The sequence below is a fragment of the Saimiri boliviensis genome, chromosome 12, assembly GCF_048565385.1.
Source record: "Saimiri boliviensis isolate mSaiBol1 chromosome 12, mSaiBol1.pri, whole genome shotgun sequence".
NCBI classification, from domain to species: domain Eukaryota; kingdom Metazoa; phylum Chordata; class Mammalia; order Primates; family Cebidae; genus Saimiri; species Saimiri boliviensis.
This window is the reverse complement of record NC_133460.1, coordinates 11,127,273-11,249,592: the sequence shown is the minus strand read 5'-3', so window position 1 is coordinate 11,249,592 and position 122,320 is coordinate 11,127,273. Positions and strand designations below refer to the sequence as shown.

General features: G+C 61.2%; 11 protein-coding genes and 1 non-coding gene across 34 annotated transcripts; 7 read left to right on the top strand and 5 right to left on the bottom strand.

Moving 5' to 3' along the window:
- Nucleotides 1-718: 718 nt before the first annotated feature.
- On the top strand, nt 719-37,746 carry RAB40C (RAB40C, member RAS oncogene family). Its single transcript, XM_039477994.2, has 7 exons — nt 719-783; nt 938-1,108; nt 25,304-25,364; nt 26,326-26,386; nt 33,921-33,998; nt 34,356-34,578; nt 35,819-37,746. The coding sequence occupies exons 2-7, from the start codon at nt 967-969 to the stop codon at nt 36,097-36,099; spliced, it is 846 nt and encodes a 281-aa protein (XP_039333928.1). The 5' UTR covers nt 719-783; nt 938-966; the 3' UTR covers nt 36,100-37,746.
- A 78-nt stretch (nt 37,747-37,824) lies between these two features.
- WFIKKN1 (WAP, follistatin/kazal, immunoglobulin, kunitz and netrin domain containing 1) lies at nt 37,825-42,312 on the top strand. Its single transcript, XM_003928351.4, has 2 exons — nt 37,825-39,898; nt 40,449-42,312. The coding sequence occupies exons 1-2, from the start codon at nt 39,728-39,730 to the stop codon at nt 41,940-41,942; spliced, it is 1,665 nt and encodes a 554-aa protein (XP_003928400.2). The 5' UTR covers nt 37,825-39,727; the 3' UTR covers nt 41,943-42,312.
- Nucleotides 42,313-42,317: 5 nt separating this feature from the next.
- METTL26 (methyltransferase like 26) lies at nt 42,318-44,118 on the bottom strand. Of its 7 annotated transcripts, none has more exons than XR_012512722.1 (6): nt 43,837-44,117; nt 43,385-43,547; nt 43,018-43,223; nt 42,775-42,842; nt 42,606-42,684; nt 42,318-42,531 (listed from the first exon to the last, which is right to left on the bottom strand). XR_012512722.1 is itself a non-coding variant. In XM_003928536.3 (6 exons), exons 1-6 carry the CDS (start codon nt 44,031-44,033, stop codon nt 42,418-42,420), a joined length of 681 nt encoding a protein of 226 aa, XP_003928585.3. In that variant the 5' UTR covers nt 44,034-44,114; the 3' UTR covers nt 42,318-42,417. The 7 variants fall into 7 exon arrangements, 4 of the variants coding, with proteins under 4 accessions (XP_003928585.3, XP_039334356.2, XP_039334355.2 ...); XM_003928536.3 differs by having other exon boundaries at nt 43,164-43,223; nt 43,837-44,114; XR_005581799.2 differs by having other exon boundaries at nt 42,775-43,223; nt 43,837-44,118.
- Nucleotides 44,119-44,490: 372 nt separating this feature from the next.
- On the bottom strand, nt 44,491-44,561 carry TRNAG-CCC (transfer RNA glycine (anticodon CCC)). Its single transcript has one exon. It is a non-coding gene; the product is annotated as a tRNA-Gly (tRNA).
- An 8,306-nt stretch (nt 44,562-52,867) lies between these two features.
- On the top strand, nt 52,868-58,967 carry MCRIP2 (MAPK regulated corepressor interacting protein 2). Of its 2 annotated transcripts, XM_039477863.2 has the most exons (5): nt 52,998-53,302; nt 53,407-53,536; nt 57,937-58,064; nt 58,303-58,404; nt 58,615-58,967. In XM_039477863.2, exons 1-5 carry the CDS (start codon nt 53,251-53,253, stop codon nt 58,683-58,685), a joined length of 483 nt encoding a protein of 160 aa, XP_039333797.2. In that variant the 5' UTR covers nt 52,998-53,250; the 3' UTR covers nt 58,686-58,967. The 2 variants fall into 2 exon arrangements, 1 of the variants encoding a protein (XP_039333797.2); XR_012512720.1 differs by lacking the exon at nt 57,937-58,064 and having other exon boundaries at nt 52,868-53,302.
- Nucleotides 58,968-59,062: 95 nt separating this feature from the next.
- On the top strand, nt 59,063-77,626 carry WDR90 (WD repeat domain 90). Of its 8 annotated transcripts, XM_039477856.2 has the most exons (42): nt 59,063-59,747; nt 59,894-59,985; nt 60,161-60,337; nt 60,423-60,531; nt 60,694-60,864; nt 61,084-61,192; nt 61,283-61,350; nt 61,763-61,866; nt 61,945-62,247; nt 62,665-62,733; nt 63,507-63,617; nt 63,686-63,831; nt 63,907-63,964; nt 65,037-65,155; nt 65,329-65,505; nt 65,604-65,734; nt 65,809-65,925; nt 66,368-66,603; nt 66,764-66,903; nt 67,186-67,316; nt 67,853-67,983; nt 68,255-68,416; nt 68,596-68,724; nt 68,975-69,090; nt 69,165-69,205; nt 69,324-69,455; nt 69,628-69,813; nt 70,047-70,150; nt 70,641-70,749; nt 71,066-71,187; nt 71,329-71,488; nt 71,583-71,773; nt 71,878-72,046; nt 72,206-72,317; nt 72,634-72,805; nt 75,343-75,465; nt 75,595-75,769; nt 75,864-75,994; nt 76,305-76,448; nt 76,523-76,642; nt 76,755-76,839; nt 77,282-77,626. In XM_039477856.2, the coding sequence occupies exons 1-42, from the start codon at nt 59,738-59,740 to the stop codon at nt 77,437-77,439; spliced, it is 5,550 nt and encodes a 1,849-aa protein (XP_039333790.2). In that variant the 5' UTR covers nt 59,063-59,737; the 3' UTR covers nt 77,440-77,626. The 8 variants fall into 8 exon arrangements, with proteins under 8 accessions (XP_039333790.2, XP_039333787.2, XP_039333789.2 ...); XM_039477853.2 differs by having other exon boundaries at nt 60,423-60,864; nt 69,324-69,446; XM_039477855.2 differs by having other exon boundaries at nt 60,423-60,864; nt 70,047-70,123.
- Nucleotides 77,627-77,865: 239 nt separating this feature from the next.
- On the top strand, nt 77,866-83,554 carry RHOT2 (ras homolog family member T2). Of its 4 annotated transcripts, none has more exons than XM_074381821.1 (19): nt 77,869-78,036; nt 78,158-78,216; nt 78,299-78,380; nt 78,457-78,500; nt 79,325-79,378; nt 79,835-79,887; nt 79,979-80,070; nt 80,180-80,281; nt 80,400-80,498; nt 80,600-80,708; nt 80,790-80,910; nt 81,294-81,378; nt 81,446-81,588; nt 81,666-81,766; nt 81,839-81,969; nt 82,059-82,136; nt 82,257-82,379; nt 82,482-82,684; nt 82,938-83,554. In XM_074381821.1, exons 6-19 carry the CDS (start codon nt 79,863-79,865, stop codon nt 83,062-83,064), a joined length of 1,539 nt encoding a protein of 512 aa, XP_074237922.1. In that variant the 5' UTR covers nt 77,869-78,036; nt 78,158-78,216; nt 78,299-78,380; nt 78,457-78,500; nt 79,325-79,378; nt 79,835-79,862; the 3' UTR covers nt 83,065-83,554. The 4 variants fall into 4 exon arrangements, with proteins under 4 accessions (XP_074237921.1, XP_039333795.2, XP_074237922.1 ...); XM_003928352.4 differs by having other exon boundaries at nt 79,962-80,070; XM_074381820.1 differs by having other exon boundaries at nt 77,866-78,036; nt 80,600-80,910.
- Nucleotides 83,555-83,686: 132 nt separating this feature from the next.
- RHBDL1 (rhomboid like 1) lies at nt 83,687-87,936 on the top strand. 4 transcript variants are annotated; one of them, XM_003928353.4, is made up of 8 exons: nt 83,687-85,138; nt 85,649-85,810; nt 85,975-86,199; nt 86,273-86,421; nt 86,579-86,691; nt 86,762-86,862; nt 86,943-87,003; nt 87,086-87,577. In XM_003928353.4, the coding sequence occupies exons 1-8, from the start codon at nt 85,100-85,102 to the stop codon at nt 87,355-87,357; spliced, it is 1,122 nt and encodes a 373-aa protein (XP_003928402.1). In that variant the 5' UTR covers nt 83,687-85,099; the 3' UTR covers nt 87,358-87,577. The 4 variants fall into 4 exon arrangements, with proteins under 4 accessions (XP_003928402.1, XP_074237924.1, XP_039333796.1 ...); XM_074381823.1 differs by having other exon boundaries at nt 86,579-86,862; nt 87,086-87,936; XM_039477862.2 differs by lacking the exon at nt 83,687-85,138 and having other exon boundaries at nt 85,148-85,810; nt 87,086-87,451.
- Nucleotides 87,937-89,904: 1,968 nt separating this feature from the next.
- Nucleotides 89,905-92,320, top strand: STUB1 (STIP1 homology and U-box containing protein 1). Of its 2 annotated transcripts, XM_039477932.2 has the most exons (7): nt 89,905-90,215; nt 90,680-90,878; nt 90,964-91,129; nt 91,326-91,413; nt 91,576-91,632; nt 91,708-91,824; nt 91,907-92,320. In XM_039477932.2, exons 1-7 carry the CDS (start codon nt 90,057-90,059, stop codon nt 92,030-92,032), a joined length of 912 nt encoding a protein of 303 aa, XP_039333866.2. In that variant the 5' UTR covers nt 89,905-90,056; the 3' UTR covers nt 92,033-92,320. The 2 variants fall into 2 exon arrangements, with proteins under 2 accessions (XP_039333866.2, XP_039333865.2); XM_039477931.2 differs by having other exon boundaries at nt 91,326-91,632; nt 91,907-92,292.
- Nucleotides 91,193-93,966, bottom strand: JMJD8 (jumonji domain containing 8). Of its 2 annotated transcripts, none has more exons than XM_074381825.1 (9): nt 93,786-93,966; nt 93,614-93,703; nt 93,418-93,466; nt 93,238-93,334; nt 93,085-93,153; nt 92,865-92,984; nt 92,710-92,777; nt 92,503-92,632; nt 91,193-92,420 (listed from the first exon to the last, which is right to left on the bottom strand). In XM_074381825.1, exons 1-9 carry the CDS (start codon nt 93,869-93,871, stop codon nt 92,374-92,376), a joined length of 756 nt encoding a protein of 251 aa, XP_074237926.1. In that variant the 5' UTR covers nt 93,872-93,966; the 3' UTR covers nt 91,193-92,373. The 2 variants fall into 2 exon arrangements, with proteins under 2 accessions (XP_074237926.1, XP_039333867.1); XM_039477933.2 differs by having other exon boundaries at nt 92,498-92,632; nt 93,786-93,947.
- Nucleotides 93,967-94,106: 140 nt separating this feature from the next.
- On the bottom strand, nt 94,107-99,536 carry WDR24 (WD repeat domain 24). Its single transcript, XM_003928355.4, has 9 exons — nt 98,288-99,536; nt 97,042-97,219; nt 96,223-96,895; nt 95,573-95,691; nt 95,374-95,495; nt 95,184-95,288; nt 94,761-95,101; nt 94,495-94,679; nt 94,107-94,406 (listed from the first exon to the last, which is right to left on the bottom strand). Exons 1-9 carry the CDS (start codon nt 98,766-98,768, stop codon nt 94,238-94,240), a joined length of 2,373 nt encoding a protein of 790 aa, XP_003928404.2. The 5' UTR covers nt 98,769-99,536; the 3' UTR covers nt 94,107-94,237.
- A 1,742-nt stretch (nt 99,537-101,278) lies between these two features.
- FBXL16 (F-box and leucine rich repeat protein 16) lies at nt 101,279-115,066 on the bottom strand. The gene is made up of 6 exons (XM_039477929.2): nt 114,683-115,066; nt 106,189-106,835; nt 104,165-104,673; nt 103,794-103,878; nt 103,431-103,494; nt 101,279-103,238 (listed from the first exon to the last, which is right to left on the bottom strand). Exons 2-6 carry the CDS (start codon nt 106,819-106,821, stop codon nt 103,090-103,092), a joined length of 1,440 nt encoding a protein of 479 aa, XP_039333863.1. The 5' UTR covers nt 106,822-106,835; nt 114,683-115,066; the 3' UTR covers nt 101,279-103,089.
- Nucleotides 115,067-122,320: the final 7,254 nt, after the last annotated feature.

The window sequence follows — 122,320 nt, the reverse complement described above, 5'->3', positions numbered from 1 at the left end:
TCGGGGAGGATGCGCCCGGGACTGCCCCGCCGCCCCCTCTGAGGTCTCTGCGGAAGCAGGTGGCGCAGCCTGCGAGGGGCTTTCGTTTCCCGTACTCAACCGCGTCGCCGCTGCCCGGGCGTGCCTACATCCTGCAGCCAGTCCGCGCGGGGAAGGGGCGGATGCAAACAACCTGGACTTCCGAGCCCCTGATTGGCGAGCGTGTAGGAAAGGGGCGGGGTCAGCAGAATCGTGATCGACGTGCAGTCGGTCCAATGGCGCCGGCGAGGGGGCGGGCGAGGACAACGACGCTGCGGGCCGAGGGCGGGGCGGCTGGTGGCCCCGGTGGCTCTGGGCGTTCTGTGGGAGGCAGCCGCAAGGAAGGGAGTGATCCTGGTGAACTTGCAATCGGACCAGTGGTTCTGGGAGAGCAGGAGGCGAGTGGCCAATGGCGACAGTGATGAGGCGGGCGTCCGCTGTCTCCGCGGCGCCGTGTGGGAAACGCGGGGGCGGGGCGGTCGTGACGGACGGGCGGACAGAGCAATGGCTGAGAGAAAGGGGGCAGCGGGCGACCTATGGCGACCGCGGGAAGGCAGGGCGGGGCAGCGAGGGGGCGGGGCGACCAGAGGCCCCGCGGCGCCGTGTGGGACGCGGTGGGGGCGGGGAGGTCGTGACGGACGGGCGAGCGGACCAACGGGCTGGAAAGGGCGGGCGAAGGCGGCCAATGGCGGCGGCCGGGCCGGGGGCGGGGCGGCGCGGTGGCCCTGGCGGTGCGGGAAGCGGCGGGGCGGCGGCGAGGCCGAGGTGAGTCCCGGCGGCGGGCGGGGCGGGGCGGGGCCGGCGCGGGGCGCGGGGCTCCGGGCGCGCCCACTTGGCCGCCCCAGGGCGGACGCAGCAGGCGCAGGTGCCGGGCGCGGGCTCCCTCTCGCCGCGGCCTCACCCGGCGGTGCCTCGGCAGGCGGCGCGCGGGGCGCGGGCGGCGCGGCCATGGGCTCGCAGGGCAGCCCGGTGAAGAGCTACGACTACCTGCTCAAGTTCCTGCTGGTGGGCGACAGCGACGTGGGCAAGGGCGAGATCCTGGAGAGCCTGCAGGACGGCGCGGCCGAGTCCCCGTACGCCTACAGCAACGGTAAGGCCCGGCCCGCGGCGCGCGCTGTGCGCGGGGTCCCGGCGCGGGGCGCGGGGCGCGGAACTCGGCCTCGGCCTGGCCCTTCCGAGCGCCGTCGAGCGTGCCCGGGACAGGAACGCCTTCGCTTGCGTCCAGATCCAGTAGCTCGGCGGCTGTGGGTTGCCCCCGTCCCAGCCCTCGGGTGACGCCGGGGAGCAGGACAACGGACCAGAGGGGCGCGTCTGGCGGGGACGGTGCCATGGGTCCGGGATCCGGGGAAGGTGCCATGGGCCTTAGGGCTGAGAGCAGGCGCCATGGGTCTGGTGTCCGGGGGCTGGTGCCATGGGCCCGGGGTCCAGGATCCGCGGAAGGTGTCATGGGCCCGGGATCCGGGGAAGGTGCCATGGGCCTTAGGGCTGAGAGCAGGCGCCATGGGTCTGGTGTCCGGGGGATGGTGCCATGGGCCCGGGGTCCAGGATCCGGGGAAGGTGTCATGGGCCCGGGATCCGGGGAAGGTGCCATGGGCCTTAGGGCTGAGAGCAGGCGCCATGGGTCTGGTGTCCGGGGGATGATGCCATGGGCCCGGGGTCCAGGATCCGGGGAAGGTGTCATGGGTCCGGGATCCGGGGTCCAGGGAAAGTGTCATGGGTCCGGGATCCGGGGTCCAGGGAAGGTGTCATGGGCCCGAGATCCGGGGTCCAGGAAAGGTGTTATGGGCCCGGGATCCGGGGTCCAGGGAAGGTGTCATGGGGCCGGGATCTGGGGTCTGGGGAAAGTGTCATCGGTCCAGGATCTAGGATCCAGGAGAAAGTGTCATGGGTCTGGCGGAAGGTGTCATGGGTCTAGGGAATGTGCTGTGGGTCTAGGGGAGGGTGTCATGAGTCTGGGGGAAGGTGTCATGGGTCCCGGATCTGGGATCTGGGAAAGGTGTTATGGGTGTGGGGGAAGTTGTCAAGGGTCCTGGAGAAGGTGTTGTGGGCCCGGGATCTGGGGTCCAGGTAAGGTGTCATGGTCCAGGAGAAGGTGGTGTGGGCCTGGAGGAAGGTGTCATGGGCCCAGGAGAAGGTGTCGTGGGCATAAGGGAAGGTGTCATGGGTCTGGGATCATCTGGGAGTCTGAGGGAATGTGTCATAGGTCTGGGGGAGGGTGTCATGGGTCTGGGGAAAGTGTCATGGACCCAGGTCTGGTGGCAGGCGCTGCTGGGCTGCTCTTGGGACCCTGTCTCAAGCATGCACAGATGACAGGTCCTTACAGGCAGACTGTTCCCCTGAGGTGTTTATCTACTGCTGAGGAAGTCAGCGCCTTCTGCTGGAAACAAATACCTTGATATGAGTTACTGAACATTTGTTTTTTAACTTCCAGTTGCATGGCTAAAATACACAAGATAGGTTGCATCCCTGGCGCTTGCCTGCTTGAGTGTGCCTCTTAATTTAAGTATATAATATAACGAGGTGCTTAGCAGGGTCAGTGACACGGCATGGGCCTTGTCCCCCCTCATGGGGGCCCGAATGGGATGTTTCCTTAGAAGGCCTGGTTAGCCCCGATGAACTGAGCAGTCAATATCCAGCCTCCCCAGATCCCTCTGTATTTCGGGAATGCTGGCTTCCCTGTTGGACTTTCCTCTCCTGGTCCCTGCTCTCTCCCTTTGCTTTGTTTCTTGGGCTCTTGTGTGTCCTGCCTGCCTGCCTGCCCTGAGCGTCTGCTGTTTGCTGAGAGTGTGGCACAGAGTCTCTGACCCCTCGCTCACTCAGGCTGGCAGAGCGTTGTCACTTGGACTGACGCTGAGCGTGCCTCCCCTGCTTCAGCAGCACCAGGCTCTCCAGAACTTGTGCTCTTGGCCTCAGCCTAGAGGAGGGGTCGAAAGGGCCAGAGAGGAAGAGCTGTGGGTTCCTTTTCAGGGGCGTGGGGAGTGTAAGGCCCACCGGGGGCATTAGGCCCCTGCCTCAGCCGCAGCTTCCTGGACCTGGCCTTGACAGCACACTGTCCCAGAGTTGGTAACTCCTGACACAGGTGGTGGGCGGCTGAGCTGACTGTGCAGTGGTGGTGTTGCTTTCTAAAACCTCGCTGCAGGGTCACTGCACACTCCCAGGAGGCTGGCAGCGCGTGTGTTTGCGCATGTTCAGAAGAGCACGCGGAGGGTTGGGTTTCATCAGGGTCACGGTGTTTTCCCGGGACATGAATGCTTGCTTCTGAGGGTCGGCTCAGCCGTGGTGGGCCAGCTCTCCTACTCCAACCAGCAGGCCTCGTGTGGCCCCACACAGCTAGGAGCTAGAGAGATGGGACCCTCCCGCCTCCCTGTTCCCTTTGTCGGGCTGTGGGGCATTGCCACACTTCCTCTGACATGCTTGGTGAAGTGGGGCAATATTGTGTAAAATGTGGAGACCTGCCTGCTTGCAGAGTCTCCGGAGGCTCACAGTGGCCTGGACCAGAAGCAGAGAGGAGTGTCCACTCCTAGAAAGACTCCATGTGCTTTCAGGGGCAGGGCACACTTCCAGGTCCCCGCAGGCATCCTCTGGCCTCGAGCAGAGAAGGGAACGCCTCTGGTTGTGGAACATGCTTTCCGTGTCTAGGGCTTCGAAGTTCAGATGGGTGCAGCAGAAGGAGCAGGTCTTTGTGGTCAGGGTGGCAGCTTGCCGACCCCAGGGGCCAGCCCTCTTCATCAGGTTGAAGTTGCTGGATCTGAGGGTGCGTGGGCTTCCTGAGTGTGGCTGCTGGGGGTCTCAGAAGCTCTGGAGCAGCTGGTTCTCAGGACTCAGCATCATGAGAGTGTCTTCTCCTTTGAGGGAGTTGTAGCAGGAGCCTTAGGTCTCTGGCCCTCGTGGGAAGGATGTACACGTTAGTGCGTGTTGCTTGCTCTCCTTCATTGTGAGGCGCCGTCTGTGTGCAGCTTCCTTGTTTCTGCAGGGCTCCCCGGCTGGGCAGCGGATGCCTGTAGCAGGGAGACCCCTTCTGTGCAGGGCTTGCTGCTCCAGCGTGGCCTCCAGCTCCATCGGCTCACTCCAGATCACTTAGCTGCACTTACCTGCCTGTAAGTCTTGTCTAGCATGTTCCTCAGACAGGCGTGTGAGTGTACGTTGCCCTCTCCTGCTTCACAAACAAGTGAGTCATCAAAGTGACCTTTTTATTAGCGCTGCACCTGAGGCAGTGGCATGTGACTGCATGCCCAGCACCTGCAGGAGCCCCTGTGAGCTCTTCCACGTCCCCTCACGTGGATGCGCGCCGGGTTTGTGGATCTCTAGATCTGGAAAGGTCTTCCTTCCTTTGGAACCCAACAGTGATCTTAGGGAGTGCTCCCTGATCTGTTCAGGATAGAACAGAACGCTCTGCATAGAGTGCCCCTGGTGATGGTGGTGAGTTACCTGGAGGAATTACACTGCATCCAGGCTTGTGGGCGGTGCTTGCAGTGGGGAGGAGAAAGCTTCAGCTTGGGAGTGAACCTGCGGTCAGGCTTCAGGGTGTGGTCCAGGGTGTTAGGTCTGTCTTGGCCACGAGGAAGCACCCGAAGCACCCTTGTGGGGCTGCACACCCCTCCTGCGAGCCCAGGAAGCGTCCTGCCTCAGCCAGGCCCACTCCTGCTCTGCAGGGGGCGTTGAAGGCCCTGGGTCAAGGCAGGTCCACCCTCTGCGCCTTGTGCCCTACAAACCTTCCTGGGAGTGAGTGTGCTTTCCTCCGGTCAGGTGCGTCATCGTTTGTATGCCCGGATCCTGGAAGACTTCAGAAGGGGTTCATGAGTGAATTCTGGCCTGACTTTATTTCTCTTTCTGCTCCTTCGGGGGTCAGTGTTGGTGGAAGCTGCTGAGCAATGCTGTTTGCTGACTGCCCTGGGCGTCTGCTGTTTGCTTGCTGAATTGCCTGCCCTTGGCTGCTGAGAGGGCGGCAGAGCATCTCTCACCCTCACTCAGGGCCTGGCAGAGCATCCTTTGAGCCTGGCAAGTTGTGGGAGAAACAGAGTGGGCAGTTGTAGACAAAACAAGACTAACATCGGTTTGCCGTGGATGTTGGGGCTTGGTGGTCACTGAGGTGTGTGTGGGGCCACACGATGTCTGCTGTGCCCATGGGTGCGAGGTCACCCTGTGCAGGTGTCCCAGCTTCTTCTGCTTTGCAACTGTGCTTTCTCCAAATGGTTACAAATGTTTCTTCTCATCTGCCTTGAAGCTCATGGCTCCTAAATGGCCAATTCCAGAGCAAACTCCTTCTTCAGAGGCTCCTCTGAGTTTCATGTCCTGAGTGAAAACCACGTGTGTCTTCTCAGCTGCTTATCCCCAGTGCTAGCTGAGTTCGGGCTCGCTAGTGGTGTGTCTTTAGGTGACTGGACAGACGTACACGGCTTCCCTGTGCCAGCTGTTGGTGTTGGGCACCACTGCAGCCTGGAAGGCCCTTCTCTTTCCTTGCACTTGACTGAGTTTTGCTTGTTTTCCTTTTGAAACAGAGTCTTACTCTGTTGCCCAGGCTGGAGTGCAATGGCACCATCTTGGCTCAGTGCACCCTCCGCCTTCTGGGTTCGAGTGATTCTCCTGCCTCGGCCTTCTGAGTAGCTGAGATTACACGCATATGCCATCACACCTGGCTAATTTTTGTATTTTTAGTAGAGCTGGTTGGCCAAGCTGGTCTCGAACTCCTGACCTCAAGTGATCCACCTGCCTGAGGGATTTTGCTCGTTTTCTGGGGCAGTGTTTCAGGGTTTGCCTTTCCTCTGGGAGGTGCCAGGTTTTCCAGCAGGGTGTTGTTCCGGCAGAAGCAGGGGTGATCACTATGGCAACAGCTATTGCTGCCAGCGTATAATGAGTGCTGCCTGTCAGCACTGCTGGGCGCCTCCCGCCGCCCCCGTTACCTCCGCCACCACCTGTGAGAAGGCAGCACCACCTCAGTTGTGCAGACAAGGGACTGAGTCTCAGGAGGCAACAGCTCTTGGGGGTAGGCTTGGGCTGCAGGTGGAGCTGCCCTGCAGGCCTCCTGTGAAGCAGCGGGCTTCATGGCTCCTCCCTGTCCTCCTCACCAACACTTGGGCCTGGGGCAGCTGCTGCACCATGCACACCAAGTTCTCTCCAGACCCGGGCCTCAGAGGGCTGCCCCAGACCCGGGGTGACCCTGGCCCACGTCTGGGAACCATGTTGTCAGGAGGTAGGACTTGTGGGTCATCATAACCGGGACCCTGCGACTTGCCAGCTTTGCCCGTACCAGGCCTCCTGCTGGGGGCATGCTGTCCTGCACCTCAAACAGGACAGGCCTGAGGGCAGCCTAGTCCTTACCAAGCTCCCTCATGTCCCTGAACTCCCACCAGCCACCCTCTGGGCATCAGTTCACACCTGCCCTGGTCTCGAGTGGGATGCCGCCCCAGGGCTACCACCTTCTGCTGATTTGCTGGGACCAGGTCTTCTCTCCCTCTCCTCCCCCCTCCCCAAGTGGGAGTCTTTTCCCAGCGCTGGCTGTGGGCTTTTCACAAAGGCCCAGTCCTGAGCCCTCAAGCTTTTCTCCCTCGTTTCAAACATTTGTTCTGTCATTTATCGGGCTTCTTACGAGGCACTGGGCTGGGAGCTGAGGGTACAAGGAGAACAAAATAGAGACAGTCTTCTCTTTTATACGCTTTTGAAAAAATAAAACAGGGCCCTAATTTAGGATGCAGTGTGCCGGCTGGGGGAGGTTCAGCATGCAGAAGTCGATGGGAGGGATGTGGGCCTCGGCTGGGGTCTGGGATGGCTTCCTGGAGGAGGGGGCACCTGAGTGAGTCAAGTGATGAGCAGGCCAGGCCAGTGGTCCTCAGATGCAGGAACTGCAGGGCGTCACTGAGCTGTTCAGGCCCTTCCCAAGCTCCCCAAGTGGGAGTGCCACTTGTCATCCAGGTTTTGGGAGCATTCCCAGCAAAGACAGCTGTGCACGGGGCCTTGGGAGAGGCCAGCAAGGTAGCCCCAGACAGGTTCTCATGGCATCCGAAGCCACACTCCTCTTTCCTTCAGAGCTGCCTGATTTTCCCTGTCGCTTTCCTGCTCTCCTGGGCTGGCCCCTCTGCACCAGGCCTCTAGGGCTGCCCCCACCTCTGCTCTGTGGCCTGAGATCATCCCCAGAGCCCATCTGTTTTCCCCTCACTGTGCTGCTCCTGCCCTGCCTCCGTCCCTCCTGGCTGAGCCAGGTAGAGCAGTGCCCGAGAACTCCCAGGGCCAGCTGTGAATGAGGGCAGCAGGCCACCGGGTTCTGGAGGTTTCTGGAGCCCCTCCCGGACCCATCCCTGTGTGGCAAGGTTCCTTCTGTTTAATTCCTTGCCATAGGAACAAACCCACGTCCTCCTGAGAGGGTGCTGGACTATGAGAGGCAGATTCTCTTTCTGGTTTAAATTATGCAAATTGTGCTGTTTTGCAAGTTGGATTGACACGGCCTTTCCTACATTTTCAGAAAACAGTTAAGTGAGTAGGTAGATTTTTAAATGTTAAGATTGTACAGTGGCCAAATGCCAGAACTTCTGGGCAAATGGGTTCGTGTCCATGTCCATCCTTAGCACTTGCTCTAAGTGCTTTCGGGAAACAGGGCAAATGCTTGCCTGGCAGGCCTCTTGCAGGGTGGTGTGGACACAGGTGACTCTTGTCTTGGGCACACGTGTTTGTGGCTTGCACAGTGAGCTAAATTTAGCAGTGTTTCAGGAAGGAAACCACATAACGGAGCTTAGACGTGGGTGGGAAGGACGTGAAGGGAGGGATTTGGGTCCCTGCAGGTACTTCTGCCGCTTGTTCTATTTGAAGACGGCAGCTGGGAAGGTGCGAAGTTGCTGGTCCCTGAAAAGCTGCTGCTTACCCTGGTCTGGAGCCCCTGTGAGCTGGCGTAGAGCAGGGAGGGGTTGCATCACACCCGAGTCCTTCCATGGGGCGTGTGTAGTATGAGTACCACCCCACTGAGGGCTGTCGTGGGGGCCAGGGGACACGTCAGCCAGGGTGTCGCCCACCGGGCGTTTGGAGAAAGCGGGAAAAGGTGTGAGTGTCCAGCATGCTGGTGCAGATAACAAATATGAGAAGTCAGGGGGACTGCTCGTCAGGCTGGGCTGGCTTCCTGGGTGGTCGGGAGAAGCATGTGCAGACTGTGGAACCGGCAGGTGTCAGGGACCAGAAGCTGTGAAGGTGGTGGGGAAGATGCAGAGCTGCAGGAAGAAGGGCTGGCTGCCAAGACCGTGGTCTGTGGGCATCCTTGGGCAGCAGCTGGGTGGAAAAGGGGCCCGTCAGTCCTTTTGGCAGTGAGGGTAAACAGAAGGAAACAGGTGGAGCCATGCTTGGAGCCTGAGGTAGGGAGGAGGCTTCTGAGCTGCCCTGGGGATGATGGTGCACTCTGATATGTACAGTGCATGGCTCTGTCTTGCCAAGACGAGTTGTGGATTTTGAGTATAGCAGAGACTTCTGGATATCTGTCCTTCAGAAATTAGAGGAGGGATGAGGGCATTGGTGCTTTAGAGGGGGTAGGGAGCCACGGGTGTGAGGCAGAAGACCAGGGCACGACCAGACACCATGAGCCCCGCTGCCTGCCCGCGTGCTGCACATGTAGTTGCAGGGGGAGGCGGTCCAGGCAGGATGGGGCGCAGGGGCTCAGGAGCAGCCAGGCCCTTGTGCTGGTGACGAGGGGGGCGGTGGGCACGGGCATCTGGAAGGGTCCTCTGACCATCGTGTACTGAGGGCTTGGTGTTGGGGGGCCTGGAGCTGTGGAAAGGGGCAAGGAAGAGTTGGTCGCATATTCGCAGATGGCAGAGAGGAAGCAGAGGCACTTGGGCCCTGAGTGACCTTCACCATCTTTACAGTGAATGTAATCAAACCAAACTGAGAAGTATTCGTATCCTGGATGGGTGATGTGGTCCTAGCTGGTGTAACTGACCCTGATGAAAGACCTGCCCATCCCATGAGAGGGACAGCCATCCCAGCATCTTAAAAAAAAAAAAAAATTAATTTTTTGAGACAGAGTCTTGCTTTATTGCCCAGGCTGGAGTGCAATGGCACCATCTCGACTCACTGAAACCTCTGCCCCCCAGGTTCAGGTGATTCTCCTGCCTCAGCCTCCCAAGTAGCTGGGATTATAGGTGCCTCCCACACCTGGCTAATTTTTTGTATTTTTAGTGGAGACAGGAGTTTTGCTGTGCAGCTGGTCGTGAACTCCAGACCTCAAGTGATCCGCCTGTCTCAGCCTCCCAAAGTGCTAGGATTACAGGTGTGAGCCACAGTGCCCAGCCCATCGTAGCATCTTTGGAAAAGAGCAGAGTGCTGGGCGTGGTGGCTCGCACCTGCAATCCCAGCACCTTGGGAGGCTGAGCTAGGTGGGGTACTAGAGCCCAGGAGTTCGAGACCAGCCTGGGCAACATAGTGAGACTTTGTCTCTGCAAAAAATTGAAATGAGCCGGGCATGGTGGTGTGCATCTGTAGTCCCAGTTACTTGGGAGACTGAGGTGGGAGGCTCGCTGGAGCCTGGGGAGGCGGTGGCCTCCGTGAGCCTGGCTGTGCCACTGCACTCCAGCCTGGGTGGCAAAGTGAGACACTGTCTCAAAAAATAAAAAGAGGATGGCCGAAAAGAAGAGCCGAGTCCTGGAACTGGGCAGGCGCTTTACAGTTTGTAGAGCAGGCGGATGTAAACACCTCTAGGCAAGTGAGTTCGTGTCAACCCCGAGTAACAACGTAGGCTGGGCGGTCAAGCACGGCACTGCTCCACCAGCTCCAACAGTGTGAGTGGCCCGGCGGGAGCCTGCAGCTGCCTTCCTGGCCCTGGGCCGGCGGCTGCTGTTGGCTTCTCATTTGACTGGACAGCAGTGCTGTCTGCCACCTGCGCACAGCAGGGAGAACGCCTGTGTGTCAGATCTCACTGGTAGGGGCAGTAATAGTGTGGATGACATCAGGATTCAGGACTCTTTGAACAGGCTTGAAGGGCCAAACACACACAGCGGCGTTGATCAGGGCTGCCCAGGTTCTGTGCTTGGGTCCAGAAAGTCACTGCTGCAGGAGAGGGGAGTGGCCAGAGCCCAGGCCACGGCTTGCTGCCACTGACAGGGGGCCCCGCTCTGCCTGTGCCACTGGCTTTGCTTCAAGGGGTGTCTGTGTCCTCATGCTCTGCCAAGGCAGTGGGTGCCTGTGCCCCTGCTGTGTCCCCCAGGCTGATGTCTGCCCATGTCAGCTGGCCACAGCCCTAGCGGTTGCCCCACAGAGGCTTGCATCCCCCTGACTCCTGCCTGGGAGGAGTTGCTGGGTCAGCTGATGCCAGCAGTACCCACTTCACCCGGTCAGCAAGGAGGAGGTGGCTTCCCTCGTGTCTGCGCCGTACCTCCCCCGTGTGTGCTGCTGTGACTGCTTCTGTAAATAGGCATATCTGTGAAAATGCCCCAGCGTGGCTTCAGCAAGGTTTTGTTCGCTTGTGGCGTCATACTGCTTTCCTGTCTGGTTTGGGACTCACTTGGACGCCTTGCTGTTGGAGCCTCTTCAGGCGGCACCTGCGTCCTGGGTTATGCCCTGAGTTCCCGGAGTTCCCTGCTTCCTGGCACAGTCTGGTATTTCCAGGAGATGTGGGTCCTGCCTGCCCTGGAGGTGGCCATCTCTAAATAGAGTCTGGGCCCTCCTTGGGGGAGGAATAGATAATATGTCAGCTTCTTAAATTACTTTGTTAAAAATTGAGCATATGCAAAATAGTCACAAGAATAATAGTCATGGCCGGGCACGGTGGCTCAAGCCTGTGATCCCAGCACTCTGGGAGGCCGAGGCGGGTGGATCACGAGGTCAAGAGATCGAGACCATCCTGGTCAACATGGTGAAACCCCGTCTCTACTAAAAATACAAAAAATTAGCTGGGCATGGTGGCGTGTGCCTGTAGTCCCAGCTACTCAGGAGGCTGAGGCAGGAGAATTGCCTGAGCCCAGGAGGCGGAGGTTGCGGTGAGCCGAGATCGCGCCATTGCATTCCAGCCTGGGTCACAAGAGCGAAACTCTGTCTCAAAAAAAAAAAAAAAGAATAATAGTCATAATAGTACGTGCAAAGCGTAAGGAGTAAGAGTGGGCATCACCTAACCTGCTGAGTTTAAGATGTTGTTACGTTGAACTTCTTTTTTTTTTTTTTTTTTTTTTGAGACGGAGTTTCGCTCTTGTTACCCAGGCTGGAGTGCAATGGCGCGATCTCGGCTCACCGCAACCTCCGCCTCCTGAGTTCAGGCAATTCTCCTGCCTCAGCCTCCTGAGTAGCTGGGATTATAGGCACGCGCCACCTTGCCCAGCTAATTTTTTGTATTTTTAGTAGAGACGGGGTTTCACCGTGTTGACCAGGATGGTCTCGATCTCTTGACCTCGTGATCCACCCGCCTCGGCCTCCCAAAGTGCTGGGATTACAGGCTTGAGCCACCGCGCCCGGCCTATGTTGAACTTCTTGAAAGAGCTTTGTTGTCTAAATGCATCGCATGGGTAGTTTTAACACATAATTCATCATTGGTAAGTGGTGAATGCCCAGGTTTTTGCCTGTGGGGAAGAGAAAGGTTTTGATTCCAGTCTCAGTGTTGTGAAGAGTTGGAAGTCACCGACTGTGGCAGAGCCCTGTGTGTGGCACCTGCCTGGGGCTGTCCGGGGCTGCTGTGGAGAAAGGGGCCCTTGGGCACCCCAAGTGCAGCCTGCCCCTCTGCCTGCCTCTGCATTTAGACACTGAGCCTCCTTGCACAGCCACCTTCTGGTCACTGGCGTTTGAAGTTCATCCCTCCGGTTTTAGTTTTCCTCACCGTTTAGTAAACGTGCCCACTGCTCGTTTGGCTTTTAAAAAATTGAGTACCAAAAACTCTCATTTTTGTGTGTGTGTTATCCATACCATCCAGGCTGTATCACTAAGTATCTGCTCATTCTGAAAAATGTCCGTCCTTTCCGAATTGAAATGAAAGAACAGGAGAAACCGTCTATATCCAACCTGTTGGAGGCGTTGCATTTGCCTAGGTGGACTGGGCAGAAGGCTGTTCTGCTCAGGAGCAGCGGTGTCCACACGTCGGTTTCCAGAGCCTGGGTTACTGGGAGCCGGCTCAGAGTGTCAGTTTGCTTAGGTGTGTGCTGAGTGCCCCTGTGTGCTGTATTCCACCATACCTGCGTTGGGCGGTACGATTCGATCATTATTGGGAGTGTTGTCCTAGTCTTACTCAGTTCACCAGGGCCACATATACGGTGCTCAGAGAGGAGATTCTAATGAAAAATACAAGTGTAATCCTAAAATACATGAGAGGGAATACTTTTAAGTTTATCAAATATTAAAATATCACAATGTTGGACTGGCTGCGGTGGCACACGCCTGTAATCCCAGCTACTTGGGAGGTCAAGGCAGGAGGATGCCTTGAGGCCCAAAGTTCAGACTAGGCAATGTAGCAAGACCCCATCTCTACAAAGGAAAAAAAAAAGGTCAGGCACAGTGACTGATTACAGGCTCACAGTTACTGATTACAGGCTCACACCTGTAATCCCAGCACTTTGGGAGGCTCAGGCGAACAGATTGCTGAAGGCAGAAGTTGGAGACCAGCCCAGCTAACATGATGAAACCCTGGCCCTACTAAAAATACAAAAATTAAACAGGCTTGGTGGTGCTCATCTGTAATACCAGCGACTCTGGAGGCTGAGGCATGAGAATTGCTTGAGTATGGGAGGCGGAGGTTGCAGTGAGCCAAGATCGCACCATTGCACTCCAGCCTGGGCAACAGGAGCAAAAGTCTCACCAAAAAAAAAATAATAATAATAAATAAAGATGCATAAAAAATTAAATAATTCTTCCCTGTTGACTAAGTAAGAATGGACCCTCGAGAATAATAGGAGGTAGGACTGGAGATAAACAGGCTTCAAGGAAAGGGGAAAACATGAAGCGGCCAAAGTGTCCCGGAGTGGAAGCGCGACCTCGTCATAGAACGAGATATGCAGCCTTTAGTTATGGATTTATTTTTATGTATTTGCTTTTTGAGATGGAGTCTCCCTCTGGTGCCCAGGCTGGATTGCAACGGTGCGATCTTGGCTCACTGCAACTCCTGGGCTCAAGTGACACAGTCTCGGCTCACTGCAACCTCCGCCTTCCAGGTTCAAGTGATTTTCCTGCCTCAGCCTCCCGAGTAGCTGGGACTACAGGCATTTGCCACCATGCTCAACTAGTTTTTGTGTTTTTGTTAGATATGAGGTTTCACCATATTGGCCAGGCTAGTCTGAAACTCCTGACTTCAAGGGATCCACCCACCTTGGCCTCCCAAAGTGCTGGGATTATAGGCGTGAACCACTGTGCTGGCACCCTGCAGCCTTTAAAACTGCTGGTTTGGGCCGGGCCTGGTGGCTCACGCCTGTAATCCCACCAGCACTTTGGGAGGCTGAGGTGGATCACTTGAGGTCAGGAGTTCCAGACCAGCCTAGCCAATCAATACGGTGAGATGCCGTCTTTACTAAAAAATAGAAAAATTAGCCAGGTGTGGTGGTGGAAACCTGTAATCCCAGCCACTCAGGAGGCTGAGGCAGGAGAATCACTTGAAACCGAGAAGGGGAAGTTGCAGTGAGCCGAGACTATGCCACTGCACTCTAGCCTGGGTGACAGAGCAGGACTCTGTCTTTAAAAAAAATAAAACTGGCCAGGTGCGGTGGCTCACGCCTGTAATCCCAGCACTTTGGGAGGCACGAGGTCAGGAGTTTGAGACCAGCCTGGCCAAGATGGTGAAACTCTGTCTCTACTAAAAAATTCAAAATTAGCCGGGCACGGTGGTGGATACCTGCAATCTCAGCTACACAGAAGCCTGAGGCAGGAGTTGAACCCAGGAGGCGGAGGTTGCAGTGAGCTGGAATCTCACCGCTGCACTCTAGCTTGGGCGACAGAGCAAGACTCCATCTCCAAAAAGAAAAAAATTCATAAAAAAAAAAAAATCAAGCCTGTAATCCCAGCACTTTGGGAGGCCGAGGCGGGTGGATCACGAGGTCGAGAGATCGAGACCATCCTGGTCAACATGGTGAAACCCCGTCTCTACTAAAAATACAAAAAATTAGCCGGGCATGGTGGCACGTGCCTGTAATCCCAGCTACTCAGGAGGCTGAGACAGGAGAATTGCCTGAACCCAGGAGGCGGAGGTTGCGATGAGCCAAGGTTGCGCCATTGCACTCCAGCCTGGGTAATGAGCGAAACTCGGTCTCAAAAAAAAAAAAAAAATCCTGTTGATTTGGAGGCACATTTAATGGTTATGCAGTGAGGTGCGTATGCCTGATATCTTTAAGTATGTAAGATAATTGTGGAGTGAAATATACAACAACATCAACAGTGGTCATCTCTGTTTTTTTTGTTGTTGTTGAGGGACAGGGCCTTGCTTCCAGACTAGAGTAGTGCAGGGATCAGAGTTCATTCACTGCAGCCCCTAATTCCAGGGTTCTGGTGATCCTCCTGCCTTAGCTCCCAAGCAGCTGAGACCATAGGCACGTACCACACCTGGCTAATTTTTTAATCAATTATTTTTTGTAGAGACAACATCTTGCCATGCTGCCCAGGCTGGTGGTCTTAAACTCCTGGGCTCAAGTGATTCTCCCACGTTGGCCTCCCAAAGTGTTGACATTATAGGTGTGAGCCACCATGCACAGCCAGAAATGAGTCGTAAAGTGGACATGAGATTGGGGTTTAAGCCACACTAAGCTGGGTTTGTAATCACTGAATATAATCTGAGAGCTGGCCGGGCGCAGTGGCTCAAGCCTGTAATCCCAGCACTTTGGGAGGCCGAGGCGGGTGGATCACGAGGTCGAGAGATCGAGACCATCCTGGTCAACATGGTGAAACCCCGTCTCTACTAAAAGTGCAAAAAATCAGCTGGGCACGGTGGCACGTGCCTGTAATCCCAGCTACACAGGAGGCTGAGGCAGGAGAATTGCCTGAGCCCAGGAGGTGGAGGTTGCGGTGAGCCGAGATCGCGCCATTGCACTCCAGCCTGGGTAACAAGGGCGAAACTCCGTCTCAAAAAAATAAAATAAAATAAAATAAAATAAAATAAAATAAAATAATCCGAGAGCTATGGGATCTTCTCCTTAAGAGATGGGAAGAGAGAAATTTTTTTTTTTTTTTTTTGAGATAAGAGTCTTGCTCTGTCACCCAGGCTGCAGTGCAGTGGCATGATCTTGCCTCACTGTAACCTCAGTCTCCCAGGTTCAAGCAATTCTCCTGCCTCAGCCTCCTGAGTAACTGGGACTATAGGTGTATGCCACCACACCAGGCTAATTTTGTATTATGTTTAGTAGAGACAGAGTTTCTTCGTGTTGATCAGGCTGGTCTCAAACTCCTGATCTCAGATGCTCCACCTGCCTCAGCCTCCCAAAGTGCTGGGATTACAGGCGTGAGCCACCACACCTGCCCTAGCTTTCCATCTTAATCAACTGTATTGAGCTGTAATTTGTGTCCCAAAAACGCTGTTTAACTTTGAAGCCTGCAATTCGGTGAGTGCGGACAGCGTGCCAGCCTGAGAAAGCATCAGCACACGCAGCCCCACCCTCTGCAGGCCTCTCACCCTGCCTCCGGCCTGGCCGCTGCTGGTCTTTGGGTCACTGTAGACTCGTCTGCCTTGTCTAGTTTTCAGATAAATGGAGCCACACACTGTGAACTCTCCCGTGTCTGGCTGCCTTCTTTCCACGTCTTCCGGGTAAACTTCAGCCATGTGGTTGAGTGCGGTTGCTCCCCTCATTCCCTGCGCTGAGTGGCCTCCCATGTGCACGGCATTTGTCTCTTTGCTGTAGATGGGCGTTTGGATGGTTTCCATATTTGGGTGATTCTGAACAGTGCTCCTGTGAGAAGTCTCAGACCTGTTTTGGTGAACGTTGGTACCCATTTCTGTTGGGATGTACTGTGGAGTGGAAGCTAGGCTGCAGGGCGCACACTAGCCTCAGTAGATGCTGCTGGGCCGTTTTCCAAAGCAGGGACAGTTTCCGTCCCACAGGAAGGAGGGAGAGACCTGTGTGTTCTCAGTTACTGCTGCAAGCTTGTTTCTCTGTAGCAGCCATAGAACCTTTCCATTCTGTTAGCCATTCCCCAGTGAGTGGATTTGTAGTTTGGATACAGTTTTGTTTTGTTTTCATTCTTTCTCTTTCTTTTCATTTTTTTGAGACAGAGTTTCAGAGTTTCGCGCTTGTCGCCCCCACCCCCCGGGCTAGAGTGCAATGGTGCAATTTCAGCTCAATGCAACCTCCTCTTCCTAGGTTCAAGCGATTCTCATGCCTCAGCCTCCCAAGAAGTTGGGATTACAGGTATATGCCACCACACCCAGCTAATTTTTTGTATTTTTAGTAGAGATGGGATTTCTGCATGTTGGTCAGGCTGGTCTCGAACTCCCAGCCTCAGGTGATCCGCCTGCCTTGGCCTCCTGAAGTGCTGGGATTATAGGCATGAGCCACCATGCCCAGCCAGATAGTTTATTTATAATAGAATACAGTGCCGCACTAGATGGCCTTGGGTACTCTCCACCTTTTTCTTCCTTTTCTGTGACTGTTGTAACACAGTTCTCTAGATCCTTAGTCTAAGGTGCGTTTCCCTGGGCTGAAGTGAAGGTGTTTGATGGGGCATTGCCTTTTGTGGGCTCTAGAGGAAGATGTTTGGGAGGTTGGCAGAATCTGGTTCTTGCTGGTGGTAGGACTGGCAATAGCACCTTGCTGGGTGCAAGCCAAGCCTTTCCTGGCTTCTCAAGGCTCCCTGCACTCTACACAGAGGGCCCTTGCCCATCTGCAGAGCCAGCAGTGGCAGGCGACGTCCCTCTCATGCTTTGACTGTCCTTCTATCTCATCTCTAGCTCAGCCAGGAAAGGCAGTTAAGGACTCATGTATTTAATTGGCCCCACCCCGATAATCCCGGATAATCTCCCACCTCGAGGTTGCCCACCTTAATCCTGTTGTCTGCGGAGCCCTGTGCTGGCAGCTCGGCAGCAAACAGCTCCTGCACTGTGTCCTGCAGGAACATGGCTGCTGGTGGCAGGCAGGCCCTGACAGACTGCTCCTTGAGCCAGGGAATCTCCACTCAGGTGGCCGAGGGTCCCACTCCCGAGCAGAGGGTGGGACACAGGCTCAGCAGCCAGCCTTCCTCCGATGCCTGACAGCAGCTCTGCTGACAGCCCCTGGAGAGACCGGCCTCCATGGGCGGAAGACCACCAGACATTGGTGACTGTTGAAAGCAAAGTCCAGTCTGGTAAAGCAGACACCTCAGTGATGTTTTGGGACCCCTTCCACCCCCTCCACTGTCCATTTTCAGATTGATGCTGTGAGACTCCTAAGGGTGCCTGAGTCTGCAGCCAGGTGAGGTACTGTGCCTGCCCCACCTCCCTCCACGCCCTGTATTTGCCTGTTCTCACGCTGCTGACTGGGTAATTTGTAAAGAAAAGACGTTTCATTGACTCACAGGTCCACATGGCTGGGGAGGCCTCAGGAAGCTTACAATGGTGGCGGAAGGCACCTCTTCACAAGGCAACACTAGAGAGAATGAGTGCTGAATGGAGAGGGAAGCCCCTTATAAAACCGTCAGGTCTCCAGAGAACTAACTCACCCTCAGGAGAACAGCATGGGGGAAACTGCCCCCGTGATTTAATTATCTCCACCTGGCCCCACCCTCAACACATAGGAATTATTCAAGGTGAGGTTTGGGTGGGGATGCAGCCAAATCTTATCACTCCTGAGCCTGGGCGCTGCCATGTGTTCAGCTCCTCCCACCTGGTCCTCTGTCCTCCTTCACTCCTGAAAGGCTGGACGCCAGGACGGGCGATGCAGGGGCCGAGCCTGGGGAGACCAGGACGCCGGCCTTAGGCTGCTGATCCATGGCCCTCAGCCCTGTCAGACCTGAGTGCCTTCTAGACAAACAGTTGTGGCATTCCCTTTACCATCCTGAAAAGAATGAAATTCGCTGGCCGTGGCAGCCCATGCCTGTAATGTCAGCACTTTGGGAGGCCAAGGCAGGAAGGTCAACTGAGATCAGGAGTTTAACACCAGCCTTGCCAACATGGTGAAACCCCATCTCTACTAAAAATACAAAAAAATTAGCGGGGCGTGGTAACAGGCGCCTGTAGTCCCACTACTGGGGAGGCAGAGACGTGAGAATCACTTGAACCCAGGAGGTGGAGGTTGCAGTGAGCCGAGATTGTGCCACTGCACTCCAGCCTGGGCAACAGAGCGAGACTCTGTCTCAAAAACAACAACAACAAAAAAAAAAAACCTCACAAATGGTACATGTTCTACCTATACACACAATAAAGCCACACATCTGTGCATGCTTGTGTGTCTGTAATATAAAGAGAAAGAAAAAGGATATAATTTATAGAAAAGTCACTTATAAAGTAAGTCAGTGCCTGGGTGCAGTTGTACTAGACCCTGAGAAGGCGCCAGATAAAAATGTGTCTGGTGTTGGTGTTAACCATGGATGATGGAATTTTTTTTCCCAGAATGGTGAACAACCCTTGGTAAAATTCTGAACAAATAGGATATAGTCCCCTGTGACTGACATGGGATCGGCATTCCTGGTCAATGCAGTGTTAAGGTAAAGCACACATGATGCTGAACCGTCAAGGTCTCAGTGTGCGTCCGCGTGCCCAGCCGGGCATTTGAGCCTTTGTGCACTCAGGAGGCTTCCCTGTGTTGCAGGAGTCATTCACGTGGCTGTTCACCCAGGGCCCCCAGCCTGTGCCTCCTGAACTGGGGACAACCGGATACATCCCCCCAGATTCCAAACGTTCCTGTGAGGTGATGTGGTACCCATGGGAGTGGCCGCTGTAGCTCAGGGTCTGGGCAGCAAGCAGAGGCCCCCTCCTCCCTCTCCGCTCCTGAAACAGCTACTGGTATGCAGTGGAAATTTCAAGATACTCCCCGTAGGAGCTGGCGTGGCGGCTCATACCTGTCATCCCAGCACTTTGGGAGGCCAAGTGGGTGGATTGCTTGAGCCCAGGAGCTCGAGACCAGCCTGGGCAACATAGTGAAACCCCTGACTCTGCAAAAAATACAGCATTAGCCAGGTGTGGTGGTGCATCCTGTAGTCCCAGCTACTTAGGAGGCTGAAGTGTGAGGAACATGTGAGCCCAAGAGCTGGAGGCTGCAGTGAGCCTTGATCACACCACTGCACTCCAGCCTGCATGACAGACGGAACAAGACCTTGTCTCAAAAAATAAAAATAATAACGTGGACTAATGAGGTGAGAGAGGTTTGGCAGTTTGGGAACAGAGTGCTGCCATGGCTGAGTAAGGGGATAGGCAAGCCCCTCTGAATGCAGTGTGATGAGGATCGGGAGGTCAGGGCAGTTGCCTGCTGTGATCCCCAGCAGGGGGCACAGGAGGTTTATTTCCTGGGAAAATCATGGACACCACACAGCACTGGGCATGGCTGGGGACAGCGTGGCAGGGAACTGGTAGCCTGAGCAAGCCCCTCCAGCCTGGGAACCTGTGGCCCCCCTGGTCTGCAGATGGGAGCCCATGGAAGGATAATGGCAGGCTAACTGTCAGCCCAAAAGAAGCAGCCTCCAGATGCTGCTGGGAGCCCCAATTTAGAAGCCAGAGTCACACAGCTTCTTGGCGGCTACTTAGGGTCTGTCCTTGAGAGTCACTAGAATGTGAGGAAAGACCCAGACGGCAGGAAAAGGAGCTCAGGGAACATCCACTTGCTACAAACATCTTACCATTAGCGTTGTCGTAGATACCACATCCCAAATGAGGCGTCATAAAGAGTTGGACGCTACCAGAGGGGCACGCTCAGGGCACCAGAAGGAGTTTTTAGAAATTATAAATAACAGCACTTTTTTTTTTTTTTTTTGAGATGGAGTCTTGCTCTGTCACTCAGGCTGGAGTGCAGTGGTATAATTTTGGCTTACTGCAACCGCTGCCTCCTGGGTTCAAGCAAATTCTCTGCCTCAATCTCCCAAGTAGCTGGGATTATAGGTTTCCACCACCATGCCCGGCCAATTTTTTGTACTTTTAGTAGATACTGGATTTCACCATCTTGGCCAGGCTAATCTTGAACTCCTGGCCTTGTGGTCCACCTGCCTCAGCCTCCTAAAGTGCTGGGATTACAGCACCTGGCCTTTTTTTTTTTTTTTTTTTTTTTTTTTTTTTTTTTGAGATGGAGTTTTGCTCTTGTTGCCCAGGCTGGTGTGCAATGGCCAGGATTTTGGCTCACTGCATCCTCCACCTCCCAGGTTCAAGTGATTCTACTGCCTCAGCTTCCCGAGTAGCTGGGACTACAGGTGTATGCCACCATGCCAGGCTAATTTTGTATTTTTAGTAGAGACGGAGTTTCTCCATGTTGGACAGGCTGGTCTCGAACTGCTGACCTCAGGTTATCCGCCTGCCTCGGCCTCCCAAAGTGCTGGTATTATAGGCTTGAGGCACCACGCCCAGTCGTAAGCAGCACATTTTTAAAAAGCCATAGAAGGGCCAGAAAAGTAAGTTGAGAACATCTCCCAGGGAATAGAATAAAAAGAGATGAAAAAACAGCTGGACAGATGTGGTTGCTCGTGCCTGTAATCCCAGCACTTTGGGAGGCCAAGGCAGGCAGATTGCCTGAGGTCAGGAGTTTGAGACCAGTCTGGCCAACATGGTGAAACCCCGTCTCTTCTAAAAATACAAAAAAATTAGCTGGACGTGGTGGTGCATGCCTGTAATGGTGGCATGTGCCTGTAATCCCAAGTAGCTGGGAGGCTGGGGTAGAAGAATTGCTTGAACCGGGGAAGTGTAGGGTGCAGTGAGCCAAGATCACACCACTACACTTCAGCCTAGGCAACAGAGCAAGACTCCATTTCATGAAACTGGGCAGTCCCTGCAGAGGTTGCTCTGGCTGGCGTGGCTCAGGGTGGAGGATGGGGAGTTTTGTGCCTGGAAGGAGGAACTGAGGCAAGCCAGATGTGTCTCCAAAATGCAAGAGCCACAGAGTACGAAGGGCAGGGCCAGATGTGACCTCCCACTGGCCTGGCTGGGAGTCCACTTGCCGGGACTTGGTCTCCTGTAACGGGCGGAGAAGTGGCACCCCGTGCGGTAGACAGAACCAGCAGCAGCTTAGGTGCCCATTGCTTTGGTCTGGTGCCAGGACAGCCGTTCTGACCTCCCTGCCTCAGTGTCCCCTAAGGTCAGAGCACCTGTCCTGTTGGAGCCGGCTCTGAGCAGGGTGGTGACAGGTGTCTCGTGGGGTGGTTGTTTTTGTTTTGTTTTGTTTGAGACGGAGTTTCGCTCTTGTTACCCAGGCTGGAGTGCAATGGCGCGATCTCGGCTCACCGCAACCTCCGCCTCCTGGGTTCAGGCAATTCTCCTGTCCCAGCCTCCTGAGTAGCTGGGATTACAGGCACGCGCCACCATGCCCAGCTAATGTTTTGTATTTTTGGTAGAGACGGGGTTTCACCTTGGTGACCAGGATGGTCTCGATCTCTTGACCTCGTGATCCACCCGCCTCAGCCTCCCAAAGTGCTGGGATTACAGACTTGAGCCACCGCGCCCGGCTTTGTGGGGTGGTTGTGTTTAGGTCAGCCCAGAGGCGGCGTCTGGCTGGGACTAGATGAGCAAGAGGTTTGTTGGGCACAGTAAACCTGAGTGGTGAGTGAGGTCTGCAGCACCCAGCAGATGAGGAGAGAAGGAGGGAGGCTGGCAGGCGTGAGGCTCAGTGGGCCTGCAGGGAGCAGATGATGGTCACTGGCACCCTTGGCTTTTCACTGAACAGGGTATTAGCCTAGGGTATTGCCCAGCGCAGGCTCCAGGCCTCTCCCAGGTCACAGCTCTGTGCCTCCAGGGGCTCCTTCCCCTGCCCTGCCCCACCTGCCCTGGCTCTGCCTGGAAAATTGAGACCTTCTAGGCCAAGGGTCCCCTCCCCAGGATCCTGACACCTGTCCCTCCTCTGAGAATCCAGACCTTTTCCAGAGCACATCCTGGGGCTAGGAGGACTCCGTGTGGTCAGTGGCTATGGGTTGCTGGGAACAAGACACTCGGCTGACTGTGCTTAGAGAACAGGCCACCGTTTGAGTCTAACCGGTATCCATGGGGACGCCATTTCAGTCTTCTGAAACTTTTCCTCTCCAGTGTTGCGGAGAGTCCTGTTCTGACGTGCACAGTTTGCCACCAGCTGTGGAGCCTGCGGGGTAGGTGGGTGCCTCCCTCCTCAGCAGTCAGAAGGTCCCACGGGTGCCCGCCACAGACACCCAGTGGAAGGACCAGCTTGGAGCCACCTCTGATTGAAGAGCCCAGCACTCTAGAGGCCCCAGCTCCGTGTGTGGCCAACGTGGTCCCCAGGCTTTTCTTGGTACCCACACCCCTCTCGCAGCAGCCCGGCCCCGGCTCCTGGTGGGCCTGGGCTACGGCGCCATCTAGGGGTGGCCTAGGGGAGTCCCACGCCTTCAGCATCCGTCCTGCAGGTGTTTCTGGCGCCCACCTGCCTGGCCGGATTGGCCTGTGGAGTTGACCTTCAAGGACAAGCAGCCACGGCTTTTGTGGGAATTGCTGTGTCCAACCTTGGCCTCTCGGGCCAGCCTCATGGGGGTTGCAGTGGCCAGGACCGAAAGGACGGAGGCCCCTCCATCCCTGCATCCTGCTTGACAGAACCCGCAGGAGGAGGGAGGTGTGGGAAGGGTGTGGACGGCGTGAGCATGGTTCCTCCCTGAAGAGTGTTGTTTCACTTGTGAGGAGGCACAGGACACCTGCCCTCGGCTTTTAGAATCATGTACACACATGCAGTGTGCAGCCTGGCGTTGGAACCATTCTTAAGAGCACAGTTCAAGGCCAGGCTCAGTGTCTCATGCCTATGATCCCAGCATTTTCAGAGTCTGAGGTGGGTGGATCACAAGGTCAGGAATTCGAGGCCAGCCTGGCCAATATGGTGAAACCCTGTCTCTGCTAAAAATACAAAAATTTGCTGGATGTGGTGGTATGCAACCGTAATCCCAGCTACTTAGGAAGTTGAGGCAGGAGAATTGCTTGAACCCAGGAGGCAGAGATTGTAGTGAGCCGAGATCAACGCCACTGTACTCCAGCCTGGGTGAAAGAGGGAGACTCCATCTTAAAAAAAAAAAAAAAAAAAAAAAAAAAAAAAGTTCAGCAGCACGCAGCACACTCCCAGGTGAGGGCCAGCGTCCCCACGCTCGTCAGCGCTTGCTGCAGCTGCCCTTTTTCCTGTGGCGGGGTCGCGATGTGGTGGTGGCTTTGTGTTTTTCTGCTGGATGATGATGTGGAATTCCTTTTCTTTTTTTTTTTTTTGGTATTTTTAGTAAAGACGGAATTTCACCGTGCTGGCCAGGATGGTCTTGATTTCCTGACCTTGTGATCCGCCCGCCTCAGCCTCCCAAAGTGCTGGGATTACAGGTGTGAGCCACCGCGCCCGGCCTGGAATTCCTTTTCACATACTTCTTGGCCATCGGTGTATCTTTTTTGGGGAAATGTGTATTCAAGTCATTCACCCTTTTTTTTAAAGTATAATTTCCACATTTTTTTCCCTCAGAGGATAGTTTGTCTTCAGTCCGTAAGGACTCAGCTCTTTATGTGGGCCTGGGTGGGGGTCTTGGGTACCACTCAGCTCTGGACTTGGGTGGAGTGCGTGGCCCTGGACCTGAGGAGCGGGATTCCTGACCGGCCTGCCGTGACGGGCAGCGCTGGGGCAGTGACGCAGCCTCACACGAGGCTTGGGAGGCATGCGGGTGGCACAGGCGCTGGCTTCCAAAGGGGCCCCAAGGGCTGCAGCCTCTACTGCATCCCGATGATGAACTGCTTAACGGTGGTGTCCCTGGATACGCGTTAGGCGCAGTGCCTGCGGCGATGGGCTGCTCACGGCCATGGCTCTTTTTGGCACAACATTTTTCCTTCTTGTCCAGGAAACGAGGACCAGAGAAAGACCGTCATCCATTCTAAAATCAGAATGTGCGGTTTTCTGTTGTTGACTTGGAGTTCTTTGTGGACTCTGGGTTCAGTCCCTAGGAGACGTGTGGTCTGCAGACATTTCCTTCCATCTCTGGGTTGCATTTTTCTCTGTGTTGATGGGGTCCTTTGGTACATGAGAGCAGGCTTTGATGTGCAGTTAGGAGTTGGCCAGGCAGAAGGATGGTGTGAGTGGAAGCACTGATGCCTGAAGAAGGTGCCGGAGGGAAAGAGGCCGCATGGTTGGCTTGTAAGGGTGGGCCCCACACAGAGAGACAAACGTGCACACTGTGCAGGTGCGCTCTGTGGGAGGGCTTCACTTATGTTTACGAAGTGCCCGTTTCCAAGCCCCCTGGGAGAAAGTGTTATAAAAAGGCAAAACAGGCTGGGCGTGGTGGCTTATGCTTGTAATCCCAGCACTTTGTGAGGCCAAGGTGGGCGGATCACAAGGTCAGGAGATCAAGACCATCTTGGCCAATATGGCGAAACCCGGTCCCTATTAAAAATACAAAAAAATTAGCTGGGCATGGTGGCACACACCTGTAGTCCCAGCTACTCGGGAGGCTGAGGCAGGAGAAGCGCTTGAACCCAAGAGGTGGAGATTGCAGTGAGCCGAGATTGCACCACAGCACTCCAGCCTGGTGACAGAGCAAGACTCCGTCTCAAAAAAAAAAAAAAAAAGGGAAACGGCAAAACATGAATGGTCTTTTTAAGGTGGAGGAGGAACTGAGCCCTAAAGGTAGAAGCTTCTGGAAAGTTTAAGATGTCACGTCTGAGCCAGGTGTGGTGGCTCACCCCTGTAATCCCAGCACTTTGGGAGGCTAAGGTGGGCGGATCCTGAGGTCAGGGGTTTTTTAATTTGCTTGGCCCTCCCCAGTGCGGCAGCACGCTGCACTTGTCAGTTCCTGGGCTCTGCAAACCAAGACTTGGAAACACATTCGCCTTTGAGAATTCAATTTCAAAATGCATAGCAAGTTGGTCAGGCTGGAAATAAGGCACTGCCCTTTCTCCAGACACCCTGGAGTCCACACCCTGCCTTTGCCCAGTGCCCTCTGAGGGAGAGGCCCTGTGCCTGGCACCTGGCGCAGGCCACAGGTGGAGGGAGGCCCCGTTCCGGGCAAGCTGTGCCCATGGAGAGGCTGGCCTGGCAGGCCGTGGGGCCCCAATGGCCTGACCCCGTTCCGATCGTGCTTCTGCTCTGCATGGCCCGTGTGCAGAAGTGGACAGGCCTAGGTTGCTGGGCCAGAACCCCGAGATTGCCCCTTGTCCCACTGGCTGAGTGTGGGGGGAGGTGCTTCACATCCTCTGCGTGGGTCTCAGCCCTGCGAGGCGAGTGGCTGAGGCTGGTCTCCAGGGTACTCGCTCCAGGAATAGCACGTCCCCTCAGCGCCCTGTGCTTCCTCACAGGGATCGACTACAAGACCACCACCATCCTGCTGGACGGCCGGCGCGTGAAGCTGGAGCTCTGGTGAGTTGGGGCTGTGGCACTTCAGTTCCGGGGTGGGGACGCCAATGCCGAAGGCAGGACGGAACCTTAGAGAAACAGGAAGGTATCCTGTTTACATTTCACTTGGAAGAACCACTTACACAGCCCCTGTTTAAACATAGAATGGATTTTGCTCCAAGAGGCAAAAGGCAAAAGTTCCGGGCCCTGTGTTCCCAGAGATCCCAGCTTCCTGTCTGCCCCAGAAGACCTGATTCCATGGTGGCTGTAGGCCCCTTCCCTCCCCTTCTGCTGGCTTCACCTTAAAGAGCATTTCCTGGCTGAGCGCGGCGGCTCACCCCTGTGATCCTAGCACTTTGGGAGACAGAGGAGGATGGATCACTTGAAGTCAGGAGTTCGAGACCAGCCTGGCCAGCATGGTGAAACCCTGTCTGTACTAAAAATACAAAAACTAGTCAGGTGTGGTGGTGGGCACCTGTAATCCCAGCTACTCAGGAGGCTGAGGCAGGAGACTTGCTTGAGCTCAGGAGATGGAGGTTGCAGTGAGCAGAGATTAAGGCACAGTTCTTCAGCCTGGACGACAGAGTGAGACTCTGTCTCAAAAAAAAAAAAAAAAAAAAAAAAAAGTGTTCCCAGAACTTGAGTGTTGAGATGTAAATGCCCACAGGGGTGGGGGTTCGCAGTCTGTCAGGACAGTCTCCTGGGGCTCCCGGGTTCATTTGGGCAGCTTGCTCACTCACCAGGTAGGCGGAGGCTCCTGCTGCTGCCTGTCTGGCTCAGTGGCATGGCGCCAGGCTGCTGTGACCTGTGCAGACGATGCCTCTTAGCACAGCCCCATTGCACCTGTCCCGGCCACCCACTCCCCTCAGGACATCTGGGGGGCAGGGAGACGAGGCCAGGAGGTGAGCCTCTCACGGGGACCACAGTGCAGGCGTGGAGGCTGCGCTGCCGTGGCCCCTGCCCATCCCCTCCCCATGTGTTTCAGGGACACGTCGGGCCAGGGCCGCTTCTGCACCATCTTCAGGTCCTACTCCAGGGGCGCTCAGGTAAGACCAGCACCGCTCTTTCTACTGCTTTTCCAAAGGTGGTTTCTCCCGATCCTTTCTGAATGTGAGTTGCCGTCCTGTCAAACTCCCAAGTGCTTTCTAAGGATATTGTCACATTTGCTTTTTGTTTGATTGTTTTGAGACAGAGCCTCACTCTGTCACCCAAGCAGGAATGCAGTGGCACACGTGATCTCAGCTCACTGCAGCCTCCCCCTCCCAGGTTCAAGTGACTCTCCTGCCTCAGCCTCCTGAGTAGGTGGGATTACAGGCATGATGGGTGCACTCAGGGCCATGTGTGTGCAGGTGTGTGCACAGGTGTGGTGGGTGTGACCTAGAGAAACTAGGCCACCCTGGTTTCTCTCTGTCTCCTCTGGGCTTCCAGCACGCTTTTGTGCTCACTGGATCTGCTGGTAAATATGAGGCCAGAAGGAGGGAAAAGGACGTGAAGCCCATTGGAACAGACCTGCCATGGCCACTGTTGTTGCTGCTTCAGTGAGAGGGATTCGAGCAGGTCAGTCCCGTCTGTGATGCCCCAAGACTTCTGGAAGAACCGAGGGAGATCCTCCAGGGCCAGGTCCTGAGCCTGGAGCCCACTGTGTGGGCCCAGGGAGGCTGCCTGGGTTTGGAATCTGGATCTTTGGGTGAAGGTTTAGGTGTGCGCTGTGCAGCTTCTGGCTCAGGTGGGTCTGCTCTGGGCAGGAAGGTGCCCCAGGTGGGAGGGGGACAGACACTGGAGCTTCATCCCCTGGCAAGCTCATTACCTTCTGTTTCTACACTGAAGTGTAGTCGGTGTTGGCTCTGCTGTTTTCTACCTGCTGGGGGTGGGTGGGAAGGACCCCAGGATGGGCAGGGTAGCACCCTGTCCCAGGAGTTCCCTCAGAGATGTTGGTGACTCCCTCATGGTAGCAGAAGGGCCTGAAGGCTCTGTGCCGACCCCGTGGGGAACTTGAGTGGCGTGGCTGTGATGCATAGAGCTGGCAGGTGGAGACTGGAAGGCGCACTCCTCGGGCCCTGCCTGCTGTTACAGGAGGAGCTGCGACCGGACCAGATGGCTCATGCTTGTGATCCCAGCGCTTTGAGAGGCCGAGGTGGGAGGATCATGAGGTCAGGTGTTGGAGACCAGCCTGGTCAACACACTGAAGCCCTGTCTCTACTAAAAATATAAAAAGTAGCTGGGCGTGGTGGCGGGCGCTTGTAGTCCCAGCTACTTGGGAGGCTGAGGCAGGAGAATCGCTTGAATCTGGGAGAAGGAGGTTGCAGTGAGCCGAGATCGTGCCACGGCACTCCAGCCTGGGTGACAGAACTAGACTCTGTCTCAAAAAAAAAAGAAAAGACGGAGGAGCTGTGTGGGTGATTTATGTCTGCAAAAATATGCCTTAGATTGCCTTCCTTTCGCTTTTAAGTATTTCATGATTTTTCTACAGTAAACACATGCTATTTTCGTAAAAAAGAAAAGAAAATGGGGCGTGTTTATCTTGGATGACAGTAAGCGTTGTTGGGGAGATACCAGGAAAGGCAGTGGGCAGCTGAACCTGATGGGGCTCCACCGTGGGTGTCCCAGCTCCCACACAGGGAGGTCTGTGGGATATGAGGGCTAGCAGTTGTGATTTCTGTTTAGCTGCTTGAGAACTGAAAAAAAAAAAGCAGTGCCAGGCATGGTGGCTCACGCCCATAATCCCAGCACTTTGGGAGGCCGAAGAGGGCAGATCACGATGTCAGGAGTTCAAGACCAGCCTGGCCAACTGGCCAATATGGCAAAACCCTGTCTCTACTAAATGTACAAAAATTAGCTGGGTGTGGCAGCATGCACCTGTAGTCCCAGCGACTCGGGAAGCTGAGGCAGAAGAATCGTTTGAAGCCGGAGGCGAGGTTACAGTGAGCCAAGGTCACACCACTGCAGTCCAGCCTGGGCGACAGAATGAGACTCTGTCTCAAAAAAAAGAAAAAGCAGTTCACAAGCTCTGCATTTGCCAGGCTGAGGTTCCGTAAAGCAGGCTCTGCTATCATCTCCATGTTCTTTCCAAAGCATCCAGCACAACCGGTTATGGCTTTGTTTTGCCTTGTTGATTCTGGAAGTTCTTAGCTGTCATTTTCTGGATGAGAGGAGCAGGTTGCAGACCCAGGTGCACATGTTGGTCCTTGGTGGAGGATGCCAGGTGCTTCCCGGCAGCCTTGCCCTGGGAGAAGCACCCGAGCCCCAAGGCGGGGCCTCTGGCTGCCGTGACTGAGCGTTGGGGCCACCCCGGGAGCGCACCCTTCTGAGGTGAGGGCATCCGGCTCAGGCACAGAGCCCAGGTTTGCAGCACTGCTTCTCCCACAGCCCTTGACGAGACGCAAGCAAGGACTGTCTGTTCCAGCCAGGTTCGTCTCTCTGCCGCCCTCCGTTGCCAGTGGAGAGGCCTGGCAGGTCCCCACAGCCTGGGTCTTGCAGATGGCACTAATGAAGGCCACTGGCCACCGCCTGCTGTTGTCATCTGTCATACAGCAGCAGTCCTGTGGCTCTTCCCACAAGGCCTTCACATTCTGCCGAAGGCCAGGCTTCCTAGGCTTCCTGGCTGTGTCCAGGTTTTCTATTGCTGAGACCTGAGGCGGTCCCTCCCAGAAGCAGTGCCAGCCACTGACGGGATGAGCAGGTCACCCAGGTGCGGGTCCCTGGGGCTTGCTTGGTGTGTGGAGGGTGGGGCAGGCTCCCTGTACCTGCAGGGTGGCTGATGGGGCGTGCCGTCCTGTTTAGCTGAGAATTTGGGGTTGAGGGCTGAGGTCCCCACAGGGTCGTGGGGTATCCCTTATGCTGTGCTGAGCCACAGGATCTGAGAAATAAAGAGACAGGATACAGAAGTACAGGGAGAATGCAGCTGGGCTCAGGGGGGCCACGCCACCGATCAGCGGAGTCAGGTGAGGCCCCGAATGTCCGGAAGCATATATATTTATTGTGTATAGGTTGGGGGGTGCAGGGCAGTGAGTAAAGTCATCTCTAAGGATAGTGATAGGGTCGTGAGCAATAAAACATAGGGTCCACCCCCATTAGGTCACCTAGGCCAGGAGGTGGACAGTGCCCAGCAAAGGGCCTGTTCCCATGAAGGCAAGGGCCATGTGCAGTAAGGGGCCCGCCCCCATTAGGTCACTGAGGCATGGAGGTGGGCCGTGTGCAGTGAAGAGGGTACAGTGTGCGATACCTCTATCTATGGGCAAGCTACTTCTAAGGATATCTATAGGAGGATGCTTAAGTCCACAGCAGTGACAGAGCTGTTGGGGTTACCGCCACCTGCTGGCAGCTTCCAATGAGTTCTATGGGAAGATGCTTTTTTTTTTTTTTTGAGACGGAGTTTCCATTTTGTTGTCCAGGCTGGAGTGCAATGGCGCGATCTCGGCTTACCGCAACCTCCACCTCCTGGGTTCAGGCAATTCTCCTGCCTCAGCCTCCTGAGTAGCTGGGATTACAGGCACACACCACCATGCCCAGCTAATTTTTAGTATTTTTAGTAGAGACAGGGTTTCACCACGTTGACCAGGATGGTCTCGATCTCTTGACCTCGTGATCCACCCGCCTTGGCCTCCCAAAGTGCTGGGATTACAGGCTTGAGCCACCGTGCCCGGCTGGAAGATGCTTTTTGAGTAATAAGAGCTGACAAAGTTCACAGTCACCAAGGTGGATTGCCGGTCTGAGGGCAGCCTTCCACAAGAACTGGAGCAAGGTCCTACAACTCCTTTATCAGGAGGAGTGGCTCTCGCCCCGGGCCTTCCATGCAGCAGGTATCTTTCCGATACTGAACGCTGCCGCCTGGGCCATGGGTTCTTGTCCTGGTATAACTGTTTTCCCTTAAATCATGCTCTGCACTGTGTCTGCTCCAGACATTCCTCTGACTCTAAGCTGCTTATTCCTTAATTCATGCTCCATACTGTGTCCACTCTAGGCATTCCTCCGATTATGAACTAAGATATAGTTATGTATATGTATAGGGAAATGACTGAGGTGCTCATTCTGTGAACTGAGATGATTATATAGAGGATTATATGAAGGGAAATCACTGAGTAGTAACACTGTAAACAGATGTTTTCCAAGCCCTAATTCTATAAACTAATATATGATTATATAAAGGATTATGTAAAAGGAAATCACTGAGATATTCTTCAGGCCTTAATTGTGCCAGGGTTCTGCTTAGCTCTCCTTCCTTGGTACCTGTATGGGAAGTTACCCACAGGGGTCAGCGGGCTTAGCAGCAGGACAGGTGTGACCAAGTGCCGTGTCTCCTTCGGGATGGCAGTGTGGGTTTGCTTCCCTGAGGAGGGTTTATGTGGAGAGTGGTCCCGGAGGCCTGCGTGCTGCTGGCTTGGTGGCGCATAGGCAGGCAGACGTTGAGTGGGGACCGCTGGGCAGTACCTCCCATTTTCCATGTCTCTTGCTTCTGAGCAAAGCCTGGGTGTGGGGATGCGGGCAGGAGGGCTTCACTCTGGCTGGCTGTACCTTGGGAGCTTGACCCACGTGGATGGAAGGTGCATGTGTTTGTCAGAATTCATCAAAATGTCCAAACCTCGGATCTTTACATTTTCTGCTTTGTAAGTTACAGCTTAGTAAAAAATGATAGCAAAAAGGGCACCCACTCTTTGGCCCAGCAGTTCTACTTCTGGGAATGTATCTTGTAGGTCGAGTTGAACAGAAAAAGCGTAAATGCACTCAGATGCGTATTGCCAGTGTTACCTTGAGCCAGTGCAGTCCCAGCTAATGAGCAGGCGAGGGGCTGGGCCTGAGCCCAGGGCGTGCGGGTGGGAGCAGTGCCCGGGCCCCGACCCTGCCTGAGAGGTGTGAGCGGCACCGTGGACACCTCTGCAGACGCTGAGAAAACTGACTGTCCAGAGTGGCTCCTGGAGGGGGCCTAGAGCAGGGGAGAGCTTGTCCTCATTCATCCTCTAGAGCACTTGCTTGCTAGTTTTGTTGTTGTTGTTTTTTCTGAGACGGAGTCTTGCTCTGTCTCCAGGCTTGAGCGTAATGGCGCAATCTTGGTTCACTGCAACCTCCACCTCCCAGGTTCAAGTGATTGTCCTGTCTCAGCCTCCCATGCAGCTTGGATTACAGGCATGTGCCACTACACCCAGCTAATTTTTGTATTTTTATTAGAAACAAGGTTTTACCATGTTGGCAAGGATGGTCTTGATCTCTTAACCTTGTGATCTGCCCGCCTCAGCCTCCCAAAGTGCTGGGATAACAGGCATGAGCCACCGTGCCCAGCTGAACTTGCTAGTTTTTAAAAAATCAAGAGTATATGTTACAGTTATGATTTTTAGAAAATAGAAGGCAAAGGAAGAGTTTATTTGCCCCTCTTCCCTGAGATACATAGTTGAGCATGCAGTTCGTTAGGTGGGTTCTGATCTCCAAGAGTCTCCTTTCGGTTTCTCACTCTGTGGTGATTTGGGTCCCTGAGGCCTTACCATGACCCGCGCTGGAGCGAGCCTTCGTGTCCTCCTGTGCCATCGCCCCTGCCCGTAACCCCTGCCCCTCAGATTCGGCCATCCCAGGAAGGAGGGGCGTGCTCAGGGCAGCAGCCGAGAGTTGTGGCCAGGGCCCCCGAGCCTCACAGCACACTTGGAGCCTGAGCCAGCCGTCAGCCGGGAGGCGGACCTTCTGTTCTCTTTCTAGAGCTTTCAGTGTCATGGGAACAGTGGTGTTTGCCACAGAAAACATAGGTCAGCATAAAAAGTCACTCCCTCTCTAGCCTTTTAGCATTTGTTTTATGTCCATATAAGCTGCTTCAGTGTAATACATAGTGTGTTTATATTTTTATTTTAAACAAATCAGGCTGGGCTGGGCACTGGCTCACATCTGTAACCCCGGCACTGTATTGAGTCAGGAGGATCACTTGAGGCCGGGAGTTCAAGACCAGCCTGGGCAAGATAGCAAGACCCCATCTCTAAACAATTTTTTTAAAATTTAGCCAGGTGTGGTGGCTCACACCTATAGTCCCAGCCATTCGGGAGGCTGAGGCAGGAGGATTGCCTGGGCTGAGAATATCAAGGCTGCAGTGAGCCATGATCACACCACTGCACTCCAGCCTGTTTGACAGAGTGAGACCCTGTCCCAAAAAAAAGAAAGTGCAGTCGGCAGCACCTGGGACCTCTGTTCTCACGTCACGTGGGCTGCGCCTCCCTCTCTGGCCGGCATGCACACTTCTAGATGCACCGCTGCTGTTTCCCGTTTGCACGGCACGTTTCACCGCAGCTTACTCGGCTGTCCCCTGAGGCTGGACATTTAATGTGTGTCTGGTTTTTCGTTGTTATCAACGCCACTGTGACAGGCATCCTCAGTTATTTCCCAGTCGTGGGCTTGCCTCGCGGGAGGGTGGGCTGTGTTGTGTGCTTTGGTGACCCACTCCCGAGTCTCCCCCTCCCCCAGCAGCAAATTATCCCCCCCAGTCCCTGTGCCCCACGCTACAGGGTTAACCCCTGGGGGTGCATTCGTTTATTCTAAATCTTATGATTTATCACCCACCAGACTGACGTGGCCATCTCTGTCCTCGAAGGGCCTCCCACAGGAAGAGGTGTCCTTCCTGAGCCGCTGCTCCAACCCAAGCAAGGCCTTCACCCTGGGAGCTTAGTAATTTCAGTCTTGTTCTAAACAGGACCTGGGGCTACACTTGAGTCTTCCAGACATTGAAAGATGGTTCTCAGAGGCTCTAAAGACCCTGATTTTCCGGTGGAGAGCGCCCTCTTCCTTCAGCCTCAGCCACGCTTTCCTCCCTGTCCCTTGTGTGGGACAGGCTCTTCTGTGAAGGTTTTGTCAGCCTAGGAGTGGGGCGGACCCCAGCTCACTGGCTGGATGCGGTTGAAGAACTGTAGGGTGGGAGTGGACAGTGGGGAGAGGCGGGTTTAGGGCCCCGTTCTGGCCTAGCGGGGCTCTGAGCGTGAGCGGTGTGCTCCCCCGGGCTGCTGGAGAGCCGCGACTGTCACTGCCGCGATATTTAGGGCAGGCGGAAACAGCCCAAAGCTGAGCTTCAAGTAATTGGTCTCTAAGGGATGTGGCAGAAAGTCCCCGTGGCAAATCCTGCTCTGCCTGTAGCTGGGGGAGCTTCACAGAAACTGTCCTGGGGTGACTGGCATTCTGATTTCCAAGTTTTAGGTTGGAAAACTCAGAACTGCCCCACTCAGCTCTGTCCTGAGTACCCCCCGGGGGAGTTCACTGATGGACTGTCCGAGGGGACACTTAGCTTCCACAGCTGCAGCTCCAGGCCTCACGTCCCCCAGCCACCAGGACCCCTCATCTGCCTGCCCAGGCTGATGCCTCCAGGGAGGGAGGGGAAGCAGCATTGATGACACCATGGAAGGCGTGCACCCTTCTGCTGCTGTCCTTGCCGGGTGAGGGCAGGGTGGGAGGCAGGGCTGCGTGGAGGGCACCACCTGTCTGCCCAACCACCAGGTCCTAAGCATCCTTGGCCCTGCCCGGGAACCATGTCCTCTGCACGTTGAGCATCCCTGGGCCTGGGCTGGCCATGTGTCTCGGTGACCCCTGCACCCCTGGTGATCCCCCAAGTCTCTGTTGCAGGGGATCCTCCTGGTGTATGACATTACCAACCGCTGGTCCTTTGATGGCATTGACCGCTGGATCAAGGAGATTGACGAGGTAGGCCTGGGTTGGGGGAGCCCTCCTGGGGAAGGCAGGCTGGATGGAGGTGCCTGGGCCCCAGGTAGGCTCTGTATTCACACCTGCTGCCCCTCCTGTGGCCCCAGCTCTGAGCCCTTCACTGTCCCACGGCCTGTGCCTGTGCATGCTGGTCACTGTGCACTCGACGGCTGGGCACCGGCCAGGGGCTCTGGGGCCACCCGTAAGTCCTGTACTGTGGGGTCTGAGCTCTGGGCTCTGCCCCCCTCCGACCTCCCACGGCCCCCACCCCATCTGTCCCAACAGTGAGGGCCCTGCCACGGCTGAGGGGTGGGTGGCGCCCTGCGTTCGTGCCTCTGCTGAGTTCTGTGCCCCCAGCATGCACCTGGAGTGCCCCGGATCTTGGTTGGAAACCGGCTGCACCTGGCCTTCAAGCGCCAAGTCCCGACGGAGCAGGCCCGCGCCTACGCAGAGAAGAACTGCATGACCTTCTTTGAAGTCAGCCCCCTGTGCAACTTCAATGTCATTGAGTCCTTCACGGAGCTGTCCCGTATCGTGCTCATGCGGCACGGCATGGAGAAGATCTGGAGGCCCAACCGAGGTGGGTGGGCGGGGAGCCCCGGGCTGCGGAGGCTGGTGGGGGCGGGCGGGCAGTGAGGCCCCGTGAGTGAGGTTCAGGCAGGTCCCTTGGCCACACGCAGTAGGGAGCTGGCTGGTGGCAGGGCAGTGACTTGGTAAGAGCAGCCGTGGGACAGAGGCGGCAGCGCCAGCGGGCACGGAACCAGCTGGTCACCTCCCTCAGGGTGCCTCAGTGGCCGCCACACTTTGCTGTGCCTGTGAGGTCCTGGCATTGCTGGTGCAGGCAGTGCGTTCACGCTCCTTCCCTGGTGCTGGGGCTGGTATCCTCCCTTCAGAGGAGTACAGGGGCCATGCCTGCAGCTTTGTGTTGTTTCGTCTGCTTTTCTGGCAGGCCATGTCCTTGCTTAGAGGCCCCAGAAAAGCCCCTCAGGGAGGTGGTACTGCTGTTCTTGTGAGGCTTCCCCAAAGGGTTCGCTGCTGGGCAGAGAGAGGGTGGCTGACAGTGTTAGTGTCCCTCTTAAGAGGAAGCTCCGGCCGGGCTCTGTGGCTCACGCCTGTCTTCCCAGCACATTGGGAGGCCATGCAGGTGGATCACCTGAGGTCAGGGGTTCAAGACCAGCGTGGCCAACATGGCAAAACCCCATCTCTACTAAAAATGCAAAAATGAACTGGGCATGCATGGTGGCGCACGCCTGTAGTTCCAGCTACTTGGGAGGCTGAGGTAGGAGAATTGCTTGAACCCTGGAGGTGGAGGTTGCGGTGAGCCGAGATCGTACCACTCCACTCCAGTCTGGACCAAAGAGTGAGAGCATGGCTCCAAAAACAGAAAGAGGAAACGGGGAGCCATGAAGAGCCTAGTTGTACCCTGGGCCATCATAACCCAGGCCCCATCCCTACAGAGCTCCTCTCCCCAGCTCTGCAGACTTGAGCTGGCCACAGTCAAGCTAGATTGATTCAGAACCCAACCAGAGGTACTGAAGAGGCTCCAGAGCAGCTTGGCTTGAAGGGTCAGCTCACACGGCCCTCACACTGGGAGCTGCAGGGTCCAGGCCAGGGGCCGGGCAGAGCAGCCTCTGGAAACCCCACAGCAGCACCCCCAGCACGCCTGGCTTTAGCGAGCAAGGCAGGAACACATCTGTGCTGGGCAGAGAGGTGCGTGTGTCTGGGTGCTCCAGGAGCCCAGTCCTGGGGACACCTCTAGTCATCCCTTGGGTGAACTCCCCACCACAGCCCCGTGGTCTGACGCTCCCCCTGCCCTGCAGTGTTCAGCTTGCAGGACCTCTGCTGCCGGGCCATCGTCTCCTGCACCCCCGTGCACCTCATCGACAAGCTTCCACTGCCCGTCACCATCAAGAGCCACCTCAAGTCCTTCTCCATGGCCAACGGCATGAACGCAGTCATGATGCACGGCCGCTCCTACTCCCTGGCCGGTGGGGCTGGGGGCGGTGGCAGCAAGGGCAACAGCCTCAAGAGGTCCAAGTCCATCCGCCCGCCCCAGAGCCCCCCGCAGAACTGCTCACGGAGCAACTGCAAGATCTCCTAGCAGAGATGGGCGGGCCGCCTGTGCAGATGCCGGGAGGGCTCGGGGTGGACACTCCCGCAGGGACGCCGGGCCAGTGCTGCCTGCGTGAAGACTGGCCACAGAGCTGCCTCGGAAGCACTAGGCTTTCCCCACACCTGAGCCGGGTGTGGGGCGGAGCACGCACGGAGCCCGTATGGCAGGTGGGAGGAGGGTCCGCGGCTGGGCTGCTGGTGCTTCTGGGAATCTTGGTCTCAAACAAGCTGGGCCTCTCCGACTGCCTGAGCTCAGCCGGTGGAGAGCCTGACTTGCCTTTCTTATTTATATACAGAACACTCCACCCTTTTTGTACATTTTTAAGGGGCCTTCAGGGAAGCCTGTGTGTGTCCCTGTGGTGCACTGGTGACTTCGTGGCCACACCAGCCATGGGGACGCACTCGGGACGCCTCGGGAGGGGATTTGTGACAGCAATGGGAAGGAGTCGCCCTGTGAATCCACGCACTGTGAATGGCAGGGCTGCTCAGAGGCTGGCGGACCAGACGGGTCAGTGCTCCCTCTGGAAGCTTGGGTGACCGCGGCCCTGGCTCCCATGGGCCACTCCGACCTCAGCAGTCTCCGTGCTGGCAGTGGATGGAGGGTGTGGTCCTGTGGTCAGAGCCCAAGCAACACTCAGGAGAGGGGAGAAGTGAGGTGCACACTGTTTTTGCTCCCCAAATCCCTTCTTCCTACATGGGGCTGAGAACCTTTGATGTGACACCTTTGGGGACGTTTACCACTCAAAACTCAGATCAGCCTCTCTCCCACCCTGGAGAGTGCAGAGCTATCTGTGGACGTATGAATACTTGACCGGCCGCAGCCCGCCTGCCTCTGGCGGCATCTGGACCCCTGCACCCGAGTGCAGTCTCCTGTTCTCGGCAGCTTTTGTCGCTGGCTCTGGTGTCCCCATAGCTGCTGCTCTCCTGGGAGGTCACCCGGCGTCGGGACCATCCTGACCTGCTTCTTAGGGACACGCCTGGAACTGCCTTGGCCATGTCCATGTCGGGGCCTCAGGATGCCAGGCCCCTCCTCAAAGCCCCACCAGCCCGGCGCTGCTGCCGAGCCCGAGGCACACAGGGCCGGCCACTGCTCTTCTGAAGCCATTGGCTGCTCCTCCGCCCAGTGCTTCTGCCACACCTGGCCCCAGTGGCCCCTCTGCAGGGTTGCAGTTGCCTGGGACTGCCCTCCCCACCCCTGCAGACACCGCCGCACTGGTGCTCACCTCTACCTCCTGCCCTCAGGCCGCACGGCATGGCATGGCTAGCACGAAGAAGGAGCCCTCCGGGGGCCCAGGATCCCCTCGGCTGGGACTGCACGGCGCATGCTTCCCAAGATGGCCCCATGGAGGGTGTACTGGGCACTAGTGAACTTGAAGCCGCATGGCCCATTCCAGGAAGATGCGGGCCAGGGCCTGTGTGAGCTGCCAGATGAGTAAGGGAACCCTGGCCTCCTGATCCTGTCCTGGCCCCCCTACCCCGTCCTGTTCTGCCAGCAGGACCTGCGTTTGGGATCATGAACGAGACCTAGACGGGCCGCCATTCACGGTATCAACACTACCCTCACTGCTGTTAGACACTCGCACCGTTCCTGTTCTTTCCCAACCCTTCGTTCTTTGTACAGTAAATGTCAGATTCAGCAGTGGTCCCCACACTGTGTTCTGTGTATGGGGGAGTGGGTCTTGGCAGGGGCGGTGCCCCATACCAGGGGCCGGTGCTGCTTTGTACCTGGCAAACTGACCCCTGGCCTTTGCTTTGCTTCTGTTCCCTCCGCTGACGGCCGACCTACAGCTGTTAGTTGGGTTCACCTCGAAGTGAGGGCTGGAGCTGGGCTAGAGCGGCCGGGCCTGGTCACAGCCGTTGTGCACTTCCTGGTGGTCCGGTCCCCAGCTGGGTTGTGCTGAGCCCTCCCTCACAGCCCCCAGCAGCAGCCTGGGGCAGACTGTCCCCAACAGCAGCAGGGACCCCAAAGGCCAGGCCCTGCAGTCATTCGGCCCCCTCAGCAAAAGAGCCGCCTGCACGCTGGGCTGCCTGCCGTGCCCGGCCCAGGGGTGGGTGGACACCCCAGAGGTCACAGCTGACCCGGAACGGGACACTCCAGTCAGGACAGGGACCACAGCCTCTGGCTCAGGCACCTACCTGTGCTGTTCCGGGGGGAACATTGGGCCGTAACCCCTCCCTGGCAGCCCCAACAGGGAGCGCTGTTTCAGATCTGGCCCAGCTGACCCACCCCCACGCTGTCAGGGTCCACCCCAGATACCCTTGTAGAGCAGGGACTGTGGCGCCTGGAGGCTGTATGGGACTCATTCTGACCAGACCAGGCTCCTATTACCCTGCCTCACGGGTCAGAGGTCAGGCGCAGGGTTGTCGGACATTTTCAATCAGGTCTCAGAGAAAGCCACCCCCTGGGCCCCCAGGCCTCTGCAGCCACAGAGGGTTTGGAAGGGCAGATTCCAGGCGGCCCTTTGTCCTGCTGCACCAGTCAGGCTGGCCCCCTGCCCTCCCGATGAGGAGGAGCCAGCCTTGGGGGGATGTGTGCCCGCTGGTGGGGGGTGGAGGTGGGAACTGCGGCAGGCTAGGCTCCGGTGCCCCAGGACTCTTGCTCTTTTCAGCTGCAGACGCCCTTGGACTTGGCCTTCCTTCGGGTGGCGCCGTCCCACGCCGAGCTACGTGCTGTGCAGTGCGTGGGCTGAAGCTCCAGCGTCAGCGTGTGGGGGTGCTCTTGTGTTTGTGGGAGGCAAACTCTTCCTGCTGCACCTGCCCCGCTTTGTGGACAGGCCTGAGCCCCAAGCCCTCAGCCGGGTTTCAGGGATGGAGTATCTGGGAATGCAGTCCTGTCGTGTCAGGCCCCACCCCACCAGGGGTGGCAGAGCAGAGGAGGCGGGCTGCGCTGGGAGTCCTGCAGGCCCCTGTGCCCCTAACAGAGCCGTGGAGGAAGAAACCTCACAGGAGCGGAGTGGAGCCCTCGGCCTGACCCAGACACACGTGACCATTGCCAGCCTGGACCTGCCTTGAGGGACCCAGGCTGTGGTCAGCCACACTCGGCAGGGAGGTCCTGTGCCTGCCACCCCCGCAGCACAGGAGCCTGGGGTCCAGAGGGCGTCAGGGACAAAAGCTGGGATTGCTGGCCCTGCCCCCACCCTCCGGAGGGTCGTCAAGGAGACTGATCCCAGTCCTGGGTGTATAGGAAGGGGCTCAGATTACAGGGTCCCCTCCCCTCCCCCTCTCCGGCCAGAGCCAGCCCTTCTCCGCCCCTGGTGACCCTCATGGCCAGTGGCTCTGTGCTCCTGGGCCTCTGGCTCCTCCCCAACCTCCTCCCCTCTACCCTGTGCTGACCGGGGCCTGGGAGCCCCCACACGGTTCAGACACAGGGGCCAGGCTAAAGCTGGAGAGGAGCCAGTACGGCACTGACGGCCTCTGAGAACCTGGGAGACCCAGCAGGGGCGTGAGGCCAAGCGTCTGCTGCAGGCTTCCGCCTCGGGTGAAAGGGAGCCCCGGGGGTCCTTGCGGGGGCGCCAACCACAGGCACGGAGGGTGGATGCCTGCAGGACGCTGGGCTCAGAGGAGCCCGAGGAGGGGCTGGTGGCCACACCCCCCTGCCCCCTGGCTCGGCGGCCCCCATGCCCACCCCACGGCCACTCCTGCCTCTCCTGCTCCTCCTCCAGCTGACCTCGGGGGCCGGCTTGCTGCCAGGGCCGGGGGGCCACCCGGGCGTGTGCCCCAACCAGCTCAGCCCCAACCTGTGGGTGGACGCCCAGAGCACCTGTGAGCGTGAGTGCAGCAGGGACCAGGTGAGCACAGTCGGGCTGGGGTCCCGGGGCTTGGGGCAGCCAGCCTGGGAGAGACCCCACCAGACAGGCCCAGAGACATCCCCATTGCTGCCCTCATTTGCCTTAGGAATAAGGCCCCCCCCCACGCCAGCTCTCACACACCCCACATGCCTCCCCTTCACCCTGGCCACCAGCCTCCTCTAGCCACCAGCCTCGTCATTACCTCTCCTCCCGTCCGGGACCAGTGCAGACACTGGTGGGGTGCTGCAGCCCATATCAGCCTTTGTCCTGGCCTGCACCGCCTGCTGGGTGGCCCCGAGCACTGTGCGCCCCCCCTTGGGCCTCAGTTTCCTCCTCTGTGCAATGTAAACAATAATGGAACTTGCTTGGGGGTGTGAGGATTCTGGAAGGTGAAGCAACGTGGCGCCTCTGGCGCCGCGGCTCCTCCCACGGGATGGAAAGGACACTGAGTCCCCCGGAGGTGGCCCTGGCGGCAGCCACAGAGCAGGAGCCTCCCCACACAGGGGCCAGAGGGCGTCGGGGCTCCCACCTAAGTGTCCCCCATCCCCAGGACTGTGCGGCCGCTGAGAAGTGCTGCACCAACGTGTGTGGACTGCAGAGCTGCGTGGCAGCGCGCCTCCCGGACAGCCCAGCTGCGCCCGCGACCACGGCGGCCTCCTGCGAGGGCTTTGTGTGCCCACAGCAGGGTTCCGACTGTGACATCTGGGACGGGCAGCCGGTGTGCCGCTGCCGCGACCGCTGTGAGAAGGAGCCCAGCTTCACCTGCGCCTCGGACGGCCTCACCTACTACAACCGCTGCTACATGGATGCCGAGGCCTGCCTGCGGGGCCTGCACCTGCACGTGGTGCCCTGTAAGCACGTGCTCAGCTGGCCGTCCAGCAGCCCAGGGCCGCCGGAGACCACCGCCCGCCCCACGCCGGGGGCCGCACCCATGCCTCCCGCCCTGTACAGCAGTCCCTCCCCGCAGGCGGTGCAGGTGGGGGGCACGGCCAGCCTTCACTGCGACGTCAGCGGCCGCCCGCCGCCTGCCGTGACCTGGGAGAAGCAGAGTCACCAGCGGGAGAACCTGATCATGCGTCCCGACCAGATGTACGGCAACGTGGTGGTCACCAGCATCGGGCAGCTGGTGCTCTACAACGCGCGGCCCGAAGACGCCGGCCTGTACACCTGCACCGCGCGCAACGCCGCAGGCCTGCTGCGGGCCGACTTCCCGCTTTCTGTGGTCCAGCGAGAGCCGGCCAGGGACAGGGCCCCCAGTGTCCCAGCCCCCACTGAGTGCCTGCCAGACATGCAGACCTGCACAGGCCCCGCCTCCCCCTCCCCTGCCTCCCCACACCTGGTCCTCTGGCACTTTGACCCGCAGCGGGGTGGCTGTATGACCTTCCCTGCCGGTAGCTGTGATGGGGTGGCCCGGGGCTTCGAGACCTACGAGGCATGCCAGCAGGCCTGTGCCCACGGCCCTGGCGACGCCTGTGTGCTGCCTGCCGTGCAGGGCCCCTGCCAGGGCTGGGAGCCGCGCTGGGCCTACAGCCCGCTGCTGCGGCACTGCCACCCCTTCGTGTACGGCGGCTGTGACGGCAACAGCAACAACTTCCACAGCCGCGAGAGCTGTGAGGACGCCTGCCCCGTGCCCCGCACGCCGCCCTGCCGCGCCTGCCGCCTCCGGAGCAAGCTGGCGCTGAGCCTGTGCCGCAGCGACTTCGCCATCGTGGGGCGGCTCACGGAGGTGCTGGAGGAGCCCGAGGCGGCCGGTGGCATCGCCCGCGTGGCGCTGGAGGACGTGCTCAAGGATGACAAGATGGGCCTCAAGTTCTTGGGCACCAAGTACCTGGAGGTGACACTGAGCGGCATGGACTGGGCCTGCCCCTGCCCCAACATGACAGCAGGCGACGAGCCGCTGGTCATCATGGGCGAGGTGCGCGACGGCGTGGCTGTGCTAGACGCCGGCAGCTACGTCCGCGCTGCCAGCGAGAAGCGTGTCAAGAAGATCGTGGAGCTTCTGGAGAAGCAGGCCTGTGAGCTGCTCAACCGCTTCCAGGACTAGCCCCCACAACGGGCCTTCACCGCCCGATGTCCTGGTGAATAAATGCACTGCCCGCACCCCAGACCTCCTGGCTTGCTGCTGCTGGTCGGACGGCCCCCACCCTTCCGAGTGCCCCATCCCCAGCCAGTTTCCAGCTGAGGCCTTGCCACCCACTGGGGCTTTGGTACCAGGTCACCGGGGAGCACCAGCCCACTCCTGCATCCTTCAACCAGCTCCATCCTGCCTCAGCAGCCATCCCAACCCCACGCCCACTGCCCGAGCTCCAGCAGCAAGGACCAGGATGTCCCAGGCCCTTGACCCCGGAGGAAACCCCGTCTCCCACTCGCCCTCACGAGGTACTCCTAGGAGAAGGCAGGGTGGACACCGGCAACCCAGCAGCGGGACGAACTTTATTCTGAGCAGGCTGGACCCTTCAGCTACCAGCTGAGAGCACAGACTAGGTGGGGCTGCTGCCCACAAGACCCGGCTTAGGGAGTTAGGGTTTGTGCCCCACAGAGCCTCTGGCAGCGGGGATGCAGGTATGAGGGGTGAGGGAGGGGGATTCGTTTTTCCGGAAGATCAGACACTTGTTGTTGGCTGGCATGTCCACCTGGAGAAACACTTTGCTGGAGGACAATCCTTAATCCCCAGAGAGGCCGCCTGGGCCCCCACTTCCCCACCTACCATCCTCTCCAGGAACAGGCCACTGGCCTGTCCCAGGTCCTCCAGGAGGGCTGTGTCCCGAAGCCCCCACTCCGGGTTCCTGCGCAACGGGGGAGACGCAGTCATGACCTGGGGGATGCCACCCAGCGTGCCTGCCCCCTGAGCCGGACCCGCGGCCACCAGCTCTGACCTGCATCTCAGCATAAGGTCAAAGTCCACGTTGCTCTGGGGAGAGATCTTCCCATGGATGGCATAGGGCTGTGGTGAAGGGGACACAGCCTGCTGGACCGAGGCCGGCTATTTCCCAGTGAGCCCGGGACACACTCGCAGGCTGGGGTCTGGAGAAGGAAATGGGCACCCCCTCCCTGTCCCCAAGAGGGAGGCAGCCAAGGCCAGGCTGGTGGGCAAGGGGGCAGGGAGACAGGCAGCTGACCTGGGAGGGGTGCAGAGTGGAAGTGGAGGGGAGGCCATGCTGGTGGCCGGTGGGGGCAGGGAGTCCAGGAGGGAGGAATCTGAGTAGGGCAGGAGAGAGCAGCTGTGACTGTGAGGGCGAGGCCCACCCTGGGCAGGCACACTCACCCCGTAGGTGATGAGCAGGCCCTTGGGTTTGAGCAGGTGTCCTGCTGCTCTGAATAGCCCCTGGGGAGTAGGGGACAGGATGGCAGTGAGGCGCTGCCCCCAAAACCAGTCCCTGAGGCTGGAGACCCTCACCCGACTGTCATGGGGGTGAATCTGGCATCCCCGACGCAGGGTCAGGGGTACCTGGGCAGAGACCCTTGCGGGGGGTGGGGCCCACAGACCTCCGTGCAGCGCAGGGGGCTAATGTGGACCATGTTGATGCAGAGCAGCAGGTCCAGCGACTTGGGCAGGATCCCTCCCCATTGCTCCCAGCTCCACGTCACGTCCAGGTGCAGCGGGGCCTTCACGTTGGTCAGACCCTGGGCTTGCGTGGTGGCCGCGATGCTGCGGGAGGGGAGAGCCTGGGTGCGGGCCGAGTCCTGCCCACCCGCCTTTCCGACACCGCACGGGCTTTCTTAGGGGAGGCTGGGTGTCACGTTGCGGGGCGGAGACCCAAAGCAGCCGGGAAGGGGGACCCCGAGGCCTACTCACTTCCGCAGCCGCGGGGACCGCACAGCTGGGGTCTGCCCCGCGGGCACCCCCAGGCTCCCATCCCGCACCCTCGGAGCCCGGGCCCGCCGCACCAATCGGAGTGGCCGCAAGGGAGGCTCTCGGGGCGCCCCGGGCGCTGCACCTGTCCAGGCAGCGCTGGTCCACGTCCGACGGCTGCCACTCCGCCAGGGGGAAGGCCCGAGCGAAGTGCGCCGCGTGCTGGCCGGAGCCCGAAGCCACCTCGAGTACGCGGACGCCGCGCTGGGCCGGGTCCAGGTACTGCCGCAGCACGTGCAGGATGGGCTCCTTGTTCCGCTCCGCGGCCGCCGCCACCAGCATCGCGGCAGCCACTCCTCCCCGCCGCGGACCTAGCGCGCGGTACGCCGGGAGCGGCGGCTGGGCTGCCGCGGGGCACGTCGGGAGCTGTAGTCCGGATGCCGCGGGGCGGGCGCGTCGAGAGCTGATAAACTACAACTCCCAGGAGCAGGCGCGCCCCCCGGTAAGGGGTCTGCGGCGGGCAGAGGCACGGTGAGGAGCGGCTAAGCGGTGGGTGGCGGCCGCGACCAGGGCCCGGACAGCGAACTTGGCTTGCTGGCTTACAGGCGCCTTAGCCAAGGTACCCTGTAGCCCATGGCCATCCAAAGTTTTCAGGGAACCTGTCACTCTCTGAAACGTGTGTCAGCTCTGCGCCGGACTGGGCGCCTTCACTTGGTTTCCGGTTTTCTCTTCTTTTAAAATCTCTGGCGTTGGCGAGAGTTTGTTTTTTTAGATGGGGGGAAAAAACGCAAAAGGAACCTGCGCCGCCCGGGAATCGAACCCGGGTCGCAAGAATGGGAATCTTGCATGATACCACTACACCAGCGGCGCTGCCGAGCACCCGTCCCGCGCGAGCAGTCAAGACTGTAATGAGAAAGCCCTCCGCGCATGCGCCACCACCAGAGCCGGGGGCGACGCAAAGGAGCCGGCGACCGCGTAGGACCTAGCCGGTGAGGCCGCGCGGTGGGAGTCTCGCGGTGCCCTCCAGTGCCCGAGGAGAAGGAGCGAACGGAGGGACGCGGGCTGGCGGACACCTTCGATTCGGGCCTGAGCCTAGGAAACCGTCGGCCTTCGTGAGCGGATGGGAGCGGGGCCCTGTCGGGAAGGGGCCGGGTCGGGGCCAGGGTTGGGGCCAGGGTTAGGGCGGGGTTGCCAGAGGGGCGGGGCCCTGTCGGGCGGGGCGGGGTTACTAGGGGGGCGGGGCCCTGTCGGGCCACCTCCTAGAGAAAGCGGGGCTACGGGGTGGGGCGAGACGTGGGTGGGGATGGCCGACTTGGGGCGGGGCCAGGGCGGGGTTGCGGCAGGGGGCGGTCCCAGCCTGCAGGAACTAGGCGGTCTGCGGGATGGGCACCAACGATTCCCCACGGTTTCTCTGTAACACTGGGTGACAGCACCAGCTCGGGGCCACGGATAGTGTGAGGGGTCGGTCGGTGACCCCGCAGTCAAGTCAGAGAACGCGATTTGTGTGCGCCCGAGGGTTGGGGTCCAAGCCTCAGAGCTGGGCCCCGCTGCGGAAAGTGCCCGGCGCATGGCTCCGCGGTCAGGATGGGCTTAGCGCCTGTGCGGGACCGTTGTTCACCAATGGGAACCCAGTGCTCGACATTGTTCTGGCCAGAGCGAAGTGGTTGGAGGGGGGCAGACCAGGGAGGGCCAGTTATGTGGCTCAGGGCAGGAGGGTGGCTTATGGTCTGCCAGTCTGGGAGTGGAAACTGGGGAGTCATGGGTCAGGGGCAGCCCTGCCAGGGGATGTTGGTGGCCAGTGAGGTGGTGACTGGCCAGGCCCTGCAGCAGGCTCTCTGGTCTAAGTCCACCCTTTCCTCACCTGACTGGCTGTCTCTATCCCTCCTCCTGTGGCCTGAGCACTTTGCCCCCTACCCGCCACCTCGAGGGGAGCCCCAGGAGGACGACCTGTGATGACCAGGGGTTCTCCTAGGGTCGAGGCATCTCTCCCCACCCAGGCTTCACCTGGGCTTCCCCAGGCACAGGAAAGAGGAGCCCGAGATTAGTCTCTCTCGAGTTGCCTTGAGGAGCTGCCCACAGTGCCCAGCGCATGGCATGTTTAGTGTCGCCTGACCTGCAGCCTGACTGCAGGCTCATGACTTGGGGCTGCATGCTGGCTGGGCCACACCTGCCCTCGGCACCCCCCGAGCTCAGAGCCTGGGGGAGCAGCAGCCAGAATGGATGTGTCTGAACAGAGGCCTTCGCTGCAGTGGGTGCATGTGAGCACTCTCTGGGAAGCCGTGGATGTGTGTCAGTGGCTGGCAGGGGTCTGGGACCCCCGCAGGATGACAAACATGGATCCCTGGAAGGGTCCTCCAGCTCCTGCCACTGCTGGTGTTGTCTCCCTCGGTAGCTGAGGTCAGAGCTGCAGAATCAGCCTCAGCCTGTGGGAAGAAAGTTGCCATGGCAAAAGACCAAAGGCACAATCTCTTCCAGCATAATAAATAACTGATTATTTAGTTATAGCAGTGACAAAACCAATTAGACTTAGATACAATCACATAATCAATTATATACTCTTACTACATTATTATTCTCTATTATTAACCTTTGCCTTAGTATTACAGTGTAGGAACACTTTTAGCCTTATAATATAGAAATAATCAGGTGAAATATAATTAGGAACTGAAGGGACATTGTGAGAAGTGATCAGGAGGCAAGAGTGAGAGCCTTGCGGTAGTTCCAGTGCCTGGGAGGGCGCCTGTTACTTAGCAGGCCGTGAAGGGGAGTTTCCCTTTCACTAGGGAGTTCACAGAACACTCTGCTTCATCTGGCTCTCGAGGAAGGTCTGACACTAGCCAGGCCGGTCCGCAGACATCTAGGGGCTTAAACACCTCTCCGTGGAGCTGTGCTCCGACGGTCACCATCCTTGTCCACCTTCATGTTCCACCTTCCCACCTGATGCGCCCTTGTAAATTGTTAGAAGTAAGAATAAAGGAATCCTAAAAGCCTTTGATCTCTCTGATAAGTGCATAGAAAGATACTGACGTGTGTGCCTCCCCTCCTTGCAGCGAGTGCCTGAGGGAGGGGCCCTCTGTACTGTACCCACACGACCCCCTGCACTGTACCCACAAGGCCCCTGAACTGTACCCACAGGCTCCCCGTATTGTCAGTATGTGATCAACTTGACCTTACCAGTCAGGCCAGATGAGTCACTCTCCAGCCCTGCCCCCCTGCCTGTTATACAGTAAATATCACCGTGTTCAGGCCTGGGGGCCACTGTTGGACGCCTGGTCTTGGTAGCAGTGGTTCCCCGCTCAGCTGAGTTCTTCTCTTATCTCTGTGTCTTGTGTCTTTCTTCCCTGCGGTCTGTCATCTCTGCACACAAAAGAGCACCCACGAGACCCTGCGGGGCTGGACCCGACATCAGCCTCTCCTGAGACTGAATTTGGCTCCCCAAAGCCCCTCTCGAGGGACTTACCTTCCGCTGGTGGAAAGGGCCGTGACACAGGCCCCCTTTTCTAGGGTGTGTTCATCTACACAATAAAACACCAGTGCCCCGAGCGCCTCTCCTGGATTCCAGGCTGGGAGCGACGGAGTCCCGGGCCTGCCCACACAGCAGTGCCCGCCGGCCCTGGCACTCACACCCAGTGGCTGGATGCACCCTCCTGGGAAGGGAGGGACCCCTCCCTGCGCCTCCCCCTCCAGGAGCGCGCCTCCCCCATCCATCTTGCAGTCTGGCCTACAGAAGGTGATGGGAGTGCCTAAGGAAGGGCGAATCCCGTTGTGCCTTAGATCCTCAGCCTCCTCAGCCACAGGGGGCCTGGGGGGCCCAGCCCTCCCCACCCGTCCTCACACTCGCCCACGGCTGTCCCGGGAATCCAGGTCAGTGACATTCAGGTCCAACAGCAGGGTCCAGCTCCTCTCCTGGGGTCCAGTGCCACGTGCCCCATTCTCTGGACCCCACCCCCTGGGGTCCTGAGCTTCCTTCCTAAGCACCCTGTAGCCCCGTTCCATCCTCACACCCACTCCACTTCCCTTGCTTCTGAGTTTCTGTGGCTACTGCAGGAAATGACCCCAGAGCTTGGTGGCTTAAAACGAATATATTTTCTCACAGTTCTGGAGACCAAAAACACAAGACACAGGGGTCAACTCCCTCCAAAGGTCCTGCAGGAAAGTGCTGGCCTCTTCCAGCCTCTGGTGGCCCCAGGTGACCCTGCACTCATGACCACACCACTCCAGTCTTCCGTTCTCCTCTCTCTGTGTGTGTGCCCAAACCGCCTTCTCCTTTGTCTTGCGAGGGTACCTGTAATTGGATTTAGGACCCACCCTCATCCCAGATGATTTATTTATTTATTTTGAGATGGAGTCTCGCTCTGTCATCGAGGCTGGAGAGCAGTGGCACAGTCTGGGCTCACAGCAACCTCCGCCTCCCAGGTTCAAGGGATTCTCCTGCCTCAGCCTCCCAAGTAGCTGGGATTACAGGTGTGCCACCATGCCTGGCTAATTTTTGTATTTTTAGTAGAGACAGGGTTTCACCACGTGGCCAGGCTGGTCTGGAACTCCTGACCTCAGGTGATCCACCCGCATCAGCCTCCCAAAATGCTGGGATTACAGTCGTGAGCCACCAGGCCAGGCCCCAGGTGATTTCATCTCAAAATCCTTGCCTAGATTATATTTGCAAAAACTTATTCCAAATAAGGTTGCATTCTGAAGTTCCAGGCGGATGGATTTTGGGGGGCTACCACTGGATCTGGGGCCAGAAACTGGACAGCAGACTCCAGCCAGAGCCTTTGTTGGGGGGCCAGTGGTCACCCCCTCCATTGGCAGAACCTGAGCCAGAGCCTTGAAGAAACCTGTCTTCAGGGCTGAGTGGGTCAGGGCCTGCGTTTTAGATCTGGAAAATGGATTGAGGATCACTAAAAACCTAAGCTTTGTTGACTTGTTACAAAAATCTTAGTATTATAACTAGAGCCTTTTTCAAGGAACAAAGTACTTTATTAGGATGATTGGGGTCTATGAGGACCCTGCATGTGGAAAGAGGCCCCTTCCCTCCAGCCTGTCCAGGCCCTGTCCCTCCCCTGCCACCCAACATGTGGCTTCTAGCAAAGACTCTGTCTGTCCAGGGGAAGGCAGGCAGGACCAGATGGTGGCACACTGACCTCACCGGGAGCCACGGCGTGTGCCGGGCCGGCAAAGGCTCCTGCCCAACTAGAACTGGCCCCAAGCTTCTGCAGTAGAGCTGAGAGCGCATTCAGGCCTGACCTCTTGGGTCCCTGCCCAGGCCCCGTGGATGCCACTCTAACCATGGGATCCCTGCCAGCTGCCCTCAGGGGGAGGTGGGGTCTGGGAGCAGTGAGGCCGGGAAAGCCCCTCGGGCAGAACAGCCCCCCCCCGGCGGGTGCCTGGGGCTTCAGCTGCCAGCTCCCACAACCAGCGTTCCGCCTTTCTAAGCTCTCCTGGCTCCCCGCTGCCCTGAGGACCCCTGGGGGTCTCCCCATGCCCCTTTTTTGCCCACTGCTCCTCCCTGGGAGCCCTTATGAGGGCTGCTGGACCCACCTTTTTTTTTTTTTTTTTTTTTTTTTTGAGATGGAATCACCAGGCTGGAGTGCAGTGGCGCGATCTCAGCTCACTGCAACCTCTGCCTCCCCGTCTCAAGCGATTCTCCTGCCTCAGCCTCCCAAGTAGCTGGGACACAGGTACACACCACCACGCCTGGCTAATTTTTGTATTTTTAGTAGAGTGTGGTTTCACCATGTTGGCCAGGATGGTCTTGATCTGTTGACCTTGTGATCCACCCGCCTCGGCCTCCCAAAGTGCTGGGATTACAGGCGTGAGCCACTGCGCCCAGCCTCATTTTTGTATTTTTTGTAGAGATGAGGTTTCACTGTGTTGCCTGGCCTGGACCCAACCTTTGATCTCAGATGTGACCTATTGTTGGGGCTGGGTGTTTGGGTCTCCTGGCTTGACCACCAGTGGCTGAAGCAAGGGCCAGCGCTGCTGGCTCTGGGCCAGTCCAGCTTGTCCTTGCCACCCGCAGCAGGCCTCAAGGGTGGGGGCTGCCTTCAGGAGCCTGTGTGAGCTGGGGGTGTGCCTCCCCATGTGGGGCCTTCCTCCCCAGCACCGCCCTCACTCTAACTCAGCGGCTCCTGGCTGCCAGGAGCACGTGCCCTCAGGCTGCAGGCCCCCCAGCACCCCGTCCTGCCTCCCTGGCCTGTGTGAGTGATTTCGCTGAAGGCCACCGGGAGAGGCGGGGGCGGGCCACAGGCTGCACAGATGACGGGGGATCACACTGGCCTTCCTTGAAGGACACACAGCCGAGTACTGGTTGGGGGAGGGTAGAGCCAGGCAGGAGTGGGGGAAGTGGGGGAGTGGGGAAGGTGGGGGCAGGGTTGGGGGTGGGAGGCAGAGAAGAGTCAGTCCCTGAGGAGTCCTTCCTAGGGGACATCTCAGGCCTAGCCTCCTTGGACATGGCTCCTCTGCTCACAGGGCCAGAGGCCCAGCCCAGCCCTGCAGAGGAGGCAGCTGGGGTGGTCCTTCAGCCCTTTAGCGGTGCTGAGGATGGGTGCAGGGCCAAGGGCCGCCTGGGTCAGCAGCTTCCCTGAGGGCCTCCCAGTAAGCCTGGAGCTCCCAGGAGGGAGGAGAAGCAGGGCTAGTGCTTAGGGTGGGGGCTCCTCAGGCTGGTCCCCCCACCACCAAGAGCCACCCCCCACCCCTCCATGTGGATTTAGACAGAAAGACCCTGGGTCCCCCTCACCTACCTTTGGCCCCCACCCGTTTTCAGCCACAGTATCCCTGACCTCTCCTTGGAGGATATGGGGGCCACTGGGACACCCCCAGGCCCTGATACCTGCACAGACAGGCAGAGTTCTCTTATTTCTGGACCAAACTGAGGGTCGGCCTGTTATTTCTCACGGCCCAATAGCAAGATGCAGATGGGGTGGAAGAGTGCTTTTATTTCTGCGACCAGTTATAGGGAGAAGGCCTGGAAATGATCACTAGCCAAGTTTTCCAGAGGTTGTGTACCTTCCAACGTGTATATCTATGTGTAAATGTGCATTCATCCAAAGACATAAGTGAGTAAGTTTTTTTCATCTGTAACTAAGGTCTGAGTCCTAAAGACCTTCCGCCTCAGTAAACTTAATCTAAATGGGTCGAGGTGCTGGGGTGATTACCTTATCTTGTCTCCTGCTAAATCATAGAGGTTTGGGGAGTTCCGTTGGATCCCCAATAAACTTGTCTGTGGAGGACTGGGAAATTTCTTCAGACCCCCAGTAAACATGTTTAATCCTGAATGCGTCCTGTTAAGAATTCCTTCATCATCTTGTCATGCTTCAGGGCCCAGGAGGGGCCTGGGCACAACTCTTGGTGGGCTTTTGTTACATCCCAGCCTCTGCAGAAGGGCACTGGCTTTTTTTTCTCTTTTTGAGACAGACTCTCACTCTGTCACCCATTCTGGAGTGCAGTGGCACGGTCTGGGCTCACTGCAGCCTCTGCCTCCTGGGTTCAAGTGATTCTCCTGCCTCAGCCTCCTGAGTAGCTGGGATTACAGGTGTGCGCCACCACACCTGGCTCATTTTTGTATTTTTAGTAGAGATGGGGTTTCACCATGTTGGTCAGGCTGGTCTTGAACTCCGGACCTCCTTGTGATCTGCCCATCTCAGCCTGCGAAAGTGCTGGGATTACAGGCGTGAGCCACTGTGCCTGGCCTCAGGCTTTTTTTTTTTTTTTTTTTTTTTTTTTTTAGTTCAGAGACTGAGTCTTGCTCTTTTGCGCAGTCTGGAGTGCAGTGATGTGATCTCAGCTCACTGCAGCCTCGAATCCTGGGTTCAAGTGATTCTCCTGCCTCAGCCTCATGGGTAGGTGGGATTACAGGCACACACCACTACACCTGGATAACTTTTGTATTTTTTTTTTTTTTTTTTTTTTTTTTTTTTTGAGACGGAGTTTCGCTCTTGTTACCCAGGCTGGAGTGCAATGGCGTGATCTCGGCTCACCGCAACCTCCGCCTCCTGGGCTCAGGCAATTCTCCTGCCTCAGCCTCCTGAGTAGCTGGGATTACAGGCACGCGCCACCATGCCCAGCTAATTTTTTGTATCTTTAGTAGAGACGGGGTTTCACCATGTTGACCAGGATGGTCTCGATCTCTCGACCTCGTGATCCACCCGCCTCAGCCTCCCAAAGTTTTTTTTTTTTTTAGATGGAGTCTCACTCTGTCACCCAGGCTGAAGTGCAATGTCACGATCTCAGCTCACTGCAACCTTCACCTCTCAGGTTCAAGCGATTCTCTGCCTCAGCCTCCCGAGTAGCTGGGATTACAGGCATCTGCCACCATGTACAGCTAATTTTTTTTTTTTTTTTTTTTGTATTTTTGGTAGAGATGGGGTTTCACCATGTTGGCCAGGCTGGTCTTGAACTCCTGGCCTTAGGTGATCTGCACGCCTCAGCCTCCCAGTGTGCTGGGATTACGGGCATGAACCACCAGCCCCTGGACAGCATTTTAAGCTTTTAATATTTAAATAAATGACTCTGCACTGAAACAATTGTTATGGAGGCCTGTGTTAGTGACACCTGGCCTGCCACACTCTTACGTCTCTGGGGCAGGTACAGGAGCCCCCGAGAGCTACGGAGACACACATGTGGCCTCTGGATGTTCCTCAGCATGGGAGCCAGGGAGGGGGCAGAGTGCAGCCAGGGTTGACCCCCCAGGTGGAAGGGAGATCCCAGGGCATCACGTCTCTGCCCAAGTCCAGGGGGACGAGCCTCTTTCTCTACTTAGACCCAGCCCCAAGACCCAAGCCAAGGGTGACCCTTCACACTGGCCCAGGCCTCTGCAGACACTTTGGCTGAGGCTCCCCATGTATGACTGGTAAACCCTTGCCTCCAGCCCCTGCACAGAGCAGCCCAGCACAGAGCCCCCCCAGCAGGGTCCCCCAGTATAGAGCTCCCACGGATGCCCCTCCAAGCACAGCGCCCCCCCCAGCACAGTGACCTCAGTACAGAGACCCGAAGCACAGAGCAGACCCCCAGCATAGAGGCCCCCCAACACAGGGACCCCCTCAGCGCAGGGACCCCCCCAGCACAGAGCCCCCCCCCAGCACAGGGACCCTCCCAGCACAGGGACCCCCCCCCAGCACAGGGACCCCCCCCAGCACAGAGCCCCCCAGCACAGGTTCTCCTCCAGCGCCTGTCAAAAGTGGGCCCCGAGGCTCCCAGGACCCCTTGGGTCAGGGCCCTTGGGTCCCCTCCGCCAGCCGTGAGTCCGATGCCCCGGGACTCACCTGGCTTCCAGGCAGCACCGGCCTTCCAGGGCCTCAGGGCGCTGGGTCCGCCTTGGTCTCCGGGGACCGGGGCGGGGTTGCCGCCGACTCCGCCCCCGCCTGCCAGTTTCCCGGAGGGCCGAAGCGCCGCCTCCGCCGCGTGTCCCACGGTTGGCCCTAGCCCGTGCGGGCCCTTTAAGGGCCGGGGGCGTGTAGCGGGCCCGCCCCCTGCCCGCAGCGCCCGCCGCCCGTTAAGTGCGAGCCCGGGCACGGGGGCCGGATCAGGCCGGGGGCCGGCGGCGGTCTGGGAGCGGCGCGCCATGTACACCATCACCAAGGGGCCCAGCAAGCTGGTCGCGCAGCGCCGCACAGGTGCGCAGGGGCCGGGACCGGGGTCGGGGTCGGGGGCCGGGGTGAGGGTGGGGGGCCGGGGTCGGGGTCGGGGGCCGGGGCTGACCGCCCTCCGGTGCCCGCAGGTCCCACGCAGCAGCAGGTGGAGGGCCGGCTCGGCGAGCTCCTGAAATGCCGGCAGCCCGCACGGCCGACCTCGGAGCCCCCGCGGGCGCAGCCCTTCGCGCAGCCGCCGGGACCCTGGCCCCTGTCGAGGTGAGACGCGCGCGCCCCCGGCCCGGCCTGGCCCGGCCTCCCCCCACTTCCCCCTCCCCTCCCTCCCCCGCTCCCCTCCCCGCCGGCCGCCCTGGCGCGGAGGGTGACCTTGTGAAACGCTGGTGCGGCCCGGCCACGTGCTGCGGGCGGGGCGGGCGCGCCGGGGCGGGGGGCACGCGAGACCTGCCCACAGCGCTTCCGCCTCACCTGGCCGGGTCGGGGCCCCCAGCGCGGGGAAAGCCGGCCAGCTCCTGGGGCGCGGGGGCCTGCAGCGGCCAAGGCCAGCGCTTCGGGCGACCTTGGGCTGCGGCTGGAGCCCGAGCCCCGGTTCGCGGAGGGCGCCGGGCGCCGGTCCTCAAGGTCTCCCGGCTCTGTCCTTGCAGAGCTTGGCGGGGGACAAGTGCGTATGCTGCCCTCGGGCAGGGCCGCTGCCCTCGTCCACCCTTCACCCCAGACACCCTGGGGCAGTGGGGCCTCCTCCCCTGCAGATGCTTCTGCCTTTCCCAAACCAGTGCCGTCCGGAGACCTCAGGAGCCTCAGTCCGGCCACTGTGGCCTCCCGTGACCGTGACCCAGAGGTTGGACAGCCCCGTGGGGCTAGACGCGTGACTTTGGCTCAGCGCCTCCGCCGTTCGGTCCCTCAGGCCTGTTTGCTTTGCTGCGGCTCCTGGAGGTGGCAGGGCCCTGGCCTGCGGTGCTGGGGAGGGCCGCGGGAGGAGAGCTCAGTGCAGGAGTTCAGGGCAGCAACAGGTGGGGGGTGCCGAGCCACCCTCAGCCTTCCCCCTGCCTATCTTTGTTTCTGGGCCTCAGGTGGCACAGGTGGAAGCCTGTGGGGACAGGTGTTTGAGGCTTCAGCGGGGTGGGGCTCTCTGGGGCTCCATCCTAGTGAGGTAAGTGGCCTAGACCAGAAGTGCCTTCCAGTGGGAGGTGAGTCGGCCCCAGGTGTCCCAACCGGGACGCTCCTCAGACATCATGCTTGGTCTTCCCTGCCGCTCTGCCTCCCAAAGGAGGAAACTGAGGCACAGGTGTGCAGCCACCACCTGGTCCCCCCAGGCAGGCAGGGATCACGAGGCTGGAGTGGCCCAGGGTGACACCCTCTGTCTGAACCTTGAGGAACCACCTTCCTTCCCTCTCCAGGGCCCCACTGCTAGGGAGGGCAGGGGCAAGGCTGTGGCACAGTTGCAAGGAGTTAGGGAAGATGGAAACGCTTCCCAGAGTTCTTCAAGGGACCCCTAGGGTCCCCGTGGGCAATGTCAGGTCCATTGGCTGTTGTCTCTTTTTCTTCTTCTTTTTTTTTTTTTTTTTTTGAGTTGGAGTTTCAATCTCGTTGCCAAGGCTGGAGTGCAATAGCATGATCTCAGCTCACTACAACCTTTGCCTCCCGGGTTCAAGCGATTCTCCTGCCTTAGCCTCCTGAGTAGCTGGGATTATAGGCACGAACCACCATGTCCATCTAATTTTTGTAGAGAGGGGGTTTCACCATGTTGGTCAGGCTGGTCATCTACTCCTGACCTCAGGTGATCCACCTGCCTCGGCCTCCCAAAGTGCTTAGATTACCCATGAGCCACCTCGCCAGCCTGCTTTTTGTACTTTTAGTAGAAACGGGGTTTCACCATGTTAGCCAGGATGGTCTCAATCTCCTGACCTTGTGATCTGCCCACCTCAGCTTCCCAAAGTGCTGGGATTACAGGCGTGAGCCACCGCGCCCAGCCTGTTGTCTCTTAAAGCCTCCATTGGAGGACCTCTGTCAGCCAGCTAGTGGGACATGTGGGAGGTTGAGGGGGCTTCACCCCATGTGCAGCGGGGCTGGGGGCACCCTGGGCAGGGCAGGGTGTGTGCTGTCCTCTCCTTGGGGTCACCCACCTTCCACCCCTAGGCCCCAGTGCTGGCAGCTTCTGGCAGCAGTAGGGCATCTGCATGAAGCCCCCACCCTGCTGCACCTTCTTGGGGCCACCACCTTCCCTCTGACCTGCCCCACCCTGTGCTGCTACCCACCTCCTTGCCTTTTACTTCATTTGTTTTTCTTTTTGAGACAAGGTCTTGCTCTGTCACCCAGGGTGGGTGCAGTGATGCAGTCATGGCTCAGTGCAGCCTTAACCTCTCAGGCTCAAGCGATCCTCCTACCTCCCAACTTCCCGAGTAGCTGGTACAACAGGCCAGCGCCACCACACCTGGCTAATTTTTAAATTTTATGCAGACAGGGGTCTCACTTGTGTTGCCCAGGCTACTACTCAATTCCTGGGCTCGAGCAGCACTCTTGCCTTGGCCTCTGGAAGTGTTGGGATTACAGGTGTGGCCTCTGCTCCTGCTCCGGCCTGTCATGCCTGTTCTTCTCCTTGGTACTTCCTGCTGCTCCTCATCCCTCACTGACTGGTCTTGGGAGTGGGATGTGAGGTCCCTGCAAATCTCCCCTGGTGCATCTGGAGGGTCAAGGCTTGTCACCCACCATGTATGCTGGCTCCAGTTCCTGCTAGGCACAGGTCTGGGTACTGCCACCACGCCTGGCTAATTTTTGTATTGTTAGTAGAGACAGGGTTTCACCATGTTGGCCAGGCTGGTCTTGAACTCCTGACCTCAGGCGATCCACACACCTCGGCCTCCCAAAGTGCTGGGATTATAGGCGTGGGCCACTGCTCCAGGCCCAGATACGCCTTTGACAAGTTCTTCCTCCTGGTGGGAGAGACAGTAAGATAAACACTGAGGCAATATGAATCATCAAGTAGGAGGTGAAATGGGACCACGTGATCACCCACCTGCAGGGCATATGGAGGGCATGGAGGACTGCCATAGGAAGGGACAACGGGATAAACCCCCACAGGGCCAGAAGGGGCAGCCCGCCTGAGGCAGGGGGTCTGGGTCCAGTGAGGGCAGGCCAGCGGGCTGGCTTGGGGCTGTACCGGGTCAGGGGTGTGGCCTCTTGCTGGACTTGCTGTGATTTCCTGGTGCTGCCGCTACTCAGCATGTGACATGGTCAGGTCGATTCTCTCCCGAGCCCACTTGGTGGGCTGAAAAGGGGTGGGTGTGGAGGGGATAGGAGAGGATGTCCACACTGGCTCCCTGGGCTCAAGTTTTCCTGGAGCACTGTTCCTGGAATCGGGAGAGGTTGGTGCCCTTTACCCCAGAGAGCAGCCAGTGGCCTTATGTAACCAGAGCCCCTGGGGCGGTGCCTGCCTCCTGGGGCCCATCTCAGCCCGAGGGCCGCCACCTCCCCCCTGCAATTCATAGCCCCTGGCAATTTCCTTTTCTTATACATTGATAATCCAACTTCCAAGCTTTCTTGGAGTTTTCAGCCTTCTGGGATGGGAGTGGGTTGTAGGCAAGGGGGCTTTCCAAACGGACACACTGTATTCCTTCTGGTTTGTGCAGAAACTCAGGCAGTAGGCAGGCCTGGAGGTGCCCCTGCCTCCATCCTATCTCCAGTAGGATCCTCTGCAGCCACCAGACCCTGCCAGCCCTGGGGCCGGAGGGACCCTGCGCCCCTCAAGACGCTCCTCTTTATTTTAGTGCCCCTCTCACCTGAGGAGGAACCGGGAGCGGCGCCGGGGCAGCTGAGCCCAGGAAGGCAAGCAGGCCAGCCGGGACCGCCAGGGGACGGCGAGTGCCTGGCGGAGCGGCAGGCACAGCCCAGGACTCCCGGCTCCCACCTCCGGCTGTAGGTGCGGGCCCCATTCCCTCCATGGCCCTGTCCCGGGCTCTGTGTGCTCAAGGCTTGGCCACCTGGGGCCGCCTGGCCGGGACAGGCCCAGGGGCCTGCCAGACGTTGCGTGTAGCGCCGCAGGAGCCATCTCGTTCTGCATCACCCCTTATCTTGGGCCCGTGGGGCGCGGGTGAGGGTCCAGTCACTCTCCCCCGTCGTGGGCTGTCCATCCCAGCACTCTGTGCTCAGCTCTCGAGGCCTGGGGGGAGCCAGGGAGAGGCAAGGGCAAAGGACCCCATTCCCGTTCAGGTGCATTTGTCCACGGAGGGAAACGTCATGGAGAGGAGGCACTTCTGTGGGTCAAGAAGGTGGCCTAGAACGGCACCCAGAGTAGGGGGTTGGGACAGACAGACCTGGTCATGGCCAAGGTCAGAACTGAGGCTGCTGGTGGGTTGCAGGTGGCAGCACATGCACTGAGTGTGGCCCGACCACGGGTCTGGGACACAAAGATCGGGGCCCCCACCCCACAGTCACTCGCTTCCCTCGGGGTGAAGGTGTAAGCTGAGCTGCCGACGGCTGGGGGCCTGCAGGAGAGAGGCCTGAGCCACCGGCTGCTGCAGGCAGCTGCTCTCTCTGGTTCAGGAAGTGCCTAGGCTGGCCGGGTCTGGGGACAGTGAGCTGGCCCGGGGCTGCTCCTGAGTTCTGCCAGGCAGCGCCGGGCCGGGGGCAGGCACCAACCACGTCTGTCTCCTCCCTTCCTGCAGTCCAGGGCCAAGGCTTGTGTTCAATCGTGTGAATGGCCGGCGGGCTCCCTCCACGTCCCCATCCCTCGAGGGGACCCAGGAGACCTACACACTGGCCCACGAGGAGAATGTCCGCTTTGTGTCCGAAGGTAGCGAGCGGGGCCGCAGGGTGTGGCCCAGGCTGCTGGGTCACAGTAACATGGACTCGGGATGGCCCCACTTCAAGGTGACCCCCAGCCGCTGCGGAGCTGTGCTTTACCTTGGCGCTCTGCCCTTGTGTCCTGTGACCAGCCCTGTGTGGGGCTGGAGTCCAGGGTGACCATCAGGCCCTGGGTGGGCGATGGGGTGCTTGGGACCTGGCTCAGCCCAACTGCCCTCCTCCCACAGCCTGGCAGCAGGTGCAGCAGCAGCTGGATGGTGGCCCAGCCGGTGAGGGCGGGCCGAGGCCTGTGCAGTACGTGGAGAGGACCCCCAATCCCCGGCTGCAGAGTGAGCCCCCCAACCCCATCCCCTGAGGAAAGACCCCCCCCCAACCCCTCTGATCCTGACCAGGGCTCTGCCAGGGTCCCACCCCAGGGGATGAGGGAGGGGACTCTTGTGCAGAAACCCCTTCTTCTCAGCACATTGTGGTTAGCTCCAGGGGGGAGATGCTGGCCGGTCTGGGAGGCAGCCTTACTGCCCAGCCTTCTCTGTCCACAGACTTCGTGCCCATTGACCTGGACGAGTGGTGGGCGCAGCAGTTCCTGGCTAGGATCACCAGCTGTTCCTAGCAGCTGCTGGGAGGAAATGCTGCTACGGCCAACCTGTCACCAGGAGAGGAACATGGCGTCCTGCCCGCCCACCCACTGCACCTGGCTGAGTGCCGGCCACACCTGAAGTGCCAGCATTGGGACTTTTGCACGTGTTGTCCCTTTGGCCTGGCTGTCCCAAGCTGCCATGGCCAGGGCCTGAACCTGTCTGACCTCAGCCCTGCTCACTGTGCCCAGGAACCAGCGACCAGCCCCTGGGGCTGGCAGGGAGGAGCTCCAGGCTAATAAAGTGGGGAAACTGCCTGTTTCCAGTGGCTTTGACATCAGAGGGTGTGGGGGATCCTTGTGTCCAGTTCCAGTCCACAGCCCAGTGCAAATTCCCCTTGTAGCCCTATCTCCTGGGGCCCTTGGCTTCTCACCCAGCTGCCTGCTGACAGGTGGGATGAGCATTCGCTGGCTCCCCTTGCGTGGAGGTCTGTGGACCTCGCTTTGCTCCTCCTTCCTCTCCTGTTGGCGTTGTATGGAACCAGAGCCCACCCTCAAGGCCTAAGGACATTAAATGGTGTTGGAGTGCAGTCCTGACCACCCTGCCCCCACCAGGACTGGGGCTGTCTCAGAACGCCAGGTCCCATTCTGAACCCACCGGGCTCGGCCGCAGCACACTGGGCCTTCTGCGGGCGCCAGCACTGCCTTCCCTGTTGGGCAGGGGTGACGCAGCCCACCTGAGTCAGGACCCAGGGTATCCAGGTGTGGACCAGGGGCCTCGGACGGCGAGAGAGAGGCAGGGGAGCCCCGGCGCAAGCGCGGACAGGTGGGGCGGGGAGGGCCCACAACCCGCGCGCTCGGAGGCCGGTCGGGCTAACACGGGGCTGCCTCGGGGGACCCGCGGGGCAAAGGCAGCGGGGACAGGGGCCGGAGAGACGCGCGGGCCGCTCCGACGGGGCAGTCACGTGGCCAGGGCGCCGCCATGACGGCGGAAGTGATGGTGGAAGCGGAGCCGTTGCCAGGCGCCGTGCTGCGTGCCCTACGCGGGGCGCGCGGAGGCTGAGGCGGGAACTTCGAGCGGCGGCGCCATGGCCCGAGGTAGCGCGCGGCGAGCGGGGGTCCTGGGTTGCGGGTTCCAGGGGCGGCGGCCGGAGTCCCCGCTCGGGCAGGGTCCTGGAGCTTGGCTTCCCTCGCGCCCCAGCGGCTCCTGCCTGGTCCCCTGACGCCCGCCGCCCGCCCCGCAGCGTGGCAGCGCCCGTTCCTCAACGTCTTCAGATACTTCCGGGTGGACGAGTGGAAGCGCTCAGCCAAGGAGGGGGACGTCGCCGTGGTGACGGTAGGCGGCCGGGCTCAGGGGGCTCGCCCGCGGCGCACGCCCTGCCCTGCTCCCGGGAGAGGGCCCCTCGCCGGGGCCGCGCGTCTCCCGGGTGCCGTCGGTGACCCCGAGGGCCCGTCGCCGGGGCCGCGCGTCTCCCGGGTGCCGTCGGTGACGCAGGCTCCCGCCTCTCCAGGACAAGACCCTGAAGGGCGCGGTGTATCGCATTCGGGGCTCAGTCTCTGCTGCCAACTACATCCAGCTCCCCAAGACCAGCAGCCAGTCCCTGGGGCTGACTGGGCGCTACCTGTATGTGCTCTTCCGGCCCCTGTCCAGCAGGCCCTTTGTCATCCACTTGGACGTGTCCACCGAGGTACAGAGCCCACGGTTGGGGGCTTCGTGGGGGCCCGGCACCGCCGCTGCCCTGTCTTCTCACCGCCCTTATCTGGCCCCCGCAGGACGGCCAGGTCATTCGCGTGTCTTTCTCCAACCTCTTCAAGGAGTTTAAGTCCACAGCCACATGGCTTCAGTTTCCCTTCATCCTGGAGGCCAGGACACTCCAGAGAGGTGACACCGAGATGGGGCGTGGATGGTCCAGGAGGGAGCTGGTGCAAGCCGTGGGGCTCCTCTGCGGCTTGGGGATCAACCTGGGGAGGCACAGGCTCAACGTCTCTGGGAGTCGGCGGCGGTCAGGAGAGGGGGTGCTGACCCCGAGTGCCCATCCTGCAGACCGGGTGGGTTTGGCCGCTGCTGGACCCCGCTGGACCTGCCTGCAGCTGGACTTGCAGGACATCCTCCTGGTCTACCTGAACCGGCGCTACAGCCACCTGAAGAGCGTCAGGCTGTGCGCCAGCCTGCTGGTCAGGAACCTTTACACCAGCGACCTGTGTTTCGAGCCTGGTGAGCGCTGCCCTTGGCTCCCTCTGTCTCACCTGGGGTCTCAGCCTCGGAGGGGTCCGAGTCAAGGAGGAAAGTGCAGGGCTCAGGCTGTGCTGTCTCATCTCTGGCCAGAACCGCAGCCCTGGGGTGGGCTGGTGGCATGGCACTGCCTGGGTGGGTGCCCGGGGTTCAGGGGGCCAAAGGGCTTTTCTTGACCTGGGACAACCCTGCTCTTCATAGCCGTCACGGGGCCCCAGGGGGCAAAGCTGCCCCTCACTCCTATGCCTCGGGAAATGGCGTTCCCTGTGCCCAAGGGAGAGAGTTGGCATGACCGATATATCCACGTGCGGTGAGTGGTCCTGCTTCTCTCGAGGGAGGTCTTGGTGGTGGGAGGTAGGTGGCCCCGGGGCCCCCAGACACTGACCCTCCCTCTGCCAAGGTTTCCGAGTGACCGTTTGAAAGTGCCTTCGGAGCTGATTCAGAAGAGCCGTTCCCCTCCTGAGGCAGGTGGGCCTGCGGGGTCAGCCGGGACCCAGGTTAAGGCCTGCAGGGCGCATGGAGCTTGGTAGGAGAGGGGCGGGCTGGGAAAGGACCCAGTGGTGTGAGCGGTGTGGTGGCTGCAGCTGCTGCATGCCCAGAGCTGCCCAGGGGCTGGTGCAGGGACCCAGGGAAGCCTGTGGGTTATCTGAGCTCCCAGAACCACATGGGTGGGAGGTCTGTGTGAGGGGTACCTGGAGGCCCCAAGCTTTCCAGCTGGAAGAGGAGGGTTTCAGGTTCTGGGGTGGAAGTGGGGTTGCCAGCTGCGTGTCCTACAGAGCCGGCGAGGCTGGGTCACTTGCTGCCCCTTCCTGGGTATCACCCTCACCAGGCATCTGCACAGCCGGCCCCTGGGTCACTGAGGTTCTTGTCTGTGTTGCAGTCCTCCTGGGGCCTGGGCCCCAGCCCCTCCCTTGCCTGGTGGCTTCTAGCAAAGCTGTGTGGGACAGTGTGTCTCCAGTGGTCCAGATGCCCAGCCCCACAGCCGTGAGTACCCCCTTTGCCCCCGAGATGGGGCTGGGTCGTGATGGCCCAAAGCACTGATGGGGACTTTTTCCCCAACAGTTCGGCCAGGCCCCCTCGGCACCCAGGCCCTTCCGGGAGGTCAGTCTGTCCCGAGAGCACCCAGAGGCCTCTAGTGCGGAGGGTCCCAGTGTACAGGCACCCAAGCCCTTCCTGAAGGTCAGCCTATCCCGAGGGTGCTCAGAGGCATTCAACACAGATGGGCCCCTTGAGCCCTGGGCCCAGGTGGAGGCCTCTGATGTCCACACAGCTGCTGCCGGCACCCACGTGCTGACTCACGAATCGGCTGAGATGGAAGAGTCGGTTCAGGTGCCTGTGGCCCTTGAGGATGCTGGCTCCTGCAAGGTGAGTGCCCATCCCACAGCAGCCAGGGCCGGGTGAGGCGTGGGCCGGGGCAGCTGGCAGCCCAGGTGAGGACGGAGGTGCCTCTGGTCGTCTCTTGTTTAGCCTCCCGACAGGGAGCAGAGCTGGCGGGAGGTAGCTTTGAGGAAGGATCTCTGTCCACACAGTAAGAAAGGGCTTCTGCCTGCCCCCAATGCCCCAGCTCCAGGTGGTCTGTGGGGAACCCTTGAAGGTCTGGCACTGCAGCCCGAATCCCAGCTTCCACCCTAGCACAGCCGGCAGGAGCCACTCAGGACCAGGGCAGTCTTCTTGAGAGGCAGGCCCTTGAGAGCTGGAGATTGGCAGGGCCCGGGGTTGGTCAGGGGTGTCCTGGGGACCTGGCTGAGTCTCCCAGAGCCTCTATGGGAATACCTGTTTCAGCCCTTCCTCCCAGACCCGGTCCTGAGGCTCAAGGGTGTCATCGGCTTTGGGGGCCACAGCACCAGACAGGTGAGGGTCCTGTGGCTGGGTCCAGAGCAGCTTTCAGTGGCTGGGTAGAGTGCCAAGTATGGGAGGGGACAGAAGAGACACCTATGTCCTGTGGTGGCTGTGCAGGGTCCCAAGCCCCCTCGGCACAGGGGTTCCATCCCCCATCCGCCTGCAGATGCCTGCCCTGCCCATAGCTGCTGTCACCTCCTGGTGTCTGAGGGCTATCGGGGTATCTCTTACTCACCAGCTGAGCTAGGTGCTTCCTGCAAAGGCCCAGAGCTCTCCTGTCTTTAGAACTCTGATCCAGACTAACAGTGTGGAGCCGGGCTGTGGGTGCAGCCTGTGGGTCCCTGATGGGTGCGGTGGGCCTTCTAGGGGAGGAGCCCCATGGCAGAGGTGGGCTTCCCCTCTGCCCCCGTGGCCCTGGGCCCTTGTCAGGCCCTGCTGGGTGCCCGCTCTGAGTCTTTGGGGGCCTTTTGGCCTTTTGCTACCTCCACCCCAGAGTTCCTTGCGCTGGAGGCAGGGCTTACAGCACATGGCATGTGCGTATGCACCTATAGTGCCTGCTTGCGCATTACAGCCGTTCTTTTGACACGTGCATCTTGTGACCTGTGCGTATGTAGTGTGTGCAGGGGGTGTGTGCTCTCCTGCCTCCAGGGGCTGTGTGCCCAGGTGCATATGCCAGGCCTGCCACCTCCCCTCCCTGGGCTGTGGGAGGTGAGGCTGACCTCCCCGCAGCCAGGAGGGGCCTGGTGTACCACCGGTGGCCGCAGCCCCCCGCCCCCTCGTGCCAGGCTGTGTGGACTGCGGATGGGACGGCTGTCGTGTACCCCTGCCACTCTGTCATCATTGTCCTGCGTGTGGACACCAGGGTGCAGCGCTTCTTCCTCGGCCACACAGACAAGGTGAGTGCTGCCCGGGGCAGCTTGAACCCGGAGGCCACCGCACCGTCCCTCACGCTTCTGCCTCCTAGGTCTCCGCCCTGGCACTGGATGGTGGCAACTCACTCTTGGCCTCAGCTCAGGCCGGGGCCCCCAGCGTGATGCGGCTCTGGGACTTCCAGACTGGGGTTTGCCTATCCCTGTTCCGGAGTCCAATGCACGCCGTCTGCTCCCTCAGGTGGGCACAGGTCTGCCCCATGCAGGGGGTGGGGGTCAGCCCAGGCGACACTGACTTCCTCCTCCCTCTTCACAGCTTTGCTGACAGTGGGGCCCTTCTCTGCGGGGTTGGCAAGGACCGGCACGGGAGGACGGTAACAGGGCCCCGGCCTGGGGCTGGGCGGGACTGTTCTGATGTGCGCAGGCAGCGGGGAGGGTCTTGGTTTTGGGACACTCCACCGTGGTGTGACCCTGGCTCCCAGCTCTGTCTCCTCCCTGTGATGGGGCTCCATGTGCTTTGGTGCTCACAGTTTAAGCCAGCATTTACTTACCTTACCTCGTTCTCTCTGCTGATAATGCGGGTGTGAGATTTTCACGTGGGAGAACCCTGGAAGCTCACCCACACTTGAGTCCCAGTGTCACCTCCGCACAGCTGAAACGCCGAGCATCTCTGTGGGGACACCTTTAAAAATTTTTTTTGAGATAGGACCTTGTTCTGTCACCAAGGCGGGAATGCAGTGGTGCAATCATAGCTCACGGCAGCTTTGACCCTTCTCTGACCCCCCAGCCAGCTGGACTCAAGCCATCCTCCTGCCTCAGCTTCCCAGATAGGTGGGCCACCACAACTGGCTAACATTTTCTTTCTTTTCTCTTTTTTTGTTTTTAATTTTTTTTTTTCTTTTTCCGATGGGGTTTCACCATGTTGGTTAGGCTGGTCTTGAACTCCTGACCTCAGGTGATCCGCCCGCCTTGGCCTCCAAAGTGCTTGGATTACAGGTGTGAGCCACCGCGCCCGGCCGACATTTTCTTTTTTTTAACATTTTGTAGAGACAGAGTTTTGTTACATTGCCAAGGCTGGTCTCAAATCCCGGGGCTCAAGCAATCCTCCCGCCTTAGCCTTCCAAAGTGCTGGGATCACAAGGCGTGAGCCGCCACCCCTGGGCACGAGCTGCCTTCAGTCACCTTCCCACCTGTGGGCAGGTTTTCACTTTTCTGCAGATGGGGTGCCGTGCCCAGCGTTGCTGGTCTCTGTACAGGTCCCAAAGCTGCCACATCTCAGGGCGAGCACATGGAGGGGACGGTCCTTTTGCCTTCTACAGCCACAGGCTCAGAGGCTAGTCTCTGCCTGAGAGGAAAGCCCCCTCCAGGTGAAGCTCAGCTGCACCTCGCAGAATCCAGGTGGCACTGATGGGCCTGCCGTGCGGGCTCAGCCTGGGCTTGTTGCAGATGGTGGTGGCCTGGGGTACTGGCCAGGTGGGCCTTGGCGGCGAGGCGGCCGTTCTGGCGAAGGCACACACTGACTTCGACATCCAGGCCTTCCGGGTCGCCCGTTTTGATGAAACCAGGTGACGCAGCCTCCCATCCACGGTGCGGGGGGAGAGTCTGGGCCTGGAGCAGGGGCTGAACCCCAAGTACCTCCTCCGGGCTGGGGCCCTCATTCACAGTCTTGGTTACACGTGGCACCTCCTTGTGGGTCAGGTTCTCAGCTGCAGCAGTGCCCAGTCCTTGTTCCTTGCAGGATGGCATCATGTGGGCAGGGCAGCGTGCTGCTCTGGCGGCTGCGTGGCAGGGTGCTACGCTCCTGCCCCGTGGACCTGGGGGAGAACCACGTGCTACACTTCACCGACCTCGCCTTCAAGCAGGCCCAGGACAGCTGGAGACCAGACGGCCGCCAGGAGACCTCGGCTGCCATGCTGTGAGCCGCCGCCCCTCCCCACGGCCTGCCCCAGTGTGGGGCTCCTGGTTCCCGGTGCCCTGAGGGCTACTCACCTCCCCTGCTGCCTCCTTGGGCAGCTTTGTGTGCAGCCACAGCGGCCACGTCTTGGAGATCGATTGTCAGCGCGTGGTTGTGAAGCATGCCCACCGCCTGCTCCCTACACGGACTCCGGGTGGCCCCAGGCCACAGAAGCAGACCTTCAGCTCAGGTAGGAGGGTGCTCACCACATGGCGAAGGTGGCGGGGACACCGAGGCACTGATGCCCCCACCCCCCGCCCCCAGGCCCTGGCATCGCCATCAGCAGCCTCAGCGTCTCCCCGGCCGTGTGCGCTGTGGGCTCTGAGGATGGCTACCTGCGGCTCTGGCCCCTGGACTTCTCCTCGGTGCTCCTGGAGGCAGGTGAGGTGTGCACTCGCACTCCAGCTCCAGGACAGCCTCTCTTGGATGCTGGGGCAGGGAGGGCCAAGTCCCCGGGGCTCTGCTGTCAGCCGCCCTGGCTCCTGTCTGCACAGGGAGCCATGGGGCCAAGCGGCCATGTCCTGAGGCCTGGGGCTGCTGATGACCGGGCAGCACGCAGGGCAGCCTCACGGAGGGGTCCAGTGGCCCATGGGTAGTGGCAAGGCTTCTCAGCCTGGGTCCTGCCTAGCCCGGGAGTGGTGGTCTCAAGGGAGCTGCATCTTCCAGCCATGCTGAGCCTGGGACTTTGAGAAGCAGGAAGTGCATTTGCCTGGCCCTTGGGGACCCAAACCCTGAGCAGTGACCGCCCAGGGTCAGCTCTGGCATGGGGCTTCCCCTCCCCCCAGGTGGGCCTGGGAAGTCCCTGACCCTGCCCCACCCACAGAGCACGAGGGCCCCGTCAGCTCAGTCTGTGTCAGCCCTGACGGCCTCCGTGTGCTGTCCACCACCTCCTCGGGCCACCTGGGCTTCCTGGACACCCCGGCCCGGGTGTACCGCGTGCTGGCTCGCTCCCACACCGCCCCAGTGCTGGCCCTCGCCACGGAGCAGAGGCGGGGGCAGCTGGCCACTGTGTCCCAGGACCGTACCGTTCGCATCTGGGATCTGGCCACCTTGCAGCAGGTGGGGTTTGGCAGGGAGGGCCAGGAGGGCCTCAAGCTGGGGTTTGTCAGCAGGGGTGGAAGAGGGGCTACAGGACCTGGTTTTTCCAGCCTGTGTCGGCCCCGTGGGTGTGGGCCCTTGTGATCCCTGCCATCCCCTCAGCACGGTTCCCGCCCCACAGCTGTATGACTTCACATCATCAGAGGAGGCCCCGTGTGCCGTCACCTTCCACCCCACAAGGCCAACCTTATTCTGCGGCTTCAGCAGTGGGGCCGTGCGCTCCTTCAGCCTGGAGGCCGCCGAGGTCCTGGTGGAACACAAGTAAGGGCCCAGCCAGCCATGTCGTCCCCTTGGGAGCCTGGGCCCCACAGTAGGTGCTGGGGTGTTTAGGGGGGATCCCCTACTTGGGGGGTCTGGCCAGGCTGGGGAGGGCCATGTGTAGGTCGGCCAGCACTGGCCAGAGCCCCACCCTTGGTTGCCTCTCTGAGACTTCTGTGGCTGGGCCGGTTGGCTGGAGGTCAAGGGACCCTGTGATTCTTTGGGCGTCTGTACCCTCGCTGGGCTTTGGGGCTGGAGCCAGCAGGGTCCCCATGTGTGCTGCAGGTGCCACCGAGGAGCCGTCACCGGTCTGATTGCCACCCCTGATGGCCGCCTGCTGTTCAGCGCCTGCCGCCAGGGCTCCCTGGCCCAGTACAGCTGTGCAGACCCCCAGTGCCGCCTCCTCCGAGTGGCAGGTCAGCCCCGCCAGCTGCTCCGGGGGACCCTCGGGAGGAGAGGTCTGGGTTTGGTGCAGGCCAACACCTGGATGCACATGCCGGTTTCCTGGTCCACTGGCTGTGTCCTGTGGGGCAGTGTGGTCCGCCTCAGTAACCTTGCCAGGGCCCAGGGGAGACGGTGGTTTAGCCTTTGCCGGCCCCCAAGGCCAGAGGTCAGCCCGGGTCTGTGCCCAGGAGGAGGCAGGGAACCCGAGCTCCAGGTCAGCAGCTGGGGTCAGACTCAGCCCTGGGGACCTGGCCTGTCCTGTGGCCACCATGACTTGGGCCACCTGAATGGTCACTTGTGGCCACTGTTGGCCCACGGGGACTCCCAGTTCCCTCGGCAGTGGCTGGCGCTCACTGGCACCTTGGCGCTCCTCTGCCTGTTGGATGCACCTGTGCTCCTGGGCTGGTGTTTCCCAAAGGTTGGGGCAGGAGCAGCGGCCTTCCCGGGGGCCATGCACATCCCAGAGCTCCCTCCCTGCCCAACTGACCCCTGCCCCGTGTGTCCACAGCGGATGTGGTGTGCCCAGATGCCCCCGCAAGGCCCAGTGCTCTGGCCATCAGTGGGGATGGAAGCCTGCTGGCCTTTGTGGGCCCCTCCAGGCACACGGTGACGGTCATGGGCTCGGCCTCCCTGGATGAGGTGAGTCTGCGGTCCTCCTGGGTCCAGGGAGACTGGGCAGTGAGAGGCTGGCCGCAGGGCAGGAGGGAGGTCCCAGCCACTCAGGAGTAGAACCTAGGCCCTGCCCCACCTCCTGCTGCAGAGTACGCGTCAGCCACGCAGGGCCCAGGTGAGGCCAAGACCTTGGACTCACTGGGTGAGTGTCCCTGGGGCCTCTCTCCTGAGCCTGGCCCTGGGTGACACTGGTTCTGACTGGAAGCCCTGACTGTCGGCCACTTGCCGCTCCCCTCAGCTGCTGCGCGTTGGCGTCAGCGCTCTGGACCCGGCCAGTGGGCGTCTGGACTCAGCTGTGGCCGTGTGCTTTGGCCCCACGGCCCTGGGCCACCTGCTGGTGTCTACCTCATCCAACAGAGTTGTGGTGCTGGATGCTGCGTCGGGCCACGTGGTCCGGGAGGTGAGCCTTGGGGCTGCGCCTGCCCACCTGGCCCTCCCTGTGCTGTCCCAGCCTGACCTCTGTGCCTGCAGCCCCTCCCGCTGGGTGGGGGGCTGTCACCACACTCCAAACGAGGGGAGGCCCCAGGCTGCCGGCCACTCTCCTGAGACATGGCATTTCCCAAGAGCACTGTGTTCCAGCTACCCGGTGTCCACCCTGGGCCCTGTCCCTCCCTGGCACTCAGTGAGGACGCCCGCTTCCTGCTGATGGCCGCCGGCCGGGCTGTGAAGGTGTGGGACTATGGGACGAAGGCCAGCCCAGGCCCCCAGGTGTGTGTGTGGGCGGGCAGGCAGCCTTGGCCATCAGGAGCCTGCTCAGGTGGCAGGCGGGGGCAGTGTTGTCCTGGGGGCAGGGAGAGCAGAGGTGAGAGGAGAATGACCCCCCAGGGCCCCCTGTGCCTCCCTGTGGGGGACTAACACCATGTGGGGCCTCTTGCTCACCGCCCCCCCCGGGGGCTGGGCACACGGCAGCATCCATGCCGTGTCTCTGGGTCCCAGCATGTGATGTCACTTCCCCCAGGTGTACATCGGCCACTCAGAGCCTGTGCAGGCTGTGACCTTCTCCCCTGACCAGCAGCAGGTCCTCAGCGCAGGGGATGCCATCTTCTTCTGGGACATCCTGGCCACCACTGAGAAGTAAGTGTCTACCCACAGCTGTGTCTGCCTAGGCCCCCCAGGCCCTCCTGAAACCCTCTCTCCTCCCTCTCCAGCGAGCAGAGCTTCCCTGGGATTCCCCCAGCCTGTGAGGCAGGTGAGTGGCTGTGGTCAGCTTGGAGGCAGGCGCTGCCCTGGCTCTGGGGCCGGTCCTGTGTCCACCCAGTGGCCCTTCCTCTTCCTCTCCAAACATTACAGGGCTCCTTCTTCCCCAGGCCCGGGCACAGGACAGTTGGAGGACGCTGAGTCTGGGGCCAGCGGGCTCCCCGAGCAGCGGGTCCCCAAGCCATCTCCAGCATCTCCACCACGGCTGGGCATTTGTGCCAGGCCTCCCAAAGGTGGGGATGGTGAGCAGCAGGGGTCCTGTGGGAGTGGGGGGATCCGGGAGGTCTCAGAGGGCAGCAGGTGCTCACTTGTGTCCAACTCTGGGGCGCAGGTGCCATCACTGCTCGCTGGGTGGGGTACAGTGGGGCAGGGGCGGAGGGTGTGGGCAGCTTTTCCCCTCCTCGTTGCTCCTAGGCACTTTCTCCACGTCGGATGAGGAAGGACCTTGTGAGGAGAGCCGTAGCCCCAAGAGGCTTGGCCAGGCCCCAGGCCCGCCTGAGCTCACGGAGGAGGAGGCTGGCAGGGATGGAGTTGGGGCCTGGGCTGCAGCAGCGGCCTCGTGGGAACTTGCGGCACCTCCCTGTCCCCCCAGCCAACCCCGTGAGCAGTGGAGGGCAGGGGCCTGAGGGCGGCTGGGCAGTCCCCTGGATGATGAGGCAGGGTCACTTGCAGGTGGGACACAGCTTGCCTGTGCCCGTGGCCCCAGCCTCTGCCCCGTCATGTTTCTCACTGAGCGGCAGGGGAGAGGCCTGTGGGGAGGCTCGGCGTGTTGTGGGGTCTCTGAAGGGCTGTAGGGCGGTACGATGCCACAGGCTTTGCCTCCTCCCTGCCAGGCACCAGGGACACCAGGAATTTGGGGACCCCACACACCACCTGCCTGGCTTCCCACAAGGCCTTCGTGCTCGCCAAGGTCAGCTGCAGCCCCAACTCTGCCAAGGTGGGGAGTGGTTTTGGGGAGCCCTCTTTCTTCCCAGTGAGCACAGAGGCCCCCCGAGGGCTCCCTGGCGATTACTCAGGGTTGCTTTCGGTCTCCAAAGCAAACTCGAGTAGTGACTCTGGAGTAATTACTGGCTCTGCAGCTATTACTCAGGCGGACAACCTGAGTAGTGGCTCCGGCCCTTGGGAGCCTGTCTCCTGGAGGCACCCCTAGCCTACACCCCCGACCCTGTCCTCCAGATGCGACCTTGTGGTAGCCTCCTGCTGACCCGCCTCCCTCTCTCACCCAGCAGCTGCCCTTCCTGAGAACCCCACAGGCTGGTGCCTCTCCTGGCCCTGGCACATGGCATGCCCACAGCTCCCACCCCTCCCACCCCAGCTTCCCCATCAGTGCCCCAGCTGCCCTCTGCAGCTGGCCTGAGTGTGCCCCAAAACAGCCTCCTGTGTGCGGGCTTTGGGACCCAGCAGCATCCAGGTCTCCTTCCTCGCAGGGCACCTCCTTGCCTACCCCCAGCAGCCAACGGTGGCGGCTGCGTCTGAAGGCTGTCGTTGGCTACAGCGGGAACGGGCGGGCCAACATGGTCTGGAAGCCGGACACAGGTGAGGGGCGAGAGTCTGCCCCCACCCCCAGCCAAGACGTGTTGTGTGTAGTCCAGCTGTCCACCCGAAGGCCAGGCCCCAGGGGCAGATGAGCGCCAGCCATCAGTGTGGAGCTCTGTTCTTCTGGTAGTGCCTTGTGACGCTTCACCCCATGTCCTGTCCTGTGAAGCACTTTGGTTGCCAGACGGTGGGGAGGGTGCCCCTGGGCCTGGGACCAGGCTAACCGCTTGGCCCCACCCTCCCTGCGAGACCCCATTCCCGGGCCCCGCCCTTCCGTCTAGACTCCTCCCCTAGGTCACGCTCTCTCTGCTCACAGGCTTCTTTGCTTACACATGTGGCCGCCTGGTGGTGGTGGAAGACCTGCACTCTGGTGCCCAGCAGCTTTGGCCTGGCCACCCTGCGGAGATCTCCACGCTGGCCCTCAGCCACAGTGCCCAGGTGCCCGCCTGCATCGCCCTCCTCGCCTGGGACCACTGTGCCCAGCAGAACCCGGCTCCCAGATCAGAGCAGGCTCTTGCCACCAGAGATGGCGCAGATGGCCGCAGCCTCCCGCTCACCGCCTGCCCTCTTTCCTGCCAGGTCCTGGCTTCTGCCTCAGGCGGCAGCAGCACAGCTGCCCATTGCCAGATCCGCATTTGGGATGTGTCTGGTGGCCTCTGCCAGCATCTCATTTCCCACCACAGCACCTCTGTGCTGGCCCTGGCCTTCTCACCAGATGACAGGCTTCTCGTCACATTGGGTCAGTGGGAGGAAGGGCGGCGGCCAGGGGCTTTCCTGGACCCCGTGAGGGTTGGACCTATGCATCTGACGTGGCTGCTGTGCATGCTTCCTAGGAGGCCACGTCGACCGCACCCTCACCTTGTGGAGCGTGGCCACCTGTGACCTCGTGTCCTCCACCCGCCTCCCGGAGCCAGTGTATGGCGTGGCCTTCAACCCCTGGGGTGCCGGCGAGCTTACCTGTGTGGGTCAGAGCGCTGTCACCTTCTGGCTCCTGCAGCAGCATGGGGCAGACGTCAGCCTTCAGGTGCTAGGCCACCCGCTTGGTCTGCCGGCCCAGGGGCTGTTGCGTGGAGTGGAATCTGGCTGGGCCCGGGGACATCGCTGACCTGTGACCCCTCACCCTGCCAGGTGCACCGAGAGCCGGTCCCAGAGGCAGTCGGGGCTGGAGAGCTGACTTCTCTTTGCTATGGGGCACCCCCCCTGCTCTACTGTGGCACCAGCTCCGGCCAGGTCTGTGTCTGGGACACGAGTGCCAGCCGCTGCTTCCTGGCCTGGGAGGCGGATAACAGTGGCATTGGTAGGTGCCCTGTAAAAGCCCTGTGGCCCCTCAGGACCCCTACCTGGAGTTCTCAGAGCTGGGGCAGGGGCCTGATCTCCAGCCTTGGCCTCCAGGCAGCCTGTTACCCGAGGCCTCTGGGAAGGCCGCTCATGGCCCCTCGTGGCCTCTCGCCTCCAGGGCTGTTGCTGTTCTCCGGCTTCCGATTGGTCAGTGGCAGCAACACGGGGCGGCTGTGCCTGTGGGCCGTGGGGGCCGTGTCGGAGCTGAGGCGCAAGGGCTCAGGTGCCAGGTGAGCTGTTCCCCGCAGGTGAGCGTTGGTGTCCCCGACCCAGCTTGCAGCCAGTCCCCCTCCCAGGCCGCCCTGCAGATCAGCCCCCCACTAGCCCCTTTGAGGGACAGGCTTGGGTGTGTCCTGGGCCTTACTGGCTGCCATTGAGGATGGGCGGCCTCAGAAGCCCCCGCTCCATGGGCTTCCTCTTCCTCCACCTGGGTGGGCATAGGTCCTGAGACGCGATGCTGAGGGCCCTGCCTTAGCTGGGGACCCAGCTGGCTCCTGCCATCAGCCTTGAGACCCGCTGTCCCCTCCTCGTTCCCTGCACCTGCAGGTCCAGTTCTGTGCTCATGGAACGCGAGCTGGTGCTGGACGGGGCTGTGGTGAGCGCCAGCTTTGATGACGGTGTGGACATGGGCATTGTGGGCACCACTGCGGGCACGCTCTGGTTTGTCAGCTGGGCCGAGGGCACCAGCACACGTCTCATCAGTGGCCACAGGAGCAAGGTGAGGGGCTTGAGCCTGGACAGAGGCAGGGCAGCCGAACCTGGCGCCCTTACTGCCTGCCAGCTGCATCTCTGCCAGCCGGGATGATGTTACTCCAAGTCCTGCTGCCTCTGGCTCACAGCGTTCGCCTTGGGGTTCCTGGGTGGCAGGTCTTGGGTGTGCACATCCCTCAAAGCCAGCCCAGTCGTGGCTGCACCAGGGAGCCGCCTGGCAGGCCTCGCAGGTCTTGAATCTTCCTTTCACCGATACTGCTTTCTGTGGTTTTTGGTTTTTTGTGTTTTTTTTTTTGTAATTATCAAAGAAACCGTTTCAGTCTGGGTGCAGTGGCTCAGGCCTGTAATCCCAGTATTTTGGGAGGCCGAGGAGGCGGATGGATCACCTGAGGTCAGGAGTTCAAGACCAGCCTGGCCAACATGGTGAAACCCCGTCTCTGCTGAAAAGACAAATATTAGCCAGGTGTGGTGGTGCCTGCCTGTAATCCCAGCTACTTGGGAGGTGCCAGGAGAATCGCTTGAACCCAGGAGGCAGAGTTTGCCTTGAGTCAGGATCACACCATGGCACTCCAGCCTGGATAACAGAGCGAGACTCCATCTCAAAGGAAAAAGATTTTAAAAGCCCACATCGTCTGTCCCAGCACCTCTCAGAGACCGGCTTTGCTGACGTGGATTGTTCCCTGACCCAGGCAGCTCCCGGGTTCAGTTCTGCTCTGGTCTGGGTCAGGTTGTGGTCAGTGCTGGTTCTGCTCCTGTAAGGCCCAGCTCTGGCCCGCAGCCTCCTGGTGCTGGAGCTCTCTCCAACAAGCACACAGCACTGACCTCTCTGGGACCTCCTGGCCTGGAAGCTGCATGGCCTCATGGGATTGGGGCAGCCACCGTGCCACCCCCTCACCCCCGCTCTGCAGCCTTAGGGGAAGTGGCCTCCCGGGCTGAACTGGGGCAGCAGGACACGTGCCCGCCCTTCCCTTCCTGGACCAGGCTTCTGGCATGGCGTTCGTCCAGCAGCTGTGGCCATGGGCGTTGTCCTGCGAGTCTGAGTTCTGGGTGTGGTCGGCCAGGCCCACGGGGTTGGGGGTTCCTTGATGCCGAGTGCCACCTTCCAGTTGCCCCTCGCTTCTCTGTTTAGAAACCTGTACTTCGTATTTGAAGATGACGGTAGCCAGCAAAGAAAGTTGAGTTTGAGGCGGGTGAGGGTCCTTTACCTTTCTGGCGGCAGGTTACTCGGGGTCTGGCTGGCATAGCATGAGCTCTGTCCACCGTGGTCGGTGGGTTTCGGCGTGGTCAGCAGCTGCGCCGCAGTCCCCACCGCTGGCTCAGGGCATGTCATCACCCCAGGAGGAAACCCTCTGTGTGTCTCTTTCCCGCCACCCCAGCCCCTGGCAATCACTGAGTGGCTTTCTGTGTCTGGATTTGCCCATTCTGGGTGTTCTGTAGCAGCTGGCTTGTCTGGATTCTCTCTGCAAGCGTGGTTTCCAGGATCATCCCGGCCACTGCTTGGCCGAGCCAGTTATTCCTCTTTGTGGCCAAATACTGTTGCGTTGTGTGGGTAGACCACAGGTGTGTCCCCCAACCAGGGCCGGGAAATTCGGGTCCAGAGTCCATGGCCTGAGCCCGTGGTCACTGGACTCCCTGTGACCGAGTCTGGGGCCTGAGCCCGTGGTCACTGGTCTCCCTGTGACCGAGTCTGGGGCCTGAGCCCGTGGTCACTGGTCTCCCTGTGACCGAGTCTGTGACCTGAGCCCGTGGTCACTGGTCTCCCTGTGACCGAGTCTGTGACCTGAGCCCGTGGTCACTTGGTGGCCTCCCTGTGATGTGGAAGTGCAAGGCATTCCAGACTCCGCCTGTGGGGTTCTACCCAGGCCTGGACTTTGCTGTCTCACAGGGCCCAGGGCTCCTCCCAGGGAAACAGCCTGCAAGGACCCCCTCCGAGCCGTGCGGGCCCTAACTGCTGGGCTGAACTGAGCTGATTTTATAGTGAAGTGTATCGTGTTCCCATTTGCACTTAGCGTTCACGTTCAGTGCCAGGCTGTGTCACTTCCTCTCACTGGTGCGTGGCACCTGTGTCCCCTTTCTGCCACTCCAGCAGTCCTAGCTCTCAGTGGCGTCTGCCTTTTCCCCCGATTCAGGAGAAAGGGCAGTAAACTTGGGAGGAGGAACGCGACCGAATGCATGGTGTCCTGGCTGCAGCCAGCGGCATCTGTGCCTCCAACCGCGGCCTGCAGCCTGCTAGAGATAGGTGACCACGTGGCAGTGTTTGAAGTTCCACAGAACAGCTTTCTCCTCGGTGTCCTGCTGACTTTGGCTGGCTAGTGGCCTTACTTTGGTTTGGACTGCCCCAGGTCCAGCACAGGGACACCCATGGGAGGCCAGCTCTGCTTTTCACTGTGTGGAGTGGGCCGGGACCAGAGGCAGATGCTCTGGTTTGGACAGCCTGGCCCTGGGAGCTGGAATAGGAAATGCCTGTGTCCCTTTCGCCTGCCCAGGGGCCAGAGGGCTCAGGGAGGGTGGCCAACACCTCCAGCCTAGCCATGGTTTCCCCAGGTGAACGAGGTGGTCTTCAGCCCCGGGGAGTCGCACTGCGCCACGTGCAGTGAGGATGGGAGTGTGCGGGTGTGGTCCTTGGCCAGCATGGAGCTGGTGATCCAGTTCCAGGTGCTGAACCAGGTGGGTGGGGAGCGCCCAGGCCAGGGGCAGGGGCCTGGTGTGGGCGGGGTAGCTGCCTCCTCCCTGTGGCCTGGGAGTGTGTCCCCAGGATTCCTGTGAGTGCTGAAATTTCCTACCGTGGGTCCCCAGAGTTGCCTCTGCCTCGCATGGAGCCCCCCGTGCTGTGGCCGCCCCAAACAGCAGCGGCTAGCGGCGGGCTATGGTGACGGCTCCCTGCGAGTATTCAGCGTCTCCCGCACAGCCATGGAGCTCAAGATGCGCCCCCACATGGCAGCGCTGACTGCTGTTGCCTTCTCTACCGATGGTGAGGAGTTGGGTGTGTGGCGGATGGTGCCGTCCTGACCTGGCCCAGGTCCAGTCTCCAGGCTGGGGCTCACGGGGTGATGGTGTGGTCCCAGGTCAGACTGTCCTCTCTGGAGACAAGGATGGGCTCGTGGCTGTGAGCCGCCCCTGCACAGGGATGACCTTCCGTGTGCTGAGTGACCACCAGGGTGCCTCGATCTCTACTATCGATGTCACCCACAAAGAGGTAAAGCAGCCCCAAGAACTGGGGAGTGGGGGCTGGAGTGCTGGGGGGAATGGGGTGCTGGGGAGAGTGGGGGCTGGGGTGCTGGGGAGAGTGGGGGCTGGAGTGCTGGGGAAAGTGGGGAATGGGGTGCTTGAGGGGAGTGGGGACAGGGTGCTGGAGGGAGTGGGGATGGGGTCCTGGAGGCAGTAGGGACCAGAATGCTGGGGGGAGTGGGGGCTGGGGTGCTGTGGGGGAGTGGGGGCCGGGGTGCTGGGGGGCAGGCACGATCTTGTCAGAAGGCACTGCCAGCCCACACCCACCCCACTCCCAGTGTGGAGACTTAGGGGTGGAGGGCACAGACCTATGGCTGGTTGCCAGTGGGGACCAGCGGGTCAGCATCTGGGCCTCCGACTGGCTGCGGAACCACTGTGAGCTGGTGGACTGGTTGAGTTTCCCAACGCCTGCCACCACAGAGGTAAGACACGTTCCTGGCACTGTGGGTGGGGCCAGTGCTCATGTGCCCGGCCATAGCACGCCGTGCCTCTGCAGACTCAGGGCCAGCTGCCGCCCTCCCTTGCTGCCTTCTGCCCCTGGGATGGGGCGCTGCTGATGTACGTGGGCCCTGGTGTGTACAAGGAGGTGATTCTCTACAACCTCTGCCAGAAGCAGGTACGCGCGCCCGCCCACGTGTCACCAGGAGCCCCGGGGGTCCGGGGTGGTAGGTGGGGACTGGCTGAGCCCTGAGCCCACAGGCCTGGAGCCTCATGCTGGCTGCCCACAGGTGGTGGAGAAGATACCACTGCCCTTCTTTGCCATGTCCCTGAGCCTGTCCCTGGGCACCCGCCTCCTGGCTGTTGGCTTTGCTGGTGAGTGCTGGTGGATGCAGAATTGGGCCTGTCTTAGGTGGGACCAGGTGGGCTCCCTGGTGTCCTGCTCCAAGACAGGTGCCTCACCTGTGCCCCAGTCTCCTCGTCTCTGGGATGAGGTGAGGACACCTGCCCTAGAGAGGGTCCTGGGGACAGGAGATGATGAGGCAGATGAGGAACCAGGCACAGTGCCCAGCACAGGGCCTGAATGCAGGGGTGGCACGGACTTTGAAGGAGGGGCCTGGCCCAGTTGTGGGGCGGCAGCACGATGCGCCCCCTAGTCCCGGTGGCAGCAGGCCCTGGGTGGTGGAGGACACAGCCGGGAGCCCTTTCAGCACTGGCTTCCCTGACCAGCATCACGCCCAGCGGGGACAGTCCTGGTGGGTTGGGGGAGCCTCCACGTGCTGCCTGGCCCTGGCCCACCTGTGCCATCTGCCCACAGAGTGCATGCTGAGGCTGGTAGACTGTGCCACGGGGACCACGCAGGACTTCGCTGGCCACGACAATGCAGTACACCTGTGCAGGTTCACACCGTCCGCCAGGCTGCTCTTCACTGCGGCCCTCAACGAGATCCTGGTGTGGGAGGTGGCCAGCTGCTGACATGTGGCGGGGACTGTGCTGCTGGGCGTGAAGCCAGGCCTCATGCGGGGACAGGCCGGGACTTCACGTAGATCGACTGGACCAGGCTGTTGTGAATTCGACAACCTGAAAATGTTTTAATAGCTGTTGTCCCTTTGCCTAAGGAGTTTTTACTGTTTCTGTCTTATAAACAAAGGCATTTATTGCATTATTGTTTTACTGTCGCACTGTCTGTCTCTGGTCACTCTTGGCCTGCGCTCAGCCCCAGCCCCGTCCCCAAACCTGCTTTTTGTCAAGGGCCCTGCGGTGCCCGGAAGCAATGGCTGCGTCTGCCAGCCAGGGTTGGCCAGGGCTCCAGGAGCCGGCAGTGCCCGGCGTGTCCGCGTGGTGGCGCTGCCGCGCAGCCAGGCCACTCTGGCCCGCCCGCCTCGCTGGTATGGCTGCGTGGGCGGGGCCGGAAGTATGCGGCCGAGCACCGGAAGTGTGGGGCGGGCGCGGGGACCGAGCGAAGGGTTGAGGACTTGGTCAGGGTCGGGGTTGGGGTCGGGTTCTGGGTCGGGTTGCGGCTCTGGGCCGCAGCCATGAGGCGGGACGTGCGCATCCTGCTACTGGGCGAGGGTAGGCGCCGGGCCGGGAGTCTCGGAATTACGTCGGCCGGGGCGTGGGGTGAGGGTCTTGGGGGTCGGGGGGTGCCTTGACCTTGGTCCCCGCGCTGACCTCCCCGCCTCGTCCCGTGCAGCCCAGGTGGGGAAGACGTCGCTGATCCTGTCGCTGGTGGGCGAGGAGTTCCCCGAGGAGGTGAGGGGTGCGCCGGCCGCGGCCGCGGGGGCGGGAGCGGGCCGGGCCGGGGTTCCCTGGTGAGCGCGCGGGTCCCTTGCAGGTCCCTTCCCGCGCGGAGGAGATCACGATCCCCGCGGACGTCACCCCGGAGAAGGTGCCCACCCACATCGTGGACTACTCAGGTAGCCGCCGCAGCCTCCCCGGGGCCCGGCCCGGCGGTCCTGCTGGGTCTGCAGTGGGGTGTCTTCCTCTCCCTAGAAGCCGAGCAGTCGGACGAGGAGCTGCGCGAGGAGATCCACAAGGTGCCCGTGGTGCGCGGGCCGAGGGAGGGGCGGGGCGCGGGCTCGGCCTAATCGGCTTCGCCTGCTGGGGGATTGGACTGAGGTGCTCAGGGTGTCCTTGGCCCTGGTAATGCTGTGACCTCCGTGCTGAGGATTGTCGGGGCCCCCACATCGCACCCCCTGGGAGCCGGCACCACTCAGTCCCGTGGCGCTCCGGGGATACTAGGGCCCTTACTCGGGCTGGTCCTCCCTCCTGCCCAGGTGGCAGTAGCGTTTGCTCTTTCTGTGGCTCTGTGTGCGCCACCTCCCTCTGCTGCGTGCTCCAGCCCACCACCCGGGGCTCACAGTATCAGCATGAGTACCAGGGACATCTCTAGGCAAGGGCACAGGCCACAGCCCCCCAGGGCAGTCTCTGCCGGGGCACCCCTCACTGCTGTCCTCTTTGATACCCTGACTGTAGTGAGGGGAGAGGCAGGGGCCAAGGTGGCATCTGGGTCTCTTGCAGGGTGCTAGGTTGCAAGTATGGCAGTATCTGTCCCGAGTCCTCTCCTCTGAGGGCCTTGCTGAGCACAACTGTGCTGCTGAGCCCTGGTGTTTGTGCACCTGCAGTTGGGGGGGAAGGGGCTTCTCTGAGCGTTCACCAGTGGCTATCAGCACCAGGCTGTAGGTAGGGTCCAGCGAAGGTAGGGTCCAGCGAACCCTGGGCTTTCCCAGCCTCAGAGCCACCGCCACGTTACCTGTGAGCGCCTGGGGCCTCCTGGAGCCGGGAGATGGTGTGGACTGGTCAGGGTTGTTGGTGGGGAGCCGGCAGCCCTGTCACCCAGGCCTTATCACCGTTCTCTCAGGCAAACGTGGTGTGCGTGGTGTATGATGTCTCTGAGGAGGCCACTATCGAGAAGGTAAGCCCCCGGTGCCCAGCACGGTCAGCAGCACCCTCTCCTCGGTGCAGACCCCAGTGGCAGAGACAGGGTGGCCCAGGTGGACCCTCACCCAACCTGTGGCCAGTGCCACCTCTCACAGCATTCTGGGGAGCCTCACGAGGAATCACCTGGCTCTCTCCTGTGATCCCACTTCCCCAGAGGGTCTGGGATCTCCCCGTGGGAGCCATTTCTTCCCAGGGGGAGCGCTGCAGAGGGCCTGTGTCAGGGGCTACCCTGGGCTTGGGCCCCAGTGACCTTGGGGGTGTTTGGGAGTCACTAGGGTCAGACAGATGTGATCACGCCTGCTGCTTGCCGTCTTGCACCAGCTTTCTTCTCCGGTGGCGTGACTTGGGCCCGCGGTTGGCCTTGACCTCCCCTTTTGTTCTCCCTGAGCCAGGCTCCAGCTCTGGCTCACAGCCAGGCTTTGCTTTGTAGATTCGAACTAAATGGATTCCGCTGGTGAATGGGGGGACCACGAGGGGGCCCAGGTAATGAGGGGGATGTGGAAGGGGCTGGGACCTTGGGCTCCCCTGCCCCTAGTGACCATGGGCCTCCAACCCAGGGTGCCCATCATCCTAGTGGGCAACAAGTCAGACCTGCGGTCGGGGAGCTCCATGGAGGCCGTGCTCCCCATCATGAGCCAGTTTCCCGAGATAGAGACCTGTGTGGAGGTGAGCGCGTCCCAGCCGAGGTGCTGGGGTAGAGGCAGGGCCCGTGGCGGGGCCTCCTTATTTCCTTGTATCCTCAGCCTGCGTCCTGAGTCTGTTCCCACTTTCCCAGTGTTCTGCCAAGAACCTGAGGAACATCTCCGAGCTGTTTTACTACGCCCAGAAGGCGGTCCTGCACCCCACAGCCCCACTCTACGATCCTGAGGCCAAGCAGGTAGGCCATCGGCTGGAGCTTCATGCACTGGTCCCCAGGAGCCCAGGGGGTGTTGGGTTGGGGTGGCAGGGTGGGTTGGCGCCGGCCGCCTAAGGATGCTGAGCCAGCTTCCCCGCAGTTGAGGCCCGCGTGCACCCAGGCTCTGACGCGCATCTTCAGGCTCTCAGATCAGGACCTGGACCAGGCACTCAGTGACGAGGAGCTCAACGCCTTCCAGGTGTGCCCCAGCCCCGCCCCTCGGTGCCCAGCCCCGGGAGTGACGGAGTGGGCCATCTCTGGGTGGCTGGCTGACTCGTGGCAACTTTCTCTCGGAGGCAGAAATCCTGCTTCGGGCACCCCTTGGCTCCGCAGGCCCTGGAGGACGTGAAGATGGTGGTGTGCAAGAATGTGGCTGGCGGCGTGTGGGAAGGCCGGCTGACCCTGGATGGTGAGGCCGGGTGCTTGCTGTGGCTGGGGGGTGTGGGGAGGGGGCTGCGCCTGGTGCTCCCACTCCTCTGTCTCGGTGCAGGCTTCCTTTTCCTGAACACGCTATTCATCCAGCGTGGCCGGCATGAGACCACGTGGACCATCCTCAGGCGCTTCGGCTACAGTGACGCCCTGGAGCTGACAGCCGACTACCTGTTTCCTCCGTGAGTGGGTCTGGGGCTGAGGGTCAGGGCAGGTCTCGCTCAGTGGCTGTCTGGGGTTGTGCCCTGCAGCACAGGCCCCCCTGCCTGGCTGTACCCTGAACCCCTCGTCATCCACAGAGCTGAGTCGGGGAGGGGGCTGGCCCCTTACCAACACTGCGCTCGCCTTGTTCACCCTGCTGGGGCTGGCAGGTTGGGGTGTGGCCTGGGGGCCTCAGCTGGGCCTCCCATGTGCTGGAGCCAGATGGGCACCCTCCCGTCCCAGCTGCAGGGTTAGGGGCGTACAGGAGCATCTGGGTCCTCAGACGAGGCCGGCAGGGTGGCAGACATGCCGAGCGCTGGGGCACAGTCTCCTGGGAACTTAATGCGCTGTCGCCTCCCTGCAGGCTGCACGTGCCCCCTGGCTGTAGCACAGAGCTCAACCACCTCGGGTACCAGTTTGTGCAGAGGGTGTTTGAGAAGCACGACCAGGTGAGAGCATGGCGACCCCCCCGCCCCCCACTTCGCCGCACACGTCACCACAGCCCCTCCCCCACAGGACCATGACGGCGCCCTCTCGCCAGTGGAGCTGCAGAGCCTCTTCAGTGTGTTCCCGGCGGCCCCCTGGGGCCCCGAGCTTCCGCGCATGGTCCGCACGGAGGCCGACCGGCTGCCCCTACACGGATACCTCTGCCAGTGGACGTAAGCAAGGCACGCACCACGCCCCCCCACTGCGCCACCCTCCCCACCATAACGCTGTGCCTCCCGCCCACCCCCAGTCTGGTGACCTACCTGGACGTCCGGAGCTGCCTCGGGCACCTGGGCTACCTGGGCTACCCCACCCTCTGTGAGCAGGACTCCCAGACCCGCGCCATCACAGGTAGGCACCCACCTTCCCGGGGCCTGGGCCCAGCACCCTGGCTGCCGCCCTAACCTGGGTCTGTCCTCACAGTCACCCGTGAGAAGAGACTGGACCAGGAGAAGGGACAGACGCAGCGGAGCGTCCTTCTATGCAAGGTGGTAGGGGCCCGCGGAGTGGGCAAGTCCGCCTTCCTGCAGGCCTTCCTCGGCCGCAGCCTGGGGGTGAGCACCCATTCCCCACCCTAGGGGCTCCAGTGGCTGGGCAGGGCAATCTGGGGAGCCAGCGAGTCTCAGGGTCTCCCCTCCCTCAGCACCAGGACACCAGGGAGGAGCCTCCCGGCTACGCCGTCGACACGGTGCGGGTCAACGGGCAGGAGAAGTACCTGATTGTGAGTGCTGGGGGGCCGGCCAGTGCCCGAGGGTGGACCCGGGGACACCCAGGCTTGCCTGGCACAGCCCTTGGGGGACCCAGCCCCAGGGGCCCTCCCTGAGGTCACCATCTGTCCCAGCTATGTGAGGTGGGCCCAGAGGGCCTGCTGGCCACGTCGCTGGACGCCGCCTGTGATGTTGCCTGCTTGATGTTTGATGGTAGTGACCCAGAGTCCTTTGCACACTGTGCCAGCGTCTACAAGGTGGGGTCCTGCAAGGGCCGCGTGGTCGCGGGGCAGGGTCTGTCCCACCAGCTGTGCCTCAGCCAGCCCAGGACAGGCCCTCACACTGTGCTCTGCTCACAGCGCCATTACATGGACGGGCAGACGCCCTGCCTCTTCGTCTCCTCCAAGGCAGACCTGCCCGAAGGTGTCCTGCCGGCTGGTCTGTCGCCAGCCGAGTTCTGCCGCAAGCACCGGCTGCCTGCTCCGGTGCCATTCTCTTGTGCTGGCCCAGCCGAGCCCAGCGCCGCCATCTTCACCCAGCTCGCCACCATGGCCGCCTTCCCGTGGGTACCCGGCAGCTGTGTCTGTCATCTGGGCAGTGGGCAGCAACTGGGGCCAGGGTTGCGGGGTGGTTTTGTGTGGCAGAGGGAGTCAGTGCCCAGGCATGCCCCTCCATGGCCTGGCATCTGCTGGCTGTGCCTCTGGTCTGGGAACCTTGCCCATGGGGCCCTGTGACTGTCCAGGACATGGGAGGGTGCCCCGAAGCAGCGGGGGGCCTGTGCCTGAGGCGTCTGCAGACAGCTCTCTCTCTTGCAGACACTTGGTCTACGCAGAGCCGCGTCCCTCCTCCTTCTGGCTCCGGGGGCTGCTAGGGGTTGTCGGGGCCGCCATGGCTGCAGTCCTCAGCTTCTCGCTCTACAGGGTCCTGGTGAAGAGCCAGTGAGGGCCCTGGTACCCAAGTCCCTCTCAACCTGGGCCTGGCTCTGCCGGGGCAGCACCGCTGGGTGCAGGCCAGGCCGCCATGCTGGGAACACCCTTCTGCTGCCTTTCTGCTTCTGAAGGCAGGTCTGTCTGTCTGCAGCGGGGCCTCGTGCGGCCACGCACTGCCCTGGCTCCTCTCCGACCCCCAAGGCTCCGCTGGGCTGTTGGAGCCTTGGCGGCTGAGCAGGAGTCCCGAGTGCCGGCCACACTGTCGCGCACTGCCCACCTCGGCAGGACGTGTATTGGGCTGGGGAGCACGGGTGTGGAAGCCAGTGACCCCAGACCCAGAATTCTCAGGGCTCTACCCGCTTTTCTGGTCCTGGGTGGCCAGTGGATATGAGGAGGGCTGGGAGGCGGAGCTCCGGGTGGGGGTTTCCACTCCCTTGAATTTGGAGCCACGGCAGAGGACAGGAGGTTGGGCTTCCCAATTAAACTTCACTGTGTCTTTTCCATCTCTCGGATCCCAGTCTCTGAAGACAACTTACCTTGTATCAACCTCAAATGTGTTCTTTGTCTTGATGTGGGCTGGACACGTCATTCCTCCCTTGTCCGTGCGTCCCTGTCCTGAGGTCCCAGGGCTGTGTGTGTGGCCTCTGGAAGGTCCAGTCAGGCTGTGGCCTGGGAGCCCCAGCGTCTGATAGTGGGAGCCCACTGTAGGCGGATGGTGTGTGCTCGGCATGGACTGGGGGGCGCTGGTGCCTGAGATGTTTTCCTGGTGACTGACCCCTTCCTGGGGTCTAGTGTTCCCTGGAGCTGCCCACTCACTCTCCAGAGCATCTTGCCAGCCTGGCTGAGCTGTGCCAAGAATCTGGGCTTGTAAGTGTGACCAGGTGTGATCGCTGCCTGCCACAGAGCCCCAGGGTCCTGGCCCAAGGGGAGCAGGATGGGCCGGAGGGAGGGACAGGCTTGGAGTTGAGCTCAGATGCCTGCTTCTCGGGACCCACAGCATGGGCTTCCCAAGGTGGCCCAGACAAATACCCGCAGGCCTGGACCACACAGGCTCTGCCGGGGAGCTTGTGGCATCGGGCCCAGAAGCCCCTCCCCCGACTCCTGCTGTCTTAGCCCGCTGTACCTTGTGGCTGCCTGCTGGGACTACTACATCCCTAGGAGGAGCTGTTTGAGTGGCCCTTGTAGGGGCTGCCATAGTCACACATGTCTCGTCTGTTACCTCCATTGTTGAGGGCTTGGTCCACTCCCGGGAGCAGGTCCCCTCACCCCAACTGCAGCCCTGCCCTCTGGGGGCTCTGCTCTGTCTGAATGCCCCTTGTGTCCACCCGGGCGCCTTCATAGGGTGGGAAGCTTTGCTCTCCTGCATGGAGCCGGAAGAGCGGTCAGGGGCCTCCAGCCCAGGGCATGGACGAGTGGGCTGGGCTTCATCGTCAGAGCGCAGGCAGCTGCAGCAGGGTCTCCCTCATCCTAGGAGGTGGTTGTGTGGGGTGTGGGGCCGAGGGGGCTTCCACTAGAGGTAGAGCGTGTATCTGCCCCAAGCAGGGAGCAGCTCCAGCCGGTTCAAAGCAGGAACTGCCTGGAGCACTGGGTCAGCCTGGAGGGAGCAAGCACGGCTCAGGGAAAGCTTCCTGGAGAAGGTGGCAGCCTCACAGGCCTGAGCCCAGGAAGGCTGTGAGAGGGCGAACGGTCTTGTATGGGGGGTTTTAGGTGCCGCCTATCCCCGTGACTCCGTTTACCAGCTGCTGCCGCGGAGGTCGTCCAGTGCGCTGGAGCTGCGCCAGAGCGGGGGTGGGGGCCGGCACTGGGACGCGGTGCTCGCTGGAGGCGGTTCCTGTCCGGGATGTGCGTCCGCGTGCAGGGTGCGCGCGTGTCCTGGCCGCGCGTGGCGCCGTGTGCGGCAGGGGCGGGCAGGCGGGCGACTCGGTGACGCGGCCCAAGCGCGGCGCCGATCGGAGCGGGCGGAGCGGGCCGGCTGGGGCGGAGCGGAGTCGTCCGCAGAGCAGCCCCTCCCGGCCGCGGCCGCCGACCCCGGCCCCCGGCCCGGCTCTATGGACAGGAGCTCGCTGCTGCAGCTCATCCAGGAGCAGGTGCGTCGGGGGGTGGTCTGGGGAGCTGGCACCGCCCCCAATGCGGCCCTCCTGCCGCTGAGCTGAGCTTGTGCGGGACCGAGCTCCCCGAGAGCCCCGCTCGGCACCCACCTCATCCCTCCACGACCTTGGCCCCTGTGTCTTGGGCCCCAGGAGGGGACTGACTGGACCAGGGCTCCTGGGGGGAGGGGGAAGGGAGAGAGGGTGGAAGTGGGGAAGGGAGGGAGGGCTGGCTGGTGGCTGGCTGCTCTTGGACCTTGGCCCTCCCCTTCCTGGGTGGGTAGGGTGGAAGGTGGGGAAACAGCTGAAGAGCTGGAGGACTGGGATCCAGGCACCAGTGCCCTGCCAGCTCCTGGGCTCAAGTAGGGTCCCAGGCAACAGGCAGGCATGGGGCCCCTGTCCCAAAAGTGCCTGGATCCTGAGCCTGACGCTCCCAGCCAGCCTGGTCCGGCCCTTTGGTCCAGGGGTCTGGCCCACATTCAGGCGTTGGTCCGCGGCTCCTCACTGCAGCAGCTGGATCCCGAGAACACAGGCTTCATCGGTGCAGACAGCTTCGCTGGCCTGGTGCACAGCCATGAGCTGCCTCTGGACCCGGCCAAGCTGGACATGCTGGTGGCCCTGGCTCAGAGCAACGAGCAGGGCCAGGTCTGCTACCAGGAGCTGGTGGACCTGGTCAGTGCCACGGTGGGCGGGCGGAAGGTTAACTGTCCTAGTCAGAGGAGGTGGGCAGGCGGCCCTCACGGGAGGGGTCCTGTGGATGTGGGGAGGTGGGTGAGCCCCGCAGGCAGGGGTGCCGTGGGAAGGTCCGTGGCCCATGCTCAGGCCCCTGCCCTCAGATCAGCAGCAAGCGCTCCAGCAGCTTCAAGCGGGCCATTGCTAACGGACAGCGGGCACTGCCCCGGGACGGGCTGCTGGACGAGCCGGGCCTGGGAGTCTACAAGCGGTTTGTGCGCTACGTGGCCTACGAGATCCTGCCCTGCGAGGTGGACCGCCGCTGGTACTTCTACCGACACCGCAGCTGCCCACCCCCCGTGTTCATGGCCTCGGTCACCCTTGCCCAGGTGGGCCCCCCAGCCGCTGCCCCGGGAGCCTCCCGCGCTCCTGGCCTTGACCAGCTAACACTCGTGTCCCCAGATCATCGTGTTCCTGTGCTATGGGGCCCGCCTCAACAAGTGGGTGCTGCAGACCTACCACCCTGAATACATGAAGAGCCCCCTCGTGTACCACCCCGGGCACCGTGCCCGTGCCTGGCGCTTCCTCACCTACATGTTCATGCACGTCGGGTGAGTGGGGCTGCTGCCCAGTGAGCCCCCCCCACCCCATCTGCCGTTCCATCAAAGGCTCAGCCTCAGGGCAGGTGCAGCAACTTGAGGAGAGGGCTGGGGGTGGGGCCTGATGGCTGACCCCACCCCTCATGCCCATTTGCTCCCGTGTGGCCAGGCTGGAGCAGCTGGGGTTCAACGCCCTCCTGCAGCTGATGATCGGGGTGCCCCTGGAGATGGTGCATGGCCTGCTCCGCATCAGCCTGCTCTACCTGGCGGGCGTGCTGGCAGGTGAGGTAGGCGCACACCCTCGCCCCCTACCCTGGCCGGCCGCACCCTCACCCACCACTTGCTCACACAGGCTCCTTAACCGTCTCCATCACCGACATGCGGGCCCCGGTGGTGGGAGGCTCCGGCGGGGTCTACGCCCTGTGCTCGGCACACCTGGCCAACGTCGTCATGGTAACGGGCCTGCCCGGTGGGGGGCGTGGGGAGGAGCCCCTGGCAAGCCTCACGGCCTCTCCTCTGCACACCCCCCCTAGAACTGGGCTGGGATGAGATGTCCTTACAAGTTGCTGAGGATGGTGCTGGCCTTGGTGTGCAGTGAGTAGGGATTGAGGGGGAGGGCGGGGGGCCCTCTCAGCCTGCAGCCGGGGCACCTCCCACCTGCCGAATCCCTCTGCAGTGAGCTCCGAGGTGGGCCGGGCCGTGTGGCTGCGCTTCTCCCCGCCGCTGCCCGCCTCGGGCCCACAGCCCAGCTTCATGGCGCACCTGGCAGGCGCGGTGGTGGGGGTGAGCATGGGCCTGACCATCCTGCGCAGCTACGAGGAGCGCCTACGGGACCAGTGCGGCTGGTGGGTGGTGCTGCTGGCCTACGGCACCTTCCTGCTCTTCGCCGTCTTCTGGAACGTCTTTGCCTACGACCTGCTTGGCGCCCACATCCCCCCACCGCCCTGACCGGCTACCTGAGTCTGCACAGGCCATGGCTTGCACATGGTGGCTGTCCCCCCATGGGCCTTCACGCCTGCCCTTGTGAACGGACGTCTCAGGGCTGCTGTGCCCCTTGGGTGTGGGTGGCCTCGGAGGAGACCCTGTCCCGGCCAACTCCCTACCCCCAGGACTCACAGTCTGAGCCTTTTTGGATAATTAATAAATATTTTGCACAGCACCAGGGGAACTTGTCAGGATCTCCACACCTGCTGAACGGACCATCAGGGCCCTGCCCACCACGAGAGCCTGGCTTCCCTCCCTGTGCACCTCTGCACATGGAGACATGTGTGGGACTTGTTTCCTGGGCCACAGGTGCTGTGTCTGTGGGAGTAAGGGCACCCAGGAGGGTTGGGGGCCAGGTGTGTGTTCAGGCCAGGAGTGTGGTCAGGCATGAGTTCAGCAAGTGTTTATTGAGCTCCCATGGTGGCGGCCTTTCTGGCATCCAGTGACATCCGAGGCCTGAGGTTGTGTGGCGGGTAAGTGGGCCGGGGCCCTAGCCGAGTCCACTCAGCCTGGGTCCTTCGCTTCTTGGCTGGCCTAGCATCCTCGTGGGTGGCCAGGCTGGGGCCAAGTTTGGGCAACAGGTGTGGGCACAGCCTCTGCTCCACGGCCCAGGTCCACAGCGCTGTCCCCACTAGGTAAGGAGTCCACTGTCCTGAGGCACTGGCTAGGGAGGGGCACACGGAATCAGGCCCAGGGCACAGGGCCCCCCACCCTGCTCATGTACAGATCGATCACCTTGGCTCAGAGCTCGAACCCGGCCCAGGGACAGCAGGTTGTGCCTGAGGGTGTACTGTGGGCCAGAAGGCTGGGCACCGTGGCCACTGCCTCATCTGACAAGAAGGCTTCCAGCTTTGGCGCTCCAGCCACCAGGACTGCTCTGAGCAGTGAGGAGACAGCAGCCAGACACCTCATCGGGACAAGCTCTGGGAGACCCTGCTCCTGCTCTCAGGAACATGCAAGGGCCCAGACTGCCGACTTCACAGACAGGGATGCCTATGCACCCAGGTCGTGTCCACCCGGGTCACATGTGGTGGGCCCACACGGCGGAAGGCACACAGGTTTTTGACTGTGGCCCCCGAATCTGGCAGGAGTCAGAAGGCGGAGGTCCAGCAGTGCACAGCCAGCTCAGGGGAATTGGTGGCCATCGCTGCTGCAGACATGGCCAGAAGCGGCCTCTCTGTGGGAGGCCAGGTCAGGATGCCTGGGGTGGTGGACCCACCAAGGAACCCCGCCGCCCCGCCCCAGGATAGAGCCCCGCCCCCACGAAGACAAGTCCCTAGGAGGCCCCGCCCACGAAGAAGCACCACCCCGCCGATGCCACGCCCTGAGGGCCCGCCCTACGGAGGCCCCGCCCCGCGCGCCGGCCGCACCCCACCGGCAGCCTCCAGGCTAGCAGCTGCTCCAGCTTCCTTCGCGTCACGTGCTTCTCCGCTCGGCCCTTGATGGCCGCCAGCAACTCCTCCCGTTACCTGGGAAAGGGGGTGAGGGGAGGTCCGGCCACGGGGACACTCGCCCCACGGATCCCTTCATCCCTTACCAGTCTATCAACGGTCCACGGCTTCCAGCCGCTCTCGGGGGCCCGCGCGCGCTCGTAGCACCTTTCGGTGGCGCTTCAGGATGGCAGCCCAACAAGCTGCTGGGGTCCTCACAGCCCCAGAGCGCGTGGGAAGATGCCATGTTCACGTGCAGGGGACGGGCCGGCTGTCGGGGGCGGGGCCTCTGCAAATGGGGTCGACCCCTGAGGGCGGGGCTGGCTGCCAGGGGCGGAACCTCTGCAGACGGAGCTGACTGATGGAAGCGTGGCCGGCTGCTGGGGGCGGGGCCTCTGCGGATGGGCCAACTGCTGGGTGCTGGGGCGGCTGTCGGGGGCGGAACCGCTGCAGCTGGCTCAAGGGCTGGGGGCGTGGCCGGCTGCTGAGGGGCGGGGCCTCTGCGGATGGGCTAGCTGCTGGGGGTGGGGGCGGCTGCCGGGGGCGGGACCTCTGCGATGGGCCCCCTGCTGGGGGTGGGGGCGGCTGCCGGGTGCGGGACCTCTGCGGATGGGCCAGCTGCTGGGGGTGGGGGCGGCTGCCGGGGGCGGGACCTCTGCAATGGGCCAGCTGCTGGGGGTGGGGGCGGCTGCCGGGGTCGGGACCTCTGCGGATAGGGCCCGTTGCTGGGGGCGGCGCCGGCTGCTGGGGGCGGGGCCCCTGAGAATGGGACCTTTGCGGGTTGGGCCGGGGGCGGAATCCCACGTGGGCGGGACAGGCTTTTAGGGAAGCAAGCCCTCAGCGAACCAGAAGGCATCTCACGGGGAAAATCGAATGTATGGGACGACCGCCACCGAGGCCAGTTCTGAAGAGGCCTCAGCGGGGCAGGCCGGGCCTCCGCGAACGCCGACCCTGAAGAGCGCGGGGCCGAGGAACCGGAGCGTTCCTCGCAGTCCGCGACGTCGCGGGCCCACTGTCCCCGCCCAGACTGGTTGGGCGCACGCGCGGCCCTCCCCGCCCCCCGACGCCTGCGTCCCCGCTGATCCCGCCCCCGGCCGGAAGTTCCGGCGGCGGAGCTGGGCCGGGCCCCAGCGGATCGCGGGCTCGGGCTGCGGGGCTCGGGCTCGGGCTGCGGGTGCAGGGCCGCCAGGCGCGGAGCTTGGGAGCGCAGCCCAGGCCGTGCCGCGCGGCGCCATGAAGGGCAAGGAGGAGAAGGAGGGCGGCGCGCGGCTGGGCGCTGGCGGCGGTAGCCCCGAGAAGAGCCCGAGCGCGCAGGAGCTCAAGGAACAGGGCAACCGTCTGTTTGTGGGCCGAAAGTACCCGGAGGCGGCGGCCTGCTACGGCCGCGCGATCGTGAGTGCGCCCGCGCGGGGAGGGCGGCGACGGCGAGGCGGAGGGCCAGGCCCGCGACCGGCCGGCCCCGCCGAGGGTCTGGCTCCTCCGCGGCGGGTATCCTGGGCTCCGAAAGCCCAGCATTGGTTCTCGAGCCCAGCGCCAGGTGCCGGGAACGAGGGTGGGATGCTAGATGGAGGCCGGCCGGGGTGGGTGGGAGGCCAGGGGCCTTCGCCCCTTGATGACCCCAGGTCCAAAGCTGGGACTCTCCAAAGATCTGGAAAACTACAAAACCAATTGGAGTGAAGTGTGTAGGCTCAGCCAGTAGTTCCCTGTCTGCAGATCCTTGGACGCAGAGGCTTTGACTACTGGGAGGTCTAGTTTCTTGATCCTGGCCATATCGCAGAAGCTGGGACGGGCCCTGGGGACAGAGGGGGCACGCTGAGCCTACGCCCTGATGCGGCTGGCCTGGCCCTGGTCCCTAGACCCGGAACCCGCTGGTGGCCGTGTATTACACCAACCGGGCCCTGTGCTACCTGAAGATGCAGCAGCATGAGCAGGCCCTGGCCGACTGCCGGCGCGCCCTGGAGCTGGACGGGCAGTCTGTGAAGGCTCACTTCTTCTTGGGGCAGTGCCAGCTGGAGATGGAGAGCTATGACGAGGCCATCGCCAATTTGCAGCGAGGTTGGCTGACAAGCTGCCCGGTTGTGGGGTTCCTGGGACCTGGCGGTTGGACTGGCCAGGGTGATTTGCAGCCCTTGTTCCCCAGCCTACAGCCTGGCCAAGGAGCAGCGACTGAACTTTGGGGACGACATCCCCAGCGCTCTTCGAATCGCGAAGAAGAAGCGCTGGAACAGCATCGAGGAGCGGCGCATCCACCAGGAGAGTGAGCTGCACTCCTACCTTTCGAGGCTCATTGCGGCTGAGCGTGAGAGGTGGGACCCTTACCCCAGGCCGCCCTGTCGGGGGATAATTCTGAATAACCAATCAGCAACACCTATGTTTATTGCTTTTACTGGCGAGTAGTAAATGTGGGGAAGCAGCCTAGATGTTAGCCTTGAGGTTGGGGTGGGTGTGGTCAGACATCTCTTGGCCAGGTCCATCTCTGACGGGCCCCTGCTTATCCCCCAGGGAGCTGGAAGAGTGCCAGCGGAACCATGAGGGTGATGACGACGACAGCCACGTCCGGGCCCAGCAGGCCTGCATTGAGGCCAAGCACGTGAGGGTGCCCCCATCCACACGTGGGTCTGTGTGTGCGCACGTGGCGCGGGAGCGTCCCCACCCTGCTGTGGGTCCGTGTGTCCCTGCCTCGTGTTGGGTCTGTGTGCCCCGGAGGAGGGAGGTGGGGTGTCCCTCCCAAGCACTGCTCAACTTTCCACAGGACAAATACATGGCGGACATGGATGAGCTCTTCTCTCAGGTGGATGAGAAGAGGAAGGTGAGTGTTGCTGTGGGTGGCAGGTGCCACAGCAGGCCCTTCCCCAGCCTCTGACCCCGTGCCCGTGTGCCACAGAAGCGAGACATCCCCGACTACCTGTGCGGCAAGATCAGCTTTGAGCTGATGCGGGAGCCCTGCATCACGCCCAGTGGCATCACCTACGACCGCAAGGACATCGAGGAGCACCTGCAGGTCAGGCTGTGGCCAGGGGGTGGGCAGGGCCAGCAGCACGCTCCTGGGCCCGCTGAGCATCCTCTGCCTGTTGTCGCTGCAGCGTGTGGGTCATTTTGACCCTGTGACTCGGAGCCCCCTGACGCAGGAACAGCTTATTCCCAACCTGGCTATGAAGGAGGTCATTGACGCGTTCATCTCTGAGAACGGCTGGGTAGAAGACTACTGAGGCCCCCCACCCTAGCGAGGTCCTGGCCCAGGAGGGCAGAAGGCCCCGGCCCCTGTACATAGTTTGTGTCCCTGGCCACCCTCTTCCCCTCCCCCCAAGTTCTGCTGTTGGGCTCTGGACTGTTCCCCTCTCAGCGTAGCTCTTGCCGGGCCGTGATCCTCCCCGTCCCCACTTCTGGGCTGTAAAAGCAGGTGAGGGTGGGCTGGGCTGGGCTGAGGCCCCTTCGGCCACTGTCTGTGTAATAAAATCCGTGAGCACAAGGTGAGGAAGTGCTCTGTGGGGCAGAAATGCCTGCTGACTGCTCTGGCTAGCCGAGGAAGGTGGAGATGAAGACGCTGGTGTCAAGGTTGAGTGTGGCATGCCACCAGCGATCGGGGAAGTACAGCACCTGGTGGAGGGAGGGGTACAGCAGAGATTAGCTGGGGGCCTCTGACCTGGCCCAGTCTCCTCCTGTCAACCACTGACCTCACCAGCCCGGATGGTGCACTCCAGGGGCCGGGCAGACGGTGGCAGGGCTGGGTATGTGTCCCGGAGCCAGGCCAGCGTGGTCTTGTTGGGGTGGAACTCTGGCGTCTTCTCAGGTGGATAGAGGAACCAGCGCTGTGGGCCGGAGCAGCAGCGTCACCCTTGCTCGTGTTGGGCATCCAGCCCTGGGCCCCCACCCACCCCATGCTGACCTTTCGGCCGTAGATCACTTCCGAGTACCCAGGCCCGTGCCAGTGGAAGGGCACCCCCGAGCCGGCTCCTGCAGGGTTATGAGCACCTGGTGACCCACCTGTTTTGTGTCCATTCTCAGAAGCCTCACTCCTCCCCAGTCCCAAGGAGCACCCACCTGCGATTCCAAAGCTGTACGCTGGAGCAGTACCCGGCAGACCAAATGGGGGTGGGGAGTAGTGCCGAAAAAGCGAGGCCCATTCAGTGAAGTTGTTGTCCCCGAAAAAGTACAGGGTGTCTGCCAACAGAGACGATGGGGACAGGGATCCCGGCACCTGGAGACTCCAAGCGTGTCGGCCTTCCCCCGCCGCCACCACCGCCACCCACGGCTGACTCACCATTGCCCAGGGAGGTGGGGTCCTGGGGGTGCAGCAGCTGCTCCACATACTCTTGGAAAGGCAAGTCCACTGTAGGAAAGGGAGGGGTCAGGACCAGCTGCTCCAGCCGTCCCGGTGTTGCAAGCAGGCGGGCCCCGGGGTGGGGCAGCTCACCTTTCTGGTAGGAGTACGTGTTGGCGGTGCTCAGCCGGACCATTCTGTCTCCAAACGACGCCAGCAATCTTTCGCGGGAGCATAGGGCCCGGAACCTCTGCGGGGGCGGGGGGCGGGGGCGGGGGCTTAGCAGCCGGGCCCAGCACGTGCGAGTGTGGCCGGGGACGGGCGCGCGCTCACCGAGTTGTCCGTGAGTCCCTGCAGGATGACGGGCCTGACGAACGCGTAGCTGGAAGGAAGGGCAGGGTCGTGGCCAGGCTCGACCGCCACCCTCGCCGCCCCCGCCCCTCACGCGCGCGAGCTCGGGGGAAGACGGCCTTGGGCGGGCGGGTGGAGGTGGACAGGGCGCGATCTCCGCGGACAGGGGCGCACGTACTGCCGCACGAACTCGGTGTAGGTGAGGTCGGCGCGGCGCTCCACCTCGCAGCGCTCCTCCTCCGCCACAGCCCCCGGCCCGCCCCGGCGCCTGCGGGCACAGCCGGGTCAGCCCGCGCCCGACCCGCCGCACGTGATCCCCCGCCCGGCCCGGCCCGGCCCGGGCCGCTCACCACCCGCCGTCGCCCTCCTGTCCCGAGCTGGGTACAACCAGAGCCGCCAGCGCCCAGAGCGCGAGCAGCCGCCACCCCGGCGCCATGAGCCCGCTGCCCTCAGGCAGCCGCGCTGCACGCCGGGAACCTCAGGCCAGTCCGCCAGCCATTGGCTGGCGGCTTCGTCGTCGCGGCAACCGCCGGGAGCCCGGAAGTGACCTCCTTTGCCCCGCCCCGGAAGAGGTCTCTACGGGCACCGCTGGTTACCCTGGCGACAGCCCCGCAGAAAGCCCCCGCGCACCCGCTGCACCGCAAGCACACTGCAAGCCCGCCGCGCTGACAGCGATTTCACTTCCTTTATTGGGGTTTCAAGTTCCAGCCTCCGCCCGTGCGGGGCACAAGACCAGGCGGGGTGCTGCACGCGGCCGGCCGGGCGGTCAGGTCCCCAGGCCCCAGGGGAGCCTGGCAGACGCTCAGGAGTACTCGCAGAGGTGGCCGCAGCCCGCGGGACAGTGGGAGCTGCCTTCCAGCCACTTCATGATGTGCTGCAGGTGGCCGCCGTGGCTGCAGCCCTGGCACCACACGAACAGGCCCTTGACAACGTGGTGGCAGACGGCGCACATGCTGGCGCAGCGGTGGCACCTGGGGGCGGGCGGGAGGGCGGACGCCTCAGCGGAGGCTCCCGCGCTGCCTGCAGGCCCCTGCCCCACCTCCCGACCCCACTGCCCACCTGTCGCAGACCCAGCCCCGGCTGCTCATGGGCCGTTTGCAGTGGCTGCAGTTGACATGCAGGGTGGTGGAGGCCTGGTTGAGGCAGCTGACCGCACGGCTCGTGCTCAGCTTGACCACCTCGTTGGACACGTTCCACAGGCGGAAGCGCTGCAGCAGGTCTATGTAGGAGGTATACCAGTGCTCCTGGGAAAGGAGTGCCCGGCGGTCAGAATCTGGGTGCAGGGCAACGCGCTTCAGAGGGAGGAGGCCCCGCCCGCCACACACCTGGGTCTGCTCGTCGATGTCTTTGCGCACCCGTTCACCCAGGACGATGAGCACAGATACAGCCATCTGCACGTCACCCTGCTCAGCATAGAAATGCAGCATGTCCCGCACCAGCACGCTGAAGAAGTCGGGCGGCAGGCGGCTGTCGTAGAGCGCGTGTGAGACGGACAGGAGCGAGAAGGAGGAGTCCACGGGGGCCAGGGAGGCCACATCCGCCTCGCTGCCGCTCACGTGCGGGGAGTCGGCCTTGTCCTGCAGGTGCTCGGGCCCGGGAGGTGTGTCCACAATCTCATGGCGCAGTGGAAAGGCCTCCTGCGGCAGCACGCACTCGGGCTCCTCGGCTGGGAGGCCCGGGCGAGCAGAAGCTCTGAGCCTCCGTCCTCCATCCACTTCTCCACCCGGCCCTGCCCGGACCCCACTTACGGTGCGTGTGTTCCGGGTCCAGCAGGTACAGCTCGTCATCCTCGCCCTCCACGTCACCCAGGAGGTAGTCGGCAGGTACGTCGCTGCCCTCGGTTTCCTCGTTATCTGCCCAACGTTGGGACCGGCATTCAGGGTCCTGTGGGATGCCCCCGCCCCACTCCCGCCAGCACCCCCACCCACCACAGCCTACCCTCATTGGTGATGAGTGTGGCGGAGGAGTCAAGCAGAACCGTGTCGCTCCGGGCGTCTCCTTTGCTGCGGTCCAGCCGGGTCTCACTGCCCAACCCTGGGGCCATATCCTTCAGATTGAAACTGAAGGCAGAAAAGGCCCATGGGTAGGTGGGCTTGAGCGGCCCAAGCCCCTGGGGAGAGCTGTCCCTGGCATCTACCTGTTCATGAGCTGCAGGCCACAGGAGCCACCCTTGCCCATGCTGTGGCTGAGGTTTGCGGTGGGCAGCAGGCCAGGGCTGCAGTAGATGGTCCGCAGCATGGTCCACGTCTGCGCCACCTGGGGGCAGGCACTGGTCACTTGTGGGGGTCCTGGTAACCCAGCACCCCATGCAGGTTCCCCTTTGCCTGGACTGAATCACAAGCCCTCAGCATTCAGCTGCCCCACGGACCCAATGTCTAGGCCCGCCCCAGGTAGGGAAGCTGAGGTTCATGGGAAGAGAAAAATCCCAAGCTCCATCCTACAGCAGCACAGAGAACGGAATTGAGCGGAAGGGAACTGCGGGGCAGCAAGAGATGGGCATGGGGGCAGCAGCTCACACGTCTACCGCGGCCAGTGCCTGGAGAGCTGCAGAAGCAAGGGGGCAGAACAGAGCTTGACCACATGACTCCCCAGACCTCCGCCCTGCAGAGGACAGTGCTCGGTCCAGCCCACCCTGGAGCCTGGCCCTGTGTGATCCTGATACCCTCGGCTGCCGGGGCAAGGGCTGTTGGTAGGACTGGCTGGAGCCCAGTGCGGAGCTTGAAGTGGGGGGCGGGACAGCTGGCAGGGGAACCAGCCCCGGGCCCCGCAGGCTCACCACCCACCCACCTGGTTGCGGCCAAGCTCTCGAGCCACCTTTGCATTATGGTCACACAGCTCAGCCAGCGGCCGGCCGGCCAGCGCATAACGCTCAGCTGTGTCCACAAACCAGCGCATGGCGCCGCCACCCGGCTCCGTCTCAAAGACGCTGAGGGCGCTGGAGGCGAGGCCTGCAAAGGGCTCAGCAGGGTCCAGCTTGCGCTTAAAGAAGATGGGGTGGCGTCGGTCACCAGTGTAGGGCTTGCGCCCTGACTCGGCAGCCACAAGGCTCTCCTTGGCGGCAAAGGCCAGGTCTCCGAAGAGGCCGTAGCAGAGGCCCTCGGGGTTGGCACGCTCCACGGGCTGGCTGGCGTCACGGAACAGGTGCTGGCAGAGTGAGCTGTCCTTGGAGCCAGACAGCAGGAAGGAGGGGTCGTGTGGGTGGCGCCAGGCGATGCCTGTGGTGACGTCTCGATGCTCCTCGAACATGGCAGCTGGCACGAAGGGCCGGCGCACGTCCCACACGTAGATGTTGTGGTCCACCATCATGGAGCACGTGGCCAGATGGTGGCGGCACTCCGGCCGCCACTTGACACGGGCCACCGAGGCAATGGTCTGCACACAGTGCATCTCCTTGGCGCGGTGTGTGGTCATGTCCCAGACCTTCACCATCTTGTCGCGCCCTCCTGTGGCCAACCAGCCCCTGTGGGAAGGCCCCATCCAAACCCTCAATGGCCTTTCCCACGGACAGGGGACCCCCCACCCAGCTCTGCTGCTCCCAACTGTCTCACAGGTCACAGGCAGTGAGAGCCTCCTGTCAGCCTGCTGTCCCTGCACTCCCATGCACACCTATCCTCGGGGTGCCAGTCGCAGCAGAAGACGGGGCCGTTGTGGGCCGTGAACATTCTCTCACACCGGTCGGGGCGCCGGATGTCCCAGAGCTGCACATTGCCATTCTCAAAGGTGGAGGCGAAGGTGAAGTAGTCCCGGATACTGAACTGGACGTCCCGCACGCTCTCGGACTGGCCTGCAGGCAGGGCGTCAATGCAGGGGAGGTGAGGGGGTGGCCCACGGGGTGCCCCCTTGGAGCAGCTGTGGAATGGTGTCACACACCTGCCTGTGGCCCAGAACAGAGGCCCAGAGGGTAGAGTGCCCCAGGGAGCAGCCACATAGAGTCGCCACAAGAAACTGGGCCCGGGAGCAGCACGCCGGGTGGTTTTTAACACATCCTCACAGGCCCCATTTGCACCACATTCTGCAACCTGCATCTGCCCATGAGCAAAGCTGGGGTGCAGCCTCAGGACACAGCAGCTGAGCACTGGAGTACAGGAACCCACCCAGTCATCACCCACTCCCGTGGCCTCCTGCGGGAGGCCCAAAGAGATGCTGAGCAGGGTGCCCCCGGCCTCGACACAGTCCCTTCACCTGGAGCTGGAGCTGCCTGGTCAGCCCCAAAGGACTGGGGGACTCAGGGTCCAGGTCCATCCTAGTGGACCACCTCACCAAGAGCCTCTGAGGGTGTGCCCAGCCTTCCTCCAGGGCCCTCCAGGGCAAGCAGCTCGGGATCTGTCTTAAGTGGCTTGTAAATTCTCTGAGGCCCCTGAGAGTTCCACGTCACCTCGTCTCTTCGTGAACAAGGGAGAACTGGCTCAGGGTGGCCACTGGAGCTGGGCCTGCTAGGAAAAGGGCCCCGGGACACTGGATAGCAAACCCACCTCCTCTGCCTCCCCGGGCCAGGAAACCTGGAAGTCCTGGCAGACTTCTTGCTGTGAGGCAGCCTCTGCAGCTCCCAGGTGAGGGGAGGGAGTCCTGTAGTGGCTTTCTGCTCAGTCACCTGGGCTGGCTGGAAGATCACTGGACTCGGCCCTATCTCACCCAACATCTAGCCTCAATTTCTGCTGGTCTCATCTCTTACCTCTTCCCACTCCACTGCCCTGGCTCAGACGCGGCCCAGCCCAACCGGCCCCGTCCCTCCCCTGCTGACCCCCTTTCCCCCGAGGAAGCCCTCTGATGCACGGAGCACTTCCCGTCCTGCATGGACAGGCTGGGCGTGGCAGAGTGGCCCACGTGCCCTGACCTGCCTCTGTGGCCTCACCCGAGAAGGTGCTGACAGAATCCTTTCTGCGGAGGTCAAAGCACTTCATGAAGCCATCCTGGGAGCCACTGAGCAGCACATGGGCTTCGGTGGGGTGGAAGCAGACTTTGTTCACTGTGCGCTTGTGCTCTGTGAACAGCTGGTCCTGCTTATTCCGGGATGGCCGGCCCAGGTTCCACGTCACCACCACACCATTGGTGGCTGCTGTGGCCAGCAGGTTCTCATCCATCTGGTGCCAGACCACGTCAGCGCAGCTCAGGTTAAGTGAAGGCTTGCGCCCCACACGCAGGTTCAGCTTCTCCACGAATTGCTCCTCCTCGATGGCATAGATCTTGAAGATGCTGCGGCCTGCTACGACCACCTGGGCCGCGTCACGGCACACGCTGATGGCGTTGGCAGGAGCATCCAAGTGGCAGTGCATGGTGCGGCCTGTCAGCACGCTGCCACCCAGGGCTGTGGTTACACGGGACATCTTCTCCATGGCTGTACAGGTGATGAGGTCAGGGGTCAGGAGATCAGTGAAGTGGGCTGACCTGGTCAGCCTGAGTGGGCCATCAGTTCAGACTTCCAGCCCAGGTTGGGAACCTCAGAACTGCTTGGGCCCGGCCTGGTCAGTCTTGGTGAGCCAGTCCAGGGCAGTCCATCAACCAATCAGCCTGACAAGCAAGCTCGAACTCACTTTAGTCAGTCCAGCCCATCATCACCCTGGCTGAGCCGTGAGAAAGCTTCCTAGCTTCCCTTAGGCCTGTCAGTTTCATGTCTGACTTCCACGAAAGATCCTAGCTGGACAGTCCCGGCCCAGGCCACCTCTCGATGTCCCCATCAGCCAGATCTGGGCAGTCACTAAACCCTGGGTCAGTCAGTCCCAGCAGGGGAGCGAGGTGACTCCCACTGACCACACGGTCAGTCCTGCGTACGAGGCCGAGGGCGGCGGGGCCCTGGGGAGGAACAACAGAGAGGAGGGAACAGAGGGCTAGAGGGGCCCAGGGACTCCGGTGATAGACGCGCGAGGGGCCCAGAGGGACCTCAAAGACCGAGCTACTCAGGGAGCTCGAGGTGTCTGGCGGGACCGGAGGCAGGAGAGAAGCAGAGTTCCTGGGGGCGGCACAGAGGTTCCCTGGCGCAGTGGCGCGAGGGAGCGGACGCTGCGGGACGAGAACTAGAGGGCCCAGGGCAGCCGTTCTCCCCAGCGCGAACCCCAGTCTTCTGCTAAAAGCGCACGGCTGTCCGGAAGCGTGGCGCCGGAAGCTGCTTTTCTTTCCCGCCCCTCGCCGGAAGTGGTCCTTTCCTTGCCCGCTCCTCTCCGGAAGCGGCACCGACTCTCGCCTCACACCACGAAAGTTCCGAGTCAGGGAGCTGCCTGCGGCCGAGGCGGAGCGGGACCCGGACGGCGGTCTGGGGGCCGCCATTGCCTTACGGGGCTGTGCTTGTGTGTTATTTATTTTTGAAACGGAGTCTCGCTCTGTCGCCCAGGATGGAGTGCGGTGGCGTGACCTCGGCTCATTGCAACCTCCACCTGGCTGGTTCAAGCAATTCTCCCGTCTCAGCCTCCCGAGTAGCTGGGGTTCCAGGTACGTTCTGCCACACCCGGCTAATATTTTTTGTAGAGTTTTAGTAGAGTCGGGGTTTCACCATGTTGGCCAGGCTGGCCTCGAACTGCTGAACTCAAGCGATCCTCCTTCCTCAGCCCCCCAAAGTACTGGGATTACAGGTGTGAGTCACTGCGCCTGGCCTGTACTTTTTCGGTCTTAATTTCAATATTTTAATACCAGTACCTGGATATTGCAATGCCCAGGTCCATCATGACGTCTGGTCATCCCTAGACAAGTTTTGAGTGGCTCCAGTCTTCCCCTCCTTCCTCACTCCTGGACCTTGGGAGCAGCCTCCCAACGGCTTTCCTGGGTCCATCGTTCGCCTCTGATGTGAAACCCGCACAGAAGTCCAGTACCAGTCTTCTGTCTAAGGCCTCTGGCAGCTCCCATGGCACTGTGAATAAATCCCCAACACCTTGCCTCCGCCAGCCCCTGCGAATCGCCAGCCACAGCAGCTTCCACCCAGTTTCCCAGCCCAGCAAGCCCTTTCCTGCCTCACGGACGTTGTACGGGCTAAGCCTCCTCCAGAGAGGACTGCCCTGACCATTGCGCCTAACTGGCTTCTCCATCCGTGCGGCCTCCACGGCACTTGTCGCCGCACATCCGTTTGTTACTGGTTCTTGTTGCTCACACAAGAGTGTGAATTCCACAGGGCAGAAATCGCATAGGGCTCAGCCCCCACCAAATGCTTAGTGCCTAACACACCTGTTCACCCAGTTGCCCTCTTCCTTTTTAAAAAACTTTCTGAGATGGAGTTTCACTCTTTGACCCAGCCTGGAGTGAGGGGGTACATTTTCAGCTCACTGCAACCTCCACCCACTGAGTTCCAGCGATTCTCCTGCCTCAGCCTCCCGAGTAGCTGGGATTACACCTTACCTGGCTTTTTGTACTTTTAGTAGAGACAGGGTTTCACCATGTTGGCCAGGCTGGACTCGAACTTCTGACCTCAGGTGATCCACCCACTTCAGCCTCCCTAATTGCTGGAAATACAGGCATGAGCCATTGTGCCAGGCCTCCTTTGCCGTCTTTCAACCTGTTTCTCTCCTGGGTGTGACCCTTTGCTGTTGGTGCATTGTGTAATCTTTTGCAACATCTTTGTCCCTGCCTGTTACTCTGTGCCTAGAACACAGCTCATTTCTGCCTTTCTGGAAGGGTGGGCTAGACTCTGGAAATTTCGGAGGAAATGTTATGTGATTTAAGCAATGGGAAGTCCGCCGCCTTCCACACAGTCGCTGCCGTTTCCTTCCAGTCTACCCTATCGGCATCCAGCCTCTACCCCTTTGTTGCAAGAATGAATAAATCTGGTAAGACGTACAGAATGATCCTGAGACCTGGGACACGCAGGGCAAATACACCCTCCTGCACCATGGTCTGATGACCTGAAAACAACTCAGACACATGTTTTTACAACTTTTTTAATATATATTTTTATAAACAGGTCACGTGATAAAATAGCACAAGAAACACTTACCAAATATAAGGTTATATCTTCCGCATATACAGGAGAATGAGGTCGTTATGTACAATAAGAAAATGATTTTAGGGGTTGGTTGGTTTTGTTTTTCCTCTCTCCCCTTAATTTTTCCTCCTGCAGTCGTTGGAAATATCACAGCTTCAGTTGCATTAATACTTTGGGCAAATGGGCAGCTGCCCCTCCCCACCAAGGGTTGTGGGGAGGAGGGGCTGGAGAAACTGGCTCCTGACCACTCAGCCCTGGAGCTTCCTGGGGCTGGCACTCCAGGGGCAGGAAAATCTTTGGGCTGTTGAACTGTTTCTGATTCAACAGCATCTCTCTCTCTCTCTCTGTCTCTCTCTCTCTCTCTCTCTGTCTCTCTCTCTCACTCTCTTTCTCTTTCACTCTCTGGCTCTCTGGAAACTGGTTACTCTCTTCCAACCAGATAGGGAGTGTCCCAAGATTGGGTGTGGGCGCTGAATCTCCTGGGGCTCAAGGTTGGGATGGGAAGGGGTCCCAGCCCCCTCCTCGGCGACGGCTGAGATTTGCCAGCATCCCCCAGGACTTCCAAATGTCTGGGGCCGACAGAGCACGGTCAGAGCCCGTTTGGGCAGGCAGAAGTTTGGGAAGCTGGGGAGGGGTGGAGTTGGGGGGAGGCTAGAAAGGAGCCCTCCCTCCTCGGGGTGTCTAGGGTGTGCTGGCCACTGGAAGATTGGAGTCGCTGGTCAGTGCTGACCCTGACCCAAGCTTGGCTGGGTCCACTTTGCAGACTCCACCTGAGGAGACCCGCCCGGGGTGAAGCTCGATGCCCAGGCCTGAACTGGGCCTGGCCAGGTCCAAGGGCTGAGGTGTGGGGTCGGCCCAGGCCTCTCCCGGGGCCTGAGAGCCCTGAGGGCGGCTCCAACTTGGGGGCTTTCGAGGCGCCTGTGCCACCCTGGGGTGAGGCGGACGGAGTCAGCTGGGCTAATGTTGATGACTCCAAGGTGATCGCCAGCCCTTCCACCCACTCCCTGCCCAATTCTGTCTCAGCCTGGCCAGGGGCCAAGGCCGGGTTGGGGGGCGGACAGGGGACTGCCCCTCACAGTGGCAAGGAGGACGGGAGGCCGCCTGGGTCAGGCGGGATGGGTGAGGAGGTGCGGGTAGGGCTCGAGCTCCTCGGCGCGGGCCATGGCTTTGGCGGTGGCCGGTTTCCCCTGACCCCTTTCGGAGGGCTCCAGGCATGGTGCAGTGGAAGATGCAGGAAGCCCATGGGGCTCTTCCGGGCCCCGTGTCCTGGGGGACCCAGCCCCCTCAATCCCCCTGGGCCCTGCCCGGGATGGGGGGACAATGGGGAGACAGAGCGGTTGTGGCGGGGAAGGCGGTAAGGGCACAGTCTGGAGAGCTCAAAGCGCCCCGCAAGGACCGAGCCCCGCCCCCCCAAGCGGGCGGGCGAGCGAGTGATGGCGGCGGCTGTGGCGTGGCGGAGGGCGGCGTGCAGTGCGGGCACGAGGGGCATGCACAAAGTCCCCGAGTGTGCGTGCGTGCGTGGGGCGGGCCCGAACGGGCCCACTCGCCGCCCCCTTGCCCGGGGAGGGGCCGGAAGGGCGGAGGGGCCGAGGGCCGGGGCGGGGCTTTCCCTCGGCTCGCCCCACCTCCTGCGCTGGCCCTGGGGCGCGGGGGCTCCCCCAGTGCAGGGCGGGAAGAGGGGGCTCGGCGGCGCCCGGCGCCCCCGCCCAGGTCATGGCCGGGTTCCCGCGACCGGGGCGGGGGCCCCCGCGCTACTCGATGACGAGGCAGCGGGGCAGGTGCTGCGAGAAGTACTTGAAGAGCTCGGGGGTGGCACCCGGGCAGTTGGTCAGCTCCAGCTCCTCCAGCTCCTGCAGCTGCACCAGGCCCGACAGCCCGGTGGTGGTGAGCAGAGGGCAGCCTGCGGCGGGAGCAGGGCGGGGGCTCAGTGCGAGGCCTAGGGCTCGGGCCGGGACGGCAGGGCCGCGTCTCCCTCCTCCTCCCCCTCGGACCCTGGACGGTGAGTTTGCAGTAGCACCGGGCGGGCTGGGCGGGGGACTCCGTGGGGGTGGGTGGTCACCACTCAGCGTCAGAGCAGGATCGGGAGTCTCACCTGCCAGAGACAGGAGGCGCAAACTCCCCAGGGCCAGGAGGTGCTTCAGCCCGAAGTCCTGCACCTGTCAGGAGTAGAGGGGTAACAACGATTTTCACCCGCACCGAAGGGGAGGGTACCCTGGGGTCCATGGAGCGCTAGGTGGGTTCAAGCCCGGGGTTCCTCAGCGTCCGCGAGCTCGGAGGCGGCTGGGAAGTTCTGTTGGGCCCCGGGGACCCCTGCATTCCGCCTGCGTTCCGCTTAGGTTGGCTGCTGGATAGGAGGGGCCCCAGACTTCCCCAGGATCTGAGTGGGGTCGGGAGCTCTCCCCACGCCCCCACCTCCCCCACCGATTCCCCAGTCCCTGGGCGTGAGGGCCGGTACCTGGCAGCACCATCGCAGGTAGAGGCTGCGGAGGGACGACATGGTGGACAGATAGCTGAGGCCAGTGTCCGTGATGCGCACACACCTGTGGTTGCACCAGAGGGGACCCGCACCTTCAAATCACCTGGCCCCGGCCCTCCTTCCTCCTCCCAGGAGTGTCCCTGGCGTGAATCCCTTCCTGCCCCTCTCGTTCCCACCCATTGCGAATGACAGGGGTCCAGCCAACCAGTGCTGTGCTTCTGCCCACTCCCAGGCGCTCGGCCTCCAAAGGCACTGCCCACCGCGCCTCCGCCCGGGCCACGCCGGGAGCCCCTCCCCCCGACCGTCCCCTGCCGTGCCCCGCCCCGCCCACCGCGGCCCGGGGCACGCACCTGTCCAGCACGAGCTCCTCCAGGCGGTGCAGGTCGCAGGCCACGTACTCCAGCGCCATGTCAGTGATGCGTGGGCACCACGAGAGGTCGAGGCTGCGCAGCTTGCGCAGGTTCTCAGCCACGAGCTCTACGCCGTCGTCAGTGACCTTGGAGCAGCCCGAGAGACTGAGCGCAGTGAGGTTGGGCAGGCTGTGCACCACGTTGACCACGCCGTGGTTGGTGATCTCCCAGCAGGAGAGCAGGCGCAGCGTGTGTGTGCTGTGACCCTGGCGCGCAGTGAAGTAGGCCAGCGCCGTGTCCGTCACGTGGTAGGCCTGCAGGCTCAGCTCAGCCAGGTTGGGCAGCAGCTGCGAGATGGCCGCGATGGCGTCGTCGGCTACGTTGATGCAGTCGCTCACGCTCAGTGAGGTGATGCGGGCGCTTAGGCTGGACCACAGCCCGGCCTCGGTGAAGTCATTGCAGCCGGACAGCTCCAGACGCACCACACCCTGCATCTGTTCCAGCATAACCTGCAGGAGGCGGGCACCGGGTCAAGGTCGCGCCAGGCCTAGGCTCCCTGCCTCCAGCCTGGGGCGCTCCTTCCCGCAGAGCGGATGGAGCCGGCAGGGAGGAGGCAGTGGTCCTGGTTACTGGTGTGAACATGCAGGGAGCTGAACTCTGAAAACACTTGGCAGTGTGTGAGGAGGCCGGGCATTGGGACCAGAGCAGGTGCCAGGAGCGTTGGTACCAATGTTATAATTAAGACTTCAGGCCTGGCTGCCAGGTGGCTCCTCTGACCGCTGCTCCTGGGGGGATCCTTCCCCAGCTGCTCCTCAGCTCCCCCCAGAATCTTCCCGACCCTGCATTTAGTTATATTTATTTATTTATTTAGAGAGTCTCACTTTGTTGCCCATGCCCCAGGCTGGGGTGCAGTGGCACCATCTCAGCTCCCTGCACCCTCAGCCTCCCGGGTTCAAGCAGTTCTGCCTCAGTGTTCCAAGTACCTGGGACTACAGATGCCTGCCACCAGACCCAGCTAATTTTTGCATTTTTTTCTTTTCTTTTCTTTTCTTTTTTTTTTTTTTTTTTTGAGATGGAGTTTTGCTCTGTTGCCCAGGTTGGCATCCAGTAGTGTGATCTTGGCTCACTGCAACTTCTGCCTCCCAGATTCAAGCCATTCTCCTGCCTCAGCCTCCCGAGTGGCTTGGACTACAGGCACATGCCACCATGCCCAGCCAATTTTTTTGTGTTTCTAGTAGAGATGGGGTTTCACCATGTTAGCCAGGATGGTTTCCATCGCTTGACCTTGTGATCAGCCCCTCCTTGGCCTCCCAAAGTGCTGGGATTACAGGCGTGAGCCACCACACCTGGCTGCTAATTTTTGCTTTTTTTTTTTTTTTTTTTTTTGAGACGGAGTTTCGCTCTTGTTACCCAGGCTGGAGTGCAAGGGCGCGATCTCGGCTCACCGCAACCTCCGCCTCCTGGGCTCAGGCAATTCTCCTGCCTCAGCCTCCCGAGTAGCTGGGATTACAGGCACGTGCCACCATGCCCAGCTAATTTTTTGTATTTTTAGTAGAGATGGGGTTTCACCATGTTGACCAGGTTGGTCTCGATCTCTCGACCTTGTGATCCACCCGCCTCGGCCTCCCAAAGTGCTGGGATTACAGGCTTGAGCCACCGCGCCTGGCCAATTTTTGCATTTTTAGTAGAGACAGGGCTTCACTATGTTGACCAGGCTGATCTTGAATTCCTGACCTCTTGACCTCAAGTGACCTGCCCACCTGGGCCTCCCACAGTGCTGGGATGATGGGTGTGAGCCACTGCGCCAAGCCTGGCCCTGCGTTTAATCAGCTGCTCTGCTGCTACTATCTTGAAAACCTTGATAGTCTTTGAACAAGGGACCCACATTTTTGTTTTGCACAAGGTCCCCCGTAGTCAGTCTTGCTTTCCCCCACCCCGAGGCCGCCATCCTCTCCAGCCCCCACAGGGCTGCCCAGCCCTGTCCCCCAGCCCCGTCCCCGCCACCACCCAGCCTGCTCGCACACCTCGAGGCCTGCGTCCGTGATGGTGGAGCGCTTGAGGCTCATGGCTTTGACACCCTTCTTGGAGAGCGCATAGTTGTCAATGAACTCGCAGATGTCCAGGTCGGAGACGCCAACCAGGCAGAAGCCCTCGAAGCCTCTGGCGGCAAAGCCCTGCAGGTTGACGAACTCCTTCTCGCCGCCAGGCAGCGCGTTGTACAGCTCCTTGGCATGCAGCACCGGCGTGAGGCCTGCCCAGAACTTGGGCTGGTAGAGCACGCGCCGCCAGGCCTTGCACACCTGGGCCAGCACACACTTCTCGCAGGCTGAGAAGTACCAGAAGAGCCCATTGAGGATCTTCTCGTCCGTGGCCAGCGGCGGCCGCTCTGCTGGGGGCCCGGGTGTCAAGGCTGAGGCCGGTCCACCTGCCGGGGAGCACGGGCCCCCGGCCAGGGCAGCCCGGGGCAGTGGGGCAGCCAGGCTGGGTGGTGGGAGGGTGGGTGGGGGTGGCGGCTGGCAGGGGCGGTTCTTGGTGGCTGGTGTGCCCTTGGTGATGCTGGCCGCACCCAGGCCGTTGGGCTGGCCTGGCAGCTTCACCAGGCCGTTTCGAGGCAAGCATGGAGGCTTGGGGTCCCCGTCGATACCCGGGCTCGACATCTTCCTGGCACGCTCTGCGCACAAGGGCCGGGAGAGGAGTGAGTCTGTTGCTGTCTCTAGAAGGCCCAGGATTAGGGGGGCGCAGCGGGGCTCCTCCCCTCCCTGGGTATCCCCACAGTGCTCCCACAACTACCTGCCAGAGAAGACGGAAGTGCCTGCCTCTGCCTCCCTGTCGGCAGCAACAGGAAGCTGACCGCAGCCATGCACGGCCCTCACTGGGTACCTACTATACTCACTGAGCTCAGCCTTCATTACCCATGGACACTCTTTTTTTTTTTGAGACGGAGTTTCAGTCTTGTTGCCTGGAGAGCAGGCTGAGTGCGAGGCATGATCTTGGCTCACTGCAACCTCTGCCTCCAAGGTTCAAGCCATTCTCATGCCTCAGCCTGTAGCTGGGACTACAGGCTCCTGCCAGCACACCCAGATAATTTTTTTTTCTTTTTTTAACCCCTATTTTTAAAGTTCCATAGCCCCCCCCCACTTTTTTTTCTTTAAGATAGGGTTTTGCTCTGTTGCCCAGGCTGGAGTGCAATGTCGCCATCTTGGCTCAATGCAACCTCTGCCTCCCGGGTTCAAGCGATTCTCTTGACTCAGCCTCCCTAGTAGCTGGGATGACAGGCATGCACCACCATGCCCAGCTAATTTTGTGTTTTTAGTAGAGATGGGGTTTTTACAGGTTGGTCAGGCTGATTGGTCTCGAACTCCCAACCTCAGGTGATCCGCCTGCCTCAGCTCCCAAAGTGCTGGGATTATAGGCCTGAGTCACCTCGCCCAGCCTAAATTTTTATATTTTTAGTAGAGGCAGTTTCTCCAGGCTGGTCAGGCTGGTCTCAAACTCCCAACTTCAGGTGATCCACCTGCCTCGGCCTCCCAAAGTGCTGGGATTATAGGCGTGAGTCACCTCACCCAGCCTAAGTTTTTGTATTTTTAGTAGAGATGGGGTTTCACCATGTTAGCCAGGCTGGTCTCCAACTCCTGACCTCTAGTGATCCATCCACCTCGACCTCCCAAAGTGCTGGGATTACAGGCATGAGCCACCACGCCCAGCCGGACACCCTCTTTTCTGCCTGCCCAGTGAGGCCAGGAAACAGCAACACTTTCTGGTACTTAGGTACCATGATGCCCATTTTACAGAGAAGAAAATGGAGGTGGACCTGGTGAGGCCAGAGCTGCTCTCCTCACCTCTTCTGCTGTGCTGTCCACTGTCGGTGCCCACTGGGCCACCCTGCTGGGCAGGGTGACTGACTGGGGGAACAGAAGGGAAGGGTCTGGGGTGGTCTCTGGCCCCTTCCCTGCAGGGTGACTGTGCAGCTCTTAGGAAGGGCTCTGGTGGTGGCTCTGTAGCCAGCCTTCCCGCTTGCAGGAGCTTCCCTGGCTCAGACTGTACTCAAGGGGCTGGGTGCAGTGGCAGATACTTGTAATCCCAGCCCTTTGGGAGGCAGAGGTGGGCAGATCACTTGCAGTCAGGAGTTCAAGGCCAGCTTGGCCAACATGGTAAAACCCCATCTCTACTAAAAATTAAAAATTAGCTGGGTGTGGTGGCAGGTGCCTGTATGCCCAGCTACTTGGGAGGCTGAGGCAGGAGAATCGGTTGAAGCCAGGAGGCGGAGGTTGCAGTGAGCAGAAAACCACTGCACTCCAGCCTGGGCAACAGAGCAAGACCTTGTCTCAAAAAAAAAAAAAAAAAAAAAAAAGAATCCACCCAAAGAAAAGGCAGGCATCTTCCCAGGGTTTGCTGTGGTGCCAGCCTGGTTGGCATGGACCCGGCACTCATGCTGCCACTTTAATCTTCTCAGTCCAATGAGGATGATGCTGTGATGACTGTGCCCACTGCGCAGATGAGGAAACTGAGGCCCAGGCCAGGCAAACTGCCTGCCTGAAGTCATGACCAGGTTAGTGGTAAAGCTGAAGTTCAGGCCAGAGCTAGCTGAAGAAGGCAATGTGGAGGCTATCCTCAGGCCAGTGACATCCACCCGTAGGGTGGGATGAGACCAGCCCTGGGTACCCTCGCTCCTCAGGCCTCCAGTCTGTGAGTGGGTTGCAGGGGGCACTGGGCACAGCCACAGAGGGAAGGAGAGGTGGGACCCTTACCGTCTCTGCAGTCTGGATCTCCTGCTGTTCCCCCCCCCCACCCCACATCTGGGGAGGAGATAGAGCCCCAGGGATCTCAACCCTCAGGCCCTGGGGTTACATGCCCTGGGCTTGAAATGGGCCACTCCCAGCTCACCCTGTCCCGTCCTGCCATGGCCTCACTGGGAGGTCTGTTGGAGCCACCAAGGGGGTGTCTGAGAAGTCTCCCAAGAAAATTCCAAGGCTTGGGTGGGCCCTGGAATATGGAGATGCCCAGGAGGAGGACGGCTCACATCTTTTTGGGTGGGTGTCCCTTCTGGGGCTACAGGGCCTGGCCAGCTTCACCACAGTCAGTGGCGGGGTCTGAGATGGCACTGCAACCCCAAGGGGGGCAGCCCATCCCCCATAATCTGGTTAGAGCAGAGGGGAGGAAGGCAGGGCCGCCAGGAGGGAGGGAGTGGGAGGTCCGGCTCTGCTCTTCCCAGCACTGGGCCCGCCATTGGCTTTCAAGTCCCAGACAGGGCAGGCCTGGCCAGGGGTGCGTGTCTGGGGAGGGGTGCAGGCCAGAGCCGGGACCAGGGGTGTCAGCCGAACACGCGGCCCCTGTGGCTAAGAACCCAGCTTGGCCCCACCCCCGCCCTCTGTACTATTTCCCTCTCCCTCGCAGTGTCATTTGGGACCTGGAAGGAGGGGCTGGTCCCTCCACAAAGGAGGCACCCACGGCTGGTGACCCCATCATGGGTCCATGATCAGTAGGCGGCAGCCCCACGGAGGCTGACGACATCACAACGTTTTCGAGGGCCGGCGGGGGTCGGCACCCATTCCAATCCCAGAGCTGCCCTTAGGGGTGGGAGCGTCGCTACCTCAGGTTTCCGGTGAGGAGCACGAGGCTCCAAGGAGTGAATGATGTCCCCGGTTTCCGGGAGGCCTGCCGCGGGGCTGCCTCGGTTCCCTCCTAGAGCCGGGGAGAGGGGACATCGCAGGAGGCCAGCGGCCGAGGGGGCAGCACCAGGCCCACAGCCGCCCCGACTCCTGGCCAGAGGGGGAGGCAGGCCAGGCCTAAACACCCTCCGTGCCCCCAGGGTAGGGACCCTCGTTACCCAAGACCCGGGAGCCCAGACATCGCTGCCGGGGACGCCTGGGCCTCCGCAGACGCCGCCGGCCGCCGCGGCACCCGCGCCAGCACCATGGACAGCGGCCGCTCCTGCAGCGCGCTCCGGGCCAGGCCCCGGCCGGCTCCACCGCGGACAGCCGCGGCGTCGGGGCAGCCCCGCAACCCCGAGGCCCGGCTACCCTCTCTCGGCAGGGAGGGGCCCCGGGGGTGGGGAGTGGGGGAGAAGCCGGGAAGGATCCGGTGGCGGGGGCGGCGTCAGGGGAGAAATAATCCCGGAGCAGTGCCGATTTAGGTTGAAAACCCTCCCAGTCATGGGCCTGCACGTGGAGCGCCGGGGCTGGGAGAGGCACGTGGATGCCCCGGGCATGGGCAGGGTTCCCTTCCCGCCCCGCTCCGGAGCTCACGTTTGCCGGCGCCCACAGCCCCGTCCCCACCTCCAGGCTCCAAGCTGCACTTTGAGAGCACACGGGAGGGAGGGACAGGCTGAGGAGAGCTCCGGGTATGGGCCAGGGCCTGGCTGCCCTCATCCACACCCGCACGGCGGGCAGAAGGCGCTGCTCTGCCTGCCGGTCAGCCCTCCCCGCCTGTGCTTGGTGGGAGCTGTGTCCTGCACAGGTGGCCCTGCTGCTCCCTAATCTCGCGTCCACGCTGATGCCGGCCCTCGCTGTTCCTCACATTCCCGGCTTGACTGACCCAGCCTGAGAATCCTCTACCCTGTAGCTCAAAAAATGCAAACACCCACACGCTTTGGCCCAGGCATGGGCGCTGTGGGAGAAAGCTGAGCCCACGGTGGAGACAGGGGTCTTTCTGCCAGTTAAGCAAGAGGTCCCTGGAGGGCTGACAATGGCCCCTCTGCCTGGCCCTGGCCCCACTCACCCAGCCAGATGGTCACCAAGGAGCCGGTTCCCATAGCTCAGGGCCCCCCCTTCCTGCTCAGTGACTGTGAGAGCTCTCATTCCACCCAGAGGGGCTCGGACGACCTGCATTGGCTGCTAAGGACTGTCTCCCTTCACCCTGTGTGCTAATACGGGAAGAGGCTTGTTTAAAAGGCAGCCATGCCTACACCATCTTCAGCCTCAGCCCCTGTGGTCAGCCTCAGCCCCTGTGGTGCTGGCTCAGCTTGAAGTGGAATTCCAGGGAGGTCCCCTCCCGGGCTGGAGGCTCCTGAGCTCACCCAGGGGAAAGAGGCAGAGGTACCTCAGCTGTCTTGTTCTCAGCAGCCTGAGCCTGGCCTGGGAGCTGCTGGGGAGAGGGGACCGTGGCCTTTACGTCCTCCCCAGGGGATGCAGTGTGAAGCGTGTGGCTACAGTGAGCCTAGGGAGGATGGTGGGGCCTGGTGCTCCTGGGGGACCCTCTCGTGCGCAGCGTCCAGGCTTACCATTCCCAGACAGCCATGCTGGGGCCCCTTATAAGCTGCCTCTTCTGCGAATCAAGTCACTGAGCCCTGAGACCTCAGCCCCTGCCCCTTCCCAGCCCTGATGCCACAGCCCAGCCACGTCATTCCTCCTCTCCTACCCCTCTGCCTGGTGCTGTTCCCCTGCCTAAGCCTGCAAGCTCTTCTCCTCCATCCCTCAGCGCCTGCTGTGAGGTGGCCCCAGCCTCCTGCTCCAAGACCCCTAGCTCATGAGAAAGCGCCTCCAGGGTCTCGCAATCACATGGGTTGTCATCGCTGTCCACCTGATGTGAACTGGGGACTCCCTGAGGACAGTCGCCACCAACACCTGCATGGCCTCTGCATGCTCGTGGAATGAATGAATTAGGGAATGAATGAATGAATGAGGAATGCAGCCCCATTAGTCATACAGAAAGGAGTGCGGCTGCCAGAGGTCCGGGAGGGCTGATGGAGGACTGGTCCAACTTAGGAGGAGGCCAGTCAGCAGGGATGGCATAGCTCAGGAAATGAATCCAGATCCTGCCATGGCCAGTGTCTGCAGGGGAGATTGGCCTAAGGGGGTTGGGACTACGTTAGTACCCGAGGCACTGAGAGGGCTCCCAAGACCTCAGGGCTGGGGTGGACCTTGGAATACACAGAGCCTTCAGCAGAGGAGGCCCATCTCCTTTTCCACTGACTCCCTCCTCTGGAGCTGCGGGGCTGAGGAAGCAGCCACCATCCTTTACCGTCTGGTCCGAACCAAGAGAGGAAAGGGGTCCTCCTGCCCCACTCTCCCGCATCGCACGCAGCCCCTCCTCCGACTGGCCGGAGTCCTTCAGTCACACATTGCCTGACCAGGAGTGGGGAAGCAGAGCTTACAGAGGGATTTTCCAGAAGTTCCACAGAGCTAGGATTGGCTCCAAGAGCCCTGGGGCTGGCCGATTCCTAGTACCTGGGCCTGGATCCTGGCCTGGTGACCACGCAGGGTCCTCGCCCTGCCCTGTTCTGCCTTCTGAGGTCCTGACGCCCTGCTGGTGAGCTCTGGCCTGGTGGTCTCTAAGCACTGCCCTCGCCCCGCAGGGCCCCTGCTATGGCACTGCCTTCTGTGCAGAGGCTGCACGCTGCGTGCCCACCCCTGGGACATCCTTCTTTTGGAAGCATGCCTGGAAAACCTCCTCACCCCTCAGCACCCCCGGTTTGGAGGTCTCTTTCTCCGTCTCTGTGAGCATCAGACCAAAACAGCCTAACCGAACACTCAGCCCTCACAGAATCTCAGGGACCATCTACCCTGCCCATGGAGCCTGGGCAGGGCACTGGTGGCCATAAAAATGCACGTCGGGTTCCATCTGCAGTGGCAGCCCCAGGGACTGGGGTGATAGCCGGGTTGGTGGCTGGGGATTGGGGACAGGGTGCAGACTGACACATTCCGTGGCAGCCCTGTGACGCAGGCACACCCGTGTCCCTGCCACTTGGCACGTGGCACAGCGGCAGAGCTCCTCTTCTGACCCCAGCTAGAGATGCTTCTAGGGGTGTACTGGGGACCCTGGGAAGGGGCACCATGGCCCAGCAGGCACATGGCCTCAAGAGAGACTTGTGTTGCTGCCCCAGCAGATGGAGGGCCCGCAGTCAAGCCCAGCACAGCTTGGCCTTGCAAGCTGGACACCCTGGAGGGTGGACGCTGGGATCCCGGCCTTGTCTCAGCCCCTGCTCGGAAGAGCGTGAGCACGTTCAGAGGTGAGGCCTGGGCCCCCAGTGCCTACTGCTCCAGGCAGCTGCCACAAGCCCTCATCCCTCCTTCCGGTCCAGTGACGGAATGGGGATCTGAACCCACACGCTGTGGTGGTCCGGTCGTTTGCTCCTCCTGGGCCACTGGTGAGGAAGGCTCAGGTCACCTGTTCACCCACGGAGCTCCCTTCACTGCCACCCCCGCCCTGGGAGGCACAGCACTGGGCGCCCACATGCAAGCAGATGGGATCTTGCGGTGGCTGAGCGTTGACACCTGGGTGAGGCATCCCCGCCCCTCAGCAACACAGGGCTTCCTGGGTCCATGTCCACCTGGCTCCAGGGCCCCGTCCCTCCCACTCACAAAGCCGTTTATGTCCCTCTCATCAGTGGGGGGTAGGATTCATTCTGCTGCCCCAGAAGTGGGTGTGAGCTGGAGGAGGCCAGTCTGTCCACAAGGGGCTGAGCTTATAGGTCTGGCCCCAGGTGAGGGGTGGTTGGGGTGGCAGAGGGCAGGGAATGGGGCAAGTGAGTCCTGCACAGCCATGTTTGCAGCTGGGCCTTGAATTTCCCTCCCCTCCAGGTGGTTCCAGGTCCATTCCTGTGTATGCCTCTGGCCAGGCCAGCCAGATTCCACCAGGCCTCTGTCCTGGCCCGGGACACCAAAAACCCCTGTCTCCTTGCCTCGCCCAGGCCTTCTGCTCCAAGGCTGCTCTCCAGCACCTCGCCAAGGGGGTGGGGTGGGAGAAGGCCCTGTATCTACTGGGGATCCAGTGAGGCCTGAGCTGCCCCTAGCCAGTGGGGGAAGGGCCTGAAAGAAGGGGCAGGTGAGGTGGCCTCCGCCATCTGCTCCTGTGGAGGGCAGGCTGCCCAAGCAGAGCCTGGGAGGGGCCTGGAGTGGCTGCTGGGCCGTGCGTTTCTGAGGCTGCCACTGCAGCCCTCTTTCCTTCTGGGGTAACGGGTGGAGAATCTCCACCCACCAAATCCCAAAGAGGACACGGGACCCTCCCCAGCAGATCTCAAGGTGCAGTTCCCTTCTGAGGCCTCCAGCCTTGGCTGAGCCAGGTCCCACCTCCAGAACCAGGAAGATGCCAGGCTCTCCCCACCCTTCTCCCGCGGGCAGCAGCTCAGTGCAGGCCTCAGGTCCAGAAGACGCTCCGGGGAGGGCCGACGCACACATCCACCCGCCCCCCTCCCCCCCTGCAGTTTAACTGTCCCTGGCCTGTCACTTAGCTCTAGGGGCGCGCTCTGAGCCCAGCCAGGCAGGATGGGCGCTGGGGGCCTGCAATTCCTCCTTTCGGCGGACCAGCTGGCACCGACCCTCAAGCCCTGGACGTCTGGCCAGTGGGGAGCGGGCCTCTTCCAGGCCGGCCGCCGGGGCGCCGGGCTGCGGGAAGGCCGGGCAGGGACCGAGGCACAGCGGCCGCGGGGGAGGTGGGGAAGGGGCTGCCGTTACGTAAGCCCTTCCCGGGCGGCGGCAGCGCGGCCCCCACCCCCACCCCGCCCCCTGTTCATTGTGGCCGCCACCGAGGTGCGGCCTGGCCCCTTCCCCGCCCCGCGGCCGGGCCACGCGCGCACCTTACCTCGGCCCGGGCTCCTGGCTCATGCCACGCTGTCTGCCGGGCGACTTCCCGTCATGGGGAGCCCGGCACGGGCGTCCGCGCACGCGGGGGCCGCTGAGGTGCTGGACTGGCCGGCAGGGCCCGGCCGCGCCCTGCGCCCCGCGCCCCGCGCCCCGCGTCCCGGCCTGGCCGGGCCCCCTTGGCCGCGCACGGAGAGGAGCTCCCCAGCGGGAGAGGATCGGCCGCCCCGAGCCTCCCACCGGGGAGGCTGAGGCTCTGCCCAGATAAATAAGGCCGCTTTGCAGGGAACAGGGCGGGCGCCTCCTCCTCCCCTAGCCCTCCCCGCGCTCCTCCGCGGCCGCCGCCGGCGCCGCGCGCGCCTCCCGCCCGGCCCCAAGCGCCGCGCCCTCGCGCGCTCCCGGCGTAGGGAGCCAATCGGGGTTCGCGAGCTCGGGCGGGGGCGCCGAGGATGCCGAGCCCCGCCCCCGCCCCGCCCCGCCCCGGCCCCGGCCCCGGCGCGCTCTCGACGCCGCGTCCACGGGCACGCGCCAGGCCCGGCACGCGCCCCCGCTCCCCTCGCCGCGGGCACCCGCACAATAACAAACCCCGGAGCGCGGCGGGCGGGGAGGGCGCGGGAGGCAGAAGGGAGGGCGAGGGGAGGCAGCGGAGGGCAGGCGCCGACGGTGCGCCCCGGGGTCCGGGGTCCTGTGGGGACGGGGGCGGTACCGCGCATCCAGACCGTTGGCCACCACCTGCGGAGGCGAGGAAAGCGAGACCCTGCTCAGAGGAGACAGGGTGGTCACACCCCCAGTCCTGGGACCCTCCCGCCCGTCCCGGCCAGGGCCTTTCGCAACCCTCACACCCCCGCGCCCTTGCTGCGTGCCCAGCCCGAAGCCCCTATCTGAAGACCCTGGCACACCCGCACAGCGCGAAAACAGTGACTGCACGGATCATTTCAGAGCGTGACAATGAAAGCACTCGAGGGCTTGCGGTGGTGACTTCTGGCGGGGGCGGGGCGTCCTGAGGGTGCCACACTGGAGCTGAGACCCCCAGGGTGCGAGGGAGGAACGGCCGGGAAATGGATACGCAAAGATCCTAGAAGCCTGGGCAGTTCCCTGAGGAATAAACTAGAGGCCGGAGGGGCGGCCGCCGCAGCCCGGGGCAGGGGTGGGGCGTGCTGGGTCCGGTGGAGACTCGGTGGGGACCACTGGAGACCCCAGCCGCCCAGCAGGCTCGGAGCAGGAGAACGGAGGCCAATGGCGCCCCATCCAGGGGTCTCCGGGGAGCAGGGCCGGGGGAGGGAGCAGGTGTGGGGAGAGCAGAAGGGAGTCTTTGCTTTGGGGAAGAGCTTCAGGGCTGAATGAGGCTCCTGAGAGTATCTGCATAGGAGTGAAACCAGCTGGTGTTCCCAGCGTCTTGATGGGAAGCAGGGCTGGAGGGACTGGTGTGAGGGCTGGGGCAGCAGCGGGAAGGAGGGCCTGACGGACTGCACCGGGCTGGTTACCTGGGTGGGGGTGGTTCTGTGCTTGCTGTGGGAGCGTCACTGGGTCTCGTTGCGGTGGTGCAGCTGCGTAAGCCTTGCCCGGTACCTGGGTACTGACCAAAGAAGGCGCCCAGAGTCGCTGACAGGATGAGCCCCGTGAAGACAGCTGGGGCAACCGGGGAGCCTCCGTCCCACCTACCCAGGCGTCTGCGGTGCGCGGGTCTGGCAGGCTGGCCTTCCGCAGCAGCTTCCACCCCGCTCTGTGTGCAGGCCTGGACGGCTGCGGTAGGAGTGTTCACCTCATGCTCCGGGCTCTCACCCTGCAGCAGATTCCAGGGCCTCAGGCAGACAACAGGCTGTGCTTGTGTTGAGTCCGGGCTGGGGCTGGGGCTGGACACACCCCAAGTGCATAGGGCGAGCGTGGGGGTCGGGCATTTGGGTCAAGCAACTCTGGCAAGGCCCAAGAAGCCAGCCCTGCCTTTTGGGAATCTGAGCAGAGAAGTGTTCGTGGAAGAACAGCATGGAAAGGCCCCCCTGTGCTCCTCCGAAGCTCTGAACCCACCTACTCTCCACTTCTGCCACCCTACCTGTGCCAGGCACCTTTGCCTCCACATGGCTGATGCCAGCTACTTCCTCACTGGTCTTTCTGCCCCTCTCCCATCTCCTGTTCTCCACAGGATGTGGTGGGTCACTTTGGCATGCAGACATGGTCCAGTTCTTCCCAGGGCCCTGTCCATTTGCTGCAGTCTGCACAGCCCTGAGTGCCTGGCACTGTTGGCCCACAGCCTCGCTCTACACCGTGCATGGAGCTTGGAGCTTGTGCATGGAGCTTCAGCCACACTGGCCTTCCTCTGGGGCCAGGAGGGTACCCCATCCCTCCCCTGGAGCACCCCTCTCCTGGAACACCCCTCACCTGGCTAACCCCTTACCTGGAGCACCCCTCCCCTGGAACGCCCCTCCCTGGAGCATTTCCTCATGTGGAGGACCCCTCCCTTCTAGCACCCCTCACCTGGAGCACTCCATTGCCACCTGCACCTCTCAGACCTTGGCTAATGTATTCTCTCCAAGGAGCCTTCCCTCTCCAGGTGGACAGGGCCACAGACCCGTTTTCTCACCTCCCCATCACCAAGGACCTTCTTTCGTCAGCCTGTGTCTGCCTGTTGTCTGATGGTGTGTTTGATGAGCTGTTGGTTGACTGCACCCGCTGAGGGCCAGGGCAGGGTCTCCCTGCCACCACCCTGTCCCTGGGCACTGAGCCTCCAGCTCAGGACCTCACAAGTGGATGGCAAGTGTATCAGTAGCGTGCTATGTGACTGACACCAGCAGTCTGGGTCACCTCCTGGGCTGGGAAGCCCATTGTAGAGGATACCCTTGGAGAATAGGTCACACCCAAGAGGAAAGTGGCTTGGGTGACAGGGGCTGCTCAGCAGACGACTTCCGTGTCCTCTGGGGGATGTGGATACCACTCAGGCCCGCACCCCTCCATTGATCCTGGTGACCGATATGGGAGGGGGTGTGTGCCTGGGCTCTGGAGGGCACCTGGAGAACCCTTATCTAGAGCACTCCTTACCTGAAGCACCCCTCACCTTAAGCACCCCTCTCCTGAAGCACCCCTCACCTGGAAAACCCTCCTCTGGAGCACTGTCACCTGGAGCACCCCATCATCTGGAGCACCCTCACTTTGAAAACCCACATCTGGAGCACTCTCACCTGGAGCACCCTCACCTGGCACACCACTCACCTGTAGCGCCCTCTCACCTGGGGCACCCTCACCTGGAGCACCCCTCTGCTGAAGAACCCCCACCAGGTATACCCTCTCATGTGGAGCACGTCCTCACCTGGAGCACCCTCACCTGGAGTGCCCCACTCCTACAGAACCCCTACGGGAGCATCCTTCACCTGGACCACCCCTTGCCTTGATGCCTGAGCACAGAGGAGTCTCCCATCCAGGCGGCTGGGAGGGCACTCAGGACTACTCGGGGTGACAAACAGAGGCTGCTGGTACAGCTTTCCCTGAGACTTTGGAGGACCGTGAGGAAAGCCACAGTCACTTCAGCACAGCACCTGTGGTGAGATCCCCACCCTTGAGAGCAAAGTGATTGCTCTGGGGACCAGATGGGCACACGCCCCCCCCCACCCCCCCACCCCCGCTCCAGCCTTCTGCCCGGAGCATGGCCCCAGAGCACCTGGGAGAGTCCATGTGAGGCAGCAGGCTGTGGGTGTGCTTGGCTGTCCTGGCCCCTCCACGGCCAGAATAGGGACCCATAGGTGTGAGACCCTCACCGCCGTGGGGGCGCCCTGAGTGCCACGGGCGATGGGATTTCTTCAATGCCCTCCAGCTCTGCTCCCTGCCTGGCTGGCCCCCTATCCAGGCTGAGGATGACTCAGGGCCCAGCCATCACCATAGCAACACGCGTCGCCTAGCAATGCCAGTCTCCCGGTAACGGCTGTCTCCTAGCAATGGGATATTTTCCTGGGCCCTGGCTGGAGCCAGGCAGTTATTTTTAGCTCCGCAGCGAATCACTTGGCAGCTGCATTTTCGGCTCCTTGAGGAGAGGCAAGGTGTAGGGGTGGATCTCGGCAAAGGGAGGAAAGCATCCCCAAGATAGGAACTTTGCTTCCGTGGGCCCGAGTGCAGGCCTGTGGGTGGGGGAGGCCGGATGCTGCCTGTGCAAGGGGGCAGGTGGCCGGTGGAGGGGAGCCAGGGCTTGTGCAGGCTGCCTGGGCAAGTTGGCAGCCAGGACCATGTCCTTGATGGGCCCTCAGGCACCCTGAGCCTCGTAGGTCAGCTGGGCGGGGGGACGAAGCCTGGTGCTCATGGCTGCACTATCAGAGCTTGTTTCTGGGTGGCACCGGGTCTGGCAGGTTCTTGGCACCCACTGCCCCTCAGTCATGGGTGCTGTCTTCACTGTCCAGATCCCAACTCCACCCCGGGAGGGGGCAGCAGGGGGCAGCTGGGGACACAGGAGGGGCCGACCTCCGATCAGCCCACACCTCTCTCCTCGCTCCACTGCCAGCAAACGGAGGCGCAGGTGGGGGTCTTGGCATGCGATGTGACCCTTCTCTCCAGGCCTTCTCCCCATTTCCTGGGAGCGGAGGGTCTGTTTGCTGGCGCATCCAGACTCCCCGACTCTCTCAGGGCCGGCGGGCTGGGCGGAGCCGGCCCTGCCCACCTCCCCTTTGCAGAGGGGCAAAGGCTCTGAGGCACATGGAGCTTCAAGCAAACGGGGAGCCCCAGGGTTCACCCTCTGTCGTCCCCGGTTTGTTCGAAGCTCCATCTGCCTCAGAGCCTTTGCCCCTCTGCTCCCCAGGATTGAGGCTGCCTTCCGGCCCCCTCCCATCAACTCCCTTCGCCTTAGGTGTGGCTTCCCCAGGGCCCCAGCCAGCCCAGCCCCTGCCCTGGCTGTGACAGTCTGTGGCCAGAGCTATGGCTTCCCTGTCGAGTCACTGCGCCCCGTGGGGCAGCCACCTGTCCGCAGCCGCTCCCCCGTGGGACTCGGGCTGCCTGTGCCAGGCACTGGTCGGGCCCAGCTCACGGGGAAGGCAGCACTGCTGCCCCCCTCCGGCCAGGACCTGTGTTCAGGTGTTCAGGGACAGTGCAGTGGCCGAAGGTGGGAACCGGGAGCAGTGACTGAGGTCTCGAACGCCCCCACCGCAGCAGCCCCTCAGACTGCACCTCCAAGGCCCCTCTGGGCAAGCCAGGGACAGAAACCACGTCTCAGGCTTCGGGACAAGCTGTCAGGCCGGCTGCCCTGCTTTGGGCTCAGGGGCCTTGTGATGCTGCATGCGTGTTTGGCCCTGGTCAGGTGGACTCACAGGCAGGAGGAGACGATTGTCCCAGCCTCTGTACTCCCAGAGCAGCCTCACATGCCATGCCCAAGCTTCCTGAAGCAAAGCCTGAGGGAGGTTCTTCCTTTTGTCTGACTCGAGTCCTTCTTGCTGTTGTTCCTGTTCTGACCTTCAGTGGAAATGGGGAGAGGCCCCTTCTGGGGTTTCAGGGAACTGGAGGATCTGGGGCTAGAGGCACTTGACAGGGGCCCCCAAACGGCGCAGACAACTGGGGCATCACCTGAACTTTGGGATGGCTTCCAGGCATTCCTCTGCCTGGCCACCCCACACTTAGTCTCTGGGTTTCTTTCTTTCTTTCTTTTTTTCTTTTTTTTCTTTTGAGACAGAGTCTCACTCTGTCACCAGGCACCAGGCTGGAGTGCAGTAGCACAATTTCAGCTCACTGCAACCTCTGCCTCCCGGGTTCAAGCAGTTTTCCTGCCTCAGCCTCCCGGTAGCTGGGACTACAGGCGCACGCCACCACGCCCAGCTAATTTTTGCATTTTTAGTAGAGACGGAGTTTCACCATGTTGCCCAGGATGGCCTCAATCTCTTGACCTCATGATCTGCCCTCCTCAGCCTCCCAAAGTGCTGGGATTACAGGCTTGAGCCACCACGCCCAGCTTGGGTATTTTTTTTTTTTAAGATGGCGTCTCACTGTGTCACCCAGGCTAGAGTGAAATGGCATGATCTCAGCTCACTGCAACTTCTGCCTCCCGAGTTCAAGCGATTCTCCTGCCTCAGCCTCCTGAGTACCTGGGATTACAGGTGCATGCCATGCACCATGCCCAGCTAATTTTTGTATTTTTAGTACAGACGAGGTTTCACCATCTTGGCCAGGCTGGTCTCGAACTCTTGACCTTGTGATCCACCTGCCTTGGCCTCCCAAAGTGCTGGGATGACAGGCATGGGCCCTCTGGGTATTTACTGCACATGCACCCTGGCACGTTGGGTCCTGTTCCCACAGCAACTGAGGTCGGACTCCGCCATCCATACCCCTTCCGTAGGCAGCGGAGCACCCACTGACCCAAAGTGCTGTCCTGGGTGGGGCCAGGGGCTGTGAGGAGGAGCAGTGTGTGTCCAGGGCTGCTCCCATGGGTGGCTGCATTGGCACCGGACCCCCGGGAGATGAGGCTGGAGAGGAGGTAGGGAGGGCCGGGGTTGAGGTGTCAAGTTGGGGCCAGGCATGTGCCCTTCCAGACCGTGTCATCCCAGCAACCCCTCCCTCCAACCACAGACACTGGATCCTCTCTGGGGAGGCCTGGGCGGAATTCCGGGGCCCAGGCTGTCAGGAGAGCGTCTGGGGCTGATCCTCATGCCGCCACCAGAGGGCGCCTGAAGCCCGCCGTGGGCCTCGGGAGCCTGCGCTGGGCCGCGCTGACCCGGGGACCGCCGAGCAGCTGCAGCCCTGGGTGACCCACGTGCCTCTCCCAAGCCCTGCAGCTGCAGCAGCGGACCTGCCAGCCTCTCCCGACCACTGCGAGCACCTCACGCGCCCGGCCCCAGGCCCAGCCTACCCTTTTCATTTTTGATTCTTTATTTATTTTGTGTATTTTTACGGAGTCTTGCTTGGTTGCCAGGCGGAGTGCAGTGATGCAATCTCGGCCCACTACAGCCTCCGCCTCCCAGTTCAAGCGATTCTCTTGCCTCAGCCTCCTGAGTAGGTGGGACTACAGGCGCACACCACCACGCCCGGCTAATTTTTTGTATTTTAGTAGAGACGGGGGTCTCACCATGTTGGCCAGGATGCTCTCGATCTCCTGACCTCAGCTTCCCAAACTGCTGGGATTACAGGTGTGAGCCACCCAGCAGACCTTATTTATTTATTTTAAGATGGAGCCTTGCTCTGTCACCAGGCTGGAGTGCAGTGGTGTGATCTTGGCTCACTGCAACCTCCGTTTCTCTGGTTCTAGAGTTTCTTCTGCCTCAGCCTCCCGAGTAGCTGGGACTACAGGCACGCGCCACCACGACCAGCTAATTTTTGTATTTTTAGTAGAGACAGGGTTTCACCATGTTGGCCAGGATGGTCTCTATCTCCTGACTTCGTGATCCGCCCACCTTGGCCTCCCAAACTGCTGACATTATAGGCGTGAGCCACTGTGCCTGGCCTATTTAATTTTTATTGAGATGGGGTCTCACTCTGCCCCCAGGTTGGAGTGCAGTGGTGCAATCACAGCACATTGCAGCCTCAGCCTCCTGGGTTCAAGCAATCTTCCCACCTTGGCCTCACAAAGGGCTAGGACTACAGGCATGAGCTGCTGCACCCAGCTAATTTTTGTATTTTTTGTGGAGTTGGGGTTTCACTGTGTTAGCCAGGCTGGTCTTGAACTCCTGACCTCAAGCGATCC

Bases quoted from the DNA above. Each gene is read 5' to 3' on its own strand.
- RAB40C (XM_039477994.2), top strand. From the start codon at position 967: ATGGGCTCGCAGGGCAGCCCGGTGAAGAGCTACGACTACCTGCTCAAG. The intron at 1,109-25,303 runs GTAAGGCCCGGC...GCTTCCTCACAG, and splicing joins CCCGTACGCCTACAGCAACG to GGATCGACTACAAGACCACC. The intron at 26,387-33,920 runs GTAAGACCAGCA...TCTCTGTTGCAG, and splicing joins CCTACTCCAGGGGCGCTCAG to GGGATCCTCCTGGTGTATGA.
- WFIKKN1 (XM_003928351.4), top strand. From the start codon at position 39,728: ATGCCCACCCCACGGCCACTCCTGCCTCTCCTGCTCCTCCTCCAGCTG. The intron at 39,899-40,448 runs GTGAGCACAGTC...CCCCATCCCCAG, and splicing joins GTGAGTGCAGCAGGGACCAG to GACTGTGCGGCCGCTGAGAA.
- METTL26 (XM_003928536.3), bottom strand. From the start codon at position 44,033: ATGCTGGTGGCGGCGGCCGCGGAGCGGAACAAGGAGCCCATCCTGCAC. The intron at 42,843-43,163 runs GTGAGTGTGCCT...CCTTCACCACAG, and splicing joins GCCTGCTCATCACCTACGGG to CCCTATGCCATCCATGGGAA. The intron at 42,532-42,605 runs GTAGGTGGGGAA...GTGTTTCTCCAG, and splicing joins GCCTGTTCCTGGAGAGGATG to GTGGACATGCCAGCCAACAA.
- MCRIP2 (XM_039477863.2), top strand. From the start codon at position 53,251: ATGTACACCATCACCAAGGGGCCCAGCAAGCTGGTCGCGCAGCGCCGC. The intron at 53,303-53,406 runs GTGCGCAGGGGC...CGGTGCCCGCAG, and splicing joins GGTCGCGCAGCGCCGCACAG to GTCCCACGCAGCAGCAGGTG. The intron at 58,065-58,302 runs GTAGCGAGCGGG...CTCCTCCCACAG, and splicing joins TGTCCGCTTTGTGTCCGAAG to CCTGGCAGCAGGTGCAGCAG.
- WDR90 (XM_039477852.2), top strand. The intron at 67,984-68,254 runs GTGAGTCTGCGG...CGCTCCCCTCAG, and splicing joins GCTCGGCCTCCCTGGATGAG to CTGCTGCGCGTTGGCGTCAG. The intron at 71,774-71,877 runs GTGCTAGGCCAC...TCACCCTGCCAG, and splicing joins GGGCAGACGTCAGCCTTCAG to GTGCACCGAGAGCCGGTCCC.
- RHOT2 (XM_039477861.2), top strand. From the start codon at position 78,000: ATGAGGCGGGACGTGCGCATCCTGCTACTGGGCGAGG. The intron at 79,888-79,961 runs GTAATGAGGGGG...CCTCCAACCCAG, and splicing joins GGGACCACGAGGGGGCCCAG to GGTGCCCATCATCCTAGTGG. The intron at 82,685-82,937 runs GTGGGTACCCGG...TCTCTCTTGCAG, and splicing joins GCCACCATGGCCGCCTTCCC to ACACTTGGTCTACGCAGAGC.
- RHBDL1 (XM_074381822.1), top strand. From the start codon at position 85,526: ATGGGGCCCCTGTCCCAAAAGTGCCTGGATCCTGAGCCTGACGCTCCC. The intron at 86,200-86,272 runs GTGGGCCCCCCA...TCGTGTCCCCAG, and splicing joins CCTCGGTCACCCTTGCCCAG to ATCATCGTGTTCCTGTGCTA. The intron at 87,004-87,085 runs GTGAGTAGGGAT...ATCCCTCTGCAG, and splicing joins GGTGCTGGCCTTGGTGTGCA to TGAGCTCCGAGGTGGGCCGG.
- STUB1 (XM_039477931.2), top strand. From the start codon at position 90,057: ATGAAGGGCAAGGAGGAGAAGGAGGGCGGCGCGCGGCTGGGCGCTGGC. The intron at 91,130-91,325 runs GTGGGACCCTTA...CTTATCCCCCAG, and splicing joins ATTGCGGCTGAGCGTGAGAG to GGAGCTGGAAGAGTGCCAGC. The intron at 91,633-91,707 runs GTGAGTGTTGCT...CGTGTGCCACAG, and splicing joins AGGTGGATGAGAAGAGGAAG to AAGCGAGACATCCCCGACTA.
- JMJD8 (XM_039477933.2), bottom strand. From the start codon at position 93,871: ATGGCGCCGGGGTGGCGGCTGCTCGCGCTCTGGGCGCTGGCGGCTCTG. The intron at 93,704-93,785 runs GTGAGCGGCCCG...CTGTGCCCGCAG, and splicing joins CAGGAGGGCGACGGCGGGTG to GCGCCGGGGCGGGCCGGGGG. The intron at 93,154-93,237 runs GTGAGCTGCCCC...CCTTTCCTACAG, and splicing joins CACGTACTCCTACCAGAAAG to TGGACTTGCCTTTCCAAGAG.
- WDR24 (XM_003928355.4), bottom strand. From the start codon at position 98,768: ATGGAGAAGATGTCCCGTGTAACCACAGCCCTGGGTGGCAGCGTGCTG. The intron at 96,896-97,041 runs GTGTGCATGGGA...GCCTTCCCACAG, and splicing joins GACTGGCACCCCGAGGATAG to GGGCTGGTTGGCCACAGGAG. The intron at 94,680-94,760 runs GTGTGTGGCGGG...CTCCTTTCCCAG, and splicing joins ACATCGACGAGCAGACCCAG to GAGCACTGGTATACCTCCTA.
- FBXL16 (XM_039477929.2), bottom strand. From the start codon at position 106,821: ATGTCGAGCCCGGGTATCGACGGGGACCCCAAGCCTCCATGCTTGCCT. The intron at 103,879-104,164 runs GTGCGTGCCCCG...GTGCAACCACAG, and splicing joins GAGGAGCTCGTGCTGGACAG to GTGTGTGCGCATCACGGACA. The intron at 103,495-103,793 runs GTACCGGCCCTC...TACTCCTGACAG, and splicing joins ACCTGCGATGGTGCTGCCAG to GTGCAGGACTTCGGGCTGAA.